At 42.6% G+C, this 142,941-nt stretch overlaps 3 protein-coding genes across 12 annotated transcripts; 2 read left to right on the top strand and 1 right to left on the bottom strand.

Annotated features, from left to right (window-relative positions):
• Positions 1-25,492: 25,492 nt before the first annotated feature.
• Positions 25,493-68,791, top strand: GPCPD1 (glycerophosphocholine phosphodiesterase 1). 9 transcript variants are annotated; one of them, XR_005256159.1, is made up of 22 exons: positions 25,932-26,342; positions 34,146-34,231; positions 37,651-37,735; positions 38,658-38,751; positions 45,111-45,186; positions 46,981-47,022; positions 48,191-48,314; positions 50,836-51,079; positions 52,117-52,279; positions 52,371-52,503; positions 52,718-52,772; positions 54,357-54,449; positions 55,538-55,615; positions 56,440-56,479; positions 57,255-57,316; positions 58,206-58,271; positions 59,121-59,257; positions 60,038-60,173; positions 60,493-60,653; positions 62,602-62,665; positions 63,412-63,511; positions 66,979-67,110. XR_005256159.1 is itself a non-coding variant. In XM_038130290.1 (22 exons), the coding sequence occupies exons 4-22, from the start codon at positions 34,183-34,185 to the stop codon at positions 67,181-67,183; spliced, it is 2,043 nt and encodes a 680-aa protein (XP_037986218.1). In that variant the 5' UTR covers positions 26,324-26,342; positions 27,827-27,913; positions 30,915-31,054; positions 34,146-34,182; the 3' UTR covers positions 67,184-68,791. The 9 variants fall into 9 exon arrangements, 8 of the variants coding, with proteins under 8 accessions (XP_037986215.1, XP_037986217.1, XP_037986214.1 ...); XM_038130290.1 differs by lacking the exons at positions 62,602-62,665; positions 63,412-63,511 and adding exons at positions 27,827-27,913; positions 30,915-31,054 and having other exon boundaries at positions 26,324-26,342; positions 66,979-68,791; XM_038130291.1 differs by lacking the exons at positions 25,932-26,342; positions 62,602-62,665; positions 63,412-63,511 and adding exons at positions 26,785-27,043; positions 27,697-27,774; positions 30,915-31,054 and having other exon boundaries at positions 66,979-68,791.
• Positions 68,792-70,616: 1,825 nt separating this feature from the next.
• MAL (mal, T cell differentiation protein) lies at positions 70,617-77,995 on the top strand. 2 transcript variants are annotated; one of them, XM_038130296.1, is made up of 5 exons: positions 70,617-72,118; positions 72,347-73,217; positions 76,489-76,659; positions 76,798-76,926; positions 77,155-77,995. In XM_038130296.1, exons 2-5 carry the CDS (start codon positions 73,131-73,133, stop codon positions 77,227-77,229), a joined length of 462 nt encoding a protein of 153 aa, XP_037986224.1. In that variant the 5' UTR covers positions 70,617-72,118; positions 72,347-73,130; the 3' UTR covers positions 77,230-77,995. The 2 variants fall into 2 exon arrangements, with proteins under 2 accessions (XP_037986224.1, XP_037986222.1); XM_038130294.1 differs by having other exon boundaries at positions 70,617-73,217.
• Positions 77,996-81,134: 3,139 nt separating this feature from the next.
• On the bottom strand, positions 81,135-108,415 carry MRPS5 (mitochondrial ribosomal protein S5). The gene is made up of 11 exons (XM_038130293.1): positions 108,339-108,415; positions 107,024-107,161; positions 96,969-97,094; positions 96,430-96,663; positions 93,977-94,011; positions 86,711-86,801; positions 85,967-86,013; positions 85,252-85,309; positions 84,373-84,435; positions 83,111-83,247; positions 81,135-81,701 (listed from the first exon to the last, which is right to left on the bottom strand). The coding sequence occupies exons 1-11, from the start codon at positions 108,403-108,405 to the stop codon at positions 81,477-81,479; spliced, it is 1,221 nt and encodes a 406-aa protein (XP_037986221.1). The 5' UTR covers positions 108,406-108,415; the 3' UTR covers positions 81,135-81,476.
• Positions 108,416-142,941: the final 34,526 nt, after the last annotated feature.

Consider the following 142,941-nt stretch of genomic DNA (forward strand, 5'->3'; position numbering starts at 1 on the left):
TGGGCTGCTAAGAGGGCTTTGTTTTTCTTGCAGGCTTGAGCTGGGAAAGGTCTCCACAGGGAGAGCCTTTGGATCTGTGTTTCAGGCACAGCAGTGACTCTGCCTTGCCCTTACAGTGCCTCTCGAGTCAGGCCTGGGCATTTGGGGTCACTGCCCAAGTGGAGATGCAAACCTAGCTACACCCTGAGCTGTAGCTAACTGTAGGCCCTGCTCTAGTGCTTGGCTACCTCTTGCCAGTCGTATGTGTCCTCTTGCCAGTCGTATGTGTCCCCAGGAACTACCTCTTCCTCTCTGGGGACGTTCTGTGACCTGGAAGGCAGCACCCCAGCCCTTCATTTCCTTGCAGGGATTAGAGCTGGAGCTGAGCTGAGCAATTCAAAACATCAGCAGATCTGCTTTATGTAGCTCTGGGAGCACATGCAATATTACAGCATCCAGAAAACAGCCATCTCTGTGATTTCACTCCACTGGATCGTGCCAGGTCTCTGCCACTAGAAAAGCTCTGGCAGTGGGAAGCACCACTGGCTCCTGGAAAAGCAAGGAGCTCCAGCAAACAGAACTGCCAAGGAAGCTGTAGTACTCATTAACAAACATACACAGCTTACCAGTTTCTATTTGTCATACTGGGTGGGCAGCCATATCTTTGAACATTTCCCTCCTCTCCCTCACCAGACTGAGGAGCTCCTGCAGTGCTGGCACCGCCACCATTGTAGTCTACACATTGTAATCTTAATTCCTTATGAACTGCGTTATCAGCAAAAAGATTAAGTTTGCCTGTAGTATTTAGGGCAAGCCTCTAAGTGTGTACTACGCTCCCCTTTATCAGTGTCTTGTTGTTAGCACACGATAAAACTCTACCAGCAGTCGTGTCTGAAGCTTGTTAAAATAGAAGGTACGTGAGAGCCAGGAAACTCAGAATTAAACCCCACACTTGACATTTACCAAGATCAGACTACTGAGAGTCAACTGGGAAAAAGGAAATGTGTTTTCTGACTATTGCAGCTCTGTCACGATCAGATTTTTCAGTGCTGACAGTCTCAGGGCCAGATGGTACAAGCTGTACAGTTCCATATCATTGAAGATAATGTGTACCTGCCAACTTACCATCTTAAATACTTAATACATAACATGAAGAAAAAGAGTCTGTCTTCACAAACAGTAGAACTTGCATGTTCATGTCTTTTCAGTTCTTTCCCACTGTCACACCACAGGGGAGCCTGCCTACTTCCTTCTTTCTTACACAAGAGCTCAAAGTTAATTTAAGACCTCAAAGCAGAGTAACAGCTGAATGAGTAGAAGCTAATCCAGGAAGTGGGCTGAAGGAATGCTAAGGAGACCTGAACAAGGTTGATCCTTACCCAGTTGAATTTTCAAAAATTGTTCTGTTGATTAAGATAAATGATTTAACCAAAGTTTGTAGTCTATACTTCAGTATTTTGGGTTCACTCCTCACCACAAACTAGTCCTTTGTTCTCAGAACTAAAAGCAAGGAAAAATGCCAGTATATTTAAATTCATTAATTGCATGCGTTTTCCTTCTCAGCTCAAGACACTGTTACTAAAACAGATGGAGTATCAGGCTCCATCCCAGTTTCTATTCTGAAGCTTTCTCCAAGCACTGCAGACAGTGTTTTAGTGGCCTTTGCTCTGGAAAATCCTGTTGTGGTTACCCCAGGAATGAGTGTTTGTAGGCTTCAGGCCAATGTCAGTGAGAAACAGCTCTTCAAACCCACAAGATGAGAAACAACAACTGGCAGCTCATCTCCTACCAAACCAGTGAGGCTTGCTGACAGCACTGCAAGCAGCAAAAAGCAGAGGAAGGCTGTAAAAAAAGCTCTTTTTCACCAGTCCACTATCCCATAAAATGTAAGACACTTGGCATTCTCAAGTCACTTTTTGCATGATCATCATTCCTTCACCTACAGCCGTGTCCTTTGTGTGCACGCCACAGTACAGCATTGAGAGTGCAGCTCAGCTGCACAGGCAAAACACATTAAAAGCTTTATTATCCATCCTGATTCCTACCAAGGCCAGACTAGGGTTAGCATACTTCTGCGAATATCCTTGCTTACCTCAGAAAAAGAAAATAGGTTGGTTATCCTAAAACTCATTGATTTCTCCATCTGTGTTAGTTGATCAAATGAAGAGTATTACAGTCCCTCCAAATTTGCCAAAGTTTTCAGGCCCACATAAAAAGATATTGTGAGTTTCGTGTTCTGCCACATCAAAGGCAATCACTCAAAGCAGCAGACCTCCATATGAAGAGTCAGTTCCACTTAAACTGAAATACCCTTCCTGGTCATTACTAACTCCAAGCAGTGGTAACTGCAGGGCTAATGCGTTTCAGAGTTTCCACTGAGCTATCACAGAGAACTGAGTGTTGACTCAGGCTCCTGGGTAACTCTAGGGTTAACATGTAAGCTATTTTACCTGTCTTTCTAATTTATAAGCTAATCTACCCAGTCTTTCTCACGAACAGTCAAGCAGGCATCTCCCAAGTTGCTCCAACCTAAACTCTATTCTGATAACTTCTCTTCAAGACAGGTGAAGTTTATGAGCAGCGAGCAGTCATCTGCATTACAAAAAGTGGGTCAGCCAGGCAATCAAAAACATTATTGGCCTTCTCTTCCCTGGCCATAGGACATATAATGGTTTTTTTTCCTCCTTCAGTAACAAGAGTTTTAAGCCTTGTGCATGCTTCAGTCAACACCCTGAGGTACAGGAAGTTTCAAAGACCAAATGTTATTTTCTGCAGTACAACATGCCACTAAATTGACTTCTATTTATTTTTCTTTTTTAATGAATCCCTTGTTGTAGCTGTGACCTGCTTTTTCTGGTATCTGACTTTTTAAGGTGTCACTTCTAAACTAAACATGAAATCATGGTAGCCAGTTTATGTATTAATACTATGTCTTAGAATTTTGTGATTCCTGGAGAAAACGGTTTTCTCTTCAAAAGTAGTTTACTGTGGCAAAGGTTTGACAATATGAATGTTGGGGATCTTTCAGTACAAGCAGGAGCAGGAATTTTTTTCCATACAGTTCTGTACCAAATTCCACCTCTCTCCTTTGAGATCCCCTGCTAGAATGGATGCAGAAGCATGCCTTCCAGTGCTCTGAGTGATAATACCTCCTCTCCTTTTTGGGCTACCTCCTTGGCATCTGCTGCTGCTTGAACCCACTTTGAATGACAGCTTTTTAGGACCTAACACTGTTGTTCTTGTTCTGTACAAGATTTTAGCACTGTGGATGCTGATGTAAGGCTCTTCGGGGCCTCGTTTCCTCTCTTCTGCATCACAACTGACTAAAATAAAACAAAAGCATTATGTGACTCAGGAGTAGGCGTGAAGCACGCTAACTTATCTCTCATGACGCTTAAGAGCACAACTTGGGTCTCCCTTAACTAGCATCCTTTTTTCCTTCTGCCAGACTTCTCCTCTTGGACTGCATTCCTGTTTAAATCCCCACACCCACACCCTTGCATTCCTGCTGCCCAGGAGTTTTGTTCATCCCAGTCGCTCTGCCTGGCTGTGACACTGCTGCCGCCCATGGCAATGCATGTAAAGCAGAGACTTTTGGAGTTCCTAAGCTCCTGTCTCAGTCTCCCTATGGGGCAGAATCAGATTTTAACCCTTGGGTTATCCTCTGCTGTTTATCCCCTTGCATTCTTGAAGCAAATTATCAACAGTCTCTTCAGGTTCTTAGTCACTGTACGCACCAGCCAGCAACAGGATTCCTTTATTTCTGGCAGGGTGCATGTGTCTGAGTTTCCAGTTCTTGTATTCCTGGGATCTGGATGGAAATTGTTACAGCTGGACCTTCATCCCTCTATACACACATAAATACCCACCAGGGATATGTCATGTTCTCGTGCTGTTGAGCCTTCAGGGAATTTCCAAAAGCTCCTTCCAGTTTCACTTGAAATAAACAGACACAGGAGACCTGTCACAGTCTGGCTTCTTGCCTGGATCTTCCAGCTCCTGATATAGCATGGAGGTACAACAAGAAGTGTCAATTGCAGTAATTATGCACTTCTCTCCACTGGAAAACCTCTTGTGTTTAGGAGCTGAGCTCCCTTCCTTGACTTTCTACACTGCTAGGGTGTCTCCCCTGTCCAGTAGCAGGTTTTTGTTACCAGCAGCACACCAGCTGGTGAGCTCTGACCTCATTACCTCACAATCTGTTAGATTGGATCCAAGAGTTCAAAAGTAACCTGAGATAAGAACGTCCACATTGACCCTGTTTTTCCTAGAAGCCGGATCAAAGTGAAGAGTCAGGTCTGTCATCTAAAGGGCTGATGTTCTGCAGATGGGTGATGATGAATAGTGAAACTGAAGGGCAGAGATTGTAGAGTGCCCAGGGAAATCACCCTCTGCTCTCACACAGTGTTATCTGCTCCCTCAGCAGTGTTGATTCAGGGAACTTCTGAGTAGTTTTTGCAGTTGTGAGCGCATAATTTTACTTTGAGTTTCCACTCACAGGACGTAGACTTGACAATGGCTTTGGTGTTAATTTCGCTCACCAGTTCTAGGAGAGCATCTTTATAACTTAAAAGGGAGGCTCCATTCTGATGCCATTCAGTATTTCTTGATTTCAGATGACAGTCTTATTACCTGCCCCATATATTGTGGTGGGGTACGTTGGGGCTTTCGGGTTTTTTTTGAAGTAATGACACATTTTCCTATAATTTCTGGATAAAGTCTGGCTCTCTATGAGGTTTCTTCAAGGTGTGTCTACCTCTAACCTCTGCCTTCTGTGTGAGTCGCAGCTAAAGGACTAAAGCCCACCAAAAGTCAGGCTTGTGTCAGTGCTCCTACATGGGAGGGACACTGCTGAGCTGTAGCTCTGCAGAGACACACTGCTCATGGAAAGTGGCAAGAATATGCTCAGAGAGATGTTGGCTTCCAGCTATTCTCCAGGAATCCACCGGGGCAGGGTAGGGCAGAGTACAGCTGAGCAGGGCAGGGCAGGGCAGGGCAGGGCAGGGCATGGCAAGACAGGGCTTTTTCCTGAGCTGTGAATTGCTCACAAAGTCCTGCTGGTTTCTCTGGAGGGCCTGGCAGTAACACCAGAACAAAAAGAAGTTTCTCTTTACTGCTTGGGGCTATCAGCAGTGAGAGAGTGGGTTTGGGTTTTCCTTTTCTGAGCTGTCAGCAGAGTAGAAGCACGATGGAAATTGTCTTCCAGGCTGGAGATCAAGAAGGGGGCAAAGCTAAACTTGGCAGAGTGAAGTTTCTAATGCATAAACTGATCTTCCCCTCAGTCTGGTCAGCCTTCAACTGGATTTTGAGTATCCACATGAGCTGCCCTGATCCAGTGTCACCAACACTGAGAACATGTTGTTATGCAATGAATCTATGTGAGCACCTCAGAAGGAACAGCAAAATTCTGGCCTCCCACTTCACTCTTCACAGCTCCAAAAGCTGCAACTCCTACTGGAAAGTTAAACCAACTATGGTTTTTGTTTAAAGAGATTGTAGCCTTGTTGCTGGCTTTAGGCTGTTGTCGCTGGTGTCCTTCTAGTTGAATTTGTCCATGATCTCCCACAAGTATGGAGAGTCCATCCTTTAGGAGCGGGAGGAGCCATGCAGCTTCCAGGGCTGGCACTGCTGCAGCTCAGACTGCTTCTCCATTCCCAGTGCTCACACAGCTCAGGAGAAGGAAAACAGAAGCCTTGGGCTTGCACTGAGGCAGGAGAACCCCAGGAGACCTCTGCCCTGCTGGAGCACCATTCCATACACTGTGTTCCTGAGTCAGCTGAAGCCAGCCTTGAATTCCTCGGATGAAAGCATCGGACTAAGATTGCCTTAAGCCCTGAAGTGAGCAGAAACAGAAGAGACCCTGCCTCTGGCCTAAGGCTTATTTACTGCCTAAAGGCAAAGGCACTTCACAGACAGAGAGCTGTTCTTAGTCTCCAATGTAAGCTCCTTAACTGCTCTTCTGGAGTGCACCCTCCCTAATCTTTTATTTTTAGATTAGCTATTTTTAAGAGATTGCTTACTGCCTACTTAGAGGTTTTTTGATGCTCACATTTCTCAGTACTGAATGCTGTTTTATTTGCAGTTGCATCACACCAATTATTTATCTACTGGCTGGATCACAGAATTTGACCTTGGCAGGCATGGGAACAGAGACCTCTAATTAAAAAAACTCAAGTTACTGAAAGAAAAACAAGAAGAATATAAAAATCAAAGCTGCAGTGACTCAGTCACTGGTTCACATTACACTGAGAATACAGCAGATTCTCAGGGTGGAGACCTCTTTTCCAAGGGTGATGCAATCTGCAAGTCCTGACCTCTCAGCACTTTTCTACCAGGGTGTAATACAAAGAATTTGGCAATGTATTTCAGGGCTGTCACACTGATGGATATTCCTCTTGTATTTTCAATTGTGACTTCAAACTTTCAATTTTCACCTTAAAAAGCAGGGGAGGGGGGAGCAGAGAGAACCCTGATTCCCTTAGAAAAAAAAAAATCTGAATTTGCTGATGGACTTCTACCAACTGCAGTGACCTACTGGACAAGCATCCTCAGCTCCCAGTGCCAACATCACACAAGCCACTTAAATGACTTTCCTTCCTGTCACCACTGTCATTCCCCTTGCTCCCAGCTCAGGTGGATGGCCCTACAAGATCTTGCAAGGAGCTCCCTGGCTCCACGCAGTCCTGCCTCTTGTGCAACCTTGTCAAGCTCATGCAGCAAAGACTTGGATGAAGCATAGTTAACTGTAGTGGGAGGCTCCTCAGCCAGGGGAATTTCTGTACCCCTTTATAAAAAAAAAAAAAAAAAAAAAAAGGAAATATCAGTGTTCCTAGGTATGGATACCATTATGGTTTTACTAAGGGGTCACTTGACTGGGAATGAAGAAGCTTGTCACCCTGTTTGCCCAAGAAGGGCATCCCAAGTACTCTGTAATGCAGGTTTCTGTTTTGCTGAAGGTTTCTATGAGCTGCCACCAAGTCCCCGATCCCAAGACAGGAACAGGCCCAATGTTTGTCAACCTGTTACTACTTTTTTTTTTTTTTTTTTTTTTAAAACCCCAATTATGGAGGAAAAAATATCAGTACACATTAACATAGTTTGAAATCTGAGGAGCCTGAGCTGCCTGTGTCTGATTTTGATCAGGTCTTCAAAATCAAGGGATGGCAGGTCCAAGACCTGTCAAACCACAACTCCTCTCCACCAACAAATAGAGGTTTGGGGGTATTTGTGTGTAGAGGCATCAGAAACAACTGAGAAGTAGCATACATCTGTCTGCTACTCAGCTACCTGAGCAAAAGAAATCCGTGTATCCATGTAATACTCTCTTGGCTTGTTAGAAGCCCACAAAACCCTTTCAGGCTGTTACTACCAATTTTTCCTCCTGATGGAGACAACTGTGCTTGGATCCCAAGTGGTCAGATTCACTCAAATCTGCTTTTGGGTAGAGAAAGCAGCAGTCTTCTGCCTATTCTGCACCACAGCCCTGTCTGGAAGTTACACAGAGACCAACCCACACTTTCAGTCACTGTGGCTTTGCACTGCAAGGCTTCAGATCCAAAGCCAGAAGATCGAAGTGAAATGTTTCCAAGTCACATGATGACTGAGCTGATAAGAAGTATTGAATTTCTGGAATGCAGGCATTTTGGAGGAAAATGTATCACTTTTCAGTGGCTATTAGAGTAGATGAAGTTCTCTATACAAGTCATACATATTCAACCTGACAAAGGTAAGCTTAGCAGCTTCTGGCTAATCATCTGTAGGAAAAACAGTACACAAGGAGGGCTTCTGATGCATCAATAATGAATCTCTGTAAAAATATCCCTTTTCCCCAGCTACACCGAGGAGAAAACCGAAAAGGTTTGATTATACCCCAGAAACTCCAGCTGATCCTATTCCTCTGACCGAGGTCACTCAGGGCCCAGCATCACAGAGCAGATGCTGCCCATAGCAATTTTTGCTGCAGCTCTCTAAAGCCAGGAGCACATTCCAAACAGCAGCATCAGTACAGACAAGTGTGACAAGACATTTGTAGTGTATTTTTGAACACCAATAAGGAGCTACCCAGTAACTGCACTTGGCCTCCAAATCATTGCCAAAGATTGTATGTAAACAGCATAGAGTTTTTTTTTTCTTTTTAATGCTAAAAGCAAGAACTGAAATGGTTTCTGTACAGTATCTATTTTTACTTTCATACCATTGTCTCCTCTTGCTAGAGGTCATGCTCCTTCCTTCCTTCCTTCCTTCCTTCCTTCCTTCCTTCCTTCCTTCCTTCCTTCCTTCCTTCCTTCCTTCCTTCCTTCCGCCACTTCCTTCCGCCACTTCCTTCCGCCACTTCCTTCCTTCCTTCCTTCCTTCCTTCCTTCCTTCCTTCCTTCCTTCCTTCCTTCCTTCCTTCCTTCCTTCCTTCCTTCCTTCCTTCCTTCCTTCCTTCCTTCCTTCCTTCCTTCCTTCCTTCCTTCCTTCCTTCCTTCCTTCCTTCCTTCCGCCACTTCCTTCCGCCACTTCCTTCCGCCACTTCCTTCCGCCACTTCCTTCCTTCCGCCACTTCCTTCCTTCCTTCCGCCACTTCCTTCCTTCCTTCCGCCACTTCCTTCCTTCCGCCACTTCCTTCCTTCCTTCCGCCACTTCCTTCCTTCCTTCCGCCACTTCCTTCCGCCACTTCCTTCCTTCCGCCACTTCCTTCCTTCCTTCCGCCACTTCCTTCCTTCCGCCACTTCCTTCCTTCCGCCACTTCCTTCCGCCACTTCCGCCATTTCCTTCCGCCACTTCCTTCCTCTTGTTGCCTCTCCAGCTGGAGGTTTGATACACACACAGCAGCTCAAGTCCCTTGAAGCTGGGAGAGGTTGATCAGTTCCTACTTTGGCCACATGGAAGTCTGTGACTTCCATTCCAGTGTCACAAGGTTGTCTGGAAAGCAAGTCAGCCCCTCACCCTGCTGCATCAAGTGGTTGTACCTGCTATGGCAAAACTATCAGACAAACTATAGCTTGGAAGTACTAAACAAATATTTTTACCTGCATTTGACCTTTTAAATCAGAAAATAAAGCAATGGTATATTTAATATTTAATATTTCAGTGGGATATATTACTGGAGCTAATCTGCTGCTCTCTAACCATTAGGGGAACATGGAGTTACTGAACAGCAAGTTCCCTAAGTAGATTGGAATGAAATCTTGTCTTTTTAAAGTACAGCATGTTCCATGTTACAGAAATTAAAACAGCTACGTGATCCTTGTGAGACCATTATTCTGGCAATAGATGCATCCTGCCTTCCTGCATTTTCTCCTCCTTTGGGTTTATATGAGAAGAATTCCACATTCCCTCATAAACATCATGTCTATTGATGCTTCCCTTGCCCTCATAAACTCTGCACTGGTATTTGCTTAGCAATTCCCTGGCACTACTACCAGTTTCCATAGCAAAGGATGTTAAATGAGACTGTAATCACAAACTCAAGGAACTGCTGAGGACTGAAAATCAACCAAACCACACATGAAGCAGCACAAAAATGCAAAATATCCTTGGAATACTGCTACTGGGAGCTCCCTGAGAGATAGTGGGAAAATATGCCCTTTAGAAATCCTGTCCTGAGTAGAGCATCCAGAGCCCATGACACACTGAGCTAAAAATGCCAAACTAGATCTGATGTCCAAAACTGAACTGTCACAGGTAGGACAGGGAACAGATCACAGACAAATCTGCCCCTTCTGCCCTAAAATGGCTCGGCATGAAACAGCACAGACAAGGCCAAAGAAGGGCAAGCTGCTCCTGCAGGCTGGCAGTGGTGTCTGCTCCAGTGGCCACTTAGGCAGCTGCCCTGTGCCAACAAGTGAGCAAAGGATGGACTTTCACAGCCCAAAAACTGCTGCCAGCAACCCCCTGGCACTGAAGACTGTCCATTGATACCCCTCACAGCCCAAATTTGCCCTTCTCACCTAGGGTACAATCAGAGGGACAGAAATTCACCCTGCAAAGATTGTTCCTTGTTCCTGTTGTCTGTCACTATCTCTGAGCAGAAAAGCATTACCTCATTCAGGATAAGCATGGATACTGATTCATTAATTTGACTCTTTTTAGTGCTAATGGTACATTTAGGTGCCCCTGAATCATGTCAAGAGCAGTGGATTTTTACATTAGCACTAATAACAATTACCCATCCAGTTGCCAAGGTGAAGGATTAATCTGAATTTTCCCCTTGAAAACACTTTTTTTTTGGTATTGTGTAAGCCTTTACAATTACAGATAAGGTTCAATCTGCCCAAACCAAGGACTAGAATACAGCTGCCATCTTGTAACACATGCAGCCTCTGTAGTGCTCCAATTTCCTCCTCAAAGGCCTAGCATGCTTTAAACTAAATTATTCCACTTCTCCTGCTCCTCACCACCCCACAACATAATTGAGATATTGTTTACACACTCTCTTGCTCATTTAGCTTTTAGGTTGTACGTGCTGTTTTCTTTCAGTATTTCTCAAGAGAGTAATTTTTACTTCCCTGCCAAGAAATAACTGATCACTGATTCATCACAATGAATGCCCGAGGCTAGCAATCTGACATATTCGATATTTTTAAAAACGTATTTAAATACCTTTTTTGAATAGTCCTTAAATACTGTGCTACATGGCTCTAGGGATGGCATTCCATTTCTGGAGGTAATACAGCTTCTCAGTTACTGCAGCCTTGAGCAGCTGTAGAACTTATTGTCACACCTCTGCACAAGCTCAAAGCAAGTACATCTGCTTATGTTCTGGGCAGAATTAGGTCAAGACAGAGAGCATATGGGTTTTAATCAACACTTGGGCTTTCACACTGATTTTTAACTAGCACAGAAAGTCAGGCTCACTAGCCACAAGGTTCTTCAGCTCTATCCTGCCCCCCATGACAGCATTAGAAGTGGGCAAATGTCTGTCTGCTTGTATCTTTAGTGGATCCCCTGCTGCAAGGAGTGTTTTCACACCACAGAACTGTTCTTGCAGCTGGCCTGTGTCTGGAGAAAGGCCGGAGGGGTCACTTGGTGGTGGAACAGTGTGAGAGCCAGCTGGTCACCTGCTACCATTTGAGGTTTCCTTCCTCCCACTGCATGGTCAGACCCACAGTTACAAATCCACAGGCTCTGCCCTAAATCTTCCCACAGCAAATGCCAACAGGGAGATTGTCATTCCATGAGTATTTGGCTGGAAGGGACCTTTGAAAGTCACTCTGGATCCCATCCTTCTGGATGATTGCCAATTGCCAATTGCCAAATCAGGTGTGCTGTGGCTTTGTCCACAGAAATTTGAACTCCCTTCAAAGATGGAGGTTCCCCAATCCCTTTGGTGATCTGCCCCAGGGATGCACATTTTCCCCATGATGAAGTTTTTCCCAACATCCCAAGCCACAATTTGTGATCTTTGCCTCTTGTTACACCATCTCCCACCACCAAGGAGAGTTTGGCTCTGCCATCTTTTCAGCTGCCCTTCAAGAGACTGGTAGCTACTGTCACATTTACCTCCTGGTCAAGCCAGTACTTTGTTGCTGGCACTGAAGATGTGACACTCTTCACAAAGGAGTCCCCAAGAGGATCCTGCTGGAGGGTGGTGAGCACTCTTGGCACCTCTCAGCCAAAGTTGCCAGTATTTGTAAACAAACCACGAAACATCCACGCCAGTGGGTGTGTTACACAATCATGTGCCTTGAGTCAGAGTGCCAAGGGCAAGATCTCTGCCAGGAATCTCTAAGCAGCTGCTCCTTCAGTCCCCCTCATCCTCTGTGGACGGGAGGGATAGGAGATCTTATTGCCTTGAGCTCAGAGGTTCATCAAGCACCACCATGTAAACAAAAAATACAAACGACGTAAAATACACAAGAAGAATCACTGAAAGATGTTTATTTCCAGGACAAGGCTCGGCCATATTCATAGAAATCTTATGCAAGGACATGCCAAAGGAGATTGCTGTGGAGCTAAGTCCAAACAAGCATCACAGTCTGGTGTTCAGGAAGTGCCCATGTGGACATAATCACCATCACTCAGTGCTGTCCAGTTTTAGTGACAGAGGTCAATTCCAGTACATTCTATATTCAGTAGAGAGGGGGAAGGGAACCTCAGCAATATTTAAAATAAGAACAAAATAGATCACTGAAGGTGGGCAGCCTAGCTTCCCTACAAGCCAGCACCTAAGTCCTTTAGGCTCTTGTTTGGAAGCCATTGGTCCCTTATTTAGGACAAAATTACAGCACCAAGAAGCTAAAGCTTCCCCCAGGCCAAAGCTACGCATGAACACTGATCAATTCCTAATGACAGCTGTACCTGGCTCTCCCTTCTCTTGTATGTACAAACTGCCTCCCCAACCCAAATCAGATGCTGGAGGCAGGGCCGCGGTTCATGAATCCTTTCCAGCCCTGATCTTCCTTGAATGCCTTATTTACCTGTTCCTGCAGAAAAAAGGGAAAACAGGTATTTGGTGTGTCCTTGACAAAAAGAGGTTTTAATAGGATTCAGAAAGGTTTAAACACATTCCCCACGCAGGATTGGGTTGCATTTTATGGAAAAGTCAGATCCCAAGGGTGTATAATTCCTGCCTCCCAGAAAGCATTTGTCTCAGGCTTCCAACAAAACATTACATTGTGATTTGCAGAGGGTGAACTTTATGGGGTTTTAGTGAAGTGACCTAGAAAAGGCTGTGAGGCTCCACTTATCTCTGGATACCTAAACAGGGATGTAGTGCTCAGCTGCCAGATAAGAGTTTGCTTCAGTGATTCATTGATTTGCAGTGACTTAAACAGAGCTGCTTGCTTTGTGAGTCAACATTTCACAATATTTGGGTGCAGGACCTGACTCCCAACCACCCTGATGTAGTCATTTATGGATAAGAAGAGATACTTACAAGACTGGAGTTCACTTGTTACACTAATTTTAAAACAGTATTTTTCTGTGGCTTTCTAACTGCAATAATACTAATTGCACTTTGCCAGCTGAGAGGATGATGTCACAATGCTGACAAATGGGCAAAGGATGGGATGGTTTGACTGCACTGTGGTCTTGGTCAATTAATTTCATGTCCTTGTGCCTTGTATTCCTGCTTGTGAAAGTGGAGGGAACTAAAATTTCCTCATTTCTTCCCCAAAGTGGTTATGCTGCCTCTTCAGATAATAACTTTTCAAGAGACGACCATGCAAAGCAAAGCACAACCCATGAAGAATATTAAGGCAATAATCAATGTCATACATTATTGGCATCAGTTTGCAAAAGTGATTTGGTGGTTATAAATTGCTGTGGGCACATGGCAAGAATTGTAGAGAACTCTGGTTTTCAGAAATGAGGCAAAATCTGCTTTTATAGGAAGAATTTACAGATGATCAGTAAGTGAAATCATCTTTTACTTACCAAAAAAACAGAAAGAATAAATAAAGTCCTGAAATGCCTTATTGTCAGTAATGGGAAAATAAATCAAAGTGAGACATGTAGGATTAAAACAAACTTGGGAAAACAAAAGGAAGAAACACAGAGATAGTTATAGTTTGGTTAGAACAGCAGAACTCGTGTTACCCATCACATGCCCTGAGCTGAGCTCAGTAATACCCAGGGGCTTGGTTTGAGAAAGAGGGACCTTTTCCTTTTCTAACTCAGGTGTGTTAATAAAGAAGAATATATGTTTGCCTTGGGAATTTCTTATTTCTGGCATGCTCACTAAATTCTTTTAGGTTGCCAGTTGAAGTGATGTGGATCACATGGGAGGACTCATTACTTGTCTGGTAAAAAGGATGGGAAAAGATCCATAACTGATTGATGTCAGCTTCCCCCCAATTTCCACTTCAGCCACACTTTAAACTAGGTCAGAGCATTAATTAATTTTTGAATAAAATCTCTCCTCAGCCCATCCAGCCTCCCATTGGCTAGTTAATTAAAATCAGCACCATTATTTGGCTGCTACTTTGCAGCAAGAAAAAGAAAAAGCTAGTAATTATCCACTGGGGGAATAAATTAATTAGGTTACTATGTGTTAATGCTCAGCAGCTCTCTTGCAGCTAGAAGCCAGAGTCCTTTCCGTCCTGCCTGGGTTTCTGGAAGGTAACTGGGTCACAGGAACATGTGCCTTAGCTTCAGCTTTTGCTGTATTTCCTCTTGACAAATCTTTGTTGAAGATAATCTCCTTAAAATAGAGGCTGTTTCTTCCTGCCTTCTTGCTGGAAACTGGCCCCCTGAGCACCTTACAAGGACCTTGGAAAAGTTTGACTTCATGCTGGCAATGAGCTGGGCTTTCTGTTCACAGAGCAGCCTCCAGAAAGCCAGGCAGGGTTTCTCACAAGGCTTTGCTGGCCACCCACTGCAGGTTCCTGCACATGTGTGCCCCAGATGCCGATGGATTGCTCAAGGGAATTATCACCTCGAGGTAACACCCATCAATCACACCTGGCCTGTGTGAGTGGGAAACTTCTGCGCAGCAATATTTGGGCAAGAATCTGATTCCTGTTTTGGGATAGGTCTGTGCTGCTCAACTGGCAAAAAAAGTGCTGATGCTCACTAAATCTTTAAAAGAGAATCTGACCCAAATAAAACATCACTTATATCCTGACTGGTGAATTTATACTATAAAAATGCCATTTCATGCTTTGGATGTATGAGGAAGAGATGAAGAGATCAAACAAAATAATTGCCAAGGTAGTAAAATCAGAGTGACCATGGCAAACAGGTAGGTTGAACTAGGGTTTAAAAGGACAGAGGTTCTCCCCTAACTGGCCACCAGAATAATTTCCCTGCAACAGAAGGAACTTGCCTGTGTTGCACCAGAAAACTCCTGGTGTTTGAAGCCATGCATTTTGTGCTGACAATACAGCTTCTAAAATGACAATACAGGTTTTTGTGCATACAGGTTTTAGTCCTACAGGCAAGCACAATTTTCTCAGTTATTCACGTTACACCAGCAGTATCCATAGGGATATGCCATTGTGCAGCACCTCTGAAACTGAGTGCCACAAACTTGCAAGCAAATCCCATATTTTTGTCTTTGCAAAACCTTTCCCACTGGTAACTGAATCCCTAATGCCAACATTGTTTCTTCCTTCTCTGTAGGGAAAATTGTTGGCAGCTTTTTTCAAGCCAGCCTTCATACCCCATGGCTCCTTTGCTATCTCTATCCAAGATACTGCTGTTGTTAGAAGTACAAGACATGGTGCAGTATTTGGTCTGGGAAAATAATAGAGTCATGCCTATTCTTTGCAATCTGAGTATGATAAAAGATAAATTAGGCTTCTTCCAAACCCTCAGCTATCGTGAGCTCTTCATCTGTCCTCCAATTTTGTCTTCCAGATTTTATCTCTATCTATCTAAAGTTTATCTGCAGTTTGTGCAAGATGCAATCACACCATGAGATAAAGAAGACAAAATGATTACATACTTCAGAAAGAAAAAACACAGTTGTAAAACACTGATTTATTCTAGAATTTGTTCTCTTAACACAACAGTTGAAAGGTAATGTCTGATGTAAACAATGACAATTACTTCCTCTTGATTTTTGAATTCTGGCAATTGCAGTAAAGAGGCTTTTTACTGCTCATAAAGTAATGTATAGTAGTTTACTGTTTATAAAGTAGCTGTGCACACTGAGATATAAAACAGCCAAACCTCAGAAAAGAGTTAAGATCTCACATCTTCTGAATTTGAAGGGCTACACACTTATCTTGGCCCCGTAGGCTTTGCTGACCCGCAATGAGCCAGTTCATCAATATTCCTAACCCTTGCCCTCCTTTAAAGAGCCATTCAGTGGAGAAGTCACCAAATCATTGATGGATACAGATGCTGGATCATGCCTTTAGCAAATGAAAAATCACTTCTTGGTTTGGGGACAGCTGAGTGGAGTGTAGGGGACTTATGGATATGCTTTCCAGCTAATAATTTATTGCCATGGATAATCTTCCATTGTGCAAACAGTTCCACTGAACACAGGGATTACAGTTAAGGCAGCAGGATGAAATGCTAAGATGAAGAGTAAACAAAGTGTGATATAAAAGCTATTAATGTGTACTAATAGGCAGCTAATGAAGTCAGGATGGCCATGAGTCACGAAGATTCACTGGTTCCTGAGTTTATCAGCAAAACTGTTCTCAGTGCAAAGCCAGAGTGCCATTTTTAAATATAGCTACTGTCCATAAGCTGAGGCTGTGACCTATCTGTGACTGGGCAACTAGAGGTGACAATGTCACCCTGGGCCTAAAGTTTCAACAGGAGCTCAGTGTTTTCTTTTCAAGTCACTCTCCCTGCTATCCTCTCAGCTAGAGACAATTTTGCTTTATGTTATTATCATGCTTAATTTCTTTTGCCCAGTACTCCAAAAAAAGTCAAGGTTTACTTATCTAGGAAGTGGGTTTATATTTTCCTATTTTCTAATACATTCTGAATCCATACACTGGTTTTGGACTATATTGACAAAGGGGCAAGGCCATGGGAAAATACATCATGAGGCCATCCCATGTCCTTTGCAAGGCAGATTCCCAGCACCTGAAGGGATGCAGGATCTGTTGTCTATCTTTATTCCTATTTCCATTCTACTGCATTACAATATCTGTTTTATTATGCCACTTGTTCTTGGGGTTTTCTTACTGAGATCTGGAAAAGCCATGCACCATCTTGCCCACTTACCCTCGCGGGGTGAAGAGCAGGATCTTGGTCACGTTGGACAGAGGGTGCACAGGCAGGACAGGAGAGGCTCATGTGCCACTTCTGGGGGAAAACCTACTGCACAAAATTAGTCTTTAAAACACACAAGTGGGAAAGAGATGCTGACAAAAGCTTTTCTACTCCGGAATCTGTAATATTTAATTTTAAAACATTTTGTGAAAGGTGCTGCAATTCAGTTGATAAATATAAAACCATCTTTGGGCAGTGGAGACATTTTGTGCAAGTGCATCAGTTGGAAAAACAAGATATCTTTGTTTTATTTCTACAGTAGTTTGAAAACTACTTTCCTTGTTGAAACAAAAAGGATTTTCTGAAAACTTATTTTTGTAGAAACATCTGCTGTGTGGGAAGTTATTTGAGCAAAAAACCATACCTCTTTATTTATATCAGAAAGTTCTAAAAGTCTGGAGCATGTTGCAAAACAAAGAGAAATAAACAGGAAATAAGTGACTGAGTAGTCACAACATTTTAAGGTCAGTTCCCATTGCTTTGGATTTATGTTGTACTCTTTCCCAATGTGTATTTTTTTCAAGGAATTTTCTCTCTCTCTTTCTGCCCCCCCCCCCCCCCCCTTTTTTTTTTTTTTGTGACTGCTTTTCCTTTCCTGCTGTAATTGAATTATTCCCTTTGGTCCTCTAGAGGGTTGGAAAACAAACAAACTTTATTTCTACTTCACACTGAGCATGACAATGCCTGTGCTTCAGAATATGTCAAGCCCTGGTTCATTTACTGTCTTTTCAATCACTTTGATTTGATTCAGCCTGATCTTTGGTGTGCTTCAGGATCCTTTGCAGAAGATCTATTGGATAAAGGAATTAGAAAGACCACCTAACAGTTTGTTGAGATGAGGCAGTCTCCTTCCTCAGGATCAGCCTGCTCCATTCAAAATCCTCCCAGTAATTCCATCCCTGGGATTTTGCAGGTACCTCATGCACCCATTCCCTAGAAGAGTCCTCATTTCAGGCGGCATCTAAGAATCTCCACAGATTTTGACTGCACGCACACAGTTATGAGATCTGCTGAAAAAGGTTTCTGCTCTTGGATTCTCAATATTCATTAGTCTGAAAGACCTTATTGTGGCCTTTCAATACTTGAAGAAGACTTGTAAGAAACATGGAGAGAGACCTTTTACCAGGGCCTGTAATAACAGGGCACAGGGCAATGGTTTTCAGCAAAGGAGGATAGGTTTAGATTGGGCATCAAGAGTTAGTGAGGCACTGGAGCAAGCTGCCCAGAGAAGTTGTAGATGCCCCATCCCTGGAAGGGTTCAAGGCCAAATTGGATGGAGCTCTGAGAACCCTGATCTAGTGCAAGGTGCCCCTGCCCATGGCAGGATGAGATGGGCTTCAAAGGCCCTTTCCAACACAAACCATGCTATAATTCTCTGTTCTTTAAAGCTTCCTTCCAACCCATACCATTCTGTGAGTCTAGTTCCAGTGAACAAGGGTGAATGTTTAGTCTCCAGAAAAAGTGCTTTGAGTTTCTTGTTATCCTTTTACACAACTTATATTCTTAACCCACAGGATACTGGAGCTCTGGTTTAATAATGTTAAAAACTGGCTCAGTTCTTGAGGGCTGTAACTATTTGTGGATCAATACTTTGAATGAAAACAGCAGAAATAATTACAGCTGCATCTTGTTCTCAAAGAGCAGGAAAACACCACAGGCATGCCATTAACACTGAGATAATTTCTGTGCTCATTTTACTCCTCAGTGCTACCCATTTATCTGTACTTTAGAAATGTGGAAGTTTTGTATAGTGCCTAACTGGCCGTAGTTCAATACTATCAGAATCTAAAGGCAAATACTATTTCACCTTGGGAGTAGGTGGGTGCTGTTTCTGGAGCAGCCTCTCTGTAACACAGTCTGAGCCCAAGGCAATTGCTAACAAAATTGGTGGGTACCTCAGATCACCTCCCTGCAAACCAGAGAAGTTTGTTTTTTGCAACCCAGTGAACTGCAAGGTGCAACAAAAAGATACTTTTTGCCACCTCAAAAGTGTGCCTCCTTTTGAGTCAGTAGCACCGCCAGGGAACTTGCTGCATTCTGTGCTGCTCTGGGCTCAGCATGACCCGTCAGCCTGGGACTGCAGCCCTGCTCCTCCTCACCAGGAGCCTTCCCCACAGACTCTTTTAGTCATTATTTCACCCCACTCCTCAGCAGGGTCAGGTCCCTGGAGGAAGAGCTGCAAAACAGCACGGAGGTTTTGCCCCTCTGCAGTTTTTCCAGCAAAAAGCAGTTTCCCTGGATTGTGAGCAGCAGCTGAGCTTTGCAGCTGCAATCTCACTGGCAGAGCTGCCAGCAGCACCAGGACAGAGGCTCACACACTTCAGTTAATCAGTCATTTATCTGTCTGGGGCCTGTCTGTGCTTTATCTGTGCTGCCCATGCACGCAGGCTTGGGACCAGGCCAGTACTCCACCACACTTGGATGTCTTTTGCTCCCATGGCTGAGAGCAGCTGGGCAGGATTTTCAGTGCTTTTCTGTGGGGCTTTTTTTTTTCACATAAAAGAGTGTTCACATCAAGCAACAGGCTGGCTCTGAGCTCTCACTACCTCACACCAGTTACAGCCTAGACTTTGCAGCTCTTATTTTGCTGCCTGTGGTCCTGGTAATATTTTTTTTTATTGTGTTAATACCCAATGAACACTCCAATAGATTTTGCAGTGTTTCAAGAGTTTATCTATACTTGTCTGCAGTGAACCTGATAAACCAGTTTTTGCTGTCACACAAATGCTATGCATTGTTCAGCTGTACAATGTGTCTTTTATCACTGATCTTGCATTTTCATGGGGGTTGCTCTTAACTTCTAAAGCTTTGACTAAAAGGTAAATGGCAAACTTGTGAACAGCTTCACATGGAGAACTGCCAGACTCGGCAAAGGATGTTGACATCTTTAAAGCTACATATACCTGTATCCATCTGCAGAAATTTGAAAATGAGAGTTCTTTCTTCTTCCCAGCAAGGAAAATAAGAGTCAGAATTACTTGAAAAGTTTTCTTGGCTTGCGTCTTATTAACCTTATTAAAAATTTAAAAAAAAAATAGGTTTTTTTTTATTTCCAAAGCTGTGGGCAGAATAGAAATGTTTTGTTTACAAGAGCTACTGGCTGAGCACAACAGAGAGAACTAAGAATACAGAGTAAGTGTAAAGTAAGTGACGTGTTCTCACATTTCCCCTCACAAGTCCACTTTGAGGTGGCTCACCCTCTGTTTTAAAAATAAATTGATAAATCTGCTTAAGCTGCTCTTTGTCACAACAAGCAGTTCCCTAAAAGCTAAGGACAACTCAGCTTCTGCCTGCTGATGTCCCCACTTCAACCAAGACAGCTCCAACATTCATCCAACCTGAATTTTAATTGTTTCAGCCCGCTGACTCAACACAGAACTAACCTCATTAAAAACCAACCAACCAACCAGCAACAAAACAAAACAGAACCCGAAGCAAAACCCCCCACTTTCTGACTGAGGACTGTCCTAGTTCAGTGAAAGGTTAGACAAGGGCCAGAGAGAGTACAAAGGGCAGGTAGGAGTGCAGGAAGAGGTGTAGCAGAGCCAAAATACTGCAGCCAAATGTTAGTCTGGCTTAAGGCAGGGACACCCTCAACTTCTCCTCAGTCTGACCTTTGCTCCCAAGAAAGAAACTCTGTCTGTGATATGGCTGCATTTCCAGGCACAACAGCACAGTAAACCTTGGGTGTTGCAGTAAACATGGAAATTGTTACTATTTAATAACCATAAAAAGGAATATGATAGTTCATTCTACTTTTAAGGACTTTCATGTCAATAACTGAAACTTAAACCACATTTCTGTGTCATTAGGAGTATGTGTGGCAGATGGAGGAGAAATGCAAGTGATGGAGGACAGGGAAAGCTACCATTTTCCTCCAGTTAGATTTGCCCCATTTACTTTCTCCATACTGGTATATTCAGTAGAGGCACACTTCAAGAAATGTTGAGTCAGGAAGTACAGAGACCCAATGGACAATAAGTAGCAAATTTCAGGCCCATTTGGGTCCTTTGGTGTTCAGGTAGGTCACTGATAATGTGATATTCCTTCTCCCCTGCAAAACACGGCACCACCACACCACAAACCCCACACTGCAGCTACTCCTTACCTGCAGAATTCAAAGGAAGCACTTACATCACTACTACTGTTATCTGGCAGAGCATAAAGGTCAGCCTCACATTTCATTTAAAACACAAACATGACCTTTGGAATGGGATTTTAAATGACAGAAGAGTCAAACTTTCCTGCTGTCATAGGAAGCTCTGTCTCTCCTTATCTTAAGGTGTTCCTCCCTGTTCTTGAAATAAAAAAAAAGGAATAAACAAAAGCATTATCTGTGTCGTATTCCATAACTCCTCTTCATTTTCTGACCACTTTCATTGTTTCTTACAGTAAAATGGGAACTGCTGGGAAAACTAGCATAGGAGCACAAATCCAGAGATAAGAAGATGGAGATAGTAACACAAGAAGATTTTATGCAAGAACACAAGAGAATGGCTTGTAATTGGCACATAAACAGAGCTAGGAGTTCACAGAAACCACACATACGTTCATATTTACAAATGAATGTAAATATTTGTATTATTATTAAGTTATGGATATAACATCAGGTTTATGTTTATATACAAACCCCTGAGTTTAGAACATATCCTAGTTATATTAAAACCTAAAAAGTTTCCCATTTGCAATTGACTTTGGCCAGTTTAAATGTGGTGCTGTGACTGTGTGGCACTTGAGTCTTTCAAGTGTTTCACAAACAAACAAACTCACCACCACCAAAACCAACCAACCAAAAAAAATCCAACATCAAACAAAAAAACTCACAAAACCAAAACCCCCCAAATTATATATGTTTCATTTCAGAAACTATAAACCAGCTCAGATAAAGAAGAAAATCATGCTGGAACCCTCAAAACTAAATCATAGCATGTCTCATTTCAAATAAAAATTTAATACCTGCAATATTCTATTGGCACTTGAGGTTTTGTGGTTTTTTTCTTTTTTTTTTGAAAACTTTTTGTTGTAACATCACCGATGTTAAATTATAACAACTTTTTGTTGTTATCACCGATGTGAAATTATACATAATAATTAACAGCGCTTGAAAGTGACTGAATTTTTGATAGAAGTGAAACTCTTCTTTTTCCTGTAATAAATTTGATTATTGTTAATAATAGCCATAAGAGGGTTTCATTTTATAATTATGATGCTTTATACTTGTTACTTCATTTATTTATATTTAGTGATTCTCTCAAAGCCCGCCTTGCAAAACTCTAGAGAATATGAAAAAGCATTAATTCTCACTGAATAATGTCTTAGCCTTCCTTTCCACATAAAAATTTGGTCCGGGAGGATGAGAGGGAGGGTAGAGAAGAAGAATCAAAACTGGGGAAAAGCACCTAAACAACCCATAAATTAATGTCCCAGTCATAGAATGGTTTTGGCCACGAGCCCTTCCAGGGACAGGGCAACTTGCCTCAGCATCCAGTGTCTTGCTAACCTGCAGGTAAAGAATTCCCTCCTAACATTTTGTCCTAATCTCCCCTCTTTCAGTTTCAAACCATTCCACCATCACAAAATGCCCTTTTAAAATCCCTCTCCAACTATCCTTGTAGCCTCTTGTGAGGCTCTGAAATCCCTTAAGGACTGAAAGGGACTCCAAAGTCTCCTAGGAACCATCTTTTCTCCAGGCTAATTAACTCCAGCTCCTTTTTCTGTCTCCATAGCAGAGGTGCTCCAGCTTTCTGAGCACCTTCATAGCCTTTTCTGGACTTGTTCCAGGGGACCCCAGAGCTGGCCACAGCACTGCAGGTGGGGTCTCACTAGAGCAGAGTCACCTCCCTCAGCCTGCTGGCCACCCTGCTTTTGATAACAAACTGCTGACTTGTCCACAGAGAAAAATACATTATTCTGTACTGCAGTAAACATTACAGAAAAAATGCCATTGTGCAATGGCCAATTTTTGCTAATAATCCTTTCTCATCATTCTCCATGAGAGTGAGAGGCTTTTGCCACGCTGACAGCATGGTTCTTTCTTGCTATTTTTTCATACCCCTTAGCATCACTTTTCTTTAGTGCCCGTAAGCTGTCCAGATTTCCCATTAGGTAGTGATACAGCAATATTCTCAGTGCCAGAGAAAAGGTCAGAAGTGTATTTTCAACTCTAAGTGACTCTACAAAAGATCAAAGAACATTAATTTGACACTGCACGCCTAATGCTGTGCCTTCATTTGCACAGCTTTACCAGCTATTTTTATTCACAATTACCCACCAGACCCAGAACAAGTGCAGAAAGATCAAGTGCAATAAAATGAGGAGTGAAATTCAGCTGTATATGCAGCTTTCATCAGCTGTGAGCACTGGTGGCAGTAAAACCAGAGCAGCGGAACTCAATGCAGGCTGTGAGAGAGGAAGCACACCTGTAATTTGATGTTCACAATCTTTATAGCCATTTGTAGTATCAATGAAGCTTGATTACAGGTTGAAGCTATAATTCTGGCAGCTGAAGAAAATATTCCATTGGCTACAGAAACAGACAAACCCTTGAAGGCCTTTCCTAGTGCCTTTTTAGTATAGGTTTGCCACTGTATTGTAAACTTATTTCCTGCACTTGGGCAAATATTTGTCTCATTATTTATAAAAACCATTGCAGTCCCACTGGGCTCCACATCCCAGCCAGTGCAGCCTCAAGGCTGCTTTGACATTCCACCTACAGCACACAACACCTCCAAGCAACTTCATTCCACATTGTCATAGCAGGGAACGAGATACAGTGAGAAGGCAGATTCCCCATGAACCTTCAGCATCTTCCTTTGGCTCTTTCCCTCCTGCTCAGAGACTTCACCACTACAGTGTCACTGCCAGGACAAAGACAGAACATTTACCCTCTGGTTAAGTATTAGCAATTCTCATTCACCTTGTTAAATTTTTATTCAGTAAGAAAACATGTTTTCCAACAGGTGCACACATAGTTTAAATAAAGTTTGTGCTTGCCCATTGGAAACACATCTCATAACCTTGTCTTTCTGGATCTCTTTGGGACTTTTGCAAACAGCACCTCAATTCAATGAAGGTTTTAGAACATAAAACCCCATTTCTCTTGTTTCTTCTTTTTTTTTTCTGTATAAAAAAAGGAAAGCAGATCACCAACCTTAAGTTTTTAACAGACACTTAAGGAGTGTTCTATAAACTGATCCACGTGCTCTAATTACTGCACAGTTTTATATTCTCTTAAAGACCAGCTGAGACTTGTCTGCTGCATCATGGCAAAGTATGAGTTTATCTGACCCAACCATATGGAAGCAACTCCGTAGGGTGGAAAAAAGAAAGTGTGCTGGCAAGTTGAATTAAATGTAGACTTTTCTTAAGTCTACATAAAACAGTATTTTCCATCCCACCCTTTTCCTACTTGCTCCACACTGGTGCACATCTTTAATAAAATGAACACATGAGTATTTCTTGAATCCATTTAGGGCCTAAATTTTTAGCTACAGTGAATTATGGAATGAAATGCAATATTAGTTTGACAAAATAAAGTCCTTTTTTTTTTTTGAAATTAACACTAGGGCTGAATGAAAACAAGTGTTAAATTTCTAGTTTTTAACAAAAAAAAAGGTAGAATTTTATAATATTTCTGGCCTGACATCAAATTTTGGAAAAGTTTAACACACTAAACCATGCTTGAAAATGTTCAATTCTGCCCCTGCTTTACAACAAATTCCTTGAACTAATAAATCTTAGTAACAGGGAAGAGAAAACAAGTAGACAATTGCTTTTCTAAATACTGTTTTCTCTAAAGTCTCTTTAGCCTCTTTCTTCCCTCAGTAGTGAATACACCTGGAGAAATGATGTCTCCTAATGTTTTCCTAAATACCGAGGGTTTGTAGTTAGAGTAGTTCCCATCTGTGTTTAACAAGGAAATCACTTTCCACCAACCCTCCCTCCTTCTTACCCAGAGGAATTCCTCTTATCTATTTCACTTAAAAATGAGCTGCTTTCAGCTATAATTTCCTTTTACTGCATGCTTCCCCCTACCTTGAAGCTTGAAAACTGACATAGAGACCCCAGCAGTTTAGATGCATCACACTTTTCTGATATACAGCATCTGATATTCACATTAATTTTGCCTACAACATCCAGTGGAACATCACAAATTACTTATAAACACAGCTCGATGGGCAGGAACAAATGGAAAATAGTCCTCTATTTAAATAGCAAATTAAAGGACAGCGTTGAGTAGCATTCCTGTAACAGCACTAACTCCCAACACAGGATAAATGGTTTCTCTGCACACAAAAGCGCGCAGGGACAGATGGCCACCATCAAAACAAGTGAGACCAAAGCCCTTGAAGAAAGCCATAGGGCCTGCCCCTTTATACCACAAAAAACCCAAACCAAAAACCCATCGTGTCCTTGGTGCCATAGGCTAACAAGCTATAGTAAACCTTTAGGAAGCAGAACTCCTTATCCTTAGGGCAACCCTTACACCGGCAGGCTGGGTACGGAGGACACGGACTAAGGAAGGGGTGACCTCAAGAGAGCGTGTGGATGGAAGCAGAAACCTAACTCGCCTCAGCAAAGCCCCTCTCCCGCGCTCACCATGCCCTTCCCAGCAAAGCCACTCTCCCGCGCTCACCATGCCCAGCAAAGCCACTCTCCCGCGCTCACCATGCCCAGCAAAGCCACTCTCCCGCGCTCACCATGCCCAGCAAAGCCACTCTCCCGCGCTCACCATGCCCTTCCCAGCAAAGCCACTCTCCCGCACTCCCTCAGTGCCGAGGCTTTCAAGGGAACGGCGCGCGCCCTTCCCGCCCCGCCCGCCCGGCTCTGATTGGCTGCGGCGGGAGGGGCGGGGCCGGGCCGCAGAGTGACGCGTCACCCGGGCGGGTCACGTGGCCGCGCCCTTCCCGGTGCGCTCGGGGGCAGCTGGATGCGGCTGCCGGCCCCGCCGCCCTCTGCCCTGTCCTGCCTCGCCTCCCCCGCGCTGTCAGCGGCCCCGCCAGCGCCAGCAGGAGCCCGGCCAGCGCCGCTCGCAGCCCCGCGCCAAGTGGTGGGCAGCCAGCTGCAGCTCTCGGCCAGGTCAGTGCACGCCGCCGGCGGCGGGGGCGCGGGGCCAGCGGGAGTGCTGTAGGGGCGTGTATCGGCGACGGCGGCAAGGGGCGGTCGGTGCGCGCTCCTGAGGAGGTCTTGGAGGCTGGAGGAGGTGGGGTCGCGCTGCGGTGTCGGGGGAGCGCTGGGGGAACGGCGTCGCGCTTTCTTGAAGAAGGTACCGGGGCGATGGCGCGGGGAAGCGGTGGCGCTTGGCCCTCGGGAGAGGTGGGTAGGGCAGAGCTCCCCCGGCGTGCGCAGGCGGCCGCAAGCCGCCCCCGAACCCCGCGGTGCCTCTCCGAGCCCCCCTGCGCCTGCCCTCGCTCCGCGCACTCCCCACGCCTCCCGCGGCTCCGCCCCCCGGGCCCGCGGCTGTCGAGGAACGGGCCCGGCCCCCCGCGCTTCCCGCGCTCCCATTGGCGGCGGCGGGACGGGCGGGGCCGTGGCCGCGGTCACGTGGTCGGCGGGGGGCAGCTGGAACCGGTTGGGGCCGCGCCGCCCCCTCCCCACCCCCGTCAGGCGGCCCCGGCAGGAGGGGCGGGGAGCCCGGGCTTCGCTGTCCGCAGCCCCGCACAAAGCGAGCGGGGGCCGGGAGCGCCGCTCCGCTCCGACAGGTTAGTCCGCGCCGCCGGCCGCGTGTGGCGGGGGCACCGCGCGGTGGCAGAGGGGGCGGCCGGCGCGGCTGAGCAGCGTCTGTTCGAGCCTGTGCGGGGAGGGCGCTGAGGGAGCGGTGCCGCGCTCCCCGCAGGACCCGTGTGTTATCTGAGAGGACGTGGAGGAGGAGCGCGTCGTCCGGGCACCGGGACGTCACCTCAGGTTCTCTGAGAGGCGGGAAGAGCGCGGCTCCGTGCGCCCGGGGGCGGCCGCGGTGCTGCCCGGCCCGGGCGCGGGTGGCGTACCGGGAGGGCTGCGGGCGCATCGCGCCGCCGCGCTGTCCTGCCCGGCTCTGGCCGGCACCCGGTGGGTGGCTTGGCGGGCGGCGGGCCGGGGAACGCGGGGCCTACGGCTCTGTTTGTTTACGTCGCCGCCTAAAGCCCTGGCCCCGGGCGGTCCCGCGGCTGCCGCATTATGCAAGCGGCCGGGCCGGGGCGGGCCCGCGGACGTGGCGCGCCGCCTCCCGGCCGGGCTCCCGCTGCGGGCGGTGCCGTGCGGGGCGCCGGGAGCCCTCGCTCCGTGTCCGACCGGGCAGCGAGGGGCGGCGGGCCGGGCACACTGCAGCGCCGCTGGGCTCTGCCGGGGCGTGGGGTGTGCGCTGTGCTGTTCTTTGTCTCGGCTCTGCGCTAAAGGAACGCAGCGATGGTGCTGCCGGCTCGAGGTTTGATGTTATTGATCGCATAGGAGCTAGTGAGGCAGCTCTAGATTAAGCTGAATTTTAAAAATTAATCTGTTGCCTGCACCCTAACCAGGCACAGATTCGTTCTTCCGTTTTTTTCTATTTCTTTTTTCCTTTAAGTTAATAGCTTGTCTTGTTAGTATTAGTGTTTTAATTTGTCAGAGCACGCAGTGTTAGATGGAGGTTAACCTTCAACGTATTTTAAATGTTAATAGTAGGGTGAAATAGTTGATAAGTGGAATTATTTTTATCGTATGTATTTCCATTCTAGCACTGTTTCCTGTGCAATAACTATACAAGGTGTTAGAAAAATAGGAGATTGCCATTGATTTTCAATAGACACTGGGAGCCTAAGCTGCCATGTAATTAGTCTTTCAGTAAAGCACATAGCCCCGTCAACAGAATGGATCCAGGCTTTGGAAAGCTGTTTAAAAAGTGGTTTGTTGAGAGCTGTGGGGAGCATTATACATGTTATTTGTCCAAGTCATTCCTAAGTGAGGAATGTTAGTGTGATCACAGAAAGGTAAATTACTCCCTGCCTAAGATCTTGTCAGCTGGATATTAAAAATAAGCAAAGCTTCACAAAAGAGGAATCAGACTGATGCTGCTCTGTCTCACTTACAAATGTGCCCCAGCTGTTTCCTGTCTGCTTCAAGAACTTTGCAAAACTGTTGTGGCGTAGCTGAGGCGGAAGAGTCTTGTCACATGGACAGGTATTCGCCAAATGCTGAAACAATTAACTTATTGTTCCTTAAAACAAAGTAGATACCTTGTGGGTGAACAGAGAGAACCACAGCTGATGTGGCCCCGCACACAGGAAGCTAAATTGATACTGAAAATACAATCCTCAAGGTATTTTTCTCACTTGCTGTGTATTAGTGTGATGCAATTTCAGAGGTGTCACTTGGGCTTTGCTGTTTTCTAAATGCCAGCATAAGGCTGTTGGTAAAATTTCAGCCTTTGAATCAGAACAGCATGTCCAGATCTTCTGTGCAAGTTTGTTTGCTGTCCAGTGTTAGCACTGCAATGCAGGAGGAGAGACCTGCTGACTTCGTCCTTGCTCCTGCAGTCAAGGTGCAGTGGGGGGAAAGGAGGGGGCAGGAAGAACCCTTTTTGTTGTTTGGTTGAACATGAAGGAGTTGATGCTGTAATGCTGTTTCTAAAAATTCTCTCCCAGTTGTTAAAGGGAATGCCCTGACAAATATATCCTCTGACGCTGTGCTAAAATCCAGGTGTCGTCAGCTACTGTTACATAATTTTCTTGCATGTCTAATTTGTTGCTTTAGATGTATTCTGTAACATCTGATACCTCATTAGGACCAACCACGAGCAACAAAATCTGTTCATCATACTACAACATTAACCAGATACCACTTGGTATCTTTGGAATATCACAGTTTGTGTCTCAGGCTCATGTCCCTTTGTTCAGCACAGCAGTAGATCTGATGCATGGTGGATTTTCTATTGCTGTGTGTAGCACATCTTTTAAGAAGGTAAAATCTGAGCACAGTACCTTCTCCAGCAGTGCTGGGCTGTGTTCAAATTCATGGTTCATGAGGGAGGCTGTAACGGGAGCTCTGTGTCAGCCCCAGTGCTGCCAGTGTGTCCTCCCAGCTGTCAGATGACTTGGCTGGGACTGTGGCACCTTTCCCCCGCTTTAGCGTGGAGCTGGACTCTCCTGGGTGTTGATAGAGCTCATGAGTCTCTTCTCTTAAGGTGGAAAGTGTCAGCTCAAAATAACAAAAATAAAACCAAAAATACTCTAGCCTCCTAGTCCTTGCTGATTTTATCTTCATATGCAATAATCGGAGAGATATTTTGAAATAATTGAGCATGATTACTTTTAGGATTGTGCACCACAATCTGTGATGAAATGTGTGCTAGCATTATGAAAGAGCCTGTTTGTGCACAGGAGGTGCTGGTGGGTTGATCTTGGCTGCGTGCCAGTCGCCCACCAAGCAGCTCTGTCACTCCTCTCCTCAGGGGGAGAAAGGTGGAAAAAGGCTCAGGGGTCAAGGTAGAGGCAGTTAATAGAGCAAAAATAATTTCTGTAGAAGCAAGGGGAAACAGAAGATTTTATCCTCTGCTTCCCCATTAGGGAAGCAGGGCTTCCATATGGATGGGAGTTGCTCTGGAAAACAAAGGTCTTAAATGACAAGCTCCCTCCTTCCTTTTAGCTTTTTTATTTCCTTCCTTTTTTTTTTTTTTTTTTTTTTTTTTTTTTTTTTTTTTTTTTAATTTCTCAATCTCTGGGCTGATGTCATATGATAAGGAATGTCCCTTTGGTCAGTTTGGGTCACCTGTCCTGGCTGTGTCTCCTCCCGGGATGTGTCCCACCCGAAGCCTCCTGGTGATGGTGAGGAATGTTGGAGAGACAGCGCTGATGCTGTGTGAGCACAGCTGAAACTCTGGGTGCTATCCACACCTTTCTAGCTGCCAGAACAAAGCACAGCTCTGTGAGGGCTGTTGTAGGGAAAATTAACTCTCTCTCAGCCGGACCCAGTACAATGGGCTTCGTTTTTCTGCAGCTGACTAAGCAAATTTGGTAGTAGAGCAGGCAGAAGTAATCTGACACTAAATATCAGATGTTTCAAAGTACTAAAATGCATTCCAGGAGTTTCGTGGCACCTGTGTACTTAGTTGTCTAATTACCTTTGAAAAATCCCATTAAGTACCTATAAAATGTATTAGTTTAAAAAAACCCCTACCCATTAAAATGATACTTTGTGAGCTGTATTTTTTCAGCTCGTCTGAAAAATTTTTGCTGCGTATTAGCCTGTCATTTTAAAATATAATGTTACCCAAGAGAGTTTTGGGTTGATAGCTTTCCATCAGAATTTTTTGCTTTTAGTTTATTAGATAGAGATTGGTGGCTTTTTGTGGGGAGAGAAGGGGAGAAATGTGACACTTTGGTGTGAGTGATACTTTTTTGCTTTCTTACCAGTGTGTTGCCAAAGTTTGATTACCCATAATGGATATGCTAAGTGTAACCTGCCATTCTGCAGCCCTTACCGTCAACTTAAGTTGATAAAATCAGCTTTTCATTCAGATCTGTCAAGGTGCTTGAAGTGTTCCCTGCTTAATTTTGAAAGCCCTCTGTCCATGCAGCAAAGTTCAAGGCCTTCAGGCTTGTAAGTCTCCCCAGTTAAAAAAAAAAAATCCCATTTTACTTCAAGCCTGCCCTTGGACCACTAGAATCAAAGCCTCAAAACCTGTTCAAGTTGCTATTAAAAATATTGGTTGTAATGAGTAGAGAGCAGGTAACCTGGCTGCGTGGCTGCTGTGAATTTTTATGACTCTGGAATTTGTTCAGTGTTTGACAGATAGGCTGTTATATTCCATGATTGCCCCAGATTACCTGGTGTGTATTTAGCTAATCCTGAAAAAACATATAAGATATGGTACAGCAAGCAGCCAGCACCTCTTAAATCATATTGGAAAGGTTAGGGAAGTTTAGGATGGGGCAGAATAATCCACTAAAGCTGAAGGCTTGTGAAAGGTTTTGATATATCACCAGACCTGTAAGCCAGAAGGTTCAAATGAACTTCAAGATTTGAATTAATAAATCAAGTCCCTGTCCTGGTATATTTCTAACTACAACCAAAAAATATTTTGGTCTTCCCCATCCAATGTGGGATGACATTTATTACCTCATTTTAGAGGAAATCTATGATATTTTGTGACACTTTAATAGTTGATTGTATCGTGTAATTTTTTTTTTTCTTACCTGCATTTTCTAGAAGTTCTCTTTTAGAATCAGGGAGAGGAGAGTTTGAGTTTGGATTTCCTATTCTTTTCTTCCTATTAATGTTTCATGTTTTTGTTTTTGTTTTTGTTTGTTTGTTTGTTTTAGTGAAGTGCTGATAAGTCTCTACGTGTGTGATACGTCTTTCCCATGAGGAGAACTGAGATTCAAGTGTTCACTGCTTTCTTGCATGTGGTTGTAGTCTGTAAAAGCTGACCAAAGGAAGAGGAGCAATTGTTTGTACCCAGGTTAGCATCTGAATGTTTGTTTCTGCAGCAGATGTGAATTCAGCTTTATTACTTTTGGACTCGGAGGTTGTTTAAAAAGGGTTGTTGCACAAGGATTTCTGGTTTGTAAATCAGCTTAATCGATTTTATTAATATTTGCTGATTAGGATATGTTTATAATTTTTAATGTAGCTCTTCTAATTTGCTTCAGTTCCCCTAAGCAGTTATCACATGATCCCTCTGAGCTGAAATTTCTTTGCATTCACCTAAAAGTCCATCATTACAGGAGTGGGGAGCAAAAGAGGATTTTATTAATTCTTTGCCAGCTTCTTTGGTTAAGCAGTGCTGAAAATCTGAAGGAAGGAACATCCTGTTTCAAAGATGCCTGACACTTAGAGGTCAGAGGATTTGATTGTTAAAGCTTGTCATTCCCCTTTGAGAATTAAATTATCTCTTTTCAGGAACCATCAGTAACTAAGCAGCTAAACTTACGTTGTTTGTTTTTTTCCCTCCCCCCTGCAGTAAAATGTTTTTGTGTCATGTCTTGAAAACACAGACAGCTCTTTTAAGTGCATTATAATATACCACATTGGTTTGATTCCTTAACAAAAAGCAGGCCTGTTTTTTCCTTCCTGTGTGTTTGCATTCAGTGCTCTGCTAGAAAAGATGTTTTTTCAAAATGAGGGATGGTACTTTGACCCTAAATATAAGAGCTGTATACTTGTACCTGCAGTTCTGCTAGAAAAAAACATGCTCTTGCTTGGTGAAGTGGAATTTTTCTTTTCTTCATATTCATCCCTTGGGTAGGCTGAGTAGGTTTTTGAGATAAAATGCATTTTGGGTAGAATTTTGGCAATTTTACAAAGTCACTTTATCAAAACCTCCTTACAACTGGCTACTCCTATATAGGCAAGTAAAATTATTTTACTGGGCAGTTTAGAAAAGCCCACACCTGTCTGGAAAGTAGGTACATATAATTTTTACAAGATTGGCTAAATGTTTATAGACTTAGGAGGATTTTGGATGATTCTCTAGGAACAGTTGGGTAGTTAGTTAATTTGCAGTAAGACACATGCTGTTTTTTGTGAAGTTTAAATTTGAGTCGTTGCATTGTCTCTGGAAACAGCTTTCTTTTTCTTTTTCTTTTTTTTTTTTTTTTTTTTTTCCTTTTTGCAAGCTAAAAGCATATTCTTGCTTTGGGGAACTGGGTGCACATATCAGCTTCCACTTTCCTGCTTGACTTTTGCAAGGCATTTTTGCCTACTTCATTTCCCCTTTGGCTCCTCTGCCCTTTCAGTTAAAGGCTGTCCAGACAGACATTTGGTGAGCACAGCCAAGCCCTGACTACTTGGTGTCATCATAAATGCACACTAGTAATTTATATTCTCTGCATTACACTGAGATTTTTTTTGTCACATCAGACCAGTTTCGTGAGTCCTGTCTTAGTTTCAGCACTGAAACGTGCTGTGCTTCTCTGTCTCTAAATAACTGCTAAAAACAAGTGCTGGAATGTGTCACTTCACATACACAGAGACTAATGGCACACAGGTGAGAAAGTTCCGAAAGGGCATGCCCTTCATGGAATTCCTGTTTATCAGCTGTGCTTATTTCTAGCTTCAGAAGTCTGGGATTTTATCATTTGCAGAGTGATAAAATTTGTGAAAGACAAATGCAGAATTGGAATATGTGGCCAGAAACCTTTATATGTCTACTGGTTTTTTGCTCTCATTTTCCTCCTGAAAAGTCATCTTCCTTGACATGGAGAAGGAAAATATGGGAGGAGAAAAAGGAATGTAAAGTAAAGGCAGCTGTAGTTACAGTAGGAATAGAGGAGCAAAGTTAGAATTGAGAGGAGGAGGAGGAGAAAATCCAGAAGAAACAGTTCTGTAGGTTCAATACCTGCAATAACATTCTAAATGCCCACAAAGAATGAGGTTTGATGATGAGCTTTTTCCCCTCCTATTTGGAATCTATCTTTTGCTTTCAAAGCATATTTAACTGTCCTGTGCCCTTTGAAGGCAAGGGCTTCCCCTTGTAGTAGTAGAGCTAGTGAAAGGCAAATTTTTCTTCAGTGTTGTTAGTTCTCTCTGATATTGTTATTAAAAGATTGCTGACCAAGATTGTACTGAAATAAAGTGCTATTTGTCCTGTTCAAAATTAGCAATAGTAACATTCTACTTCCTTGGTTAGAAAAATAACCAACCAAACAAAACACACACAGAACAAAAAGCCCCCCACAGTGATGTAAAGAACTGGATTAATTGAGACCATTGCAAAATTTCTTCTGCACATAATTAGTACAATTATTCTGTAGCCCATGTTCAGATGGATGTACTTCGGTGATGACAGTCCAGCAACATCCATATGTGGACTTTACTATGACTGCTGCTTTTGTAAATAATATAGAAGGATGTGATATATCAATAGTGTTTCTGCTGTAGTGGTGAAAATGGGCTTCTGCCAGTTTTTTTTCAGTCAAGGTGTTGTGCATTGGAGGAGAAAATTGAGGCAGAGTCAGTCTTCCAGCTGCTGTCCTGGCTAAAGGCAGTCTCTTCCTGCTGTGCTGCTTTGAAGACTGCTTGGTGCTTCCTGTGAAAGCCTGGAAGTAGGAGAGCAGAGTCTACAGGGATGGACGAGTGACAGCAGAGAGCTGTCATCTCTTATGGGTTGTTCCCCTTCTCCTCCAAGATGGTTGTGCTTCTCTCTGGAAACTCCTTGTGCTTTGTAGAGGATGCTGAAGAATAGCACTGATGAGGCAGAAGTTACTGTTTGCCAAGGGTCCTAATCTTAAAACCTTCCAGTGGCCTCCTTGGAAGCAAAATCAGTCAGAAAGAGAGTTTTGAAAAATCTCTGCTGAAGACTGATAAATGCTGCAGGATACTGATACTTGCATATGTTATTTGATTTAATAGTCTTTTTCTTATGCCAGTGTTGCAGCTGGATGCTGTTTTCTGGGTCTGCAACTGCTTTTAAAGAGCTTTCTACTTCTACTGCTCACTCAAATAAGTGGCTTGCTTCCCTGTAAGTGGTGGGATTTCTGTTTCCTCTTACTTAGAGCAGCAACAAATGTAGTGATTGTTCCTCAAATTAGTTCTCTTTCTTCCCACTGTAGGAGATTTCAACGATCCCAAGACAAAAGTTCTGCAGAAATGACCTCTTCTGAAGTCACTTTTGAAATAAGAGGATCATCAGCACCAGGTACTCAAATCATAATTTCTCCTTTTTGTATGGTTGGTGTAGTAGAAAACTTAATAGAGTAGTGTTCCAAGGAGTGTTCTGTCTGTTTTCCTCGGATATAAAAGAATGTATTAGATCAAATATCAAGATGATAAATCATTGTAAAATATATTAAGACATTTCACCTCTAAATAAATTTTACCTCTTTCCCTAAACAAAAATTTCATAATGTGCTAGGGAATTTGATGCTAACTGAAATGGTTTTGGTTGGTTTAAAATCTTCTCTCTTTAGTACCTTTTTATTCCTTAGAAACAAGCATTTGTATTCTGACTCACGATTCTTAGGCACACATTGCTGTGTTTGTTCTGTTTTTTATTTTCTCTGCATACCTGTTGAAAGTTCCCATGAGATGTGACCTCTGTCAGAAGTTACAGACAAAAAGAATATGCAGCTTAATACAGTATTCTGTCTATGCAAAAAAAAAAAAAGTAAAAAAAGTGTAAAATATCTTCTTTTACCCAAATAAGGAACACAAGGTATCACATCAAGTAGAACATGAAAATCTGGTATTGATAAATTGTGCATATTACATTGACTTTCATCTTCAGGAACCTGGAAGGAAGGAGTTGTGTTTAACCACAGCTGGTAACTGAGGTCCACAAAACTCTTCCCAGCCATGTTCCTTCCCAGCCCCCTCTCTGGTGGGGAGAGAACAGAAAAGGCCTTGATGCTGTGAGCACAGCCCAGAAGTAACTGAAATATCCCTCTGTTATCAGCACTGCTTCCAGGACAAATTCAAAACACAGCCCCTACTAGCTGTTGTGAAGAAAATTAACTCTGCCCCAGCCAAAACCAGCACAGAAGTTACATCAAAAAATTAATTGCTTGTAGCGTAACAGAAGCAGATGAATGTGGGAGCAGATTGGCAAAATTCCTGTGCCTGGCCAATACCAGATGGCAGAAGTGTCTCCTGTAGTTGGCGGGGAAGAAAATGATAAAAACGTGGTAGAGGTTTTGACATCTGCCCTGTGTTAGACCTCTCCAGTGTTTCTCCCTCATGATTTGGCATTTGAGAACTGAAAACTGGTACTCGGTGTCAACATAAAGCTGTTAATAAGGAGTAGAGTTTTCTATAGCATTCTGGAGAAAATTTTAGAATTTTAGAGTAAAATGACCTTAGCTCAAGACCTGTGTAGCTGTACCATGGAGTGTTGCAAGCTGTGCTCTCTTTGTCCTGCTTACGCTGTTGCTTCCACAGCTGTGGTGGCACTGTCACTAGCAAAGCTGACTTTGGATGTATAACTTCTTCCTGTGCTAATAATATCTGCAATGAAAAGTAGGATTAGTGAGAACCAGATCCTTCCTCAATGGCTGTTCACAAAGAATTATCTGGAAATAGAGCATAAAGAGATGACACAAAAGGGTGCTTGTGCTTATGACAACATTGATACTGTTGGGGTTTTTGTTGTTATTGTTGGATCAGTGAGGCTGTTGCAAGCTTTGAGTTGGGACAGAAGGCTTAGATTAACCTTCTTTGCAGTAGCTGAAGGAACTCTGCCAGGAGCAGCCTTGAATTCCATGACGAGGAGAGGGCAGAAGCTGAGGACCCCTGAGCTTGAAATGCAAACCCAACCCAAACCCCACTGTGTTCAGAGTTGCCTATGGGGAGGCAGTTTGCCATGCGTTTCACTTTGGCTTTACTGGGATAATTAGGGCAGTGTTTTACAAATCCTAATTTGGCCCCAGTGCAGTTGTTGAAGGGAGTTCAGAGTCGCTGCACATCCCATTGAGCATTGCCTTTTGTGTGTGGTGCCTTACTGAGTGAGAGGTGGTCACTGGATGTTCACGTGTCTGTTTAAAATAGAAGCTCAGAGAACAATTCCAGCTGGCACCTGTTAAGAGGAATATAATTAGATGGCACTTCAAAGGTGGGCTGTGTGTACACGAAGATGTATTAAGTACTGCTGTTTTAAAGGGATGTTAAAAGAATTTTAGCTTCTTTTTAATATCTCTACTCGGAAACTCTGCCTGTGTGGTGTTCAGGTGGTCTTCCCTGCCCACTTTATCTCCTCCCTGCAAAAACAAATCATCACGTGCCTCTGGACAGTCTAGAAAAGGGAAAGCTAACACAGGCAATTGCATACGAAATATAATGTAGATTTTTGTCTGCATTTGTATGCTTACAATGAGCATCCAGAAAGCTCAGGCTATTTTTTTTTTAATGAATTGCAGCAAAAGATTAAAAAAACCCAAACTGCTGAAGTTCAAGGTGTTATGTAAAATTATTTCATTAAACTGCTTTCAGAGAAATGTTGCCTTACTTTCTGTCTTCTGTAGATTTTTTCCAACGCCTGGGTCTGCAGAGGTTTCTTTCATAAGCAGGCCTGTAGTATCCCTTATTAGGTTAACTGGAGAAAAGGGACATAATTTTAGAGACAAAAGGGCATCCTCAAAACTGTAACTGTGTACTTTGAAGTGTCAGCTGTGATTTGTGGAAAAGGTAGTGTACACTTGCTGCATACAGCTGGTCTACTTTGTATCTTGGGGTTATTGTATCCCCCACACTACTTATTTTGAGAACAGGAAATAAGTCAGAGATGCTTGTATCATTCTTTCATGGTGCCTAACTGTACCTTAAAACTCTATATTTTCTCATGCTGCAACAGCTTTTTATTATGTCTAAAAATCTTGTTGAAACCCTGTGAGAGCAAAATACTAATTTGTTCTTTCCATTAGTATTTATCATTGTTGTTCTTACAGTCAGATACATACAGGTTTTATATTAAAAACAAGGGTAAGTTGCAATAGTCACTTGGGATATCCCAAAATTAAGTGTACTGTTGTGACCTTTTGGGTTCTGTATGTATGTATGCATTAAGATAAGTGTGACAGTTTTTTGTGCAACAATGTTACATTTTGATACACAGTAAAAACTGAAAGCAGAGCAGCAAAATTAACTTTATTTCTTTGGGGAATCAAATTAATTTGGTATGTTGCCCTGGGAATAATGCTAGCAACCTCCTGTTTGTGCTTTCTAAATTGTTGGTATGAATTTGAGGGAATATGGACATACATTAAAAAATACGGAGTATCTAGGGAAATAACCTTGCTATCTTGAGATTAAATATTTTACTGTGAAAATTTGCCTGCTACATTCCCAGAGATGTTTTGAACACTATTCCTTGAGAATGGTTTGGAAGCCAACCCTTTTAAGGACTGGGGTTGTCGTTAGTCCCTCTCAGGTCCTTGGGATGGTGAAGAAAATGCTGTTGTAGTTTTGGGTGGGGTAAGATTCCTTTCTGGGCAGGAAGGATCTTAGATGAGTGATTCTGGTGTATGTATTTAAAATACTTGAAAGTTTAACTGTGGCTGTTCTTTCTAATGCCATCTGGCCTGAAGTAATGATGATTGTGGGGTTTTTTCTGTTTGGATTTTTTAGGAGAGGTTTTTGCAATATGTGGGAACTGCAGTGCTTTGGGAAATTGGAAACCCCAGCTTGCGTTGGTCCTCCAGACTTCGGATGAGTAAGTTGGTTTTGGTTTTTGGTTTTTTGATTTTTTTCTTCTGTTTTGAATTTTTTTTTACTTGTTCCATTTGAAGTAGCTGGAGTTCTGGAGCAACAAATTTATCCTGTCTTTGAGTTTGTAAGCTCTTGGGCTGCATGTACTGTTAGTAGAACTCCAGAATTTCTTGTGTTGCTCTTGAGCACTTTGAACACTTAGGAATATGTTTAAGAAAATATGGAACTTGGGTGTGCTCTTCTAGTTACAGATGATGCTTCTGCTGTTGTGGCTGGCATTTCAGTAGTTTAGCTTTAGGTACTTAGAGTAAGAAACTGCTCTGGGGCAATTCTCAGTCCCATGGCTGTGCAGCAAGTTACAGGAGATGTATAGGATAAAAAGAAAGTAAAGACTATAAACGAGTTATTATTGTGCTAGAAAGTGATAGGGAGGAGATTATTTAAACTGAGAGTTGCATTGAAGTTCTTAAGGGGGAGGGGATGTGTGTATAAGCACAAGTGTACATAAAGAAAGCTTAAATGCAGTGGAAGAATTCATTATTTTCTTAAAGTGGTGCCAGCTTATGGCAGCTCTGTGGTGAAGGAAAATAAGGTTTGCAAGCTGTGTCTGTAATTCTGTCAGTGACTGGCTGTGTGATCTTGGGTGAGTCTCTGAATCACTTCACCATGTTTTCCCCATCTGTTCAACGGGGATGAGAATTCTTGCTCTCTTAGAGCACTTCAGATCTGTTGATCAAAAAGTTCACTTTAAATTCTAATCTTGTGTTCTGTGCATGTTTGGCTAAGGTACTTTGTAATAACTTTCCTTGCAACAATACTCTAGACTTTATTTTGGAATATTACTTAGATATGTGTTTGAAGTGGCTGTTAAACTGTATTTTGAAACTTATTTTTTTTGGTTGGCTGTTTTCTTTTTTTCTCCACAGTGTGTTTGAGAAAGTATGGAAAGCTACTGTAGAGCTTCCTAGAGGCATTCCTGTTCAGTATCGGTATTTTAAAGGATACTTTCTAGAACCTAAGGTATGTACAACCTTGTCTACTTTAAGTTGGCTCATCCCTAGTAAAAATTCCCATACTTGAAATAAAAAAAGGATTTCCTGGGTTAAACGTGAGATTTTTTTAGAAATAAGTCTTGAATTGCTACATGTGAAACACTAAAACATTTGTGGAAATACTCACAGTTCGCTTCTGGAAATACAGGACCATATGCTGTTAACTGTAATTATATTCTCTTCCTCCTTTACCAGTGTTAGTGTTCTGAAAATTTCAGTGATAAAGAAATCCCTGACATTATTGTTGAGTTTCAACAATATGGTGAAGTTCTCATAGTTAGAATATAGTTACGTATGGACTTCAGCAGGGCATGGATCTCAAGTGATCCATGGGAAGGAATGTGATAGTATGTGATATCTATCCTATATGATAGGATGGAAGCAAGTGACAGTAGGACAAAAATGGTCAGTGTAGGAGGTGCATTACAATTTTAGAAGTTTTTAAAATCACTGCAGGTTTGTTTTTTTGAAGCATGAGAAATATTAACCAGATTTTGTGCTGCATAATTAACATAAGTTAATCTCTTGAAGTGAAAAGGTGAAACAAGGGATGAGGCATCCCATTGCTTTCTGTATGTTTGTATGTAGGTATTTGCATGACTTGGAGGGAAAAAACAGAGCCAAGAGACAGAGACAGATGTGTTTTTACAGTTATTGCTGTCAAAGTTGCATATGACTTAAAGTTACATAAATTAGAGTTTAATGTATGTGGCAGTGTACTGGTTTGTAAACATTGCACCGGGGCAGGAGGAAGTTCTTCGGATGGGATGAGGCTGCGTCCAGGAAAAAGCTGGGCTAAGCTGGGAAGATAAGCAGCTACTCTTGAACTGTTTTTCACGATAACAAGTAATAACCTTAAGAAATTTAATGCAGCCTTTGCTGTCTTTCTTATTCTGTTAATATCCTGTAGTTATTCACCCTGGGCTTTAGTTCCTCGTTGAAACTGGTTTTATGAAGGCTGTAGCTAAATGTGCCAAGGAGTTACAGAACCATCTCATCAATATCTTTTAAAAATTTCAAATTACTGTAAAGAGCATGTAAGTTTTTGTCAGCCTTTTTAAACGAAAAAAATCAGATTTCATGGAGGTATCATTTCAGTGAAGGATACTAATTTCAAATAAAACACAGTTCTGGTTTTTTTCATTAGAGCATGTGAAATAGTCTTGTCAGAAGCTAGTATTTGAATTGGTACTTTGAGGCAAAAGAAAGGAAGGCCAGTAATAGATTTCTTTTGCTGAGGTCAAACTGAGGCCAAAAGTAGATTAATTCTTACAGCTCAGCAGCTCTGATGGGGCTCTTACTTTTTTTTATTTTTGCAAATGCCCAGAAGTTAAAATGTAAGCAAATGTAGCACACTCAAAAAACAGAGTTAGTGAGCAGAGGCTGAGCCACAGTTGATAGACAATACAATTTCTGTTTTACCATTTGCAAAAGTTTACCCTCTGTATTGGTGAGTGTGTTTCTTTGAGTAGGTGCTCTGTATCGTGCACACTTATGCACCGTGTGATGCAGAGTCTGCCAAGGTAAGTATGAATTTTATGCAATACCAGCATAAAGGGCTTCTAAGTGTAAAGAGCAGGAAAAAAGGAAACCACCCTACAAAACAAAGTATGTGAATTCCTGGGGTACAGAGTTGTCAGTTTAGTGGTGTCTGGCTTGTACCTGTTAAATACACAAGACTTCATTTCTTATAAAATAAAGTCTTTTGAAGGAAAGAAATCCAGGTACAATGTAGTTTTCTTCCTCTTTTTGTACACCTCTTGCAGAACAATGAAAAAGTAACAGGAATATCATGTACAGTATAGTGCAAGGGAGACAGTACATGGAGAACTTTAGCATTAAGAAATGCTGATAAGGAAAATATGCTTTTAAGTTAAATTATTATGCATATTTTTATTTCAGAATTTTTTTCATTAGGCATTGCATGTGATTAATCTCCTAAATTTGACAAGCTGGCAATATATGATCTTTGACACTTAATTTTTTTGTATCAATTTTATGTGTAGTAAGACAATAGTGTAATCTTAACTATATGTTCAAGTCTGAGTATATGAATTTGACATCACGTAATTAGTAAATCATGCTGAGGACAGATCCACCTGAAGTTAGCAACCTTTACAGCAACTGCATCTGTGAAGATGCTTGAGTTGGACATGGTGGCAAAGATGGGGATGATACATGTTTACACAGAGAAATGGTAGTTTCTAGATTACCCACAGTAGTGCTACAGGCTGGATGTGAAAACAGATAGAATAATTGACATTTTATTAAAAAGTGATGTCTTTTTCTCACCTCCCTTTAAGAAGATCATAATTTGATCTTTAATTTATTTTACTTGAAGGAAAGTATGATGTAATGAAAAGTCTTGTTTGTAGTGAAGCATATTGGTGTTAACATAACTGTGGTTATGTAAATACAGCAGTGGTTTTTTTTTTAAATACTCAATATATGGAAATTTGTAGAATTTTTGCATGAATACAAATATACATACAAAGAACATTTTCCTATAAAATTGGTGTCAGGTCTTGGCTCCTGCATATCAAGAGATTTTACTGTGTTGCAAACATTTTGATCTTAAGCATTTAGAAATAAAAGTAAATATGCACACTTGGATGAAATGAGACAGTAACTTAAACTATTTTGGTCAAGGTTGTTCTTTCGTTGAGCATAGTCTGGAACCAGTGAGCTCCCTGTGAGGATCGTCCTGGGTTTTGTTCTACACTCACTTTGTTAGTGGCAGTGGGTTGTGAGGGGGTTTGTGTGAGGCACACCAAAACTCCCTTGGCTGGAATTGGTCTCCTGTGTATCTTACACTTTAGAAGAATAATTTTACATGCATTGTTTGCATGATGCATAATCGAAAACCTTAGTAAGGAACACACCTTAATCTGTTCAGCTGTGTTCTGTATTTGCTTTTAAAACTGTAAATAAGCATGCAAGTTCAGGGTTACTTCTTTCAAGGCAAGTGTGAAATAGCTACGCTGTCTGATCATATAGCAGGGCTTTAAAAACTGGATTGGAGGACATTTTTCACACTTTCTGCTTAATTACAGAGGTTTCAAATGAGAGTTAGATTTACTTTTTTAATGTGCAATTAAACAAATCCATTCAGTGCCTGGACTGTAGTAATAAAGGTGAAACTTAGACCTAGACTCAGTAATTAATGCCTTAGAAAAGCTTTTTGTAGATTAAGAACCCTTGGTTGTCATGATAGTAACAAAGGCATTATTACTGCTGAGATGTCAGATTGTGTGTGAAACTGTTATTGGAAATACTGGAGCTATAAAATCTCTACTGAGCTCAGCATTTCCTGCCAGGTGACTTTTATGTGCTGGTGCCTTGCAAGTTGGATGCAATGGCTGAATGGCTTTAATTATTCAGTTTAGTGCTTAATTGTTGTCTTCTACATGGTACAGAAATCCAGAGAGATTTTTGTCAGGAATGCAGCTTTAGCAATTAAGTCTAATTTAGCTGTTTCATATTATTGAAGTAGATTATTATTCTTGAAACATAGTTTTAATTAGTGAAGTGCACTTGGATAAATGTGTTTGTGTGGCGTTTTTAAGATTTGGTTTGGGTTCCCCCCCACCCCATGCCTACTCTATTGTGTTACTTCAAAGCAGGAACCTTGGAACTGATCTCCTAAATTACCATTTAAACATCCACGGAAGTGTTTTCATTATTTCACTGTACTGAGAACCCAGGCACTTCATGCAGATGGTGCATCTGCTTTGAACCTCAGAACCATTATGCTAGATAGGCATTTTCCCCTTCATTTCAAAAGTGTCTAATGGCTGCTGGGAAGGGAGGCCCCAGCTTCTCGTAATGGAAGGAGACTTGATTTTTAGAGAAAGTTCTCGAATGTCCTTTAAAAACTTGAAAATTGAATCAGATGTTCAGCTAATCAAGATCAAGCAACATAATATTTGTGTTGGCTTTTAAAAAAATAAAAATGTCTGTATTAGCAGAGAAAGATCCACAGTGCCACGTATCTTAGTGTACTGCCCATGAGATGCTTGATGTGACATTTGTATGGATTCCCTTTTAAGACTGTCCTGTAGAAACTCTCCTTTTAGGCAACGTTACCATACTGTTAATGTTGATGACACATCATTACTTCTGCTGCTCAGCTGGCTGCTTTTCAGATGTGGTCAGTATATGCCACGGAAATGACATTACTGTTTTGACTTCACTGTAACAGTGGCTTCTGTTACATGTAATTAAAACAGTTTTTAAATGCCTGTAAACTCAGAGAGGTTCTTAGCAGGGATCGAGAGGATTCGTAGTGATGTCTGTGCCTGTTCTCTAATCAATTGCCCTTTTTTCCAGGTAGCTTTGCTTGGCTCTTCTTAGTGTGGAAAGTGTTGAGGGTTCCTAGGATTAAATGCACAATCAATCCATTGTATTCCTTTGAGGAGAGGAAATTGTGCTGAATGTATCTGGCATGGTGTCCTTATTGTTGGGATAATGTTATTGAAATTCATTCATCATTTTAGAACCTAACTTTAGAATGGACAGTTACAGTAGTGTAAGAAATAAATTGGTATTTTCATACAATACATTGGGGGTTTTACGAAGAAAAACCTTTGCTTATCTTCTGAAGGAAACAGCTTAGTCCGTGTTAGGAAGATTTGCATTGCCCAGGTTCACACACTAAAGATGTACACGTGTTCATGGGAGCTGCTGTTGGAGATCTTGCATGCCTGCATGGTGGGAGTAAATGGCAGCCTCCCTGCTGACAAACATGGTTTGCAGCTTTAGAAACTGTCATTGTGACAGGCAGATGTCACTGTGCTGTGAAAGAAGGGGAGAGAAACTTCTCATTATTTACTTTTCTAGAAATCCTAAGTGTGGTCACTGTGGCAGCAGTGAGAAGTTGGGAACTAAAACTGTGCCATAACAGGAATAAACTGGAAGCAGTAATATAATTTTATTTATATTTTACATGCATTCTGTCTTTAAAACATAAGTAAGCATATGTGTTTTATTCTGACATGACATTTAAGTGTGGATGCCTCTGAACTCATTAGGAACATTGCTTTAGCTGAGACTCACAGAGCAAAGCCATCCTACTGAGCTCTTGTTAAATGTTTGGTGTTTGCTTGCTGTTAACTCACCCAAAGGCTTGGGAGACTAAATGTGCTCAGTGTATGTCAAGAAATCCCATCTGCATGTAAAGAATTTATTGGGTGAGCTGCAATGGAACAAAGCATTATGGTCCTGTGTAATTATACTGCTGAGTTTGAAGCTTGTCTGGATGTCCCTGTGGGTCTGAAATCTGTTTAAACAAGAACCTGAACTACTGGGACGAGCCGGCGTTGAGGTTTCCATATCTTCGGCAATAGTAGCAAATTTTTTTTGAAATAAGAGTTACTTCGGCTCCAAAACATCAAAATGACAAATTGCAGCTGTTTGACAGTGGTTTTTACATCTGATAGTAACAACTGTGCCATGCTAGGGAAAACTTCTCAGGGTGACTGAACTGGTCATCAGGCATGTTCTCTCTGTTGTTGTGGTTACCTAAAAGCTTTTACCTAGACAGCTATTTCAAAGTTAAATTGTCCTGAAAGGAGAGTTTGTGTTACTTTTCTGGTTATCTGAGTCTTGGCTATGTTTGTCAACAAATGTATTCTTTGGTGGACAATATTTCTTTTTAATGAAATGTATCTAATTTATCCTGCTCCAGCTGGAATAGACTGCAGGATCTTCATTGCTGGCTGGTTGGGTCAATTATTTATGTTTTAATTAGATGACAAATAACTTGCTTTCCAGTACCACAACTAAAATAACTGTGTTTTGTAGTCTTTGTAAGGCAAATTTTGAAGGAGAACTCACCCCTGCAACTGCTATGTGCATGAGTAGGTGCTGGGTGCTGTTTGGAATTAGAGATGTGGGGTATGTTTTTTCATAAACTGCTGCTGTAGCTTGAGAACAAAGTGAGCACTCTCAATGAATCCAGAGATTTTTTTTTTTTGGTGTCAGAAGGAAACTAAAGTAGCCAGCAGAGCATCTATTAGCAGTAAAGGTTTAATGATTCCATGTAACTTCTCTGCCATGTCAGACTGTCAAAAGTTTTGTCATATGTATTCACAACACATCAAGCAGAGTCATCAGCAGTTGCAGGGGTAAGAAGCCTCATCTGTTTTCTTTCTTTCTTTCTTTCTTCTTCAGTCTTTTTCTCTCTCTGTTCCTCTCCCTTTCTTCTTCTTCTTCTTTTGCTTCCTTAAATCTCTAAGTTTAGTTCACAACCATCCCAAACAGCTTCATGGGTACAAAGTCAGATCTAACAAAAGAAATTATTGCAGACATTTAACTTTTAAATTACAGACTATCGATGGTCCCTGCGAAGTCATAGTTCACACGTGGGAGACTCATCTACAACCACGATCAATTACCCCTTTAGGTATGGGCATCAACTGCATCTGTTTGAGGCATATGCATAAGATTGCTGATATGCTGCACACTGGTTTAGAGGGATTGATAGCTATAGTTTTAAAATACTTAAATTTATAATTGTGTGGGAGGTATGGACTTTTTCTTTGCACAACATGGGCCTTACTCTCAAAATATATATGTATATATACATATGTGGCTTCAAAATGGAAGTGGATGTGAAATTCTTTGCTGTCATCTTAAGATTATGTGGGTTGGTTTTTTATTAATTTGAAATTTCAATAATTTTCTGTAAGCTTAATTCTTTGAGACTAAGGATCCATATGATCTTTTTTAAAGAAAATGGGGGGAGGGTGTGAAGTCACTGCTGTTTTTTATTTATGTACATTTAATTAGTAAAGTTTTAAACAAAAAATGTTTTATTAGGCTTCTATAAGTAAATGGATTAATGAAAATAGAAACATGAATGTACTTATTTACCCGTCAATTTAGCAGAAATGTATTTTGCTGAAAGAAAGGGTGGCATGCAGACTTGCATATGAGTTACTAATGCTTTTCTGAACAGGGAAGAACTTGTGTTTTAAGAATGACTGAAATAACCTTTGAATGTAGCTAGTAGTTTAGATCTCTTATGCTGCTATGGCATGTTTTATGCACTGTCTTTTCTAGCACATTAAAAATACTGTTTTCTCCGCATTTAGAAGTTCACATTTGTTAAGAAACTTTTTCTAATTATTTGAAAAAAATGTCTTTTAGAAAGAAGGTGGTATCAAAGAATCTGTTAGTCATTAATAGTACCATGATCATGTTCCGTTCTCCCTTTGCCTTTTTTTTTAAATTTCAGTTGAATTAGTAGTGTTTCTATTCCTGTGAGGAGGTTATTTCTGTATTTGTCAGTAACTGATAAGAGAAGCAGCCTGTCCTCTGCTAGGGCCTAGACTTTATCTCTAAATTTAGATTACCTCATTCCAAGTTGAGATTTTTTTTTTTTTACCCCAGGTAATACTCAATTCTTCATCAGCAGTTTTTAAGAAAATGCAGCAATGCACAGTATGTTAGCACTGGGTCATTTTGATCCTAAATTGTTGCCTGTGGTTATTAAGAAATTAGGTTAGGAGCTAAATGATTCTTAGGGAAAAAAAAAAAGGGATTAACCACTGTAGAGGCAAAATTATGTGAAGTTTTATGTTTTGAGAAATGGATGGTTTGTTTAGACTATCTCAGTTTGTTCTGTTAATGCTGATGAATTTACTTAGTACCTTAGGATTTCAGTTCTTAAAGCTTTGGAAGGAGTAAGGATAAAAGTAAGTGTATTGAGTATTTCATGCTAGGTTGGTTTCTGTCTTGTGGGCAGAATAAGCATTTTAATTGTGACTGACTCGATTTAAAAGCTTTAAATGTGGAGCAAGACCACTTTCTTGTATGTTTGCAAGAAAATTTAATGTCTTTGACACTACTTTGACAAGTAAAGCTTCTTAGATACTAGTGGGATGTAGTTTAGCAGCAAAATACCAGAATATAGTGCAACCTTTTTACTCTCAGTTCAGATTACTTGAAGTGAAATGTGGTATTTTGTGTGTTGGTTGTTTTTTTTGTGCAGAAACTGAGAAAAAAACATAAATTGATATTAATCTTTATAGAAGGTTGCAAAAAACCTGCTTTGTCTGTTTCAGTTTTCCTGCTTTTTTTAGATATACTTTTTAGAAGTGAAGTGGAGAAGTAGAATTAATTTAACTTGGCAATGATTTTTAAATATGAATACTAATTACTTTTTTCTATTCTTTTCCGTTCCTTTTAATTCTAGAAAATAAAATTACTGTCTATGATGGAGACTTTGGAATCTGTAGTAAGTGATATTAACCTTTATTCTTTACCATGAATTTAATTTAAACAAGGTTAAGTCTTGTAATTGAAAAAGGTTTGAGATTATAGGTTTTGAGAAGAATTGCCTATGATTGTTTTCTCTGCTTTTACAGTTATTTTTGTATCCAGCATTTGTGAAATCACACTCAGGCTGTTATCCCTTCTAATGTTAATAAAAGAGTGCTAGGAAGAGTTGAAGTCTCGGCACTCTGATGGTGTTAAAGGTTGAAATTTAGGAACTATAAATCATGAGCAAGCATTTTTGAAAGTACAGAATAGGCTTAGCTTTCTCTTAATACCTAGCCTTAGAAAAACTCCTCATGCCTAGAAAAACATAATCACACGCTCAATGTACCCACTCTGCCTCTTCAGTCAGAGATGCAGCTGCCAAAGGGTTTTTGTAAGCCCACACCTCATGTTCTTGTGTGCGCACAAATGTCTCACTTCTGACAGTTCTGACCCACCTCTCACTTAATGTTCAATCCTCTGACACTGAAAGTAACTCCTTATCATACCTCATAAATCTTGTTTTCATGCTTTTCCATTCCCCGTATTATCCTCATCAAATGATGGGTTTGGCCCTTTAGGAACTCTTCAAAACTGCGGGGTTTGCTTCAGCACCTGGTTTCCAGCTTGTCTTTCTGGTCCTCCTGCTTGCAGGCTTTCCTTGTTTTGGTGTTTAGGGTGAGGATTCTCCATGCTTTTCATCAGAACGGTTGCTGTACCCTGTCCTGCAGACTTGCACTGCTTTACTGGCACTGATTATGATGGGCTGATGGACACACCTCTATCTCATCAGAAACAGGGAGCCTCTGACTGCTTATGAGCCTTCAGAGTTCCTGTCAGTATTATTGCATGTGTGGAGAGTTGCCAGGGCAAGGGAATGTTACTCAGTGCTGTCCTGCAGATAGTTTCCACAGGATCATTGTTCCTGTTTAATTCCACTAAAATCCAGTGGACAACTGCAGTTCCTGTTGGCTGTTCTGGATAGTTCAGGAAGACTGGGCAAAGGCTGCACGCAACTTCTTGCATTACTGTAGATCAAGGCTGGTGATGAGGAGGATTATCTGGAAGGTGATGGCAAGAGGAACTGCCTAGATGTCCCTAAAATAAGTTACTAAAAGGTCTTCTTTCTGTTTGGCTTTTGATAGATGGTATTGAAACTGTGGATGCTGGGTGGCTGACATGTCAGACAGAAATAAGGCTACGTCTGCATTATTCTGAGAAACCCCCTGTACTGATATCTAAGAAGAAATTTAAAACATCAAGGTTTAGGTAAGAGTCTGCTCATCTCAGTATGCAATTTACCTCATGTTAATTGTCAATACTAGGGATATTTTTTTTTTTTTTACTTAATTGATGTAGCCTTTGAATTCATAGCCCAATTTCCAAGTGTTAAAGCACAAATATTTACTCTGTAATTGTCTTGGTGTTTCTTGCTTTTTGGCTGGAACTGTAATGTTCTTAGGTTCTTACCTAAATCAGTTTGGTGCTTTTCTCTGCAGAGGTGCCTCAAAAAGCAGACATTTTTATAACTCCACAGTTAATTGTCAGAAATGGGTATCTTAGCCCTGGTGTTTAGAGGACTGCACTGTTACATACAGTGGATAAGGATTTGGCTGGGTGGTTGCCCTGGGTGTTGTGGTCAGCATCTTGATGTCCCAAGTGAAAACCAGGGATGAGGGGTGTCACTCAGGGGCTGGTGGTGTTGGTGACATGGAAAATAGGGTTGAATGTCCCTTCAGTAGTTTGCTGATGACAGCAGCCTGAGGGAGGCAGTCACACTGGAGGGAAGGGGTGCCATCCAGAGGGAGCTTCACAGGCTTAGGAGTTCAGATCTCACCAAGGCCGAGTGCAAGGTCCTCTACTTAAATTGGAGCAGTCCCAAGTGCAGGCTGGGTGGAGAGTGGATTGAGAGCACCCTGAGGAGAAGGACTTGGGAGTGTTGGTGATGAGAAGCTCAACGTGACCCAGCACTGCACAGTTGCAGCCCAGAAGGCCAACTGCATTGTGAGCTGCAGCAGCAGCAGTGTGGCCAGCAGGGTGAGGGAGGGGATTCTGGCCCCCTGCTCTGCACTGGTGAGACCCCACCCAGAGAACTGCATCCAGCTCTGGGACCCCCAGGATAAGAAGTACATGGAGCTGTTAAAGCGAGTCCAGAGAAGACCATGGAGGTGCTCAGAGGGCTGGAACACTTCTGCTGTGGACTCAGGATTAGAAATTCTGTTGTCTTCAGCCTAGAGAAGAGAAGACTCTGGGGAGACCTTTGCAGCAGTCCCTAAAGAGAGCTGAAGAGGGGCTTAAGACAAGGGCCTGGACTGATAGGACAAGGGAGAACTGCTTTAAAGTGAAAGAGGACAGGGTTAGATGAGATATGAGGAAGACATTCTTTAGAGTGTGGGTGGTGAGGCACTGGCACAAGTTGTCCAGAATTGTAGGTGCTGAAACCCAAGAGGTGTTCAAGGCAAAGTTGAATGGAGCTTGGAGGAACCTGGTCGAGTGGGTGTCCCTGCCTGTGGTAGGGGGGTTAGAACTATATGATTTTTAAGATCCCTTCCAAACCAAACCATTCCATGGATCTGTTACACTTGATTCATTTTTTTTTCCAGTTTTGATTTGATTTCCACTCCCACCAATTCCAGATTTACTGATGAGGGGAAGATTTATTTAATATGATGCTCTTCAGTGAGATTTAATACTTCCATTGTGTTCTGTACAGCTTTGCCTTTTTTCCTTGCAAGTTATAGCAGGTAGAGAGACCAATTTCTGAAGCCACCTTCTTGTCTAAGTTAAATGGTTAAAATAAAACTTGGTGAGCTAGATGCATTCACTAAATACTCTGTCCTAAAATGTGGGATCTGTCCAGTAGTTTCTGTGACTGTCACTCGCTATGGCAGTGTCATTCTTCAAGTTTCTGGAGTACCTGTGTTGTAACTTCTTTTCTTTTTCTTTTTTTTTTTTTTATGAGGATATATTTCAATGTGGACTTGGTGTAATAGATTTCCATGATTGTAATTATTTCTTTGAGATATGACATCAGTTTTACTGGCATCTATAAATGATAATCCTGTGTCTCATCTGCTGTGTCTGTGATGCAGGAAGGGATTTGGTTTACTCATGTATGCTTACTTCACTGACATAACTAATTTTGTCTGGAAGGTTTGCTCTGTATGATAAAGGACTTTGAGTCTTATAGAGAGGCTTATGCTTCTCAGTCCAGGATTTTGCAGAAATCCATTCAGTTGAAATGCTCATTCAGGATTTTTTCAGAAATCCATTCAGTTTAAACGCTCATTTAGGATTTTTCAAGGGATTTAATTACTTCAGCCTATATTATTTATGTCTGTTAGAGTATACTTATCTGCCTTATCAGAGAGACATAGCAGCAGCCACCAATGTTCAAGTCTTGATCTTGATGATGACTGCTGTTTTCAGTGCTTTTCATTAGCCTGTTGGCATTATGGGTGTCAGCCTGTACAGGAAGGCTGTCTGTTTGGCAGCCCAAATAGTCTGGTGGAGTGTTACTTCTCAGACCACTAGTAGAGTTTCTATATTTACTCAGGTTCAACTTCTAGCAGTGACTTGAGCGCTGAAATCTGACTAAAATAGGATTTAGACAATGGCTGCAAACTTTTGCTCATTTGAGGAGCCACTGCATACAGTCCTGTTCTGTGGGTGGTGGAGTTGAGAATTCTTGTGTTGTATGAGCTTCTGCTCAAGCTTCTTCCTCAGTCTTTATCATTTGTAAAGGCACTGCAGTGACTTAACCGTTTGTTTTGTGTTTCTGTTTGAGTAGAGTAAAATTGACCCTAGAAGGGCTAGAGAAGGACGATGATGAAGAGGGCCAAGAGAAGACGTCCCCTACTGTCCCTCAGAAAATGGCAAACACGGTGGAGTTCTCCTTGATCAGTGACGACGACTACAAATGTCGGCACTCTCAGCCAGACTGTGGCTATGCTTTGCAGCCAGACCGATGGCTAGAATACACAATACAAACCATGGAGCCTGATAACTTGGAATTAATATTTGATTTTTTTGAGGTATGTCTCTTTACCCCTAAGAAGCAACTCCAGTCTGCCTTTTGGAGCTGGAGTCAGTTGTTGTGGAGTTTTCGCTGTTGAAACAGAGCTACTGCCTGATGTTCTTCATCTTTTGGATTTATTGACACAAGTGTGAGACTTGACTCCCAACCCATTTGTAGAAAGGTTTTTGTGAGCCTTCTTGATGTGGCACAGGAAGTTTTTCAGTTCTGCTTATTTAGAAGTCAGTACAAATTAGACTTGAATCTGTGTGTGTACAGTATTGCATGCTGCTAGATTGGCTTGATATTAATCCTTTATCAGAGCTAAGTTATGCTTCTCCTGCTTCATCCTGTACAATGGGTATATGAAGTGATTATATCACAACTATTGAATCTAAATTTTTAAATTCTAAGCAAAAGACATTTCTCTGAAGTAACTCATACAGATTAAAACTGAATTCTCACTATTGTGCTTGTTATTGTGCACTGTTTTTTCCCCTGAAAGGTCTTAGTATTTAAAGTTCTTTTTAAAAGAAAGCAACTTACACTTTATCAGAATAAAGTTTTTTAAGCATTCTCTTTTGGGTCTGAAAATGCCTTTAAGATCACTTACAGTCATAATTGTAAAGTGTCTACATAGTTCCCGAACTTGTCTGTGGTCAAGTGCACATTCTATATATTAGTTCTTCCCTGCAAATGCATACCAAGATTTTTAGCATTTTAAGCATAAATATTATTCCAGTTAATTTTTGTTCTAAATAGGACATGGGCATTTTAGAAGACAGACTTCCATGCATGCTATTTTGATGTGAAAAGCTTATGAGATGTCAGGGGTGTCAAAGAAAAATGTGAATTTTGTAGATTTCTGGTAAAGTTTTCATTTTCCTGATAGTAATTCATAACTCACTGTTATATTAAACAATTTTAGCTGAAATTAGTGTTTTGTGTAACACACAAGAAACTTGTGTCCTGAGGAGCAAGCCAGAAGAGTTTGTTTAGAATTCCCACTCACATCTAACAGTAGGGGTTTCGGGTTTTTGTTTGTTTTGTTTTCAGGAAGATTTAGGTGAGAAGGTAGTACAAGATGATGTGCTCCCAGGTCACGTGGGCTCTGCCTGCCTCCTGTCATCCACAATTGCAGAACTCGGAAAGAGTGCTGGAGTTCTCACACTTGCTATTATGAGCAGAAATCCGAGGAAGACAATTGGAAAAGTTAGAGGTACAGTTGATGCCAACAACAGATGCAGATAGCTTTCCTCAAAGCCATCTGTTGTTTACTGACACGTGAAGCATTGCTGTTTTTCTTGCAGTGGACTACATAATTATCAAACCGATCCAGGGATACGCTTGTGATATGCAGGCTTCATATGCAAAGTACTGGAAACCAAGAACAACTCTGGATGTTGGACACAGGGGAGCAGGGAATTCTACAACAACAGCTAAGTAAGCTTGTTTGCACTTTAAACGGGAAATGGTTTTGTGTCACTGACATCAGTTAAGGAAGTGGACAGTTTACAAAGCTGCAACCCATAGTCATTTACTTCAGTATCAAGTTGTGGGTATTCTCTAAAACAAAAACTTCTGATTTGTGTTCCTGTTGGTTCAATTCTGTGCTATACTGCATCTAACAAACCCTTTTTCTTGGCTGTTGTTTCAGGCTTGCTAAAGTTCAAGAGAACACCATTGCATCCCTGAGGAGCGCTGCTAGTCATGTATGTACACCCGTTTTCATACACACAGCACCTGTCTAGTGCAAACTAGGTTGGCTTGTACACCAAATTTCCATGATTCAATACAGTGAATGGTAATTGAACTGATGTAAATTAGATAAAATCACTGTGGAAATTGCCTGAGTTGTGGGAAGTTAATAGCAGGTTAGACTCTCGTTCTCAAGTCCCTTAAAAAAAATCAAAACTTCCATTTAGTATATTCTGCTGTTATTCTAATACCGAGAGAATTTTAATCTCAACCCTGTACAGACAGTTTGAACAAGTGAATCAAATTTTGGCACTGCTAGAGTCTGTCAGCATCCTGTCACATGGAAAGGTCTTGCTTGCTCAGGGACTGCTGTGTACTGAAACTTGCTGTCTGAAAATGTGACTTGGGAGCTGAGCTGGTAGAATAAACCAGTCCTTGTTTTGGTGCTTGCTGCAGTGAAGACTTGAAATCCTAAGACAGAACTTCCAATTTGGGAGATAATAGAATAGCTCCGTGTGCCTAAATTCTGTGATAGAGGTGTCAGTTTTATTCCTTCCAATAATCTTGATCACTGAATAAAACCGTAGCTGCTAAATGACTGTTTTAAACAGTAGTTCTTAATCCCTGAGTGGACACTACAGGTTTATAGACAGGCTTTTAAATTGCTCACAAGAAATATGCATTGAGGCAGAAATTTACTGTTAAGCCATCAGCAGCATCACCAGAGAATTGCTTTCATCTATTTGCTGATTGAAAAGGCTGAAAGCCACCACTTTGAAAATATTTCTGCTGAGAAAAGGGCTGAAAAAAACCCCTGTGTCCTATTTTCTCTCTGTGCTAATTGAAAAAGTGGGTGTCAGGGTGATAATTTGGTGAATGGTATTCTTGGAGGCCTTCAAAGGAATGACTTGCAGACAGTCAATATAAGTAAAAAATTCCAAACCTGTTACTGTCTTTCTCTTTCTTTCTGGGCCTCCTTCTCCAGAAGACTGTACATCAAGCTTTTGGATCTTTTTTCCTTTTTTAAAGCCTAACAGAAAATCATTTACAGCTGAAAAGGGCAGGAGAATGCTGGATGCAACTATTTCTGCTCTTGCACCGATTATAACACAGTGCTGCTGTGTTACTCACTAGTGACTCCAGAAGTTTGCTCCTATATGGAATATCTCCCTAAAGCCTTGGCAATATGGAGCCATCACTTGTCTCTTGATGTGGTGGTGGAGAGGAGGGAGGAAGATTCCTCCAAGTTATCTGTGTTTAAAACATTTGTGTCTAAAAATATTGTCTTGGTCTTTCTCTGTAATCAGGTTCACAAGACTTGAATCTTATTAGAGGGTTTTACAAGATAAGGCAAGACATATATATATGTGTGTGTGTCTGTATTATGGTAATTAGGATAATTTGCCATATATTTTTTTCATCTTTAATAATCCATTGCTGAGCATGATTTAACTGGTAACAGCCAGGTGTATTCAACTTCTCCTTCATGTCCAGGACCTGTGAATACTTGACAATACTTGCATGCAGTTCTGTAGTCCTTGTGCATAAGTAGTTAATGGGCTTTTGTTTTGTTCTGTGTGATTCTCAATTTTCTGTAGGGAGCAGCATTTGTGGAATTTGATGTACATCTTTCTAAAGATCATGTGCCTATAGTATACCACGATCTCACATGTTGCATGGCTATGAAAAAGGTAAAGAAGATAATAACTGTATTTTATGTATAGATACGCTCATTCTAGAAATGTAAAATGTTAAGCTCTCATAGAAATAATTCTGGACTCTCAAGGGATAGAATGGCAATAGATATGCAGCATTACTTAGTGCATAGCACAGGGAAGTTGAGTTTTTTCCTTTTGATGTTGTAGCAATAGCATTTCAGATGCATGGTTTGGCACTCTTCAAGTTCACATTGTAGTTACTATTTAGCTTTTTTTCTGACTTCAGATTTGGAACAAAAAACCAGACAATTCTGCTATATTCTGTGGTGCCTATGGTGCTCTCTTATACTGAGGCCTGAATGTTTGCATTCTGTCCTGTTCTGCTTATCTTCCCTCCTAGTTCTGGCAGTGAATCCAGAGAGAGATTGCAGAGCACACTGCTCTGTCTTCTTGGCACTGGGTCTTGTGTTTTCGAACTCCCACACTCATTGCAGTATTGCACTTTATAAGAAGTTCGGTTTAGAACAGCTGTGGAAATGGAACTTTGACTGAGGGGAATGAATATTCAGTGTATCTTCACTCAGTATTGTCTTGCTCAGTAAAAATTTCTTAGTGAAGAGGGGAAGTGAGACATGGATAGATTTTTTTTTTTTTGACACCAGATCATTATTTTGGGAGCGGTCTGTGTGTGTGAATTTTACCCAAGGACATTTATATTTTTTTATTAGTTTCTGAGACATTGGATAGACAGCAGTAAAGTGAACTGCCTCGGAATATTTTTTACTGCATTTCTTTACTTGTAAACATTTTTCCTGAATACATTAACCAGTCAAGTTTTTACAGAATAATTATGCTACCATTTTGGGAGGAAGGAACTTTAAAGCCTCAGACTTGCATGAAAGACAAGACACTGGGTTCACTGGGTTCCTTTCAAATTGTTTTATGGTTTTAAGTGCCTGTGTTGTCTTGTGAAAAGGGATCATTTTATTTGTAAGATATCACTTGTATCTTTATCAATAAAATAGGAAACATTAATTGCCTTTATGGCTACTATATGAAGGGTGTGTAGGCTTTTTTGTTGTTTTCAGTGATGCTTACTTATCTGTTGGTTCTCTTCAAAGAAACTGGATACAGAGCCTTTGGAACTGTTTGAGATTGCAGTCAAAGAACTCACATTTGATCAGCTGCAGTTATTAAAGGTATTGTTTCCTTGGCTAGTACAATATGCTGTGTGTAGAATTTTATGAAGCTTGGAGGTTTTGGGAGTTAACTACAGATAGTTTGGGGAGTACAGTTTTAAAAATTATACAAACAGAACAATTAGGTAATTCCAAGAAAAATGCATTTGCACAGTTTTTAAAACTTGGATAAATGTCATTACTTTTATCCTCTAGAAATATGGTATCTAATTTTCAAATGATAAAGGGACTGTTGAACTGCTCTACCTTCCAAACAGAAGTGCCCTGTCTAGATAAAAAAGGGATGAGTGGGCTACTGAAGACCCTGCTGAGATACCTGCCCTCAGTCAAGGAAACCATCTGGCTGGTCCAAGAACCATATGATTCTTTTTACTTAAAATTACTTGGTTTGCTCCTTTTTGTGAAGAGAAGATTTGAATGGAGCAAGAGAGTTAGCTGTGTCTGGCCTGATTCTAGCTCAGTATGTGTGACTGTAATATAAAACAGGTCAGCTGGTTTGAAACACAGAGGAAAGATTAATGTTCAGACTTCTTCACATCTTGATGTTGAATTATAGTTTATATGGGTTTACCCTTAACACGATTCCTGAATTTTCAGTGAGCATGTTTTCAGTTTGGTTTTGAGCTTTTCTTGAAATCGTTAAAGTCTGAAAGAAAATAGTGATGTGTACAATATGCCTTTTATTCCTTTACAAATTACTGTAGCTATGTCTATAATAGACTTTAAATTGTGAAAACTGTAAAATTATTTACAAGCAAAATTAGTTACGTTTTACATGTAGGAAGATGTGGGTAGAGTGTTAATGTTGCTCTTATGCTCTTCAGCTGGCTCACGTGACGGCCCTGAAAGTAAAAGATCACAATGGTATGTACTAGTTTGGAAGAGTGTTGGGATTGATTTCTTTCCATGTAATTATATAAATGCTGTGGTTGCAGCTGCTTGTTGTAGTCACATTTGCCCTGAACATTTCTAAATGCTTATGTAGTTAATTTTGTGCATGCTGTAGAGTTCTTTACTGGGAAGGAAATATCTGAACAGAAGTTACTTCCTTAGGAAGCAGGGACAGAAGGGTAGAAGGCAAATCTATAGATCAGTATATATTTCTGAATAATCATAACAAAATTGCCACTGATGGTTCTGTCTTATGCTTCTCCAACTGTACCTTCAGCTCTTCAGACTTGCTGACAAGAACTTTGCTAACTGCTGTAGGATGTCTCATCAGTGCTCTAAATTTTTTGCCTTAATTATCCCCTTTGTAGGGACAGCAAATTATCTCACACATCCTACCTGTATGAGAAAAGATAAAATTTAAAAAAATTAAACAAATAAGCCTTGATAGCCAAGGCTTATTGTGGATATAATTCACTGAGTGAAGTGGTGAGGGATGAGAGAAGCCATTCTGATTGATATATGTATATATATTATATTCTGGCAAGGTTTTAAATTACAAACCAGGAGTTGCCAACACCATCAAGGGAGTATGTCAGTGTTAGAGGAAAAGGTGTAGGTAATCAAAAGGGAGACCTGATTTCATTGTTCACTCCTAAAGGCTTACGATTTTAAGCCAGTCTTTTCTTGCTGGCATTACTGGGATTATGCTTCTGTTTGTTTTAATTCAGTATTTTATCTTTCTTTACAGCATCTTTTAAAGAGGAAGAGAACTCTGCTTTTGAGATGCAGCCATTTCCTTCTCTGCAAAGAGTAAGTAGTGAATATGGAGCAAGATGATTGGGGAACATGAAAACCTGTGTTTTACTTTCAGCTTTGCACACATAGCAGGGGGGATACTGATTTTTGGGTTTGGGCCTCTGGTATCAACACTGAAACTGAGAACAGGAGTTTTATTGTTGGACACTGAAGGGTTTTCAGTGCTTACAAGTAACAGTCTCTGTGTATTTCAAGCTTCTGAATTCATGAGCCCAAGCTGTGTAGCTCAGGGTGCACTCAGTTTTACAGCTGGTTAACATGTGGGCATTGCCTGTTAATGCATTGACAGTTGTTTCTAATTTTGAAAGAAACCACACCTGGCCTTTAGCAGTTCCTCACAGTGTCTTGGCCGTCTCTCAGAGCCAGACACTGAGAAATGTTGAGTGAATTTCCAGTGTGTTTCCATTTAGGACTGGTTTGTGTTAGCTCCAGCTTTTGAAATCACAGTGCAAATAATTCTTTACAGGAATTTCACATGAAAGAACTTTTGTTATCATGGTAATGGCAAGCTCCTGGATTTCAAACTTAAGAGGCATTTTGCACTCTAAATAACTTTCTGGAGAAAGAAAAAATATTTTTTTTTTCTTTAGGAGTACAAATGGGGCATTTCTTAAATGTGTTAAGGCAAATTGGCTCACATTTGTACCTTGTCAAAATCTTGTCCTTAAGATTGTATCCACTTTTATGTATTCATTAAGTTTAAACTGGAGTAGAAAAGGGTGTATATATGTGTTGTATAAAATGTTAAAAAACCTAGGGTTTTGAATTCTACTGCTAGACACCATTAGCATTAAACTCCAATGTATTCTCTCAACAATTATCTTCAAAGTGCTTTGTTGTCCTCCTTTGCTGTGGGGTCTCTTCATAGTAAAATTTTTTTCAGGTCCTGGAGTCTGTTCCTAAAGATGTTGGGTTCAACATAGAAATAAAATGGATCTCCCAACAAAGGGTAAGTAAACATACATGTGATTTACTTTGAGTGTTTGACATTCTTACGGCTAAAGCTTGTACTTTGATGTGACAATCTATGAGCTGCAAAGGCATAATTTTTGTGAGGGTTTGGGCCTTTTTTAAAAAAATACTGCATTATTTTTAAACTGGGAGTATAGTAGCACCACTCCAACAAATGAACAGTCTTATTCTTAAAAGGACAAAATTTATAGGATTGACTTCAGACTGCTTTTGGTAGAAGATTCTTTTTAAAGTCAACAGATCACAACAGGGCAGACAGGAAAGTGCCAAGAAATTCAACCTCTCCTGGCCCTGTGCAGGAGCAGCTACAACATGGTGCAGTAATGCAAGCAGCTGCTTCCTTCTGGTCAGCAGGGTTGCAGACTCAGGTGGCTTGTGCAGCACTCAGTCCAGAGGGAAATGGTTGTAAAGAATGCTTGTTGGATTTGGAAGCCTGGAGTGGGGGAAGGAAGCTAAGGAGAATGGTAGGTGGAAGTCAGTATGCTAGAAATAACAACAGAGAGTAGCTGCTGTAATTACTGGTCTTCAGGGAATTTCTTTGTGTTTTTGTAGCTGTAATAGGCTTCCTAGGAATGCATTCCTTGGACGGGGAGACAGGGAATTTTTCAGTGAATTTTATTGCTGTGAGAATTCAGCTGCACCTGTCAGGCTGTCAGTCCTGGAGAGCTGGAACCAGTACTGAACAGACTGAAAAATTGATTCTGCATTCAGACTGGCCAGCTGAGTTCTCACTTTGCTCAGGTTGACTGAGAGAGACCATTGCTGGCTAAAGTAATTTTAGTAAGCATTGATTTAAGTGACTCAAACTTGTGCTTTCTTTTTCCAGGATGGACAATGGGATGGCAACTTGTCAACTTACTTTGATATGAACCTTTTTCTAGATATTATTCTGAAAACTGTTTTGATGAATGCTGGACAAAGAAGAATTGTATTTTCTTCTTTTCATGCTGATATTTGTACAATGTAAGTTAAGAAGAGAGAAATAATGTACTTTGTTTTTGAAATTTATTTTTATTTGGTAAAATTTACTTTGTATTTAAAAATACACACCAGAAAATAAATAACAGGTGTTTTCCTTAGACATAAAATTTGGGTGCCAAAATAGTTGGGAAGTGAAATGAGACCACTTTGCTACCTGGAATGAGCCTGAAAAATAAAAATAGGTGAACAAAGTCATACTGGATATTTTTGTTAAGTGTCTTTCTGGATGCTTCACTCTTTCTTAGCACAACAAAAAAGGTCAGGGTTTCTTCTGGAATCCCAGAGTCTTTTCCAGTCATACTTGAGTGGTGTGCAAGCCTAACTTAGGAACAAATAATCTTGTTACAGTATTCAGCTTGCAAAATGCATTAGTGAGGTTAGGGGCTGTGTATTAACCATGTTTAGAAATTCCTGTCATGGATCTTCATGATCATCATGAATCTGTGCATTTCAGAAAAAATTACAGAATTAAATGGCCTTTGCGGATTATATGTAAACATATTGAGGATGCAAGGCTGAGTTCAACATCAAGTCTAGCTTCCCTTAACATGTGTGTTAATCTCCAGTCGTGGCAAAAGGACTCATTTGAGCAGTTTGTCAGCACAGTTTGATGCGAAACTGTGGGACCATCTCCTTCACCAGCTAGGAACTAGAAGAAGGTGCAGGAAAGAGAGGAATTCCCCTTGAAACAGTGAGATCAAATCTTTATTTTTTAACTTTTTTTATTTTTCATTTGCTACTTGTGGACTTTTTTCCTGCCAGGATCCGGCATAAGCAAAACAAGTATCCTGTGTTATTTCTCACCCAAGGGGAATCTAAACTCTATCCAGAGCTCATGGATCTCAGATCTCGCACAACTCCAATTGCCATTAACTTTGCACAGTTTGAAAACTTGCTGGTAAGCTGACAATTTAAAGTCAAACTGAATTATTACTGCTTGTTTTAAATCTACCTTTTTTGGCACTAATGCTTTAAATTATGTCTAACCTCACAAAAGAAATACACTAATATTGGGTAACTGCCAAAAAAAAAGTCCATAGTTTGAAATGTTTTTAAATACAGTGTTTTAAAAATAGCACTGTAAATAAACACTCTAATTGTATTAAATACTTTTTATTATTATGGATGAAACAGTAAGGAGCTGCCAGTGTTAAAAGATTAAAAAAGCTGATATGTTTCAGAAACGTGGATTTTAATTGAAGTCTTTTGTATTTCAGGGAATTAATGTGCATTCTGAAGACCTGCTGAGGAATCCAGCATTTGTTACTCGGGCCATATCCAAAGGCCTGGTTATTTTTTCATGGGGTGATGATGCAAATGACCCGGATAACAGGAAGAAGTTGAGAGAATATGGTGTTCATGGGTTAATATATGACAGGTACTTAGCTGTGGCTTTTTAAAAGAATAATCATAATCACCACCATCACCAAGCTTAGAAACTATTGTAAATTGATTCTGGCAAAATTTCATGTTGCTTCCTGGTTGACTGGGTGCAGAAAGTACAAGGACCCCATAAACTTGGATCAAGAATTAAGTCTAACACCAGCTCCCACTCTTTCAGCTGTATCTCTGAAGCAAAATAACTTCTGTTTTTTCTGAGATCAACATAAATGTAATTTGATCCTTTAAAGAACAAGTGTATGGCATACACATTGAAGGTGCTACTAATATTCATGATAGTAATTTTTATATTATGTACATGATACAGCAAGGAAAATGCTATTTAATTGTTTGACTGGAAGTTTCAGTATTCTACACTGAGCTGTGGAAATAGTTAACACAACATTCTCTTGTGTTTCAAAGCTGTGAATTCACATTTTTTCTATTAAAATTAGCTTGGAGTGACTCCAGGGCAAACTGCCAAATTAGTAATTTCAGAAAGTAGCTGTTACGTCCAAAAATTCAGGTAGAAACATCAGAATACTGTGTTAAATATTTTAACAAAAGTGTTGTTGTGTTATTTGGTTGCTTACAGCAACCCAAAGTTTTAGGTCTTTTGTCTTTGAAGATCAGAAATTCATCATTATAAGGTGCAGTTTAATTTGAAAAGCTGTATTAAACTAGGATTTCTGATAGATAAGAAAGTAATTGGGAAAGCATTAAGTGTAACTGAAGTTTCAAATTACAGAAGGCTTTCAAACCTTCTGCTTTAGCAGGAGTATTGCTTTGTATATTGTTTTACAAACAAAAAAACAAACCAAAAAAATCAAAGGCAGGGGGATCAATAATTGTCAAAGGCTCTGTTTTATAAAGCGAAAACTGAGAGTCAATTTAATCATCTCTAGGGGCAAGAAATCAAATACGTTTTCTCCTAGGGTTCCAGGCTCTCAGTGTAAAAAAAATAGCTAACTCATTTCCATCTGATATTGACTGCTGAGAGTCATTTCAAGGTGGTGGGTCCATTGCTTCTCAAATTTGCCAGAGGTGCCCTTTCTTGTGCTGTACAGAATGTCTCCCATTCATTGGCAGTAAAAAAAGGAATAACTAGGTTTTTACACTGGGGATGAGCTTCAGACTGAAGACATGGACATGTAAGTCCTCTTTCTTCTACAGCGGTGCTGCGTGTTGCACCTCTGCTACAGCTCAGATTGGGGCCCCCTTTAGTCGATGAAAAATACCTCTGGACTAGAGTGCAGGTGAAAGAATCCTCTAACTACATCATGTGCAATCGTAGGGTAATGAAATTTCCTTCTATGGTATGCATAAGTTAAAGTGATATATTACTGGTGGGGTGTTTTGATCAAACACCACTGCATAAAGTGTTTGTGAAATGTCTCTTCATCTCAATGTGAAATGTCTATTAATCCAGTCTTCCAGAGTTGTTAATTACTCCTTGTGCAATAGATACTCACTTTACTGTGGTCAAACAGTAAAGCAGGGGACAGCCTAATTTCTGACTTCATGTTGCTTTTATTGCTTTAGATAGTCCATGCTGCTTACACGTTGTGGCATTTATCTTGAGGCTGCGAGTCAGCTACTTGTCACCTTATGTGTCCTATTGTACTATTTGGTGTGTTTTAAGTTGTACTAGGACAGTAGAACACCTTTTATCTCACTTTCTGATAACCAGCCAATTAATTGGAAGGCTGAATTTGCTTGTGGATTTAACTGAACAAAAATTTCTTAACCTTCCTTCACTGTTAAGATGATCTGGATTCTGAATAGTGTTCACCTCTCCTCTCGCTGCCTGCCTCCTCTATCACTTCCACTTCAGCATCTTCCCATTTTTTGGAGAGGAATCCCAAAATTAGTATTAACTCCAAAGCTGTTTTTGCAGGCTTGTTAAGTGTAATTTCTAAATGTAATTTCCCTTTTTTTTCCTGTAGGCCAAAACAAACAATGGGATGTCCCTTTGCAATTCTTAATTACTTTTCAAGTTTTACTAATTGTGTGAGTAAAATTAAATTCACTCTTAATGCAGGTGAGGGATATGACAATTTCTGAAAGTTGCATCAGATGTCTCAAGGTGGACATTTTGAAATGCAGGTGGTACCTGCAAGTCCTGGAATGTAGGGATGTAAAACCTGGCAGCAAACGTTTCCGCTCACAGCTGGAGCTGCTGGGTAAAGAGCCAGTCTTTCGGATCACTTGAGACTTGAAGGTGATATTTAGAGTTTAAATAGGTATGGTGTCAGCATCCATATCCTGTGCTGTTTGGAGTTTAGAAAGAAATAAATTTAAAACTAAATTTAAAAAGCAGAACTCTAAAGAGAGAGAGGTGTACATGACTGTTGCAAGGCCTAAGTAATAAGTAGGGACTGCAGTAATCTGTTTTTGTGTAAAGCCAGTTCATGCTGTTGTTGTGTCTTCAAATTCCAGAATATTTCCAGGGCTGAATTAATATGGTGCTTCTTCCATGGTTTCTGTATTTTTGTTCTCTGGATTTATGGCCAAATCCAGGTATCTGTGAAATATGGTATTTTGTGTTGCTGTTTACTAGGCCTTTACTTACACCATGTTAAGTGCTAATTATCTGAATAATCTAGGAAGTGAGTAGAGGAATTTTAGTGAATTTTAGGTTGCTTGTATGTGGGCCTGAGTGACTGTGTGCAGTAGTTATTTCTGAGATTGTGAACTGTGTGCATAGAGATTATTTCTATAAGCTATTTTTTTCCAAACTTTAATCATCCATGTAGAATTGGCCAAAACACTGTAGCCAGTTGTGAAGATGGCAGAAAAACTGTGCCCTGAATACCAAAAGTTGGTGATAACAAGCTCTGGGGAAAAAAAATGCAGGTAGGGGGTCTGGCTTTGCTTTGCATGGAGAAAAACTGCAAAACTGAATCTGGGAAGCTTACAAATGCCAAAAATATTAAAAGGCTGATCTCACTGGGGCAGAGGAAAGAACACAAATGCAATCTCACCCCCCATCCAGGCCTTTCTCCACTTGGGCTGCATATTATTACATACACCCAAAGTCATGAATCCAAACAGATGTTCTGGGATGCTGGGATGATATTCTCCTATTTTCCTTCCTTCAACTACTATTCATCTCAGTGTTTAACCAAATTATTCGAATTAAAAGGGCAGCCTCTACAGAAAGGTGCCATGTCTGCCTTCAGGCTTTTATTTGGGCTCTTAAACAAGAAAGTACTTTATGTGCGTGACTGGGTATCTTCTGTCTGCACAGAAATCACATCCTTAAAATGCTCTATCAGTCTGATGTTTCAGTTTTAATCAAATAAGACATTTCAACCTATTGTGAAATTCTCTGGCTTGGTTAAAACGCTGATTTTTAAAGCTGGATTTCTGAGGTGATTGATCTGGTGTTTTTCTCCTGGAAAGGCTTTGGAAACAGTCCAGAAAATATTTCTGTATTTGAAGATACTTAATTCAGTAAGAACAATGCAGCCTTATGTTTTTACACCTGCTGGCTCTGTATTGAATACCAATGTGGAGAGGGGGTGGGTGCTAGCTCACACTTGCATCATCTTTTCTCATTCACTTTACATAATCTGAATTTGTTTGTTGAATAATACACAGAACTGCATAAAAACACTAAATCACTATTTCCCAAACATGGATGCCGAGAGCTTTTCCATGAGAGCTTTGTCCAAACGCTACAGTTCCTTAGGCTGCATGTTGCATTTGCAGGCAAAAGCTGTGCTTGACTGGTATTAGTAACTTCCCAACATATACACAAATATAGCTGGCAATCAAAGCAGAAGCATTTTAAACACCTCTCAAAAGCACAAGACTGCTGAAATCTGGGCTGCCCTGTTTGCCTGAAACTGCATGTTACTGAAATAACAGCATGGATATGTGGAGGAAGTGTAGTATGAGTTGATTTATAATCTACTCGGTGATTGAATTAAGGTGTTATGCAATGACAGTTTAAGTCTTCCCTGTTTTGTGAATTGCAGAGTAAACTCGAAGTTTTCCTCAAGCTCTAAAGAAAAGTGAAAAGCTTTAATCAAAAGCTTCAGAAAATCTTTTGAGTGTGAAAACAGTGTTTCAGTGCTGCTGCCTCTTGTCTTGTATGTGTTTCCAGAGGTTGCAGAACACCTTTCGGGAGCCAAACACATCAGTGTTACACCCGCTGCAGAGTCCTGCAACGTCCTGCAATTCTTTTGTAGAAGGTGCTTACTTTAAAAAGTGATGTTTAAAGGACTTCTCAGTCTTCTGCAGGGCTTGCTTATTAACAGGAGGTTGGATGGAGAAACTTTGGTGCATAGTTGCTTACAAATTATTGTCCTGTTGAAGAAAGGAGGATGGGGAGATGAGAGTTTATTCCTTATCTTTACAGTGATGTTGGAAATAATTAGAGAAGTACTGGAGGTACTGGAGCTCTGTTGCTACAAACTGGTGGTGTACTTTTGTGGATCCAAACAAAAAGTAGAGTCAAGAAATTCTGAAGTTTTGCTTTGAGTTGTCTTCTCTACCTTTGGTTTAAAAGAAGCCAGATACCCACATTGGAGTGGACTGGCTCTAGTGGACAACTTGAAAGGAGCTTGGAGGCTTGAATTCATCCAGAATCTCAATTTAGAAGAATTTAGAATGGAACAGGAATTAAAGAGTTTATACTTTTTGTAGTAAAGAACTAGTAATAAAATACTTGCCAGAATACTTGCTTGGAAACATAGTTAGCCATGTTCTTGGAACAAGGGGGCTTAGAAGAGCCATTATTTTGCTGTTCTAGTGTCTTAACTGATGGGAAAGACTTCAGATTCTTAGTTCCTAACATGTGTTTTATATAGAATACTATCCTCAATTTTCAGTGTTTTGTGTGGAATTCGCAGGGAAATTCTTAAGGTGTCAGCTGACTCAGCTGAAGAAAGCACAGGAAGGAAGGAAGGTAGAGTTGTTATTTTGCAGAAAGCTTCCATTGGGCAAATTTGGGTCATATCTTAGGCCTGTATTGGATTACAAGTGGTGTGCAAGTAATTCAAATGCTATGCCTTCTGTTTGAATTTCATCAAACTGGACAGCATCTACCCTCACTTCTAGGAGTTTCTTCACAGAAATTGTCCTTGACCTTACTGTCATCCATATCAATATTTCCTGTGGAAGTGTTTCCTCACTTGAGTCCCATTATTGTACCCATCTTTGAGCTGCATGTTGGTTTTGGTGTCTTGGAGTTGCCAGCAGTTCACAAGTTGTCTTGTCAGGGTAAAAGGGCACTTTGCACTTTCACTTGAGCACTACATTGTTAGTGGCATTGGTTCCTTTTGGGCATACCTTGAAAATGTGTGAGAGACAAAGGATGGTGAAATAAAAACAAACTACTTTCTTGAAGGAATCATAGTGAAGTATGCTCATTCATAAAGACTAAGGCAGAAGCCTTGCTGGTTTCTTGCAGAAGTTTTCATTTGAAGGAGAAAAACCTGAAGACCTGCAATACCTGGAACTGTGTATGTGCAACCACTAAAAATGAGAGCAGCTGGGTGCCAGGATTAAAATTTTGAATATAAACATGCTGATATTAAAAATGAATGTTGGGAAATCAAGGTATATCCTTGTTACAATAGGTGTTGTACCAGTGTTAGGTTACAGGAGCACCAATGCTTTTTCTTTGTAATGAATTACACAGAATAGTGTTTGAGTTGTGCTCACTGTCACTCAAAGTGTGGTTCGGATTTGGACAATCTGGTATGATGCTGACGTTTCAAATCTGCAGCTTTGTTTATGTGTGTGAAAAGAAGATAGACTGTTTAAAGTAGTGTGGATGGATGATCTGCATTAGGTGTGCAGAGAGGTCAGATTTTCTATTTTTCACTCTTCACTTAATATTGTGGTAATGATGGTAATTTAAAAAAGAAAAAATTCTGCACTGAGGGAGGTGAAATACTTCTTGAAATAGTAAGTATACACTCAATGCAGTATTATGTGTAAGCAGTATATTACAGTCTGTTCAAATAATCTCAGGGCTCTGAAATTTCTTATGCTTTGAACTTTGAGGCCTGGAACACTGCTCTTGTTTCACTGCTTTGTGCCACCTGTAAAATGCCATTTGTCAGGAGATTGAGTATGTGCCAGTAGGTTTTTAGTATATCCAATGAGACACTAACCAGTCTGTGTAAAGGGAATACCATTTTATATTGTGAGATAAGCAGCAAAACTTAGGGTACTAACCCGAAACAAACTGACTTTGGCATCTAATTTTGCTCTGTTAAGGAAAAAAACCCAGGTGTTTTATCTGGTGTACATTTCTGTGGACTGCTAGTTTATACTGATCAGTGTTTTTTCTTTTCTCATTTATTCAGGATCTACGACTCAAATCCTGAACAACCGAATATATTCCAGGTGGAACAGCTGGAACGTCTCAAGAAAGAGCTGCCAGAGTTGAAAAGCTGTGTGTCCCCCCCAGTTAGCCACTTCAAATCCATAAATCCATGTAAATGCCATCATTGTTACCTGGAGGAGAAAGCTGTAGATAACTTGAAGAGTGTTCAGATGCAGAAGGACTAATTTTAGGCAGAATGCTGTTTTGTATCTATAGAATTTTCACCATTGGAATAGTTCTGTCTATGCTTTCAGGTTGGTTTGGTTTAATTTCAAGTCTTCAAATAGCAATAACTGTGTTCCTCCTTCCTAACAGTACTTAGTAGAATTTCAAACAATGTTAAGATATTCAGCCAGTTACAGTTATTGTTCCAAATTACATATACAGTTTTAACTTTTTTCTCACATCATATCAAGTCTTGAAAAAGAAAATTATTATTGTATTATTTTGCTTTTAAAAAAACCAAAAATTAAGTAGTCTCAGTAGTGAAAGCTCAGAAGCGAAATGGTAGAGAAATTACAATAATCTGATACTGAATATGCTGAAAATTTGTTTTGATTTTGATTTTACTTACAGGCTGACAAGCTGTAGCATTTATCTGACAGCAGAAAATTGAGTGATTTTAATATACATATAAATAGATCTGGCCTATAAAAAGATCTGAACAAATTGGTACCTCATGTATATGTATTTGCACTGGTAGATCCACCTGTACACAGCTTCGTGCCATTTTAAAATATTTTATTTTTTAGCAAACTGCAGCTCATTTCCCCCCACTTCATTGGGCATTGAGGCTGCTGCCTTTGTTTCCTCAGCCCCCAGCTGAGTGGTACAGCAGTCAGGGGGGAACCACGAGTACAGGTTTTTCATTAATCGCACACAGGCCTGCTAGACTTTAAAAATGTTGCTAATAATCATTACAGAATTACAGAAACATCTTCAGTGGTAGAGAATCTTTTTTGCACAGTAACCTTAATGAACAGAGTATGTACCCTGCACAAACTCTACAAAATGCATGCTTTATCTATTAAGCATGAATTTTAGGTGTTTGCTGAGGTCCTTGCATCTTTATGGTGCTAGTTATGTGTGAAGGGTGCAAGGACCAACTCAACAACTTAATCTCCTTTGCCTGAGAAACCACAAGCCTGTTATTCAGAAACATTTGGAGAAGAGGCTATACCATACATGGTATGTATGTATACCATATGTGGTTTGCCTTACTTATAATGCAAGCTACTGGCTTTTGTATTTTGCAAGATTTTTGGCTTTTACCATGGAGCAAGAATCACAAATGTACTGGATTCAGATAATCAGTATTCTGTTGGCTGGTATCTATCCTCTGTAATTTATTACAAAGTCATAGTTTAGAGTTCTTAATAGATAAGTATGCATGTCCCTTCTCCTCCTGATGTTGCAGGTCATGCCAACACAACAGCTGTAACTTTCTACTGAAATGTTAATGTATAATAAGAATGGAAAATATTTATTTTTTTTCTCTTGTAAATTGACAATGAAAACAATAGTATGTACTATATTCTTTATATACAGTCATTGCTACATATAGAACTGATTGTACAAAGAGTAAAGCCATTGCAAATAAGTGCTTGAGCCTGCACTGCTGAGCAGTTCAAAACAGCTCGTTTTGACTTGTGCATTTTAGTATTTAAAGTTTGTTTGTCCTGCACAAACAGCACAATAGTATTAGGTATCTGGAAGCCTTCTTTTATTAAAAAAAAAAAAAAACCAACAAAAAAAAAACCCAAACGAAAATGCAAAACAACCCTAAACCAAAACTGGAAGTGTGTGAGCTGTTTTTGAGAAGGGGAGGGGGCACTGAACCAGCATCTTGGCATCAGGAACTCGTGGCTGTTACTTCATAGATTCCTCATTATATTTAATTCTTAAATTTCTTTTCTTAAATTTTTTTCCTTCATTTGTGTGCCCTGTGGGATGCTCTTGACAGGTCTTGAGGGCTTTGCCAACTGTTACTCAGCTCCTAGCAGAGTTTGTGTCACTGCTTGTTAAAGCTGGGCAGCACATCCTCAGAGATGCTGAGACACCTGTTCTGTGCCAAGGGGGTTTAAATCTGTGCTGTGTGAAGCACCTCTCAGACTAATCCCAGTGAGATGCTGAGGCACCCTTAAAATCTTGTTTCCCAGCCTTCAGTGCTCAGGGGATAGCACTTGCCAGTTCTGTTTGAGGGCAGTGGGGTTGGAAATAAATCCACCCACTGTGATGATTTTACAGGACAGTTTTGAGCAGTGTTAGTATTGGTGTTTTCTTGCTGACTTCTTTTTTTCTGAGTAAGTTGTGTCAGCAACTTCTTCCAAACCTGAGGAGCTTCAACAGGTCTCCTGCTGTGCCAGGTCTTGGAGCTGAGCTCACAGCTTGGGCACGCTGAGCAGCTGTCAGTCAGCCACTGGCATTGCAGAGGGCATAGAAGGAACCAAAGAACAGGAATTTGGGATTTGGCAGGGGAAAGTGCCCCCTCCTGCTCTGGAGTGCTTGCTGGAAACCAGCATGGTCTAGGGCAGAGATGGCTTTGCTCCAGCCAAGAGACTGCTACAGAATTTTAATCCAGAGATGTGGGAGCTGTAGTAGGGGAGACAGAATTTCTCTCTTGATTTTGGAACATTTCCTTCTGGCCCACCCAGAGACTGGCCTCTGCATCTCTAGTATTGGTTGCTGAATGACACTCCCACATGATGCCTGCACTTGTGTGTGTGGATATATATGTTTATATATGTATGTGTGTATGTAGCTGGATGGTGTGGGAGCTGGTCATGACAGAGCTGGTGTGTTATGATAGCATTTGGATGCTACCTCCAAAATTTCTCCAAATAACTGGGCCTTTGTGTATTTTCAGTCACATAGATCTTGTACCTTAACTGTAAATGTGCAGCAAAAGTCTTGGTCACAACAGCTGCCAGCTGAGGAAACGCTTGATGACTCTACGTTTGTCTCACACTTCTGAAATTACACCCCACATCCTGGAGTTTTGCACTTTTCTTCTCAGCTGCATCCATCATATCAATCTCCCAGAGCCCAGCTCTGACACTTTAAACAGCCAGCAACTGCTTCCATACAGTTCTTGGGGAAAAAAAGCCAGCCCTGGCCTTCCCCTTCCTCTTGCAGCCTGTAAACTGCACCGCATGCAGGTCTTTTTCTTTTCACTGTGTGCGCCCTCAGATTCTCTCACAGAATCTGTGTCCAAAATTGAAAAAACTCCAGCAACTGCTCCCTCAGAGAAGGTCCTGGAAGAAAGAGCCAGGGCTGGACTATACCTTTCTTTTGTAACTATAAACTGCACTGAGGTGATTCGCTTTCCCTTCTTCAGCATCCAAACCTGAAGCCCTCCCCTACTTGCTCCCACTAAAGGTGCCAGGACAAAAAAGATGTTGGCTTTTACCTTCCCACTGTCACCATTCAGAACTCTACCCTGTATCTCTGTGTACTTCCTAGACAATGAACTGGACTGTGGTACTGCCTCAGAAACCCAAAGGGCAGCTCTGAAGCCTTAAGTGCCCGGACAAAAAGAAATACATTTACTTTGGAAGGCAAGCAGCTCTCCCTGGTGTTCCTGGGGCAGATAAGAGGCTCCCCAGGGGCGGTAAAGGCCAGCACCTGCTTTCTTTCATGGCACTTCCTCTGCGGGCACAATCCCCTCCCAGGAGCCCTGAACCAAAATTCGAGTACTGCCTCCAGTGTCGAGTACATCCACCAGGGACTGCTCTAACACAGAAGTTCTCTCCAAGGAGCTGCTGCTGGTTTGTACCTCCCCGGGGCAGCATCTCCGGCACCACCAACGATGGGTGAGGTGCTTTCCTTAGCAAATAAAGGCATCCTCATCCTCTTTCTGGAGCTCACCTCCAGTATTTGGATACCAGCTCCAAAACTGTGTGTGTCCAGGGATCTCTTTCAGAGAAACCTTTCCAGAAGAGAAAACTCAGTGGTTTGTACCTGCCTAGGGAACCCTGTAATGTCATCCTTTTCTTTCAGGTGGCCAGCAGCTGACAAGGACAAGGATGAATACTGCTTTATTTAAATTGACAATGATTAGATGAAAATGTAGAAAGAGAAAAATGCAAAATGGCAAAACAACAATCTGATCAGAGTTATTTACTATCCAATTAAGCTGCTAATACAGTGCTCTATTGCACCAATAACATAGCCAGTTTAATAACTATCAAATAGAGGCTGATGTTGTTACTGACCACGGGCAAGTCTGTCACTCATCCTCCAGAGCTGTCCCTGAGGGGTGTTTCCACCCAAGGGAAGGATCTTCATGCAAATCAAGGAGATATGCTGGGAAAACTGGGACTGATCTTTTTTAGTATGACGAGGTTGATTGTCCTGCAACTTTTACATTTTGTGTTGTCCTCAGCAGAACATCTTTGAGTCAGATATTGCCAGCTCTTTGGTTTCTCCTCAAAACTTCCATCTCTCACTTCCCTAGCAGGCTCTTCCACATTCCTGTCCTCCTGACAATCCTCAGTCAGGAGGAGCACCCTTATGAGGGGCGTAGTTTGAGAGTTTGGTCAAGCTGGTCTCAGCATTCTTCACCACTGATCCCAGTGTTCTACTAAACCCTGTTTTTTTTTAATACATCACCAGAAATTTGTAAATAAGACAAAGAAGGGGTTCTTTAAAGCTGTCCCAGCCCTTCCAAATGGAACAGCTCCAGTGCCCCTGCCCCTCATAATGCAGTTGCTTGTTCCTCACACCAGTCCCCTGGTCCCAGGAACAGGAGAGCTTCATCTCCATCCCTTACAGAGACAGTGAGACCCCTCTGGAGCTATGTCTGTGTCTCCAGCTCCCAATGCCTACGTTCCCACTGCTTCCAGCTCTCCCTCTTTGCCGACTGGTTTCTAGGTCTGCCTCATATCCAAGTTTTCATCCATTACATGTAACTCTGTCGCCTTAGGGCAAATGGAATCTCACTGGACAAGTGGGAAATCAGGTGGATGCAGCAAAAACACTCTCCTACCTTTGAAGAAGTCATGAAGGTCAGCATGGACTCTGCATTTAAGTGAGAGAAGGCCTCCAGAAGAAAAAGATGGCATTATCTACTTGAATGTTTTTGCTTCAATAGACTGGAAATAATAGAGCTCAAGGTCTGGGTAAGAGGCATCCATCCCACCCCTTCACTGCCCCACCAGCTCTGTGGTTCTGTGCTTCTCTGCCATGTAACCCTGGCCCTCACTTAATCTGCTTATTGAAAGCATTTCCCCAGTTTTTCTGATGTTGCAGCCTCCTCCACCCATCTGCCTCACTGCTTTCTCCAAGGGACAGGTTTTACCATATTCCTTTCTTAAAGAAAGTCTTTTCTTTGCACTTTTTGGCCTCAGCTTCCGGAGTTCTGTGGTTTTTGCTGTGTGCCCAAGTGTGTTTAAAAGGAGTAAGTATTCCATATGAAGAAGAAGGGGAATGACTTGCTCCCATGGACTACAGACATAAAGGTAAAATTTTAAAAGTGGAACTGCCTGGGAAGTCTCATCATTTTAGGTCATTTTTGTTACCTTGGCATTTCCAATCTCCTTCAGAGATGATGGAGGTGGTTTGCCCTGCAGTTTGATTGCCCTCATCCCTGGATGTCTGTGGGACATTTCTAGGTCCCACTGTTTGCCCCGTGTCACATCCTGGCCTGCTTTGGCCACCAGCCCCCTCGTGTCCTCTGCTGTGATCACCTCAGGTGTGCAGGGACCACGCTTGGCTCACTGTGCAAATCAAAGGGGGCTCGAGGCTGTCCAGATGGGTGGGCACAGGTGTCCCCTGCTGCCCTCAGCTGTCACCCCAGTGCCACTCAGCCCTGCCCAGGGACCTGTCTGGCACGCTCAGTCCGTGCGGGGACAGCCGAACTCTGCTGCCAGCGCCCCGGGGCTGCCCCTGCATCTCCCAAACACCTCCCATGTGACTCCAGGTCACAGGGTTTGGCCACACCTGTGCCACTCACAGCTGTCTTCATCTGTCAGCAGGAAGCAGGAAGGAAAGGAACCAGGGCAGGAAGGGGAGAAAAGAGGAAGAAACGAGGGCAGGAAAGGAGGGAGAGAGAGAGAGGAGAGAGGGAGAGGTAAGGAGGCTGCATTCAGCAGTGAGAAGAGTGGCTGAGAAGCACCGTGCCAGAGGCTTCCAATGTCCTCCTCAACTTCCACCAGCACTTTGCCCAGCGGCCTGGCCGTCCTGACGACCTTCCCAGATGTGCTCTTCATCCCAGAAATCGTGAGTGCTGGCTTGTCCCTGGGGGAGGGCTGTGGCTGCTGGTTGGGCACTCAGCACAGGTTATGCTGCAGGTGTCCGAGGGGTGACACTTGTCCCCAAACACGTGGCTCAGGACCCACACCAGGTCCCTGAGCCACAAGGGGCTGGAGGGCCTCTCATCCTCAGAGAAAACCACAGGCTCTGAAGCTCTCCTTTAGTCTGCAGTGGGATTTTTCTGGAGCCTTTGAAAAACGTTTTAATTTCCTGCCTGAAAAAACAGCAGGGGCTGCTGGTGGGTTTAAGTAGGTTGCCAAATGAAGCTGGTTAATTACCCGCCGGTGATTTTAGCGGCTAGCACAGGCGGAGGGTGAGCTGCTCGCTTGGAGCAGGGGATTAGGGCGAGCTGAGGGAATTGTTTGCAGCAGCCGAGGCTGCGCTGCTCCATCGCGGCATTCCTGAGCCGCAGGTGCGGAGTTGCAGGATCCTGGGCGTGTGGGAGAGCCAAAGGTGAGCAAAAGGTGAGCAAACACCTTGTAACCTCTTTCCACATTGTAACTTCATTGAGCAGAAGGAGATCATAATCTTAATGGATTTGGCGCACGCGGGTAAAAGCATTTGCTCTGAGCATAGGTTATGAGATGCAAAGTCTCAGCTTGAACTTTTTCCCCTTGTCCTCTGCCCCACTCATGAAACGTGTTCTTCTCACAAGAGCTTGGAGGCTTTTTTCCAAATTCCGAGCACTTTGGTCCAGCATTGAAAGCTCTGGTTGAGTATTGTAGGATGGCATTCAGATTATTTCATGCTAAAAATGTCAGTTTTGCCATCTGGCACCAAATCCTTTCCTGTCACCCAGCTTGCTCCCCACTCCTGGGATTTACAGTGTTTCCTTTGTTCTCCTGGTGATAACAAAGTAGCAAAAAGGAAGCAGGGAAAGGCTTTCCTTCAGCCGCTCCTCTGGTGCTCTGCAGCCCTGGTCTCTGCCCAAGAGCAATGCCCAGGTTTCCTGCAGCTACAGGAAGGAGGATGCTAAGTGCCTGTGGAAGTCTTGGCTGGGCTGACACTTGCCAGCCACCCCTGCCACTGACTTATGTTGGTCCTGTTGGCCTCAGAGAGCTCATTCCCCTTGAACTGTTTGTTTGTAATCCCTGTCTCCAGGGGATTTGGCAGGGCAGCTTGATGAAGTGAGCGCACTATCCTTTGGTTTGGGCAAGATCTGGAAATGTGCATCCTGAAGGCCCAGGAACCGCCCAGGAAGGAGGAATGCTGCATGACTGGATTTCTCCATCTCCAGGCAGATTCTGGGCTGTGCAGTTGTGACCTCTGCTGTGTACAAAGGAGGTGGCTGCCTTGAATCAGAAGGATAAAGAGTTTCTCATTCCTTAGTGGAATCTCAGGTTGCCTACCATGGGCCAAGATGGTAACATAACAAAACAAAACAAAACTGGCATTTTAAATGGTTGTGAAATTTTCAGAAGATCCTACCTGCTGCTCAGATGATTGCCACATTTGCATGGGCTGATCAAAAGCTACCATTTTTACTCTGTGAGGCTCAGTTTAATTCTTGCAATCTATTTAATTTGAAGAACTTTCTGCACATATGGATACCCAGATCTATGTTGAAAACCTGAAACAAGCTGAAAGCAGATACCTTTGCTTTGTAAAAGGTATTTAAAGGATGATTTTTTTTCTTAGACTGCTGTCTACATCCTTCTGTGAATTTCTGAAAGCCTCTCAATCCTTCCTTCCTTTTTATTAACCTTCACCATAAAACCAAAGTCAATAATCAAACCACATCAAACAGACTTTTCTGAGTGGGTAAGCACAGCCTGCAGGAAGAGGGATGGTGAGCGGTAGGAAGTGAGCTGTGCTGCTCCTTTCCCCAACCTCGTATCTCACCATATTTTGTGCTTGATTTTAATGGAGCAGCCATAATGCTTTTCCCCAGGATTTTTAGCTGTAACACACTTACTGTGTCAGCACATGCGTGAGTAAAAGGATTGGATTAGTGTTCAAGGCTCAGCCTTTGCTTGTTACAAGAGGGACCAGAAGAGCAGCACTTTGGAAGACCCATTTTCACTCAGATCTTTGCCACATCTCAACCACATAATTGATGTGTTAATTTGCATAATGGCATCAACAAACTTTCCTACAACTGTGGGGTGACAAAAATGATGTAACATTTTATGAGTTATCATAAATCAGAGACTTCCTTTCCAGTTGCAAAATGATTGGAAGGAAATGAAAATGGAAATGGAAATGAGTATGAGCTGGCACTTGGTTGCTGACTCGGATACACTGGCCATACAAGGATCAGAATGACCTGAGTCAGCAAGGCTCTCCTACCTCTGGACATGTGCCTGAATCCCAGACTGGCTGGTGGTGAGGGATAGGTCCCCAAAACAGCACAGGTCCACAGAGTGTGGGCTCAGCTGTGGAGCTCCTTATCACAGGATGCTGCACGGGCAGCTGAACTTTGCACAGGTCCAAGGAACAACTGGGCTGATTTGTGGTACAGAAAAGCTACTGAGGGCATTTCAGTGCAAAGGCACCACTTGCACTCCAGACATTCCACAACACTGAACATAATGCTCCCATCGTCTTGTGCAGAAGTCTGCTGGTGAAAGGATGGAGCCTACACATAGCTGTACCTGTGTGCCACCAGGAAACCCATGGCAAACTCCCAAGGCTGGCTGAGAAGGTCCCACCTGCTCCCACACCACCACCCAGGACCAGGCACAGCTCTGGTGTAGCCAATGAAGGATGACCCAAAGAGCTGGAGCAGGGATACAAGCTTCCTTTCCCAAGCAGGAGCTGGGAGCCTCAGGCTCATTTCCCCTACCCAGGGAGTCAAACCTCTCCTGAGCCTGTTCCCTCCTTTCAGAGTGATATTTGCATGTACCCTTTGTGAGGGCAGGTGTCTGTGCTGCTTGTGCAGGTGAGCTGGGTTTGACACTGCTCCTGGCAGGGATCTGACACACTGGGTGTGAAGCAAACTCACCTCTCCTAAATCAGCCTCCCTGTTCATTAAAGCCAGCCCTCAGAAGGGTCTGAGCCAGCCTCCTAAGCACACTGGTGTAGGGAGGGTGCGAGTGGCAGTGGCACCAGTGAGGAATTTTTTTGGGTCAGGATCCGTGGCAGATACTCCCAGCTAAATGGCCATTTTTGAGTGGAGGCTGGGAAGAACTCATGGGCTGCTGCCATGTGCAGTGCCAGAGGTGTGAGTGGCTTTTGGCTCTGCTCTGGACAAGTCACTTTATCCCACAGTCACCCTCTCCCCGACTTTGACTTGCAGATCTTTGGGGGCCTTGTGTGGATCCTGGTGGCATCCTCGAAGGTCCCAGAACCCATGCTGCAGGGCTGGGTGATGTTTGTCTCCGTGTTCTGCTTCGTCATGTCCATCTCCCTCCTGTGCCTCTACCTCTGCGGGGCTCACGGCGGCGGTGGCAGCTGCTGGGTCACCTTGGTACGTGGCTGTGACAAACCCTAGGGGTGGGTTTGTCACCAGCAGGGTGCTGCTGCTGCTCTCCAGTCTGCAGCCTGGGGACGGTTGTAGGGGCAGTGCGACTCCCTCGGAGGTGACTGTGCGATCCTTGTTCCTCAGGATGTCATCTGCCACAGCACGGCAGCGCTGTTCTACCTCAGCGCCGCGGTGCTGGAAGCCTACGTGACCTATGTGCTTGGCCTCTTCCTGCCCCTGGTACAGGAGTACAGGGAGAACATTGCTGCTGTGGTGAGTGCCTGGCAGGAGGGCAAGGAATGGCAGCAGGTGGCTCTGGAGTGGCCTCAAGTGCAAATCTGTATTTGCACCAGCAGTCTGGGGAGGGGGGAGAGAAACCAGTCGCTGTCTCAGCATGCACGGGCGTCCCCAGACATGTGGCACGTCACGAGGCGTGGGCTCAGTGCTGGAGTGGCACCGTGCCACAGAACATTTACGGGCTGGTGTGTTTTTCCATCCCAGGTATTTGCATTCGTGGCCACCCTGCTTTACGTGATCCACAAGGTGTTCTCGCTCCTGCGGTGGAAATCGTCCTGAGAGCCTGAACAACCCCAGGAACAACGGCTGCTGTCTCCAGGCTGGGTTTGGGTTTTGTTTTGTAATGTATAGCTTAGAAACATGCAGCTTTTTATGTGGGATCTTGGCGATGAAGACAAGGAACCTGCCAGAGAACCTGCCAAACATCTTGGCACAATCTGTTTCCCTTCAATATCTTACAGGCTGGGTACAGTTTGATGCTGGGGCTAAAATAAAAAAATAAGCCATCCAGCTTTAGAAAAACATAGTATAGTTGGGTTCAAAGGGCTAAAATGTGCCTGGACTTCGCCTTTACGTGTCCAGGGTTGTTACTGGTATCAGGTGAAAAGTGAACAACAAACACCAAGGAGCACAAGTGCGAAACTGTGTCATTTTAATTGCTGTGTGCCCATTTAAGTGTGTTTCCCCCACTAAAACCGCTGTACAAATCAATATTTTCATGCAGCTTCTGAAAACGCCTTCTCTGACTTGCAATGAGCAATGGGAACAATATTTATCTCAGCTCAGGAGCAATGCGGATCACTGCAGCTCCTGAAGGGTGCTGCTGAATTCTGAGGTACGACCGTAAGGCCCAGGAATTACCACTGCCCTTGATACCACCCCTACAAAGCACAGCCTGGAAGGGGTGCAGTGGGCTGTAGGAGAATTCTCTGGGTGATCAGAATCAAATCCTCAGTAAGCAGAGGCAATCGGCTCCTGCATTTGGTGAATGGCTACTCTCTCACACATTGCCATGGTGTCACTAATAAAGATGGGTTTGCTGTGATTTTGAGAACGGGTGAGTCCTTGCTGCTCTTCTTCCCTTTGCTGCGCCCAGGCACAGCCCCAGGAGCTCTGCACCCTGACTGGGCAGTGCCACCACTGAGTGAGTGGCTGTGTGGAGCTTAATTGCCAGCTGGGGTTAAACCTTGACAATGAATTACCTGAAATGGGGTTTAGACCCAGGAAGGGATGTTTTCAATGTGTTAGACCTAAAAACAGTGGTGCTAAATTATCTCTTCCAGCTTGTGGGGCAAAGAATGCTTCCATTTTAAGTCTGAAGTTCCTGGATAACAATGAGGACTAGAGGACAAGAGGGGAATAAAAGTTGACTTGGAGGCTCCTCTGTTGCTTTCTATCTGGGGAAACTTTTGACCTGTGACCATGGGTTTGGTTTGAAGCTTTTTAATTGCAAACTAAGGAAAACATTTGTGGAGATTTTTTTCTTCGCTGAAAACCAGCCTGACTTGTTTTGCTTGTGTTACTGTGACAACAGGGAACTGCTTGCAACAGAGGTGGAAAGAGAAATCCCTTTTCAGAGCAGGGAGGGAACTCAAAGCCACTTTGGACAATGGGACACTGCTCTGAAGTTCAACATCCCCCTGTTGAAACTGGTTTCATCATTCCATCATCACGGGGTGTGTGTGGGGGTGTTGGTACCCAGGTTCTATTAACGCCCCTGAATGTGACAAGGGAACACAAAGATGCCTTTCTGCTTGGATGTGTTTACAAAGGCAGGGATCTGCAGCCCTACCCTGGGCCTTGGGATGAGCTGTCTCTGTTCCACCTGTGCCCAGCACCCGTGCACCCAGCAGTGCTGCCTGTCCCCTCACATCCCTGTCCCTGTGCCTTGTGGCCATCCCATTTACAGCCCACGGCTTGGCACGGCCCCAGTCTCCTTCCTTCTGCTTTGCTTTGCCCTTTGGTTCCCCTTGCCCAGCACACACCAGTTCACTCCAGTCTGCACCAGTCCCCCTCCGTGCGTGTCCTTCTGTCCCAACCCTGTTTGCTGAGTGCTTTCCCCACAGCATCAGCCCAGCCTTGCTGGAAGCCAGCACTGGGGGAAAGCAGCCAGGTGCTGCTGGCATGGGAGCGTCCGTCAGCTGGAGGGACATTGAGGGATGCTCTGTGGCCCCAGTGCCACCTGGGCCCAGCTTTTGCCTGGGGAGGGCTGGGCATATGGAAGAGACCCCCCCTCCCCCCCTCCACCACTCAGAGAAAATGGAGCTGGAACTTTGATACCCTCCTGATCATTCCCATTCTTGGCGTGAACCCCGAGTTCAATCCCGGGCAGCTGGGCAGGGGGAAGGGGGGGTCCCTGCTTGGCACAAGGCTGCAGAACCCTGGCACAGGACTGTGACACTGGGAGGGGTGGCTGCTGAATTGCAGCAACAGGCACCTTCCCTACACAGTGGAAAGAAGAGAAAATGACACGAAAGAGGTTCATCATGCCCAGCTTTCCTTTTTCAACACAGCCCCAAAGACTGCCATTCATGTCCTGGAAACTGGGCAGCCCAAGGCAGCTGTCTGGAAAATGGCACACCCCTTTTCTTGAAGGGAAAGATGCTGCCCAGAGCTCAGAGAATCTCCCAAGACCTCCAGACCACATCTGCAGCACATCTCTTCCCCACAGAGAGCCCTGAGGACAGCATTGACCCCAGAATTTGCTGGCACTCCACTGGAAACATGGGGTATGATGGAGACTGCAGGATAGCAAGCCTTCTCCTTTGGGGACACTTCCATGGGGCCAATGGCATTCTGGGAGGGCTCCCCAGGATGTGGGAAGGCTGGCCCTGCAGTTTGTTCAACACAGACACTGCAGTCCCTGCTTGCAGAGCTAGCCTGGTCCAAAATCCCATGCCCTGCATTTGCTCAGGAACTCCCAGAGCCCCCCAGACTGGTATCCCTCCATTGCTGGGATTCCCTTGCAGATGTAACTGGATGGAGCAGCCCATTTAAAAAGCCATATATCACAGACTTTTTTCAGAGTGTTTACAAGTCCCATTCACACTGTTGAAACACTGAGCCTATTGTGTCCCTGAAGACACCACCTGGTTTCATCTGGTTGTGTAAGTAGAATCCTCATCTCTGCTCTTCTCCAGTTTCCTCAGCAGGACAAGGAGGTCTGCAGGCATCTGCTCTGGAGAGCAGGCAATTACATGCTAGTTAAACCAATCTATGCACCTGAAGGCAGGCAAAGCCTCAGTTCCTATTAAAAACAAGATTGCAGACATATTCATTAACTATGCCCAGATTGTAATCTTGGTTGCTCTTGCTTAACTAAGCGGTTTAACCACCCTGTTAACTATTCTCCAAATATTTGCATACTGGATACCTTGCCTCCAGCAATGCAATGAGTTAGGAGAACCTCCATCTTCTCCTGAACTGCAGGAGAAGAATTTGATTTTTAATAGAAAATTATGACCAGCTCCATGGAAAATGCAGGAGTTTCTCATTTTACAGCCAGCTTTGTCTGTGAGCAATGAGCAATCCGTCTGCTGGGTAAAACATCTCCACAAGCCCCTGTGTTAATATGAACAAACCTGTGGGAACAGTAAAGCCACAAAAGATTAATTTTATGTAGGGACCTAAGCTCAACAGCAGAGATGCCAGCTGAAAGCAAGCACACATTCCCCAACAGCAGCTTGATGTGCTGGGACAAGAAACTTTGCAACCTGAACACCTGGAAATCCCTATTAAAGGAAAAACCTTCATCCCACTGCTCAGCAGGCATGGCCTTGGAAATAGAATTTTCATTGCAAGAGTGAGCTAAAACTCAACTAAATTCACCTTGCCTGTCTCTATACACACAACTGCTGTCTTTAGAAACCTGCATTGAAATCAGTGTAAAACATTGCTCCTAAATGTCTTTAACATCAGAACTCCAAATGTAAATTCCCAGGCTGGTCTTGAAGGATTTCTAAGGTATTTTCTCCCATACTAACAAAAGAAGTGGCCCAAATATATATTGGGATTTGAGGAAATGCCATGACAGGCACTCCCAGACTGGGAAGTACGGAATTGAACTGCTGAGCCTCGGCAGTGAGACACAGGGTGCACACATGAGCCCCCACTACTGCTGCTTGCTTCAGCATCTCCCAGCATGTAGCAACAACAACAACAAAAAGACCTAAAGAAACCCAAACTAAACCCACTCTGATGATTCTTTATTGCTTTCACAATCTTGTATTTTCAACAGTTTCCCAAGAACTTGTGAAAGAAACATGGACAAACCAGCCTCTGGAATGGAGTAAATGCATGCTTGAAGCCAAAGACTCGTTCTCTGACTGCTTCCATCTGAACATTCCCACTCGGACAGGCTCAGGGGAATTGTGGGAAAGCAAACTGTGCTCCTGGATGGCAGCAGTGACACGGATGGCACGAGAGAGCTCCTGCTGCCCTCCCCTGAAATGCAAGCCCAGACACCCTTGTCTTGAGCCAGGCTTTCCCAGCTGCACTGAGCTGGAGACACGGAGGGACCGAAGCTGTCAGCACGCCGCCCGCCTGACACTGGCCCAGGGGGATTTCAGCATTCCCTGGGCTTCCTTCACCTCCCTCCACTCCAGCTTTGTGTTTGGAACCTCATCCTCAGGCTCAGGCTCCTCACGGACAGGCCCCTCGGGCAGGGCCACCACGATGGGCAGAGGGCCCTGCTCCTCCCGGAACTCCACCACGTAGAGGCTCTTCTGGTTTGCCAGCTGCTGGTGAGTCTCCTGGGAGCAGGACAGGGAAAGGACAACCAAAACTATGATGGCTTTACTTCAGGCCAAAACCTGCACAGGATGTGGGGCAGGGGAAAAAGGCCCCAAAAAGTAATTTCCTAATAAACAGTTTAAGCACGGTGTAAATGAAATGACTTGTCAGGCTTATCTTACTGGGCAAAAATTCAGATAGCCAGACCTCAGATACACTAATCAGCCCTACAGTGTCATCCCAGAGGAACTTGCTTCTGGAAAGACGTACCCTGCTCATAAACATGCCTGTTGGCCAGAATATTCTTCTGTCTTTATGTGGATATAAATTTTGCTTTGATAACAGAAAAGTGCCTGTTACTGCTGAGACAGGTGGCATTAACTAACATAAAGGTACATTCTTAAAGATATGAATGTAACATTATTTTCAATTACACCTGTCCCTTGCCTACAAGCTGTTTTGATCACACTCAGATTTTACAGAGTAAACGTTTACAGGTGACAGGGAAGTTTTCCTTCTCAGGGCAGCGAAGAAAACATATCAAGTGCATAACTCCAAAAGCAGTAATTTATACAGCAGGCCTTTCTTCTGTTTGTTCTGTGGAAGATTCTCAGGGACAATGATTGAAAATACAATGCCAGACTTCCCCAAGTGTGACTGCCCTGAGGTATTGCTAAGCTGGGAGATCTGTGACTCCCATCAGGCAAAGAGGATCACAACCCCCTCACCTCCTGAGGCTGAACTGATGACATTGGCCAGGACAGGGTGACAGATTTGACAGCTACAGCTCTGCAGGGTTGTATTGGAAATGGAAGCAGCTAAACCTTGGCAGCCACCAAAACTGCAAACAGAGGAGACAACCAGGAATTTCCAGAGGGCTGACTCATCCTGAGGCTGCTGTTCAAAGGAAGTAGGATGAAATGCTGCATGTTGGAGCTTTTCCACCAATTCCAGGCAGCTGGCTCAGACAGAGACATCTCCACTGTGAGCACTTAGAGGTGGAGTGAACACCACCACCTCCCTGACTGAATTCAGAGATCTCAATTACAGCAGCAATAGAAGCAGCTGGGGCTTCAGTCACTGCTCAATGAGAACTTGGAGCACAAACAAGCAGCAACAACCAAACCTGGCCCACAATTCTCTCTGCCCAGGATTCTTCAGTAGTCACCAAAAACCCCGCCAAATAAAGCCCAGGAATTCAGATGTCCCCTGCAGACACTTGGATGTGGAACAGGCAGAGTTACACACAGCTCTTCCTGACTGGACAACTCCACAAAACTACTGAGGAATGACTCCTTTTGCTGAATTTGTTTGCTCTTTGTAAAATTACTTCATTTTAAGCCCGGAATATAAACTGTTTGCCCACAAACTATTACAACATCCATCCCCTCCTGTCCCCATACCTAATGGGCACTGGGAGTGCACCCACCTGTAGGGTCAAGCCCCTGAAGAGAGCTCTGGTGATGTTAATCAAGTTTTTGGATCCAGTGACCTTGGCATACATGTCCTTAATGCCAATTAGCCTGCAGATGGTGATAATGGCTCGGTGGCAGTGCAGACCATACCCTGGGGGAAAAACATAAATGAGCATTGTGTGGTTATTTATAAGCACACAATTTACTCAGAAGAGAGCACTGAGATCTCTTCTTTGTTGTTTTTGTTACCCAGCATGGTAGAACACATTAGATGTTGAAAATGGCTCCAGGGGCTGTGCAGAGGCATCACTTCCCTTTTCCTGGCCCAGCAATTGGAATGAGTTAGACTTTGTCATAAATTTAGTGGCACAGAGTGAAGGAGAGACAAACATATTTCAAAATCCACAAACACAACAGAGGTTTGTGTGTCACCTGCATCCCTCTCCATCACAGAGATGGAGATTTTATCAGCTCCAATGCATAACTGCACTACACTGGCATTAACTGCAAATGGTTTCTGACACTTGCCAGCTTTAATGGAGGAGATTTTTTTTAAGAGTCTACTTTTGTTCCAGAGAGGTTTGTTTCACATGGCTTAGCTCTAGTGATCTTTAAAAACTGCAGGAGAGTCTTGCTGCTGCTGCTGCTGAGTAAAAGGCACAAAAAATAAATACATCCTGGGTACCAAATGGCTGGAAAGCTACAGAAAAGGGCTAGAATGGTTATTCTAGGGAGATTATCTGATTGGAGACCTTGCCAGTTAGGAAATTGAGGGAGAGAGGGGAAACCAGAAACAAAATATACAGAGACACAGATCTGAAAGAAACCCAAAGAGACAAGAAAAAGAAAAAAAACACCCCCCTAACTGATGAGCTCTCATGAAACTTCAGGTGCCACTTCCAGGAAGATCAAACTAACTTTACAACCACCAAGGCTGTAAAGAAAGGGAGACCTGGAGTGGGAGGGGTGTGAGAACTGACAGCTCTATACAAAACCACCAGTGGCTGGAGCAGGACCAGACTACACACCAAGGTAATTTAGGACTGAAGGAATTACACTTAGGAAGAGTGAGAGAGCTCCCACCAGTGTAAAAGGGACAAATCCCAATTTGCAAGAGCAAAGCCATGTCAGCAACAGTAGGTATTTCTAAAGAAAAATGACTGATGATTTTCAACATTTAAAACATGGTAGACTAGACACTACATAAGTTTAAGTTCATCAAATAAATACCAGTCAGTAATTAGGAAAAATTCAAAATTTAGATTTCTTTAATTACCTTTGTTTTGTTTCTTCATGCGGATTTTTGTCCTTTTAAATTTCACAGAAATGTCGTGGTAAACTGGAGGGGGAAAAAAGGCATTACAGATAAATTCTTCCTTCTGGAAAAACTTTAGTCAGAGCCTTTCTTTTTCTGAACTGTGAATTTGGTTTTATTCTCCCCCGACTTTTTTAAAGAGGATGATTAGTCTAGGTAAATTTCTGGAATGGATTATGAATGCTGAGATATTTGTGAATACTATGTTACTATTGAAAAATAGGTGTGCCTCCAGTGACCCTCATTTAGTTTTGAACTGAGCTCACATGACACAATTTGACTCATATTTTTTAATAATCTAGTTTTTAACCTAAGATTTCCCAACAGGCATCATCATTCTTGGATTTTCCATACAGAATACTAACAAAAAACTACCAGGAAACATCAGGCTGACCCTCCCATCCAGGTTCTCCCTGGCTGCTGGGTCAGCACACATGGATTGAGTCACAGGGAATCATCTCCTCTGACACAGTAAAGGGAAAAGCACAGGAGCTCACTGTAAAGAAAAATGCCCTGACAGTATCTGACTCCCTTAACTCAAACTGTGCCAAAAAATATCTAATCTTGCTATTAAGAGCCAGAAATACTATGCATTAGGTATCCAAATTCTAAGCACAGAACCATGGAATTGTTTGGGTTGGAAGGAACCTTTTAAAGGTCAGCTGGTCCAACCCCTCCACAATGAGCAGGGAAACCCTCAACTAGACCAGGTTGTCAAGAATTATAATACAATGCATCAGAGCAGAAAAACTTGATTTAACATTTTTTAATGCTTTGCAAGTAGTTGTAACCAGTTCTTGCTGGCATTTTCAGTGCTTACATTGAAAGAATAATACTTACTTGTGTGGTTCTGATACAACTCTATAAAGTGTAAGGAGCTTATTGCTTTATTCTTTGCCTAGGGAATAAAAGCAGAAAACATTTTTCTTCTTAAATTGTTCTGCTAAGTATTTGCAATTTACCATTATTCAGCTAATTAGATATAAAAAAAAAAGAAAGTGAAAAACAACTTAGGAAAACAGATTTGCCACATCTAAACTGTGGAAATGAAGATGTTTGGTCTGGAGAAGAGGAGGCTCAGGAGAGACCTTACTGCTCCCTACAGACACCTGAAAGGAGACCCAAGTGAGGTGGGGGTCGGTCTCTTTTCCCAAGTAGCAAGGGATAGGATGAGAGGAAATTGCCTCAAGCTGTGCCAGTGGAGGTTTAGATGGGAAAAATTTCTCCCCTGCAAGGGTTACCAAGCACTGGACCAGGCTGCCAGTGAAGTGGCTCAGTCACCATCCCTGGAGGTGTTTGACAGATGTGCAGACAGGGCACCGAGGCTGGTGGTGGACTTGGCAGTGTTAGATCAACAGCTGGACTGGATGATCTTAAAGGGCTTTTCTAATCTAAATCATTCTATGATTATCTATATCAAGACAGACAAAGCAAACACATGGACTTACTTCTTTGCAAAGACTACAAATTACACTGATTATTAGGGGAAAACCCATAAGTGTAGGTATGAATTATCTGTAATTGTCATCAAGCAAAAAAAATTCAATCAACATACTTTCCTTAAAGCATTTGTCCTGTCACCTGCCTTCCCTATGGCAAAACCTGCAAGACAGAAAGAGGCATTTTATTGCTGAGAAACAGATGCTGCAGAGGATCTTCAGAAAGAAAAGTGGAAAAAACCAAAGAACTTCACAACCACATTTTGCATTTAAATTTCCACTCCACTGCACAGACCATACTCAAAAAGTGGTTCAGAGAAAATCAGAGACATACAGTTTAGGAGTTATGAACACCTAACATCTGGATGCCAACTGCTTGCTGTCAAAGGGAAAAAAATAAGGTTTATACTGTTTTTGTGTGTTTGACCAAACTTTGTTTCAAACAATTGAGTAGTGGTGGCTGCTTCAGACAAAAGAAATAGTCCTCTCTTTAAAAATAAAGAAGGAAATAAAGAAAAAAAGCCTGGGACAACTTCAGTTCCATCATTTAGGACATCTGGATTACAGTGATAACACATTCTATGAAGAAGCTTTCCGAAGAAGAGGCAGGAAGAGTTTTTCCAAAGTAACACATCTTTCTGCAAGAGAACCACACCTTCCTCTCTTTACAAATTTTCCTCCACTCCCAAGTGCAAGCAAAATTCAGCTGGAGGAACACACGAGGCCTTGAATCTTTCACATAAGCAAAGCTCAGCAAAACTCTGACTGACCATGAATACAGCTGTCTTATTAAAGCACAAAATATGCCATCATCAGATGTTACCTTGTACATACAATAAATACATACATACAATACATACCTGCAGCCCCTTTACCATTCCCAACAGCCACTAAGGCACGTACTGATTTTTTTCTGCCTTCCTTCGCCTTCATACAAAACACATTTCTCACCTGAAGGAAAAAACAACACAAAGCTTCCTGTTATTGCACATAGTCCAAATGGGTTGGGTTTTGTTATTTTTTTCTCTTTTTTTTTTAAAGAGAGTCAAGTTTGCCAAAAAAGTTATTAGAGGTCTGTAGTATACACTTAAAATATCTATACTGTCTTTTTAACGGGTAGAATCTGCAGTGGGACACTGGCTTCAAGGCATTAAATACATAAAGGTTGTTAAAAATGCACACTCAGAGAAAAAGTTACCTCATGAAAGTTACCTTTCATGAAAGTAACTCCTCTGTTGTGTTCAGCTGCACAACAGATAATGCTCTAATGCTGCCAGCTTTATGTGTGATTTCAAGCATGATGAAAAAACATGGGAAAGAAATGGAAAGTAATGCTAATATTGAAAAAGTGACACCAATATTGAAGTGGCCCTCTCATATTTTAATCTAATTTAGAAGCACTCTCAGGAATTGCTCAAGGTCTGTTGTTGCTCTACATGAATTAAAATTTAGGATTGAAATCTTGCATGCTGCAGAAGGCAGTCTCATTACAGAGATGACAGCTGCTGAAAAGGAGATTCCATTTAAGAGAGGGGAAGAAGAGGAAATAGTCTGAAGCTGGGTCAGGGGAGGTTTAAGTTGGGTATCAGGAAAATGCTTTTCACCCCAGAGGGTACTTGGGCACTGGAACAGGGTTCCCAGGGCAGTGGTCACAGCACCAAGCCTGACAGAGCTCAAGCAGTGTTTGGACAACAATCTGGGGCACTTGGTGTGATCCTTGGGCTGTTCTGTGCAGGGCCAGGAACTGGACTCAGTGATCCTGACGGGTCCCTTCCAATTCAGAATATTCCATGATTCTATCAGCAAGTCACTGCTTTACAGCCCCCCACCTTTTATGGTCTAACACAGCCCAAAGTGGACGAGAGACACATGTACAATTGGGAGGGAGAGCATGTTCTGGGAAAAGGGAGCACAAACTGACCTAGAGAATGCAGAATGTGGCAAAAGGTCACTAAAATGATGAGATAAGAGGAAGAGACTGGTTATATGTCAGCCCAAACCAGCTTTGGTCTGCTGGGGTTTAGAAATACTTCAGAGCTTGTCCTTTGGTGAACCTGGCTCATTTTGATGTGCAAACCACAGCTCTGAAGCTGAGGCTACCTGCTGTGAGTGGGGACCCCTAACACCAAACAGGAATTCAAATGTGCTGTACCCTTAAATCCAGGTGAGAGACAGCTAAGCAATGATGTAGATTCATGATGCAGAACTGTAAATAATCGAACTGTATAAATATGTTTGTATTTTTAGCTTTCAGTGTGCTAGCTCTACCCACAGCGCCCCTGTTGGAGCAGAATTATAAATAAATCAAATAGCTCCACTGTGTGTGCATTGACTTCTTGCACATTGGGTGAGAGAACCCAATTTTGGGACACTAATCTGAGATCCTTTGTCCATCTGTTCTAGTTCCCTTGGTTTTGTTTATATATTGAACTAAATGTTTATTTAAATACAGACATACAATTTATATACTGTATGTAACACATGAATTATAGATGAAGCATCAAAAGATAATACATAGCATATACAAAAATCCTTTTCCCTATATGAATTCTTCAGTAAGCTACTCTGCTTGTAGTGTTATGCATCTGAAAGTAGATTATTAGAAAATACTTGGTCATGGTTTAAACATTCTTACTAAAATTCACCGTAAGAAATCCAAACAAAAAACCAAAAAAACCCAACAACCCCAAACCAACAAACCCCCAAAATTTCAGTGTCTTCACTAGGTACAGATTATGGTTAGGGTTTCAAAAATTTCATTAAAATTTCACCTTGCTTTCATTAAAATAAAGATGCTGTTTAATTCAAGGTGCTCACACATTCTAGAGGGCACTTTGAAGAAGTATCAGCCTTGCCAATTGCTTATTCTGAGCTATTTTTCCTTCAAAATCATTGCTGACAAGAACAAGTTAAAAAACCACACCCCATGAGATGAAAGCCTGTGTAAATGGGATATTTAGAGAAAATGCAAAATAATAATGGAATAAAAGAGAGTGAAGGAGAATCATCTCCCCAGGAGCATCAAAAGAATACTATTTTTGCTTTGCACACACTTTTATCTTCTGCTGCCAATCTCAGTAGGTATCTGTACAAAAATAGAGTCAGCACGTCAAAAATAAAGGAAGTGATGTTTGTAGAAATCTCCTCAAGGATTATTCCTCTCCCTTTCCAGAATGTGGCAATAAAGACACATGCAAGGAGCTTCTGTGCCACTCTTCAAACAGCACAGCCTCTGAAAAGTGACTGAAACCAGGGCACAACCACCCCTATGATGAGACTGCCACTCAAGTTAGACTGAAAGCCAATTTTTAAACTTTGAAAGCAGATGCAGCACAGGCTCAACCTAAATCACAGTGTACCTCAAACTAACTGTCTCCTTGTATCCAGCAGCCAGTGGTGAAATGCTGCAAACTCAGCTTTCTTTCTAGAACTGAGGGAAGAGCAGCACCTCAAAACCAAAATGAAACCATCTCAAACATCTATTAAGAGGACAAATGACAATGTGGAAGCAAGTTACACTCAAAGAAAGGCTGCTAAACATTATTATGCTTTCAGCTGTTTCACTTGGTTACAAAAAGGGTCAAAATCCAACACTTCCTGTGGGGTTTTGTTTCTGTAAAAGCCAAATGAATGACTGGCCAACTTGATTGCCCTTGGGAATCCCCCCTTTCTAGAAATCATATTCTAGTCATGATTTCTAGGAACCTTCCACCTCTAAGCCACACTCCTGACACTGCCACTCTTTTGCTGCTGCTATGCAGAGAAATATCAGCACAGGCTGATCCCCTCATGGGATAAGAGCCTCTGGTTCCAGCAGTTCTCTAAGGTACAATGGGAAATGAGATAAAATGAGAACAGGGTGCAGTGCTGAAAGAAAAGCACTTCCATGCCAATGAGCCTAGACAGGGTCAGGAGCACAGCTAGAAGGTTTGGGAATCCAGTTACCTAAAAGAATTGAGTAATCAACTTGTTAACAAAACCCCAAACCCATGGTAGCTACATCATGTGCCCATCAGCATTCTGTGCACCAAGGGCAGAGCAGATTGGAATCACAATGGCAGAACACCTCCCAGCTGCAATGTTTACACTGAAATGGTTCTTAACCTTGCACCCTCTGAGGAGGAGATGCTCTCCCCATCCAAGTACCCTTACAGAAAGATGGGGATGCAATCCCACACGGAGCCCTGCAAGCCAGCACAAAGAGAAACAGCAACACTCACACAAACACAAGCAGCACTAATAACCTTGTCCTGTTCCTCTCTCTCTCCTCTCTCAGTGTGGCCTCGTATTACAGCTCCCACCTGAGTACACATCCTTTGGATTGAGCTCCCAGTAATGCATCCTCAAAGTCACTCTGCATCTGAAATGGCTTTATTTCCTTTTCCAAGGATGAGCCATAATTATGCCCAATTAAAAGTCACTCAAAAGCTTCTGGGTGTTCCAAATGTCAGTTATTTCTTCCATACAGCCTGACAGGTAAGAGATAAAAATCATCAAGTATTTATTAAACAGAACCAGTTGAGGGTAGCATTCCTAAACTCTACCTTTAGGGCAGGCCAAAATCTTTTGAGTACTCCAAGAGTATCAGAAATAGTGCACAGCTCTGACCTCTCATGTTTTCCTGTGACAGGTAGCTTCAGGTGCTGTGTTAAAAACTGTCTGAAATTTTCATTGCCAGTCTAAAGACACTGTCAGCATCATCTAAGGAACAGAAGACTTCCTTGTATTCTAAAAGCAAAATGTAGAGCCTACAAATACCCCAAAAGCACTTCTGAGGCAACATCTCATTAGAAGTAAATTATTACTCAAAGAGTATCCTTTATACCATATAATTTCTTAGTCAAGGCTGTCAAACAATAGATCTCAGACACTGTAATTCATGCAGCATTTCTTTTTCACAAGCCTTTTTTTTTGCACTCTTTTCAAAAACAACTTCCAATGACTTATAAAAAGAAACAAAGGGGTTTAACCTGTGCATTAAAGAATATTCTCTTTGTCAAAAGCAGCAAGTCTAACAAGTTGAGTCAAGAAGAGGCCTGATGTAGGCAGGAAAGCAGCTTCCTCATGTCAAAGTGACAGCAGCAAGGCCAACAAGATGTCCAGGAAGGAAGAGAAGCCATTATGCAGCTACTGCCACCCAGAGCTTTCTGTCCCCTGCAGCCACCATCCTTTCATGCTGTGTTTCTGGCAGTTCCTCAGAGTCCCCTAACTGATGGCAATGGCACAGATCACATTTCCAAGCTGGATTAAATCAATGACAGAGGTGCCTCCCAGTGCCACACCTGCACTGCAACAGAGGAGGAAGGAGGAACACTCTGACTGTTGGTTTGGCAACTGTTTTCCTCACAGTCATCAGTTATGAACTAGGAACTTCTCAGTTAGAAACCTCATTAATTACGTGAAGAATTAGTGAATTCCTGTGCTAGATGAGTCAGTACAAAGGGGATTGAGTGGCTGGTTGTTTTCCTGCCTAGCAAGCTCATGAAATGAACTTTAATTTACAGGTTATATTGCTCTGCAAATCTGAGTGATCCAAATGGACTGAGACAAGAACATCTATTGCTACTTTGCATTCTGTAGTTCAACACTCAAACACAAATCTCTGAGTGTTCTTGTTGGTTTATTGAAAAATGATAGTACCATACCTGAACCATCTGGCTCAAAACCAGATCTATTCTGACACTGGAAAGGTTGCACTGACCCTGCTAAAATGGAGCTGTGCTTGCACAAAATTCTTCAAGTTGCCTTCACCAGAAACAGGCAATGGAAACAAAAAAAACATGAACAAACCAGCAAGTGATCACCAAGTACAGTTTTCACAACTGGTAGGAGGCAATTTCAGTGTTGGACAAAACCCCTTTGAGATCTGTCTTTTGCAAAGGGCTTTATTCATAACTTTATCTTCCCCTTTAGAAAGCTCCCCTTAATGAGATACTCAAAGGGCCACTAACCTCATACTCTGTGCCTTCAGGCCCTACTGAGCACAAGGTCTCACTTTCTAATTTTAACTGCACTACAAGGCAATTACTATTACAGCACACGATGTCATGTAGGCTACTTTTTTTTCCCTATGTTACCATGTTCATTTTGGAGAAAAATAAAAGAAAAATTCATCTGAGAGTTGATGACACATGAAATGAAGCCTTCCAGTGAAAATAATAATGGCACATGTCAGCTGCACCTGTAGATTTTAATTACCACTGTGATTATATTATGTTAGAACACCAGTTAAGCATTACCACCAGTTCTATTTAAAGAGATTGTTCTTATCTCTAATATATGAGCAGAACAGGAAATGTTGCCTTAGGCTGGCAGGGAAAGTAAGGTACAATTAACCCAAGTTTTCTATGATAACTTTAGTTCTAGTTGACATGAAAATCTGAGCTTGTCTATATTCTACTTTTCAGTCAGGAGAAATCAAATTACAGCTTTTCTGTTTCTACATTATAAGAAAACACTTTAATAAGCAATTTCTCTCTTTGTATAGCAAAACAACACAGCTTTTTCAGTAGCATAATCACAACAGAAAGGGCCTATTATATCTTTATTCATAAGGCAATCCTTTAAAAATGGCTCCGAGTTTCTTGCTGTGAAGCACAACTTCCCAGCAAACATTATTTTAATCTCCTGTACTGTTGTGAAGGCAAATATAATGGACAACACATCCAGAAATAGCAGCATGTCTCTCACTTATTTAAGCCAAGAATGCTAAAATGATCTATTTATTTCAAAACTCGTAGTTGTTATCAGAAAATTTTAAGACTCAATTATCTTGAGCTCACTGCTGATTCTGAACAGAGAATTTTTGCTGCTGCTATTTTGCTGCAAAAGCATTCCACTTTCTCAGTTCACATCTGTGGCAATCTCATGTAACAGCAGAGCCCCAGCCTGCTTCTAAAAGCTTTTTTATTACTCAAATATAATAAAGCATTGAGACAGATTTCTACAGCACACGGAACCACTGCAGAGCAACTCAGCTATGCTGTTTGTAAATAATTCTGCCAGTACAGAAGGGCAAACTCCCCTGCTCTGGCACCCAAAGTGAGAGCCAGCTGTGACATGGCACAACAGCAGAACAACACTCTCTGCTCTGCAATGTGCCCCTTCAGGCAGCAGAAGGCACTGCCAGCTGCAGGGCTTGGGAACAAAAATCACTTCTTTTAGAAACAGTTCCTGTGCAATTCAATTTTTACAAATGGCCTGGCCTTCAAACACAGACTCAGCTAAAGGCCAAGTGCTCCAAATGGTCTTTGCTGTATCAGTCAAAGCCCATAGTGTGGTATAGTCCACTCCAAAAACCCACTGAGATATGAAAATGGGTTAACAGGTCACAGATTTTGTCTCCCCATCCCTTCTGACAGATTATCTAACTTGTTTTTAAAAAGCTCCAACGACAGACATTCCATATACTCCCAGTCTATTCCAGTATTCAAATTCCCATTTGCAAGTCATTCTTTATGTCTAGATTTACCTTGCTTTTTATTTATATCCATTGCTTTTTATCCTTTGCTTTTTATCCTTACAGCAGACATCTAAAACAGTTTACATCTTTCCCCTCTGCAGGATTAAAAAAAAAAAAGAATAAACCAACTCATGATTTTTAATTACCCAGGCTGAGATTGCAATACAGCATCACTGTTTTCCACATCTCAGGAGGTACCAAAACCCACTGCCACAAGCAAAGATTAGGATTTATCCAGAAAACACTCAAGCCACTGGACGGAATTCCAACTGATGGTCATCTCAACAAAATGCAGAAAGATAATCAAGGACAAGGAAACCCATTTGCACATTTACCAGAACAGGAGAGAAGCCTCAGATGCTTTTCTAGAGTACAGCTGTCAGGTAGCTCAGCTTCTGACTTGCGTGATTATTCTTTTAACTTTCAGAGAAGGAGCTGTTGTGAATCAGGTTATTTTGTTAAGAAAATGTTTCTCTTAGCCCTTCTCTCTCAAATGAAGAGGTAAAGTAACTCACTTTCTCATAGGTTGGGCAGCTGAAACAGAAAACCAGACTAATTCCTACTGCTATAATACAGACTTAGCAAAGACTTGTTAAATAATTCCAAGGTCAGTACAAAGTAGTGATAATTCTTCAAAGTCCATGGAAAGATTGACAATGCTTACCTCAATGACTCTTGTTTCAAAATCTTCATAAGTTTCTGTAGGGAGAAAAACAGGGTGTTACATTTCGTTGCCTTACTTGTCTATCAGCACACCCTCCTGTAGGTGTTACAAATTAAGAAGGACACAACTTCTATGGAGCTGTAATTTATAAAGCAGTCTCAGCAAGAAGTAGAAAAGGTAAGACAAGAGTAATTTGAACCAGCAGTGTAAACTGCCTTCTTCCCTAAATACTGCTCTAAAACTGCAAATAAACATCAAATTTCATATATACAGAGCAAAAGCTGTAAATCATTAAAACCACCAGATGGGCCACTTCCATTATAACTAAAGTATTTTCCAATATTTTTCAAAATATTCTGAAGCTTTTATCATACAATTAACAGGGATTCAAAGAGATTTGGGGTTTGGGCTAGATGACCTGTAAAAAGCCTCTTCCAACTCAACCTATTCTTTGATTCTATGATTCTATGGAAATGCAAGTACTTCTGTATCCACACTTTTGTGAAATTCCAGAAAGGGGGTGGGGGGCGTGGAGCATGAAACAAAACAATATATGACCACTTCAAATAACCACAGTCCTTACAAACTCTTGCTTTTACAACTAACCCCATGAACAAGAGCGTTTCAGTATAACACAGAAAACCTTTACTCGGTGTTCTTACAGTGCTTAAAAGCCTGTAATGGTGTAGAACTGGGGCCTCAGTCCTTGACCAAACATTGGTTTATTATTTACACAAAACCTCCAAGATGTTTATAAACATGATCATCTTGGCACAGTTTAGAGATCTGTCAGGCTGCACAAAAGCAGATTTCTAGCTCACAGTAAGGATATGAATCCCAGCAGCACTCTGATCCCTCTGAAGCTCTTCAGCTGCTAAAGAAACACTGCAAACTTGGGAGAAAAGTAATTTGATTTCTAAGTGGAAAATACTGCTCCTTCTCCACTTCTAGCTAGCACAGTAAGTGACACCAGGGCATCCAGTCATGCCACAGTCTCAGGCCAAAAGGATTCATTTGGTTTGGCAGTTTCAGGTCTGTTCTTCCTATCACCTTGGCATTGCTTTGCACACAGGGAATGTCCCAATTCCCCTGCAAAATCATTAATCCTCTGAATAAAAAGAAAGAAACTGAAAGAACTGTGGGGGCCTGAAGATCCCCAACATTTTTAGCAGATTAAAAGGAAATCAGTGCATGCTAATCAGAAACTGCTTTTTCTCAAAATCACTTATAATACAGGTTGACAGCTTCATTCTCCTATTTTGATTGCAGTGCCCTTTCCTCTTTTTGGCAGAACTTGATCTGACTAGAACAGGCTCCACTCTGCCAACTTTAATGCATGTAATCCATATCAGTAGTACCAGCCAAAAGCAAAATCAAGGAAAACACCAGAAGGTAAAGTTCACAAATGCATAAACACTGTTTACAACAGCTGTCACTTCTTTTAGTGGGATAAACTCAACACAGTCTTGTGTTCAGAGTATGGAACTAGAACCATGGCTCTTCTTTGATTGCTCCATGCTCCATCACTGACTTATGAGGAATTTGGAGCAATTAATCTCCCAGATCTCCTATTTTTACATTGACAGATTCAGTGACAGTCAGCCAAGTGCATTGTCCCATCACTGCCTTCCACAGAGTATTTGCTTTAAGGGTAACAAAATGAAATGCAACAGTGCTAGAAAATACCACCTGTCTTTCTTAGCTCCTCTTACTATAAAAGTGTACAGAAAGATGTCAATAAGCAGAGTTTCACAATAAAAACTCAGCCCAATAGGAGTTGACAAGTCTTTTTCATGTTTAATTAGTTGAAAAAGATTAGGCTTCTAAATGTTAAAGCTACTATAGAATCTCTAGTAGTCTGCATAACAGCACTGTAAAAAAGTCACCTCTCTGTTGTACATGTAACAGCTCTAGCTTCACTATATTGAACTACTTAGGAATTAAAAAAATAACTTTTATAGTTATTATGGTAGTTATTTATTGCAGCTTCTTTTAAAAGCTACATTCAAACTACATAATCTTTAACCCCATTTCATTATTTGAACTAGAATTTCAACAAGACTGATTTATCCCACAGGATCCTTCAAGAAACTATAAAAACCCCATGACTATACTTCATACTCGAGACAATTGATGTTGGACACAGAAGAACATTTCTATCCTTCAAGACTCCTGCAGCAGTCTGTGACAGAACAGAGTACTCTGTAATACCACATAAAATCATTCAGTCTATACTGTAACAGAACAGTCTAACAGCTGCAGGAAATAAAGCAGTGTTTTAACAGATTTCACTAGTGTGAGCAGTACCTGCTCTTTGATTTAGCTCGCTTGTTGTGGGTCTGGAACAAAGTACAAAACCAATTTTCAATCACAGAAAAAGTCTGGATCTCACTTTCTCCAAGTCTCCCCTCAGAAAGGCAAAGGGAGAGGAAGAAGATAATTTGTTTTCTTACCTCCATTAGGACCAGGGTCAGGAGGATCCAGAATGACACCTCCCCAGCACTTTCCACTCCATCCTCCCTCTCTCTTAATTTTTATTTTCTTTTTCTTCTCAAATGTATCTCTCTGCTGAATGATTTCAGAATGAATTCTCTCTCGTTCTTCTTTTTTTCGTTGGGCAACTTCCTGCACTTTCCCAGTTTGCAACACAGGAGCATTAAGACCAGGCCAGAGGAAACCAGAACGTCCTTAGAAATAACAGAGAAAAATTATGCTTTGCTCCAAATGAGAATTGCAACTCTGCACTCAGGAAAAATGCAACGAAATGGAAAATTCTCACGTATTTCAAATGCATTCTATGATGCAGAATTTATAACTGGAAAAGCAAAACCAACATTAAATAATCATATAAAGATTTTTTTGTTTAAAGACAAAAAAAATCTCAAGCAGTTCTGGCATCACAGAAAGGAAAAGAAATTTGTCCACTTATGAAATCAGGAAACACTATAGACAAAACCATCGAGATGTCTTCAGCTTTGTATTTGTGATCTACCTTCACCAATCTCCTGGCCTCTATTGAGATTCTTCCTTAGCTTTTTCTTCTTTTTCTTTCCTCTTCCTTTCTTTACTCCCACTCCAGTCTCTGCCAAAGCTCCTTTCCATAGCTGATCAGCTGTCACTGAAATAAAAAAAACCCAAAACTTCCTTAAGTTATATTCAAGTACAGCTGACACTGGAAACTGAAGCTGAACAAAAAATAACTCCAAACTTGAAACCTGCTTGATCTTTGCTTTGCTGGAACTTAAACCGTAGCATCACTGCCTTGCCAAGAAAGTAATTTCCTACTCTGTGCTTAAGTATTTGGTGCAAAGATGTGTCTATTCCTGATTACTGCATTGAGAAAGGCACTTCCAGGTCATGAAAAGAAAATCATTCATTAGTAACTCACAGCAGCAATGCCTTGCAGTACTTATCCAAGGACATTGATCAGTGACAGTCAACTTGAATTACCTCTAAAAATATCCGAGGGCTACCCTGCTTTAAAATGCACAAAACACAAAAAATTAGGCAAAACATAAACCTACTGCTTTTTCTCAAGTTCTCCAGTTCAATATAATATCCCACTTATTGCCTGTGTAAGTGGAAAGGAATGTAAGGAGAAAGGAATACAAAACACTTTAACAGCATCATCCCAGAGCTCTGGCTCTGCCAGGCCTCCTCAGCCAGTGGCTGTGGCCAGGACCATGCACTGCCTTGGTGCTTCACCCAGCACAGGAGAGCAAGACTGAGGAAACATATTCAGTAGTTAACTGTAAAGTCCTAGTCACCCAGCTGATGGCAACATAGGGAACTACAGCAGCTTAGACAAAAAAATAACCCCCCCTTGCAAAAAGAAAAAACACCAAAAACCCAAACCAACCAAACCCTCCCCCCCACAAAACCACTACCACAACAACAACAATAAACAAACAAAACCACCAACAACAAAAAACCCTAAAAGAAAAAACTATACCAAAACCAAACTGATTATGTGAAAAGACACTATAGATGATATTTCACAGAATCACAGAGGATGGGTCAGGCTGGAAGGGACCACCGTGGGTCATCTGCTCCAACCTCCCTGCTCAAGCAGGGCCATCCCAGAGCACACGGCACAGGATGGCGTCCAGATGGCTCTTGCCTATCCCCTGGGAGGGAGACTCCACAGCCTCTCTGGGCAATCTGTCCCAGTGCTTGGGCACTGCACAGGGAAGTTCTTCCTCATGTTCAGGTGGAACTTCCTGAGCCTCAGTTCCTGCCCCATTGTTCCATTGCCTCTGGACAGAGCCTCCCCAGGCTGAGCAGAGGGGCAGGATCAGCTCCCTGACCCGCTGGCAATGCAGTTCCTAATGCAGCCCAGGGTCCCCTTGGCCTTCTTGTCCCCCAGGGCACGGCTGGCCCATGGGCAGCAGCCCCAGGTCCTTCTGTGCAGAGCTGCTGCCCAGCAGGCCACCCCAGCCTGTGCTGGTGCCTGGGGTTGTTCCTCCCCGGGTGCAGGACCCTGCACTTGCCCCTGTTGAATTCCAGGAGGTTCTTTCCTGCCCATCTCTCCAGCCAGAATGCAGCAGCATCACCAAGGCTCTGTTTGCAGAGCAATGCTATTATGTGCTTGACCCAGGGGCAGAGTGACTATGGCAGTGTAAATCTTGTCTTCTTTGATTACAAACTGATTTTGTTTATTTAAAGTAGACAAAAAAAAAAAAAAAAGTCAGTAAAAACTTTTAACCAGGGGAATTAAAATAACTATAAAATCACTATCACTTTCTACCAGCAATTAATTATTTTCAGAATACTGTGCTTGAGAGATCCTGCCCCACAGACTGGAAAATGCTTTGGAACTGGGCAAGTTCTGCCATGCTGACAACACAGTGAGGGACAGAAACAATCCAGGATGCCCAGAGATGCCACTAAGCACTCAGGTTTATTTTTGCACTAAGTTTGTTTAAGGTGTCATGGTGGTTCTTCCAAGAATTTGACACACACCTATTGACTCAAGTATCTTTTTCCAAGTAGGAAGCATAAATGATTCTTTTTTGAGAATCCTGAATCCAGCAATCAAAGCAAGTACACAAGGAAGGACACACAACTCTGCAAGTCCAGGAAGCCACAAAATAATATTACCTCAAGACAGCCAAGAGCAGAGTGGCCTTTAAAGTCACCACATACCCAAAAACCATGGTGTATGAACAGCTCAACAAGGCAAAACACGTAACAGGGATTTTGGCTCTACTGCAGACAAATGGAAATCTGTGTATTACAGACCAGCACAAATGCACATGGATAACAGTAAAGGTTATCCCACTTCTTATAGGCTGTGAGGCAAGAATTGAAAAGCCTCCTGGGTAGGCTTTAGTCCCTGTAAAAGAGAAGTTTTTGTCTGAAATTACATGCTCTTTTCTAGACATTCAAGTGAACCCCAATGTCCAGAGGTTGGAAGTTAAAAAAAAATCCCACAAGCAGCAGCTGAATCAAATGCCTTAAAACCAGTGTCTGAACTATCAGCCACTAAAAACCTTCCAGCTGATTACAACACACCAATGCCCACAGCTGTGAGCTAAATGTGTGGGGGAAACAAAACCAACAAAAAACCCCACCAAAACCAACAAAAACTTATATAAAAATGCATTACTTCCTTACTGCAAAGTTTTTTAGGAAAAAAAAAGCAAAGTAAGTAAGTAATGTGTTTTTCATTATCAAATCATGCTAGGTTAACTAACTATGGGGCCGTTCCATTAGGTAGAAGGCTGATCATCAATCCTGTTAAGCTTCTTAGCTGATTCAGAAAACACTGTGTAACTAGCAATTCTTTTTTAAAAATGATAATTCTGCTAGCCTGGAAGCATGGAATCACAATGAAGGTACTTACATTTTTCTTTGCAAGGCTATTTTCAAGCTGGAACAGTCCCTCAATCTGCAGTTTGGGTGACCTTACAAAGGGTCAAACAGCTACAAAGGAGGCTGCAGAGGGGCAGCAACAAGTAGCTAAGAGAAAAGAGCAGCTCTGGAGCTGGGAATATATGCCAAAAAAAAAATCCTGCACTTTGAGCTGCACTCCAAATATACATACAATCAGATCACTTTAATTCCAATAGAGGAAAGGTCACAGAGTAAGGACATTGTCTTGCACCAGAGGAGAACATTCAATGCCAACACATCCATGAAGAACAGGTCAGGCCGACTCAAGCTTTGGCCTCAAGCACTGCACAAATTCTGACAAAATTAGAAGCAGATGAAAACATCACATTTGTTCCCAAAGTGCAGTTCATCTCATCAGTCTATAATAATACCATCATGTGTTTGGAAAGCAGCTGCATTTAATGAAACACATCAGAAGCCTGCAGGCTGCAGAGCTGAGTTCTTTATAGGATAGAGGTATCACACTGATTTTAAGATGAAGTGACAAGAATAGGATGTGAAAGGGATAGGCTGTCATCAGGAAGATTACAGTGGTGGGGACATTGCTTATGACAGACAGACAACACAACACTGGAGGAAATAAAACTCTGTGTGTAAGAAAGGTCAATCTGACTTGGCAGCAAAGCACCAAGGTGATTAGTGAGCACACACACAGGCAGGAGGAATGTCTTGATTTGGAGGAAGTAAGTGCAGAAGAAAGGAGGACCAGTGCACTGCTTTCACACTTGTGGAGATGCTCTGAAGTGAAGACACTACAGCAGATATGCACTGTCTTTGAAATTTATGGGCTTATTTTATTCTGCCTTTGTAAATAGGATATTGCATGCACTCCTCAAGAGCTAAAATAAAACCAGTCATAAAACCAGTCATTTTTAGTCAGTTGCCCAAAAGCACAGAGCTACTGAGTGGGGGGAAAAGCTGTCATCTATAAGATTTTATTTTATAGACTAGAAAAAGATCCACTACTGAACTGAGCTGAAAGCATGCTTTATGCAAGCTGATACTAACAACAGTAAGTCTTTGTGACATCACTCCATTTTGCTTAATCTACACAAAAGGTATTTGTAATACTCTGGAAAAGATTTGGGTTTTGTCTTTTTATATTATCCCTGAATATCAGGAACGAGACAGGTAATTATCAGATTAATATTTGGCCACACCTCAGTAAACCAAGAGTATTAAAAGACTTGCTGTAAGCCCCATCAGAAACCAGTACCCTAGCTACTCATTAACTGAGATTAAAATCAGATTTCTTTGTCTCCTGCAAGATGAGTTCACAGCTTGCTGAGCATACAAAGAAAGACAAAGAGCAGTAAGCTGGAAAACTGAAGGGAGTAAAAGGAGAAGAAAAAATCAATTTTGTAAAACAGCTAAGCAGGCTCACTTCTTTCCAATAGAAGTAATCTTTCCCTAAGGTTTTTGGTGACAAATAGCTTGTGGCAGCACAGCAGCAGAGATACAGAGACATTAATATTGACATAATAAAAAGAGTAAAGAACTTGTTGTAATAATCATACTTCTACATAATAAACAGTGCCTCAGTGCACTGCTGTCCACTAACACCATTATGTTTGTGCATTACCTAAGGAACTCAGTAAGGTCTGTTCAATCACTTACATTCTCTTCCAAGTTTCAGCCTGGAATACACACTTTTATTAACAGATGAAATCTTAGAAAATACCAATTGCCACCATCTTCAAACAAAAACAGGATTTAGGAAAAATGCTTCATGCATATGAAATATGAATGAGCAGAGAATGTGCTGCTACATATTCTACTACAAATTTAACGATAAATTACAGTCTATACACAGCTGCTTAATGACCACAATGAGACATTTCTTCTTGGATGCAGGCCTTTAACCTCATTAACTTACCCCTTCCACTTAATCCAGAAGTTTAACACACTTATCTGGAAGCTGGAGACCCACACTCTTCCTGATTTGAAGCACTTCAACCTCTGTCTCCCTTTTTCTGCAGGAATATACACCTCTGTTGTTTCACGAACACCATTCCAAAAAAATAACTTTCTGCTTTCAGCTCCCTTTCCACCTGTACTTCAAAGATTCCTAGGACACAGGCTGGCACAGAGCAGGCTACATCAACCACTCTAACCAGGATTTGGCAAAGAACTGCAATTTAAGTAGCTTAGGTTAGGAAAAGGAGTGATCCAAAAATCTATGCTTATGATGTCATATTCTCTCTCCACCATCTTACAAAATGTGCCTGACAACAATATCCTTAACTACAAAGCATTTAGGGTAAAGGTGCTAGGGAAAAACATACACAGAGCAGCTGTCTTAAGAGCAAAACCTACAACTCATTGCAGTGGCTGAACATGACTCACATAATTTAGATGTCATTTCCAATTGCACGCATTAACATTCAACTTCAAGCTCAATTCTTATGAGTGGCTGCAGTCATTCTCACAATTACATTAAAACCTACTTCCAAAACAACAGCAGTGAAGCATCCAAAACAAAGATGGAGTTTGACTTTATACACCTTAATCATCTTCAGCTGAACTCATACACTGTTCAAAACCTGTCAACTCAGTTCCTACCATCTGTTGTTCCTGAGGAGTTATGTTTCTAATATTTTTTCCTCTTAGCTTTAAACATGGAAGTCTTTCATTCCAAGACCTACTCAGGCTTTGTAAAGTTACTTATGAAAAATGTTTAACTCCTCTAGGTTGAATCCTCTCCTCCAAGATTCAAAAGGGAATATTCTGCAGACGAAAATACAAAGAGATTTATTAATGAGAGAAAAATGGAACAATGGCATACTAATACCAGAGGGATCCCTTTTAACATGTGAGATTCTACAGCAGACTCATCAACATCAGTGTGTTCATCCCAAATGAGAACTGCTCTAGCCACTTGACCTCTGCAATGCAACTGTCTGCCATCATAGGACATCAGTTTCTTGATTTCCTGTCTAACCCTGGCCCATGGGTAGAAAAGCATGGATCTATAAGATCAATAAAAAATGAGATATAGAGTCAGATAATACTCAAGTGTATTAAGTCACCACACCCAAAACATTGTTTTCTTCAAAGAAAGAGACCCTTTCTCAAAAGAGACCTCTCAGCCTTGTTAAATGGCAGCATGTGATGCATATCTGATACTGAGGGCTGCTGCAAGATAATGAGAAGACAAAAATCTCCCCCTTCCTGGTGAGGCCATTAAAAACCAGGGCTGCTTAAGCAAAATACATGTTCCTCTTTGCAATTATGCCTCCACCCCCTGCAGATCTCATCTATGTCATCTTCTGAGGATATCTTCTGTGAGCTCTCCAGGGCCTTCACACAAACCTGGGAAGCCCTGAAGACTGTAAAGCGTTCAGTCTAGACAGCCACTGCTGAGTCCCACAGCATGAACTGGTGGCACCCAGCTGCACACTGTCAGAATCTGGGCACTGCAAATGTCTCACCAGGACAAGGGCTACAGCAACACCACAAAAATCAACATGAGGCCATCCAAGAGATCACTGCCACAGGACAGATATAAAATTGGTTTTAGATAAAAGTTAACAGATTGAAAATAGGAACTGTACATATCTGCTATGTTTCCACTGAAAACTTAAGCTCAGTTCTACTTCTCACTGCTAGAGGGATTTCCACAAGAGTGAAACAGGAAAAAAAACCCTCATCTGCTACCAAACTTTCTCTGATTTGATTTTGTTAATACAAGTCTGAAGTTCTTGGGGCTACCTATTTATTCATAGTAATTTAATAACATTGTTAAAAAATGCAAAAGCTCCAATTATGTGGATTGCATGAAAATTTTGTTTAGGTGGATCTGCACATTTGTTAGCAGAAAAAGACATCTATAGTCTAATTATTTTCCCCCCAGGATTTAATGGGAAAGTTTTGGGCATTTTCCCCAAAATCCAGAAACAAAACTTGCATCCTGATAGTACAACAAAACCTGGAAAATATTCCAAAAGATGCATTCCCACTGCTACACTGACACAGGGAATAACTCCACTTAACTGCAAACCCTGAGCACACTTCCACAGTGCACTCGGATTAGAATTTCACATTTTCTAAAACTGGCAATTTGTCACAATGTCAGCAGAAGCTGTAGACGTGGGATTGTCAGGTTGATTGTCAGTCTCAAGTCAAACCCTGAATAAATCCAGCTACAATTCCAGCATCTGAAAAATTGTATATTTTTTCTTTATAACATTTTATGAAAAACCAAGGACCTTAAATGTGGCTAGTATATGTTGTTGTAAATGCTACTATCTTTGGAAGGTTGCTTTGATTATTAAAGCTTTTATTTTTTATTTTTAGTAACTGTCATGTCTCAATATCACCAGATGGATATGGAGAAGAGAAATTTCAGTGAGGTTTCTGCAAACTAAACACCTTTGGCTTGGTTCAGTTCCTCAAAACAAAATGAGAATCAGAGGCTAAATGCCTTTCAAAAGTGATATCATAAAACTATCAAAATAAATATTGTAAAAAAACCCAATCAAATCAAAACCCAATAGAATTGTACCTCTCCAGGTACAATTAACTATAAGGCATTCAGTCCCCTTTCTTTTGACTAAAAGCAATTAATTAACTATTTTTCAATGTACAGACAACTTTCTTGTAAAAGAAAAAAAAATTTAAAAAGCAGTGGTAGAGATGTAACTCTTTACATCCTTAATGCTGAAACATCAAAACTCTTCTTATGGTACCACTGATAATGACAAGAGGCAGCTCTGTAATTATTTATCTGGAATGATCACACTTCAAGAAGAATTCTTTGTAAATTGAAAAAGTAAGTATTTTTAAATTTTGATCATGGAGTTAGACATGGCTGTCAATATGAACAATTTATGCCAAAGAAAACTCACATAAGACTACGAAAACATGGTACAAAATGTAATTAAGGAGCAGCCTCAAGGAGCAGTGGAAGGTGTAAGAAAGGTCACAGAAGTGCCTTTGGGATAAGATGCTCTTTAAGGTCCTTCCTACCCAAACCATTCCATGATACCATGACTAGCTCCCAAGAGTAGCTAATGGAATCACCTGTGAGTAGGACAGTCTAATTTTTATATAGTCCCAGTATCAAATAAAAGCTCTTTATCTCACAGGCATTTGGATACATAATAGATGTTGAGAAAATCAGGCTAGTTTGGATGCCTGAGGTCAAAGATAATTCCTAAGGCTGGGAGACAGCCAAACCAGTAAATGAAAACTGAACTGCTTCCCATGGTCAGGAGGGTGGAAAGGGGAAAGAATAAGCCTGGAATAAGAAGATAATTTTACATTATTTCATTAAAAACTCACTGAAATATGTCCTAGGACAGAAATAAATCCCTGTGTATATTTTTGTGTCAGTTGCAGGAGTGAACTACCTGGGTAAGGATCAGAGACAAATGCCTAGGGTAACTGCTGTTCCTCCTATTTAAATGAATTCCTTCTATTTAAACCAGTGAAACAATTAAAAATAATAGTTATGTTGAAGGTATAGATGACCTTACCAACAAGAGCACAGTGATATTGCCCAAGGAATGATGGAAGATTATTAAGCATTCACTAAGGAGAGAGAAAAATCCAGTCACCCTTCTCAGGCACAAAGCTCTGTCATTTGGCTGACATTTCACTTGACAGCTACTTCACATAAAATGGTCATATCTGCATTTTAAATGTTGCCACTTCTGAAGCAACTGCACTGCTAATGATTTGAGTGATTTACACTGTTTGTATCCACTTCATTAGAATTGTGAAGATTTTGCTTTTTACTTCCGTAAGAGAAAGTGTTCTTAGAATAATTGTACTTTGAAATACAAAACCCTCAGTCTTCTGAATCTCGTGGCTACTGTCTCTGCTTCATACAAAAAGAAGGTACACTTTCATTGTTCCAGGTTGTTACATCTCATTAAATAAGCCAATAGTTTTAGGTAGTTTGCCTAAATATATCAAATTTTACTAAACAACACGGATGCCATCACGGCAAATATTTCTAATGCAGTCATTTAACCAGACATCTGGAAAAGCTCCTGGTAAAACAGAGCTCATCCAGAGCTTGTGAATATGAATACAAGGCTAATTAAGGAAATAATCTAACCTACAAATCCTAATCACACTGCAATCACTTGTGGTGCCACACGTTTAATTTAAGATAAACAAAATAACAACAGAGGGTGGCTTCTTACATATTCTCGTCTTGTTGCTGCTTGTCTAAACGAGTTCTCCCTGCAGGTGGCATCCTTAGAAAACCTTTTTCATGCAGAGCCTGCAGCTCACACTGCAGCCTTTCCCAAGCCTTTGGAGACCTCTCCACCCTCAATTACTTGGAATCAGTCAATGGTCAAAATTTACTGGATAAGATGAGCAGCAAGCCCAGCCTGACTGGTTAAGCCCTTTTCTTGAGCAGATGTAAAGAGAGCAAATGCAGTATTCTGCACCCAGATGTTGAGAATGGGAAGAGACCACCAGTTCTGAGAGCCTGATTCTGCAGAGCTCTTAAATTCTATGGATTAGAAACATTCAAATTATACTCTCTACTTGCTGCAGTTATCTCTGCCAGGGATTGTGTCCTTACCATTTCTTCTCTTCCCCTATGAGACAGGATAAGGGAGCACAAAGCAGGTGAAAAAGCCCCCCCGCTACCTCAGTTCACAGTCCTGAGTGTGGATTTAAAACAGCCATCATTCCTCAGCTATGGTAAGCATGGGTGAAATTCCTTTCAGGGCTGGAGGAAAACACTGCACCAGAGCAGACAATCTGCAGGGTTGTTATCAACAGTTTTTGTGTAACTCCTTCTTGCATTGCAGCAATTTCACTTTTGAGGAAGCACAGTTTGATCAGCAGGCCTTGCCTGTGGCTCAAAAATAATTTAGGAGATAAACACACAATTTATACTCTGAATAAAGGCCTAGGAAATGGAGGGGAAGCTGCTTCCTCCTCCCATCCCATGACATACATTAGATGGATTCACTGTGACACAAAGCAAAATCCTTGTTTGCTGTTAAAAGATGATAAATTCATTTTGTGCACACACTTCTGCCAACACCAGCAGCTGCCACTGTCATCTCAGGAGACACAAAAAACTCAGAATACAAAGATTTTCAGGACCGTGTCTCTCCAAAGCAATGTTTTCTTTCCCTCTCCTGATTGTTACATTTAATAATTTTAATCTAACTCAGGACTTACAGGTATTGAAGAAACTGCTTTTCCTGCACTGCTCCACTGTCCCAGTCCAGGGGGCAGAGAGGGAGCAGCGTGTCTGGAAAGCCCATGCCAGGCTGGAGTAGGAACTGCAACTCCCTTTCACTGGCACAGGAGCAAAACCTGGGAACAAAGACAGACAGGTGTTTATAGATAGCACATTTCCTTCCTTAAAACTGTATTTTCTGCAAATATAGGCATGGGAAGAGAAGCCAGTGATTTTCAAAGGGAATCAGACCCGAACCTTTTGTCTTGAAGTGCAAAGCAGAATGTGGGAGGGAAAACATTGCAACAAAAAATGTCAAAAGAGAAGAAGGCACTCCATCTTGCTGATAGAGTAATTTTAATAAATTATTAAGTAGTTGCAGCCTTTTATTTTTCCTGGTTTACCTGCAAGAAATGGTTGGGGTTTTTTAAGGATATTCTTGTCACTAGAGTGTGGAAATGTTTCCCTCCACTAAGGAAAAACCACCAGCCTGTTTTCAAGCCCTTCTTAATGTTCAGGCTCTAATTACAGTTTGGCACCACTTCATTACAGATTGCCCTGAGGATGAAAAGAGACCTGAAATTCATTAACTGCTTAGATTTTGCTGAAGAGAAGAAAGGCAAGAAAGTTTTCGGAGGACTGTGGAAAATAAAGACGTTTTCCTTTCCTTCTAAGGATACTTTAAAAAATAATACATTTGAGTTTCGAAAAGTGACTGAAGAGGATCCATGTCCCCATGGATGAATGCGTGTGCCCAGGATGCCTGGGTGTGCCCACAGATGTCTGTGTGTGCCCATGGATGCCTGCATGTCTGGATGTGCTCATGGATGCCTGCCTGTGCCCGTGGATGTCTGTGTGTGCCCATGGATGTCTGCATGTCTGTGTGTGCTCATGGATGCCTGCGTGTGCCCATGGATGTCTGCGTGTGCCCGTGGATGTCTGGACGTGCGCATGGATGCCTGGGTGTGCCCACGGATGTCTGCGTGTGCCCTTGGATGTCTGCGTGTGCCCTTGGATGTCTGCGTGTGCCCATGGATGTCTGGGTGTGCCCAGGATGGCCGTGTGTGCCCATGGGCAGATGTCCGGGTGTGCCCATACATGTCCGTGTGTGCCCATGGATGCCTGCATTGCCCATACATGTCTGTGTGTGCCCATACATGTCCGTGTGTGCCCCTGGGCAGATATCCGGCTGCCCATCCAGAGCGCGCTCCCCTCGCCCTGCGGGGCACCCCCCCGCCTCCCGCGGCCTGCCCGGGCCGGTGGCCGCTGCCCTCCCCGCGGAGGCTCGCCCGGCTCCCCTGGCCGCCCCATCACCTCGCCAGGCCGCTCGGAGCGCGCCGCGCGCACACGCCCGCCCGGCCGCCACCACCGCCGCCGCCATGACGGGCCCGCGCCCCCTCCCGGCCGCCGTAGTGAGGTGCCCCGCGCACTGCCTGACCAAAAGCGCAGGGAGCGAGAGCGCGGCCGGGGATAAAGCGGGGCGGAGAGGCGAAAGACAGCGGCTGCCGCTCGGCTGGAGCCTTTGCTGCCGCTGTAGTGACGCCTCTGCTGACACTCTCCCCCGCACCGTTAACAATCCCACAGGCAGGCAGGCGGTGAACAGCCGCAGAGGGAAAGCCCCGGGCAGGTCCCCAGTGCCGCCATGGCGGGGCCCGGCCGTGTGTGCGGAGCCCGCTCCGCCTTTGTGTTCTGTGGGCACTGAAGCCTCTTTGGGAAGCGGTTCTTTTTAGGTACTTCTGTCTTTAGGTACTTCAGCTCCACTGGTGTGTCATAGTTCGAACTACACCTTTAAAGTTGTTAATGCTTCGTTTCCCGATACTTGGAGTGAATTACTGGCGTTAGGGAGGCGTTCAGGGTTTTGCTCTCCTTGCAGTTCTGCTGTTGGCCACCAACATCGATGGGTAACCCAATAACTACACACTCGAGAGAGACATCCATTATTTATTTCGGAGTTTCACAAACCTGGGTGCTCGGTAATATTCCAAAAATCAAGGAATGATTTCACTGGCTACAATTTACACAGTTCTCTTGTAAATTCGTATTCTCTATTGTTTAATGACTCTCTTGCTTCTCGTGCTGATTAGTCCGCATGCTCAGGCTTTCTCTTGCTCTGAGGTGGCTCTCAGCTGGTGGTTGTGATCTGTCCCTGCTGGAATTACCTTTTACCCGGGCAGAGCTGATTCAGCGCAGTCACTGAGTTGTCTTTATTGGTTTCTTCCTTATCTTGGGAGTTCTGCTAAATGTCCTTGGGACCCATAAATTCTGCATTCTTTGTGTCCACTATCAATGGTACATCCTTCTTCCCAAGCCTAGTTAGCACAAATATATATACAAATATATACACAAATATATATACAAATATATATAATGTATATATATATACAAATATATATACAAACTATATAACAAAGTGTTATAAATAAGAAGCTTGACTGGGCCAATATTCAAGCAGCAATCAATTTATTAATTAATGTGGTAAAGTATGAGCAAAACAGTGCTCATACTGGGTAAAGTGGGGGAAGTTTTCCCTCCAGCTGCACACCGATGGTTGAGGCTCACAGGTATTTATAGGGGTGCACATAAGCTTTCTCAGCAGTTTCTATTCCAAATTTTTACGTCACAATTCTGTACACTATTGTGAATTAGTTTTCTCAGGATGTACCCCAGAAAGGAGCATCCCCAGATGGTGGGGTCTGACTTCTGAAAGAAGAAAGAGGTCTCCCAGCTGGTGCGGTCCAGACTCCAGATGTGTGCCCACCTTTTAATTGCACAGACTATAAATCTCAAAACAGTGATGTCCAGCTTCCCTTGGTCGAAGCCATCAATCCTTGGGTTGATGTTCATCTTCCTTTCTCAAGCTGCTTTTTACTGTTTTGCTAAGGTGTCGAGATAAGCATGTTTCCTTTACATATATTCTAAACTTATATTTTCAAAGCTCCTTACTACAAGCAATATTCTAAAATTATACTTCAAAAGGTTATTATTGCAAAGCTGTTAAATGCTTAGCTACGTGCAGAAAGTTCCTGTCCAGCAGCAACATCCTTAAAGCTTTAATTCAGATGCTATAAAGGTTAACTGCAAACAAAAGATAGGTTCAAAGGCCTTCTTCCATGCTTTACTGCCTCGGTTATTTATTAGAATTTGTCTTTTAACTGTCCCATGATCAGTTTCCACACATATCACAATCACAAGTACACACATTGCCTGCATGTACGTGACACGAAACACAACTTTGTATTTCACAAAATTTACTTTAACTCTACACATATAAAATCCATTTCAATATTTGCAAAAAAAGCCAATATTATTATATGTATCTATAACAAGCTGTGAAGAGTGCTGAGGTCACCTCTGAGCCTCCTTTTGTCCAGGTTAAACCTCCCCAGCTCCCTCAGCTGCTCCTCACAGGACTTGTGCTCCAGGCCCTTCAGCAGCTCCACTGTCCTCCTCTGGAGCCTTTCCAGCCCCTCCGTGTCCTTCCTGAATTGAGGGCCCAGAACTGGACACAGCACTGGAGGTGTGACCTCAGTGCCCAGTACAGGGGACAATCCCTGCCCTGCTCCTGCTGGCCACACTATTCCCGGCCAGGTGCCATCGGCCCTCCTGGCCCCCTGGCTCATGTTCAGTCTGCTGTCACCTGTTGGAAATTAATTTGTAGAGAATTTTTCAAGTCTGATAGAAGGTTTATATGGTATGTATTTGTATGGAAATTCTGAGATCAGAAATATTGATTTAGAAATGTTATGGAATAGGGTAGATATGGTTAAGAGAGAAATAGAAATAAGTTTTAAAGGATGGTTTTATAAATAAGATGAGTAATTTTATGAAGAGTAATTTTAGGTGATTAGCTTTAAAGTATTTATAGTATAGTGCAGTAAAAGCTGATAAGCTAAGAAATGTTTATAATGTATTGTAATTAGGAAACAGTTGGGGTTTGATTGTAATGGTGTGAATTATAATATTTGTATTGTTTTATTTATTATATGAGATTGAAAATGGAATAAAAGTTTTTAAAATGTTTTTTAGCTTAGATGCTGTCTTCAGTTACCTATGTAGTGTAAAACTTTTGATTGTGGGTGTTTTTGTTGGGTTGGAGATAAAGTCTTTGTCATGATAAAGAGTAGGTGAGGTCTCTGTCCTGAATTGAGGGCCCAGAACTGGACACAGCACTGAAGGTGGGACCTCAGTGCCCAGTACAGGGGACAATCCCTACCCTGCTCCTGCTGGCCACATTATTCCAGATCCAGGCCAGGTGCCATTGGCCTTCCTGGTCCCCTGGGCACACCTGGCTCATGTTCAGTGCTGCCATCCAACACCCCCAGCTCCTCTTTCCCGGGCCCCTTCCCACCCACTCTGCCCCAGCCTGTGCTGCTGCAGGGGGCTGTTGAGGCCACAGTGCAGGACCTGGCACTTGGCCATGTTGAACCTCATCAGTTGGCCTCAGCCCATGGATCCAGCCTGCCCAGGTCCCTCTGAAGAGCCTTCCTGCCCTGCAGCAATCAACACTCCCACCAAACTGGGTGTCATCTACACATTTACTGAGGCTGCTCTCAATCCCCTCATCCAGATCGTTGATAAAAGATATTGAACAGGACTGGGCCCAGCATGGAGCCCTGGGGACACCTCTGGTGGCCAGACGCATTCTGGGGACAGAATTCCCCATTCCACACCCTGGGCCTGGCCATGCAGGCAGTTCTTACCCCAGCAAAGAGCCCCTGCCCAAGCTGTGGGCTGCCAGCTTTTCCCAGAGAACACTGTGGGAGGTGGTGTCAAAGGCTTTGCTGAAGTCCAAGTGGACACATCCACAGCTTTTCCCTTTTTCCCACCCACCAGTTAGGTAATTTGGTCATGAAAGGAAATCAGGTTGGTCAGGCAGGACCTGTCTTTCCTAAAACCCACCCTGGCTGTCCTTCATCCCCTGGCTGTGCTGTGTGTGCCCTGTGATCACACTGAAGATCTGCTCCGTTACCTTCCCAGGCACTGAGGTCAGGCTGACATGCCTGGAGTTCCCCAGATCCTCCTTCCAACCCTTCCTGTGGATGGGTGTCACACTGACCAACCTCCAGTCACCCGGGACCTCCGTGGTCAGCCAGGGCTGATGGTGAATGATTGGGAATGCCTTGGTGAGCCCTTCCAGCAGCCCCCTCAGTGCCCTGGGATGGATCTCACCCAGTCCATAGACTTGTGAGAGTCCAAACGTGCTTTGGGAGCTGCTCAGGACCCTAAAGTCCCTGACAGCAAGGGTGAGAAGGTGGCCTGGCAGTTCAGCTGCACACACCTTGTCCCCTTGGGTGCAGTCCCCTTGGAATGGGATCTGTCTCTGCACAGTGCCTGCCACTGTGGCTGTGGGCCACTGCCCTGCCAAGGATGAGAAGGCAGAATGCTGCGGAATGAATTCTTGCTCCTTCAGAACATTTTTCTGAAGGGAAAATGTTTCTGGAGAGGCTTCACAGCAGCTTTTTTTTTTCCTTCTTATTTTCTCCTTTCTGTGCAGCAAAGGCAGTGTAGTTGTTGGTCTGAACAGCATCTTCTACAATACAGGCATGTCTGTATACTGCATTACCAATGTGCTTCCTGATGCACTGGTTTCAGAATTAAAGACTACAGGAATAACAAATTGCTTCATTGGCATCAGTGAGCAGAAGCACACAGCCTACAGTGTCCTCAGTATTTGTCATACATTCAACATACAACACAATGATTGCTTTGTACCTTATGGGACAAAAATACACCCAGAAGCTGTAAAGAAGAATTTCCTGTAGTGTTCTGGCAGATTAGCTGCTGGCAGAAAATTGATGCAAGACATAATCTTTTAAACAGGATTTTTATCTTACCTTCTGGCACTTTAAATATGCCCATTCTCACAGTGTTAAGATATCACACGTGCCAGGACGTGACCCTGCAGTGTCACCCTGGATAAAACCAATTAGTCCCTCATAAATTCCTGCAGATATGTTCACTGAGGTCTTTATTTCCAGTTCTTCCTTTTGGAAGTAATTGTGTCATGTAGAGAATCTTTTATATTTATGCACTGGGTGATGTAATGGAAATGCCACTTTCTGCGCATCATTTACCAAAGAGAAGGAATTTGTCTTGTTCAAATTTGTTACCCAGGCAGTGAAATGGCTGTTTAGTCACTGTACCTTGTTACACTGGGACAGCTGCTCAGTGCCAGCAGTGTGAGCAGGGCTGAGTTTTCTTGTCTTGTGCCAGTGGGAATTGCTTTATGCACTAACCAGCCTCTCAGAATGCTGCATAGAATAAAAAAGATGGAGAAAAAGTAATATACAGTCCTGAAAGCCAGTTCCTGAAGTTCAGCTTAAAGATTAAACTCAAAGAGGATGAATTTCCTCCTTCTTGAGAGTTACTGCACTTATTTTCTTCCCACTCCCTCCAAAAAATGGAGCTACATTTTAAGGAAAGAATTTCTAAAAGGCTCTAAACCATCTTGGAGCAAAAGCTGCATTTAGTATCCCACTGTGCTCCTGTGAGACACATATCAGGTCTGTCCTGCACTGGAATACTTTCAGCAAAGTGATGTTAACAGCTATTTCTTTGCTGTCTCAGGGCACAGAAAACAATTCCATCACATCTGATAACTGATTTGGATCAGGATTAGTTATTGATTTGTGAACGGTGCTGCTGCCACTGGGAGGGGCACAATGCAGGCTGATAATGGACCATACAAGGGCAGGTTCCTGCTCCAGTAAAGGAGGAATTGTGCACTCTAATGCCAGCAGACAAAAATTCCAGAGGAGATGTGATTTTGATAAGGGTTTTCCCCATCTTTGAATAATAGTCAAGTCTCAGTCTGCAAGACTGATAGTTTCAAACAACTGATAACATAAAGCCCTGGTTTTTGTTTTTTAGTTTTGTTTGGTTTTTTGTTTTTGGTGGTTTTTTTTTTTTGTTTTTTTTTTTTTTTTTTTGCCTGGCTCATTGTTTGTAAGTCTCTAATGTTTTAAGTCACTCCCCAGTGCACATTTTCCCATTGTAAAAGCAGTATCAAACAAATGCCTCACACTGCTTTGGCTCCTCTTTGGTAGGAACTTCAGATATGCAGGGAGAAAGCAGAATAGATTCTCCATGGAAACCTGGAGTTTGCTTTTGTACATCTTGGGGGCTGATGACTGAATCCTGTTTCAACAAGGTGTCATGAAAGATGCCAGACCAAGACCATCAACAGCATCCATGAGGCCATGAGGGTGCACCTTGCCAGAGTGCAGTTGCCTTTAGTACCAAAGTGGTTTTAGGGTTTCTGCCAAAACCCCGTTTCTCCTCAGCCAGGCAGCAGTGACTGACACACCATCTCCTAGATGGTCATTCCTTTGTTTTGTGGCAGCAAAATCAAAATTCCTTTTGCAAATGTTACCCCTACAGTTCCTGCCTGTGTCATGGTTTAACCCCAGCTAGCAAGAGCTGCTACAAGATCTTTGGGACCAAAGATCAGATGCCAAGGAGAGTGGCAAATCCAATACAAATCTCTGCTAATCTAGAGGTGTTGTACAACTGCTGAAAGCAGGCAGCTTTCAGTAATTTGAAATCTTCAGGGGGTGTTTAATAATACACCTGCTCATTGATTTGGGGTCAGAAACATTCCTGACCTGGTCACTATGCTTTCTCCTCCTCTCTGTCTCTCCTCCTCTTTTTTCAGTCCATTTGTCTCACATTTGTCTGATCACTTATTTTCTTCAGGAGTTCCAGGTACTTGACTTTTCTTATTATTTGGGCATGAGCATCAGTTTTATGGAGGTGTTGGTGACATGTGAATCCCAGGTGTTTTCATTATCAGGGATATCCACAACAGAGTTGCAGCAGCTGTAGTGATGCTGCACCCAACAGCACTGTGTGATGTGGCATCAGGTGAAGCCCTTGCTGCCTCTTCCCAATAAAAAATGATACCAAAAATGATACCAACATTCATATCTAAAGCACTTGCTGGTTGCTCTGCCTGGCTACTCCTTCACTTTTGATACACAGCTGGTCAGCTTGGGCCTTGCAACTGCTGCTTGTGCTGGGAGTCACACAGGAAAATCAGTCACTCATAACAGTTAACCTGTTTTGAAGGCTGTGCAGTCAGAAAAATAGTCTATCAGTTATACAGACCAATAAACAAAGCAGGATCTGGCAGGCCCAGAGGCTGCTCAAAGATACCTTCCATCCAGGATAACATTCATCTCAGCCTTGCTTGGTCACACATTTCCTCTGAGATCTAAATAGGATTGTTACCTGGCACCAAATGCATTGTAGTTGGATTCTGTATGGCAGCAGCCAGACACACAGGAGTAGTTAAAAAAGCAACTGATCTGCTCTTCACATTATTTGTGTGCTCTCCATCCCATTGCTGGAAGGAAAAATCCACACTCCACCTGTCTCACACACATTATTTGCTAAGCGGAAGGCTGCTGTCCCCAAAAAGCAGCAGCTGGCACTCAGGGGTACAGTGGGCACATCTAAAAGCTCTGGCTGAGCTCTGCATTGGCAGCAGAGCTGGGACACACAGACACTTGCTGTGGCGGTGACAGCACACCTTACCAATCCAGGGTCTCTGTACAAGTCCTCTTGTCACGATTGTGCTGGCATGAGCAGATCCCAAGAACAAGAAATCAGAGGGGTCTGTCACACCAGGCTTCAGGTATTCTACACTTGACTTCCCCAGAACCTGATGTGAAATAGAGGGTGCAGGAATCCGACAGAATAGTGAGGAATCCTACAGGAGCAGCTGCTGCAGTTAAGCTGGACACTCCTGTCTGCAAATCTCCTCTTCCAAAGGCTCCTTGCCAGGACCACTGTCACATGGCAGCAGCAAATACAGCTGCAAGCTGTTGCTGGCGGGCTCAGATCCCTGCCTCTGGCTGAAGCATGAGTGTAGACAACAAAAAACAGAAGAGGAAACTTTGTTACCACAAAGGAAGGCAGAAACTCTGTACAAGACCAAGGCATTCACTACCAGCACTAAACCGACAAGTTGGAACCTCTAAGTTGGAACCTCTAAACCTCTAAGTTGGAATTTTTCCTTTGACTATGTGGGGTCTTTGTTTTCCTTCTCTAAAAACATTGTACTGAGAGAAGTAAGAGCAGTGTTTGTCATGGAGTCACTCCATGAGGAATTTTTACCTATGGGGCATCTGCCAGGATAACAGGTTATTTATTGACCTGCAGTATCTCAATTTTTGCAATGACTAGAGGACCCTCAGGAAAACATTCTCTTGCATAATCTTGGGCTGTTAAATAAGCTCTAGCAGTCAGAGCTGGCAGGAGAAGATAGCTGAAAGAGTTCTGCACTTAATTGGGTATGCCTCTTTCCTGTGCTGGTGGCAAGGATGGTCCTGCCACAAAGTTCACCATCTTTTGGACTGTACTCCTGGACTGTCCTGCTCCCTGGCAGCCCAGCACCTCACGTTCACTTGCCTCCCATCTGCATGACTTGTCTGAGCCACACCCAGCTCAATTTATGGATCAAAGCCTTATTCATGAGATAGCAAATATAGTGAAGCACCAAGCAAAAAGTCAAATCTCATGTTGGTTGCCTGCAGTAGTAGGCAAAATTAGGAGGCTGGAGTGCTCAGAGCTGGTACTGGGGGACTGCTTCTCTCCCAGCAAAAATGAACCAGCTGAGGTTCCTCCCAGAACCAGCCTGCCTTGTCTTCCTGAGGAGGAACCCAGTATTTTCCCAGAAGTCACTCAAGGTCCATAGAAATCAGTCCTAATGAGAGTGACATGTTGCCAGGGTCTGGGACATCTCTAGAGAATGTCAAGAAGCCAAAGGGTACATTGTGAATAACAGAGATGAGAAGTTATGGCTCAGAAAACAGATGCTTTCAGGCACAAAATGAATGTTCATTTTGCTTGAGAGGACTTTAAAAAAATTAAAGCATACTGTCATCTCCTCTTTAAACTACATCTCTAGAACAGAGGTGATGAGATTTTCTTTTTTGCCTCCCTGACAAGTCAGAGATTAAAGAAATTTAAAATTAATGCGATCTTAAAAAAAAAAAAAAAAAAGGAAAAAAGAAAAAAAGTAACTCCCTGTCTGCCAATCCTGTGGGGCTGGTGGAGGTGACCTGGGCCAGGGCAGCTGGGTTGGTTTGTGTCAGGGTCTGAAATACAGAACAAACAAAGGCAGAATAGCTGTCAGACAGGTCTGAACTCAGGCATCCCAGCATACTGAGGGGGAATCTCAGCCCCTTCTCTCTTGGGTGTGGTAGGTAAGCATGAGCACACTGTCAAAGAGGATGTGAAAAGCTACTCTGCCTATGAGGAAAGGCTGAGAGAGCTGAAGCTGTGAAGGGGCTCCAGGGAGACTTTATTGTGGCCTTTCAATACTTAAAGGAGCCTTAGAAGAAAGACAGAGGCAATTTTTTAGTAGAGCTTTTTTTTTTTTTTTTTGCAATAGAATGGGGGATAATGGTTTAAAACAAAAAGAGGGTAGATTTAGGCCAAGTATAAGATATAGTTTTTTATAATAAGAATTATAAAATGCTGGAAGAGGTTGCCCAGGGAGGTGCCCCATCCCTGAAAACTTTCAAGGTCAGGTTGGATGGGGCTCTCAGCAAACTGGTCTAGTTGAAGATGCCCCTGTAAACTGCAGGGGAATTGGATTAGATGACCTTTAAAAGGTGCTTATCAACTCAAATGATTCTATGAGGGCAGTCAGAAAGCCTGGCAGGTGGCTCTGGGAGGGGAGGCTGGTGAGAACAGGCTTCCGTGAGGCACCTGAAATGGGCTGGGGAAGATTCACAGCAGGGACAGACAGCTGCATCATTTCTAACACAGTCCTTTGAGAAGTTCCTCCTTCTTTTTATTGCTCCCTACTAATCTGTGTTTTCCTCTTTTCCTCTCCAATACTGGTTTACCCACAGCATGGGGCTACCCCTGGAGGGGCCCTGGCTGATGCTGTGATGTGTTTTCACAGGCTGAGATCTCCAGGCAATTACAGACTGACTGGAAATCAGTGGAACAACTTCACAGCCACATCCTGTCAAGATTTGATCTAAGCAATTGTACAAAAATTGAGAACTAGTATCTTCACATGCATAATGCATGCTTTGATTTTCTGCTTGCTTGGCATCCTTCTAAAGAAGCTGTTGAAATATTTCATCAACAAATGAAGATCTCAGCAGAAGCCTGGGATAACATGCTGAAGGAAAGGAAACCAAAGCAATGTGAGACGCTAGATTTTCCTGAAGTCAAGTCCTGTCCTGCTCCTCAGCATTCCTGTGGCAGATCCTGACCTATGAACAGTCCAGCCCACTGCTGAGGGCCCAAAGGTCAGGCTGATGTTTGGCCCTGTAGTGGACAATGATGTCCAGCAGCGGCACAAACAGCAGTAGCAACTCCCAAGAGCACACCTGGAAGGATGCTCACAGAGCACATCATTGCTGAGGCCAATGCTCTCTTGCCCATTAAAGAGGCAAAGAACAAGGCAGAAACCTTTTATTTGTACTGGGCTTTGGGAAAAAATTAAAGCAAGAATGTTTGGAAGCCCAAAGAAGAATGGTCTCCTAAGAAAGAGGTTTAATTTCCATGCTGAGAAATTTCACTGGAACTCCAACTTCAGTTACTGGGTTTTGCCAGTGTTTATAGCCAGAAATAAAATAACTCACAGTAGCTTCTCCCTGCCCCCCCCAAGTAAAGCAATGAAATTTAAATTACGTGTAGTGAATAATTTTTAAAATACTGCATAGAAAGTTGCTTGAGCACTTGTAAGCAATTGAAAGGGATTATTTTTAGCAGTGTGTTTGGGGTGCTCTGCTCCAGAACACACCCTGTGGAATGCTATTAGCACAGTGGGCCAAATCTTTCACAGGTGGGAAATGGCATAGCCCCACTAATCCCACTGACCCCACTGCTTCTTCTTCCTCCTCCTGCCTAGGGAAAAACCTGTCTGGTTTGCCAACAAAGGATACTTCAGCCTCAGAGAGAAGAGCTCAGTTACTAATAACTGAATCAAATGCAATATATCCAGTCCATGGTCTGCAGTCTGTGCAGGCCTTTGAAACCACTCAGGGTGTGCAAACTCCTCCATTTTATGAGGAAAAAATCCCGTAAGTGCTATGGAGTAGTTCAAGACCATGGACTGAGGCTAAAATTTTGGGAGCTTCAGGGCCTGAAGTGCAGAATAAACTCTAGTAAGAAAATTTGGTCTTTAGACCAGATGACCCATGGTGGGACAAAGTCATTTAGCAAAGGACAGAGGTCTTTCTTGGTGAAGGCACATTGTGTCCCCAAAGATCCTTTTTCCAAGCAATAGCAAATTCATGCAGAGAAATCTGTTCAGTCTATGTCTTCAGGCCATCTTTAAAGATACCCAGAAGAAACCACCACCATGGATAAAAGGTTCTTGTCATTGCATGGTCATGCTACAGAAACAAACTGGGAGCTTTATTCTCTCTTTTTGGATGGCCATTGAGAAAATGTTTTTAGATATATCCTTACAAGAGTGTGAAGCTGAACTCCTGGCTTCAGATAATAGCAATTCTCTGTCAAGGGAAACAAACTGAGGGTCTTTTGCTTTTGGAAAACTAAGAGCAATGGCCTGGCCTAGCCTGGCCTTGCCTTGCCTTGCCTTGCCTTCCCTTCCCTTCCTTTTTTTTCATGTTGTCTTCAGCACGTGAATGAAAGGCTCATGGAGAAACAGCTGTTCCCTCTCAGGGAGGGAGAGGATAAGCCCTTAGACTGAGCTTTTCCCCTGGCAAATATTACCAGGAGATGAAGGTCAGGATTGATTATGAAGGTTTCAAAGGTCTTAGAAGGAACCAAGTGTCCCAACCCTATTGGCCATCAAAAAAAATATATCTTGGAAATTGTTTCAAGAATTTTCTCTTTATTCCTCTGAATGAGGCAGTCACAGACATTCATTGCTTCACCCACAGAAAATAACACACAAAAATATGTTAATACTGGAGACATAAAACCTTGAAGACTCCAAGGGTTGCTTAGATTTATTGCTGGCTTCAAACCAGTGCACCTTCTGCTGAATCACCAGAGTGAAATACTACTAAAAAACAAAAGAACAATGCTGAGAAGGTAAACCATTGCTGTGTTTAAATCCCGAAAATAATGCATTTTAAAGACTGGTTTGGTCATCAGACCAGCTAGAACAATGAGGAGTAGAAAAGTGAGTTATCCAAGCTGCTAGCAAAAACCTGCTCCAGGCATTGTGAGAAAGGCACGTGTTGACCTGTAGCAGGTTCACAAGAAGCTCCTGAACTAAAGGGCTCTCATGCAGAACTGCTGAGCATTTGCAAAGCTGATGAAAGCCCAGAACAACATGAGGAAAGGCATGAACTGGCAGGGATGGGCAGTGCAAGCATTGTAAGAAAAACAGACCATCCTGTTCCACTCCTAAAATCCTTTGAACTAGCTGGTGAAACTATTGCCATAGGAAGAAATGGAGACTATTGCCACTGCAGCCAAAAGCCAGCAAAAGGTAAGGGCATGTCTGTGATTTTGTGAAGGTTTCAGATATTGCATCTCATTGTCATGTTTTGAAACCAACACAGAATCACAGAATTATAAACAAGTCCAATCGTTACATCAATTTGCTTGAGTTTGAGCACTCCTTCCTAGAGGATCTCCAAGACAGAGACGGGGCATACATCTGCCTAGACCTGTGCTCGTGTAGCTTGGGAAGCTCTTGGATTGATCCCTGCCTTATCAAAGGGGAACAGGTTCCTGCCCTAAACCAGAAAATACTCAGTGTAAGATCCCTGTCAGCCTCCAGAGGTTCCCCATTTTGCTTCAGTGGTGTTTTTCAAGCTGTGGCTGTCTCAGCAGCTACATGAGACTGGCTTGGATCAGCTGCTGAGGGATGTAAATGCTTCAGGGTGAGCAGGAAGTGACACCCTCACTGAGCTGCCTTGGGGTTTTTTTGTGTCACTTCACCCACTCAGGGTGTGCAGCCGAGCTGACTCATGTCTGGCACTGGAGCTGCACAGGCCTTCCCTGTGTTCCCAGTGGGCTGCACCTGCCATGCAAGCCTCTCAGCCCTCAGCAAAAGAAAATCTCAATTATTAGTGTCATCCCCATCTCCTCTTGGTGTCTCCGTGGTTTTTGCTGTATCTGCTGACACTCACCAGGGTGCACAGTGTTAGCATGTCCCAGACCCTGGGGTATTCTCAGGATATTTTACTGCTGGTCTCACCAACACCTGCAGTACTTGACTCCTGAACCAAGGGAGGCTTTTCTCCATGCACTGCTGATCAGTCCTTCAGGGGCAATTCCCCCTGCCATGGGACAGAAGTTCTGCCCATCCTGTCATCCTCACCTTCTCCCAGCTTCCCCTTTGTCCCAGGAGCAGGCAGGCACTGTCCCCACTTCTGTCCTTCTCCCAGGGCAAGGCAAGACCAAAAGTTCCATGAAAACAAGAATGCACAAAGGGATGTATTGGCTAAGAAGATGAGCAGGAGACTGATTCCTGTTTCTCTGCTTTGAGTCCACCAGGAAGGCTGGAGGAGCCTCTAGAACTCTCCATGGCTTTCCTGATTCTCTTCCCTCTGTTTCCTTCCTGCACGGATGATGAGTTGGACAGCATCCAGGGAATTGAACCCTGAGCTCAGCCCGATGAGCGGAAAAATCCAGGACATAAAGACCAAGATGGAAAATTTGTCTGTGTTCAAATTATCATTAGATTTCACAGAACAAGAGAAATACTTTCCCCTAAGAGAATAAATGTCTTGGTTTTGTGGGATCTAGGAGTTGTAGGAAATCTGCCAAAGGAATAATATCTCTTCTCCATTTTCTCTGCCCCTGCTTCCCCCTGCCCCCTGCAAACTTGAGTCAAGAGAGTTTGGAGGTTTCCATAGTTACACAGCACCATTAAGAAAGAGGGAAAAATAATACCTTGGGGACGGTGCAAGAAAAAGAAAAAATATGTTTATTAATACATCCAGTTTAACTGCTCCCTGTTGACTACATCACAATTAAATTAGCTGTGTAGCAGAAGGAGGCTGCTAGTGAAAATCCTGTGAATGCCCCGTTCGTTTGTGGGTGTCAGACTTTGGCTCAGAGTGTGATGTCTCTGGTGCTTCGATGGCAGCCTGGTGCTGCAAGTGCCTGAACAGATAATGACCAGCATTCTCCCAGATTCCTGCTCAGCAGCACATTAAGTAGTGACAATGGGGACCTCTTGTGGGATCCCATTACAGCTCATCACCAACACGACAAACACCATTCCCCAACCCAGGGAGGGAAGCCTGGCAGCAAATTTACAGCAAATGCTCAGAAGATGAGGCAAGTTTCTCATTCTGCTCTGTTTTCTGTCTAACACTGAGCTTTGCAGGCTGCATTGTACTAACAAGGCAAAGAGGTTCCAGTCTAAGTCAAACTATTTGTTAGGAAAAGTGGATTGATTCAGGAGTTTTCCATCTCCCTTACAAACATCATGCACTGGTGGAAATGAACAAAACAAAACAAAACAAAACTTTTTGAATGACTCTAAGACAAGGCCTAACATTCCAAAATAAGATTTATGCCAATTAACTTCTCTGGTTACAAAGCAACATATAGGAAAGCTGCTAAAAACAATATTCATATTATTATACTCAGTTCTGTCCTGAGGTTGGGGTGTGTGTCCCTTTTAAATTTAGGGAGTGTCCCATATATCTTTAGGAACATTGGACATTATGGTGTAAAAAGTACTTAATTTTTTCAGTGGATGCCATATGTTATAGTAATTGCTAGGAAAAACAAAATCATACCACTATTTAGGAACAACAGAAGTGAAATTATGGCTTTGATGCTCTGCAGATAAGGTACCTGGAAGAGGCACTGTGGAACAAGGGTCAACCCACATGGCTGCAAACAGCCCTTGATGAAGAGAGAAGCAGCAGCAGCACAAAGAGAAAAATACTTGGTAACTATGGACACAGGAGGAGAAACATAGAAGTCCAAAAGGGGAGACCAAAATGTGGAGAAATCCCAAGATTTTCGTTTGGGAGGAGTAGGGTGGAGACAGGAGAGAGAAGGGTGGCAAGTCCAGAGCAGATGCTTGATTTGCAGGAGGACCTGAGATGCTCAGATGGAAAAGTCTGCCAGGGCCATGCAGTGGCTTCACAGGCAACATGCCCCCATCCTGTCTGGAAGTTGATCTCCCCCTGCCATGCTATCAGCTGGGAGGGCACTGGATTGAGATGAATGAAAACCACTCTCATGAGGAAAGCGATATTAGTTAAAATGTCTTCTCATACATTTAGTTAATTACTAAGTGAATTGCTTTAATGCTACACAGAATACACAGCTGTGTTTAATGAGCTGCTGAAAGGCTTTCTGGGCAAACTTTAATAATATCAGTATTCTCACTGAAGAAAATTGCTGCAGGGGAAAATGCAGCTGTTGGCACCTCAAATGTTCCAAGTGACAGCTCGCCAGCTATTATCTTTAGGGCACACGGGAGTCTGTTTCATTAATATGAAATGTTAAATATTTATGCTTATCATCAGTGTGCAGCCGCCTGGGCAGGCTGCAAGCCCAGTCCCTCTGGTGACAATTTCCAGGATAGGTTAAATAAAGCAAACCCCTCCTTTTCACTTCCTGTCACAGCTCACCCTTTCCAGGTCTCAGACCTGGAACCACCTCACACTTTCCCTGGGACTCTCTCCAGCAGGCCTACATCCCCTCCATGAGGAATGGACACAGCTCCCCAGCCCACAGCTGACCCGCTACAATTAGCAAAGAACCAGCTGATTGATTACTCAGGTGCAAGGAAGGCTGTGGTACATCCCAGTGTGAGGCACGCCTTCCCTGGGACAGCACAGTTGTCCCCTGTCTGTGCCTCGGGTCACTTCAGCAGCTCTCCAAGCCAAGCTCCTCCCCAGGTACAAGCTGCAGTGAGCTGCACCTCGTTCATGGCTCCGGCTGTCGGTGGGGAAGGGCAGCATGCTGACAGTTTTCTTCTGAGAACTTGCCCCAGGAGTCTTCTGCTGCCTCAAAGTGACTTTGGGTATTGTGATGAGTTGAGACAACCTGAAGCACTCGGAGATCTGAGAACACTGTGAGAAGCATTTGTTTATCTTTACTTGGAAGAAGCACAGTCACTTGGGAAAGATAAATTTCAGCGATGTTTTTGACATCTATAAACAAAGTCAAATATTTTGACTGTAGTGATGTAGTGACTGCCATGCATTACAAATACAGTCAGAAGCACTTTCTGCTGAGTGCTTGATCAGGCTGGTGGGTACTTGGTCTGCCCTCTATTTGTTGCCTCATTCAGAATAAAGTACCAATGTTCTGAATATAATTTGTGAATACATTACTCTATTTTGAGCTCAAGAAATGCTTCAGTCTTTTCCGATTTTCAGAGTGCTTGAAGGACCAAGTGCAAACATTCTTGCCTGTATCATTTATTGAGGAAAGAAACCATTAGCTGCAACAAGAGCAATATCTTAGCTGTGCAATTATGCTTATGGCTTGTCATCTGCCACTAATGCCTAGGGGAAAGAGAGCTTTTATTGCAGAATTATGCTGAAAAAGAAATAAGCACCTGTGTGCTGGGGAAATCTCACCTTAACTCCCTCAGCAATAGTGGCCAGGTCTGTTTGCTCCTTCTCTTGATGAGCATTCTTGCTATGGGGTCGTTCTGCTTGATGACTCTTTGCTCAGGTTGCTATAGCTCACGTGAGGAGATGCTGTGGATGCTCCCAGCCCGCTGTGTTGTTCCCCTGGATGCCTCTGTCCCTGCCTTGCAAGAGCCCTCAGAATTACAGCTTGCTCAGGGCATGAACTTATTTGGGAATATACATGGGGCCACAAAATCCCACTTTACACTCTGCAGTTTTTAGATCAGTGCTTTGAAGGAGGCTCACAAGATATTTAACTGGCTGAGTTGCTGAATGGGAAGTGGCTTGTGGATGGAGCTAAGAGCTTTCTGGAGATTTTTTCCAAACCAGGCAATTCTTCTCTGAGCCTCTTTGATCTTCAGTAACAAGACCTCCCAGGAGACTTGCAGCTCTTCCTGGCTTCTGCCAGGCTAAGGAGAACAGTATTTTTCTCTCCCTTTTTTCTCTTATTGAAGCATTTTGCCTTCTGGGCACGGTTTTCCTCCATGATAACCTGATTTTGCTTGTCTTTTTTTTTTTTTAAAAAAAAAAAAAGGAGAGATCAATTGGAGAAAAAACCAAACCAGTGAAAAACTGAGGCCAGCCAAATCTTTGTCAGGGCAGATCTAATGTTGTGACCTGAAAGGAGATTAAGAATGAGAATGTGTCCCTAATCAGTCCTATGGAAAGAAGAGCCAAGGACAGGCAGAGGGGCTGTGCACCCCCTAGTGCAGTGTGAGCCAGCAGCACAGTGCAGGGTTCCAAAGTTCACAACAGACACCTTGGAAGTGATGCTGGGACTTCTTCATCTCATCTGGGAGTTCTTCATCTTCTGCTTTCTCCAAGCACTGTTCCTGCAGCAGGTGACAACACAGAGTAAAACCAGGAGAAGCCTGGATTGTCCCCTGAGCCACCAACCTGTACAAGCCCAGGACCTGGATTTCCATGGCATTCCTGAGGTGACAAGAGCACATCAGCTCCATGAAGGAACAACAAATTGTTCTCATCCCTCATGCCCAGTGCAGAAGTCTTGTTTTCTTTGCTCTGCCTATGACTCATAGAAATTTTCCTCCAGATGTGCAATAGACACCAACAAGGAGAGGAGCTGGCTAGTGACAGTCTGTAGGATCACCATTCATACAAATTCCTGCAGGTCAGTAGGATTCACGCACTAATTTAACTGTCTCTGACTCTCTTGTTTTTTAGTCTTGTTTTTTTTTTTATTTTATTTTTTATTTTATTGTTTTTAAATTTTTTAATAAGAGAAGAGCTGTCTTGTCCAAGTAAGTAAAACATTCCAGGCCTGAAGGGGTTTGCCAAGGGAATTGAGAGTTTCCTGTAAGAGAGCACATATGTGGAAGTGCCAGAAGAAGCAGCAGGGCACAAGTCAAGGAATGGCAGATATGCAGCAAGTCAAGAGAGCAGCTGTGCCATCCAGAATGGAGCGCAGATCGTTCTTGGGAGCTGGCAGCAGGTGGAACTGTGAGCACTGCTGGGTGCAGGTTGGTGCTGGAACACCAGTGGTGTGACTTCTTCCTCGGTTGCTGAAGCCAACTGAGGTCTGGGTTGGCTTGTAGAGTAACAGTCACACAGTGTCATGGGTGCTATCAGGAGACTTGGAATCTGTTGTTTCTAATCTTCTGTGTCCCTACAAGGAACCCTGCACAGCCATGTCTAGATGCTTGCGAGTGCTGAAGAACAGGAGAGCAACAGAAATGTGTATTTCCAGAAATTATTTAAAATCAGCTTTGTCCTCCCCTTTTATAGTGCCTCACCATGAGTTTTGCCACAGTCCTGTGTGCTCTCCACTGTCTCTGCCCATTTAGCCTCCAGGCAGAAATGCCTCTTTTGACAACAGGAGCTGACCAAGGTGCCAGCTCTTGTGTTTGGGATGATCAGTATGGCATCTTCCTGGGAGGGTGGCTTAGCCAAGGCTCAGATCTCCACAGAGATGGGGACTGCCTGCCAGGGAGGCTGCCAGGACACAGGCAAAAGCATGATCTAGTGTTTGCACCAGCCCAGCTGTGCACCAGGGCCATTCTCATGTTAATGAAACTTCCCTATCAGACCATCCAGGAGCCACTCTGGAGTCTCTCTGGCACCACCTGAGCTGGGACTGAAGGCCCTTCTCAGCTACACCCCCCACACTCAGAGTCAGACCAGGTTTCCTTACCTGAGCTCGACCTCAAGTGTAAATTATGCTAATTATATAGGATGGCTACTGCATGACCTTTATTCCTAAAGATACTCTGGACCTCTGCTATTTTGTGCTCTTCTCATTTGTGTAGCCCCATAAATGTTGAATAGGAGATGACCTGCAGCTACCTTGGTTACCAATGGCATGAACAGCTGAATCTGGCAGCTGTGAGCTCTTTTTCTCCAGGGACTTGTACCTAACAAATGTGAAAGCCATTAAGGACCAACTCACCTGAACAGATCACTTATTATTCATACATTAGAAAAAAAAAATTAATGACTGCCTAATAAATAAAAGGTAAAGCCATTAATTGATGCATTCTTTTTGTTGTTGGTAGAAAAGTCCATATGGATAAAAGATGTGCACAGGAATGGTCTAGGATGCTGTGTCCTGACCAAATGCCAATGCCATGGAGGAGAAAAGATGGGAAAACGATCTGTTTGCTCTTGTGTCTCTATCTAAACAAGAGCCCTGGGGCTGATAGCCCTCAGCAAGGCTATTTCCCACCTAGAGGAATGCTGGTGTCATTGTGTTCATTCAAGTCAGAGCAAGAGCACACCAGGAGGCAGAGCTGAGTAGCAGAAAAATGCCCTGGGAGACAACTTGGAAAAAGTAGGCTTATTCTCAGCTGCAGGACAAAACTTGTGGTCGAGCCAGCTCCTTCATCTATAAAGCAGACATCTGTGCTTAGAAAGTCAGGTGCTGGAATTGTACAGGAGCTGCTCTGTGGAAACAGACCAGCTTTAAAAAGGGACAGTTGTTCTTGGAAATAATATATATAAAAATAAACATATATATATAATATATAAATATATATATATATGTATGTATTTTTACTTATACCTACCTATATTTCTTTGTCTACATAAATATGCATTTGTGTACCTATATTTATGTGCAAATATGTATATTTGTTTATATATGTGGATGTTTACACACATACTCATGTGCAGTAATAAACTGATTCTGTGCAGGACCAGAATCTCAGCTTGTGCCATTCTCCTTCTCATTTTTCCTTCTCCTTTACTTTCTCCTTCTCCTCCTTTTCCTTCTTCTTTAATGAAATGGAGTGAAAAGGCTTGAAACTGTGAAATGAGTGCCAGGAGGCAGAACAGAAGGCCTCTCTATCTGTGTAAGGATTTAAATAACCCAGCTTTCAGGGGCAAGGCTCAGAAGTTTGGAATGCAGAGGGCTGGTAGATTGCCCTGCCTCTAAAAGCAGTTCTCAGGCTGCCCTTCCTGTGGGTTCCTCCAGCTGACATCTTGCTGCATTAAATCTTGCCAAATTAGGGGCAGATGAATGGTGAGGTATACAATTTATATGGTGGTGCTTTTATGGTGGTATTTATATGGTATTTATCCTTCTGCCCTGCATAAGAGAACTTTTGGGCAGGCTTACATCAGTGACCGAAGGAAGGTCAGGTTCCTTGACATCGTGATTTGCTCTTCCTGTGATCAAAAAAAACATTTCCACACAGGGACAACCTGCAAAACGCCCAGGTGAGGCATCTTCCTTCCCCTAATCCTCTGAGGAGTTCTCTGCACAGCTGGGCTCAGATGTGCCACAGTGGTTTCACCACAGAACTCCACCAGTGCTGATGTGAGATGAGCGCTTAAAACCTGTGCTTAGATCTTTAAGAAGCCTTTGAAGTAGTTTACCCATCTTTTAATCAATACCAAGACCCTTTGAAAGACCTGGAAACAATGAAAACAAACCAGAAAATTCATCCAGTCACTAAAATCAAGCTGTGTAACAGTGGAAGAAGAGAGCAATGCCGCATATCGAGCTGTAAACAGCAGCATTGCACATCCAAGTGTGCCTGCCAAAACAAAGAAAACCACAGTGCATGGAGCAAACTCCCAGTTCTGGGATTCCCAGAGCAGTGTGTTTGGCTTAGAGACTTTCCAATGGCAGAGGAGGCAGTCAGGGGTTAAAGAATCAAACATGTCATCACCAGCTCTTATTCCAGAGCCCCAGCGAGGAGGAGGAGGGCTCTGGGCTCTATGCCAGGAGCCCATCACACAGTAACATTATCCAAAGTTCTAGTTAGAGCTGACTGGGACGATTTAGACCAGGCAACAAGCCCTAAGAACATGGCAGCCTTTCTGTCAAAGCTGGAAAAAAACTTGTGAGAACTGTGTGATTCTGACAAAAAACACACAGTGAAAATGTTTTGCACTTCATTTTGGAATATTTTATTACATCTGCTGTTATTTCTTGAATTTGTTTTTAATATTCTGACATCATGGGAGAAAACATGGATTCAGTATTTTTATGGGAAAATGCCATGGTCAAAAATATTTTTTTCTATGACTCTCCATTTAACAGGGCAATGGATTTTTCACAAAATGTGCTGGAACAGGGACCAGAGTGACTGTGGGATTGCCATCCCTGCAGATACTCAAACTTCAGCTGAACATGGCCCTGAGCAAACCCATGTAATTGGACCTGCTCAGAGCAGGGAGTCAGACTTCAACTCCTTCCAGCCAACTACATTATTCTGTGATGCAAAGGATGGGAAGAGGCTTGCTATGACACAGGAGAATGAAAGCCTAAGGAAGATTTTTCCCCCCCATTTCACTCTTTTCTCCACAGAAAATCATGAAGTGCTAACCATTAAATTTCAAAAACCTAAAAATATTCCATAGCGCTGCCTCCTCTGGCAGAAGGGTGGTGGGGTCATTTGATTTTCCTTTTAACACAGATTTTTTTTTCTTTTCAGTTTAACATCAAACAGCTCCAGTTAGAAGTGGGACCTGAAGGATTTGCCCTCCTTGGACCTTGCCTACTCCTGCAGTGCTGTGACGAGGCAATCCAGCCTGGAAGTTCACAGTGCTGGGTGGAAGGCTCACAGCAGGGACTGATGGCAGCACCAGCTCTCCTTCTTCTGCATTTCCCAGCTGCTTTTTCCACAGAGCCAAACAGGATTCTTTGCTTTTGGAGATGGATCACCACAAGTCCCTGTTCTTTCATGTTAAAGGCAATTAGTGGATATTTATAGTGCACCCCACGTGAAGGGACTACTTTGGATTTAAGTGCTTTGGCCCGGCCCAAAGAGAGATTCGTGACTGTGGCTGCCTCTGCTGCCATTCTTTAGCTTCAGATTCAATAACCCTCAAACAGTTTCTATTTCCTCTTTCCTCAGTGCTTCAATACATCCACCTTGACATCCCCACCTCTCCAAAGCCCCAGTGCTGGTGGTTTGGGAGCACAGGAGCTCTCAGGGTTTGGAGCAGGAGATGGAAGCAGCTGCCTGTGCTGTCACTTCCCTTCTGGCAGCTGCCAGACCCATCTTGTGGTGGGCTCTGGATGAAATGTGCATGGAATATCCTGATGCAGTGCCATGTTCTACCCCTTGCAGATTCCCTTGCTGAAGGCACTGATTTAAACAGACCCCAGTCTAGAATTAGTTCTCTCTCTCTCTCTTAATAACACTCTGTACTCCATACTGCAAATACTTCTTCCTGTGCTCTGCTACATGCAGAGAAAATTAAGCAGCACACAAACCATTGCAGTTCAAGCGTCCCAAATACCATTACACAGCCACTTTCAAACCCTCAGCATTTGCCATCCAGGCTGCTTAGAAGGAATTCACATTAACAATATATTATAGTTAAATATTATGCAGTTAGAAAATCAAATTTCCTCCATAAGAGAGACATAAGCACTGTAGAAAAAAAGCAGTTGACGACATTGCAATCAAGCAATGTGGGGTGGGGGAGAGTACAATAAAGTTCACATAGGCAGCATTAAATCTGTTACCTGCTAAGTTATGGGTACTTGATTTTTACAGTGGCAAACATCTTCCTTTAATGCTTTTTTCTGTTATGCATTCTCTTGAGCCACAATTTATCCTGGTAAAAAAAAATCTCTACAGGTCCCATCTCCTGTGGTTATTTCCCCTAGGAGAGGTTGGGAATGGCTGGAAAGCCTGTTTGAACTATGGTTTAAAACTTCCACTTTCATTGTAGCAGGGCACAAGCCTGATGGGCAGGTGGAAGCAAATGTGGATAGAGACTCCACACAGTGAATTACAGACAATGAGGAGCCAAATTCTGGACCTCAAATCCTGCAAGGGAACCTATGAGGTCCCTGGGACACCCACGAACTCGCCAGCCACAGTCTCATCTGCACTCCAGTTCTTACAGCACCTCTCACTTGTTAAGGCCAAGCAACAGCTTTCTCCTGCAAATATCTGTGCTAATCTTAGTTGAATTAAAAAAAAACCCTTCAGATTCCATTAGCAGTACCAGTTAAGGCCTCTACAGATGTTAAAGCAAACATCCTCCTGATTTTAACGTGTGCCTGACGTCCGGTGCCTCTGAGAGGATGGTGGGATCTGTTCCCTTGCTCATTTGCCTGACCATGGCACAGGGTACTCAATTTAAATTTAGCTGAGCCATCATGAGAGGGGGAGGCCCAGGAAAAGCTTCCACCACCAGGCACCTCCTTGCAAGTCACCAAGCTTCCATGGCCCTGCCCTCTTATCTCTGTTTAAAAGTATCACAGTGACTTCCCACGGGGAAAAGGGTACCTCAGTGAGGTTTAGGAGGAAAGCTTAATTTTTATCATTTTCTACTCTCAACTTCTACAGTATTCACAGAGCCTTTCTCTTTCTCTTTTTTGTTCACTTTGACCCTGCTCCAAAACTACTCCCGCCTCTTGATGTGGATTTCAGCGCTTCCACTTCTGCCTTCTTTTTAGTATCTGCCCAAACATGCACCAGCCCTCATGCACAGCCACAGGAGCTCCTTTGCAAGAGAGCTTTGGTCCCTGAGAGAAATGAAAACCCCAGTTCCTTATTCAGCCTGCCCAATCCAGGCAGACTCTTCCCTGCCTTGATTTACTTGGTGTGAGTAATTCAGGTTTGACAATTGTGTGGTCTTTTTGCTTCTGTGATTACAAGTTTGCATTTGTAAAAGCTGTATGAACTGGATGCTTCTTAATGACTGATAATATTTCTAAATCCATTAGAGCTTGGGGATGCACCCTGACCTCCTCCTTCCTTTAACTTGGCCCTCCACTTCTTATTTCAATGAGTTGCTTACGTTGGGCACTTCTGACATTTGAGAGAGCACAGTGATACCTTTTGGAACCTTCCTTTTCCTAAGCAGGCACATCACAGCCAAAATCTCATCTATTTTTTTGAACCAGCCCTGCACTGGCAGCACAAAATGATGGCTGTGTATTACTAGTAGTTATAAGTAGTGTTTTACAGAACATTTGCCCCTCTTTGCAATGTGTGTAGATGTGAAGCAAATCTGATCCCTGCTGTTAACAGGCTGGGCAACTAAACCACCTCTGTGGTTATTCTAATGGTCACCATCAGAGCTGCTGTTCTAGAAGGAAGAAAGCAAGTCTGAGAGGAATGATGCTTGTCTCAGCAGGATGCCTCTTGGTTTTTTTTTTCCTTTAATGCTCTTTTCTTTCTCAGGAAGTAATATGTTATTAAGTGTCCTTTATGTGAGAGTTCAGGGAATGATGGCAGTGATCTGAGTCTCTCTTTTGCTAGTTGCTAATGCAAACAGCATTTCGGGTTCAGTTATTTAGGTGGAATTACTCTAAAATCAGCATTTACCTTAAAAGCACAAAACACTTCCTTCTGAATAAATGATATCAATAGATACTGAAAAAGCCCAACATATATTTTTGTTAGGAACACAGAGTGTTGGCCTCTGAGCACTTATGATGAACTTCACCTTCCAAATTACTTCAAGGAATGCTTTCCACTCAGCTGCAGGATTCATCTCTCTTTATTCTCCCATTGCTTCTGTGCAGAGCAGTGCAACTAATTGATGTTTATTTCTCTGGCTGTTAAGAAAATGAAACAATTTCCATTGCTATTTTTGTTTTTAACTGAGGTCCCTACGAGCTAAAAATGCATTTCACATTGGCCAATGAAGTTTAGCTGGAAAATGACTAAAAAATAGAAGTTGACAAGAATATAAATTTGCATTAGAAGTCCAACATGGTGCATTAAAAAAGGCAAGAGTAAGGTTTTCTGAGCTGCTGTGAGCAATCTGGTGAAACAGCATAGACTCTGTAGGACATTTTGGTGTCATGTGAATCTGCTTTGCTGCTTTCCCACTTTTGGGAGCCAATTGCACTTTCTTCACCCCACAGATTGTGGACTGCTGCTCTGGCCACAGACCCCGTGTAGTGGTGAGCAGAATGCAAATGTCTTGTCCTGAAGAGCTTTATTAACTGCACTGAGCAAAGACCTTGTAACTGGGGATCTGATTCAGAAAGCAGACAGGTGTTGGTCGAGCTTTGCCTTCAGCAAAATCCTGCTGGATGCAACACACACAATTGAAAATCCTCTTCAGTGTTAATGCTTGGGAGCTTGATATCTGACTGCTTTGAGGAATGCTTAGTCATACTCAAATGTCACATTTGGATTCTGCTTGCCTTGGTCTGGGGTGTTGCTCTGATCCTCAGACAAAGAGTGGACAGTATCTCCCAGGTTTTAAAGGGTTTTGCTCCCTGCAGACACACACAGGAGGAATAGATATAGGTTCCTGTAAAAATCATGAGCAACCAGGCCCTTACAATACAGTAGGGTCTAGTGTTTACATCCCAAAAGGGTTTTATAACATGAAGTTAATTGTATCTGATGTATCAGCTCCTCTGTTCTGTAGAGCTCGTAATGAGAGTCTGGCAAACAATTTCTTCTGAAAAATTTGCTGCATGAATCCAACCCCTTTCCCAGCTGACAGAAGCCATGAATACTGTGAAATTCCCTCAATATATTCAGTGCTGCCCGAATTAATGGAAATATGTTGTTCCCAACTTGCCCTTCTTGGTTGGGAGGTCAGGTATAAAACCAGCACTGCCAGTTCCTGGCTACCTCACCAAACTTTCCCTTCCTTTGGTGGGGAAGAGCAGCCTGTCTGCTCCCCAGGTGACAGGGACCAGGATTTCTGTGGGAGCTGCTCTCTGCTGCCTGCCTTTGGGGCTATATGAAGCACCAGCAAGGAGCAGGGTCAGTATCTAGGCAGGAATGATCCTGACAGAGCAGGCCAGTTCCAGCTGCACTGCCCCAAGTCCAGCTGCATCCACACTCTCTTAAAATCAGCCTAATGTCACACCCTCAAAGGTTGTGTCATCCTGTGGAATGTGTTTGGAGATTGTTTACCAACAGGTGATTGTTGTATTGGTTTCTGGTGTGAATTATTTCGACTCATTGGCCAATCAGGGTCAAGCTGTGTCGGGACTCTGGCGAGGGTCACGAGTTTTCATTGTTATCTTTTTAGCCTTCTGTAAGTGTCCTTTCTGTATTCTTTAGTATAGTTCAGTATAGTATTCTTTAATATAATATAGTCTCTTAAAATAATAAATTAGCCTTCTGAGAACATGGAGTCAGATTCATCATTCCTTCCTCCAGCATGGGGTACCCCACAAATACAATATCATCCAATCCAGCATCTGAGTTTTACTTCCCTCTTAAGGTAGAAAGAGACCTGGGAATTTGTCTGAAGTTGGCTGCAAATAAAACTTGCCAGGACTGCAAAGTCAGCCTCAGAAGAGTGTTGTGGGTTTTTTTTTTTTGAGACTGTGAAAGCTGATATCCAAAATATCTTAATAGCAAGCCCCGCTGGAACAGAACAGGTGGGTATTTTTTCTTCTCTCAGTCCACTTACCTAAGGTCAGTCTTGGAACATAGTTAAGAATTGAATAGTCCTTTGCCCTGATTTTTCTTTTTCTTTTTTTTTTTTTTTTGGGGGGGGGGGTGCAGTGGGGTGGGTGGTGTATGGAGTGGGGTTGTGGTTGGTTTTTATTTTTTTTTTTTTTTTTAATGATCCCCCTCCAAATAAAACACTACGGGAGAAGACATGTGACTTTGTGAAACAGTTGGTGAGAGAAGACTGACAGAAATATTTCCTGACCCCATCAATCCTGGCTAAGAGGACCAGGAGAAATTAGCTGTTGATTTTAGTAGTAGATAAAATACTGCTGTTGAAAGCAATTGCTAAACAAAGGGGCAGCTTCTTGTGGAACTCTGGCACTATGTCTTTTTGGAACAATTATGTGGTGTTGCTGTGTAAACAGCTCATTGCCACAGCTTGTCGTGTTCTGGTACCTTCCAAAGCACTGCAAAAAGGCATTAGTGATCCACCAGTATTCAAACAGCAATGGTTTGGGTTTTTTTTCCCTAGAGATTTCCTAGTTCTGTTTTACTCCATGGCAGTGTGGTTAAGGGCTGCGTTTAGGAAGATGCAGTCAGCTCCTTTCAACAGGAAGAGAAGCCACATTCTTTCAGGACAAATGGAGCATTAAAGCTCCTCACAGGCCAGTGGAAACAGAATTTCAATTGTTTTGAAACAGGTGGTTTCAAAAGCGAAGACAGAAAAAGAATCAAGATGATTTTTCACCTGCTGCCCCCAGGACTGATAATTCAGTTTGTCACTGTGACTTTGGGTGGAGAACAAAAAAATATTAATTTTTTCCACCTGAGTGAGCTTAACAAAATGTGCCCCTTGAAGGTGTGAGAATGCCTGAAGGGATGTGATGCTGTTTGCTGTGCAGTATTCATGACTGGTGATTTTATTTCCTCTTTCTGCACCAAGTTCATTCCAGCTGGTGCGTGAATCTCTCAGCACCGTTCATCTTCCAGCTCACCCAGCTCCCTGGGATGCACAGCTGGTAATCTGGTTTCTAAAAATACTTCAAAGTCCCCAGTGATACTTTAAAACAACTAAGAGGGGTGAATAATCTCTTTAATTTAGGCCATCATACTACCTGAACGAATAACTCCTTTAGCTCAGAGAGAATCCAGGGCTGCCTATTCCCTCTTCCTTCTCTTCTCTGTTTCAAACTGATGGAAGAGACTCACTTGCCACGACTCCCACACTGCTCTGCTCATTTCAGACCTGACCACGCTGCAAACATTTCTCATTACAATTATTTAACGCTTACTTTTTCCTCATAAAAGGTCATATTAACCCAATTTCTTCCCAAAAGAAAAATTACCATTCTTGCAGATGCCTATGAGGTGCTAGCTAGGAGCCATGGCAGGGTGTTTGCAGCATATTTCTCCTGTCTGAAAAATCTTATCATGAGAAGAGAAGAGGAGAGAAGAGGATTTCAGTTGGAAGGGACCTACAATGATCATTTAGTCCAGCTGCCTCAGTACTTCAGGGCTGATAAAAAGAGAAGTTACAATTGAAAATGAGAAAAAAATGATCCCCATAAAAGCCATTCTGAGATACCCTTTCAAAAAAAAAAAAAATGTCTATAGAGAAGTCTTTGTTTTTGTCTGCCATTTCCAAGAAGTTTAGCTGGCTGATCAAAAGAGGTTCTTTCCTGTCACAGGACTTTCCTGTGCAATCACTATCCGTGATAAAGAAGGCTGAAAACACCATTTCATTGTGATAAAGACCCATCAGCCTCTTTCCTCTCAGTGGAAAAGAGCTTCCCACTTGTCCCACTGCACTAATTCCAGGGCCCCTCCCCAGCACTGCTCCTGGAAGATCCCTGACATGAGGATGGAGATGCAGCAGTTGGCATAAGCAAGAGCAGTGGAGAAGTAGGAAAACATTGGCTTCCTCTTTATGGATTCCGTGCCTGAGTCCTTCAGCCCCCAGAATATGAGTGCCCTCTAGAGAACCTTGAATGCTTTGTTTTAACATTAATTACAGCCCTTCTGCACTTGCTCTTCTTGGGCAGCATCCTGCTACAAAAGTATCTAAAATGACCCAGTCTCCTTGAGACAAGGTTCATCTGTGCTATATCTGGATAGCACCAAGCACAAAGTGGATTTTAGCCCCCAACTATGCATCTTTGGCAAAACTGTAATAATATCCAAGAAAGAATATTTTTCAGGGATATATTTGGGGGTAAAAGTAATATCTGTGTTGGGATACATTGATTTTTCTCCAGGCTTTCTAAATGTGCAGGGATTGCTGAAAGCCTCTTAGCTACAGCCACGTACCTGCCTGATGCAGGATGACTTTACAAAAAGTCCAATTTATTGGGGCTTGCCATCTAAAGTTCATCTCCACCTCCCTGCTCTTGGCTGGGCAGAAGGGGAGCAGCTTTCCTGTGCAAGACTTCATTAAGACTGAAGAATTGTTGCTGCATGCAGAGATATTTTATGTAGCAGGGCTTGGCTATGACTGGTGCTTTATATTAAAACTGATTAGTGTTCACAGCAGAACAGATGTGGAACTCTGATTCCTTCCTCTGTGTTAGTTTTGATTGTGATCCTAAACAACTTTTTCCTTCTCTAGAGAGAAGATCCATGGAACTATCCCAGCAGCAGAAAGCTCCTGGGGCGCCACACTGTGGGCAGTGGGAGACGGGTGGCAAGAACAGGGCAAACTCTGTCCTCAGGGTGCCTTGGGCTGGCCCAGGTCACACACACATGCCAGGACAGGACACTGTGCCATCAGGAGGGCTGCACTGCAGGGTAGGAAGCAGAAGAGGAGAACAGGGCTTGTTGGAATCCAGGACATCTCTCTGATGTTCCTGGATGATCTGAGGCCTGGCCAGGGTGGGGTCAGAGCCCCTGGCCTGCAGCCAAAGACCCCTGTGGCTTTGAGTTTGACCCATGGAACCAGTTACCAACTTTATATGAAGAATTAAATGTCACAGAGGTTTAGATAACACAGTAGTAGTGATCACAGGGTGAAGGGAAAAATTTTAAGATTTTGTACATGGGGGTTTGGGACTTTGTACATGGGGGTCTGAGGCTCCAAGATGGAGGAATCAGGGCGTGCCCTGTCCTTTTTCCTTCTTCTTCCTAGCCTCCATGATTTGGATGATGTTGGCACTTTCAGATTGGTCTAGAGTAGAAAGTCACTGTCTAACATAGGTGATAGGTATTGGAACATAATAGTAAATATCAAATACGCAGCTTATCGTATAAAAGACAACACCGGCCTCATGGGCGGGCAGTGTGCCTTTGGCTGACCTGCTGAACAGATTGCGGCAGGCCAGAGAGAAAATGTTCTAGATAACAATTAATAAACAACCTTGAGAACAACAGCTGAAAACCACTGACTCCTTCTTGGATAGCCGGGTTGGAAAAAGGACTTTCTAACACAACCTCGGGATCACCCTGATAGCGGCGACTCGCACAAGGGCTGAAATGCAGTGCTGACTTTAAAAGAGGATGGCAAGGAAGAGCTGAAATTAAAGACCAGTATGAGCCCATTTCCCAAGGCCCCTCCACTTCCTGGGGGCTCATATTAGATGTAATTATTTCCCTTTGTTCTTGGCAAATTAATTTCTGAAAAAAACGGAGTGAAAGAAAAACACTTCTCCATGTGACTTCAAGCATGGTGGCATTGCAGGACAAAGCTGGAGCCTTTTCTGCAGCAAGCTCCTGGGGACACTCCTGCTAGAACACTCACTGCAACATCCAGTTGAAGACATTCCTGCTTCTTGCAGGGCTTGGACTGAATGGCATTTAAAAGTTCCCTACAAACTCAAACCCTTCTGTGATTCTATGATCCCAAGGGTCACAAGCCCCATTCTGCTAGGAAAGCCAAGGAGGAAGGAAGCAAAGCGAGTTCCATCTCCGCCTGTGAACAGAGAGATTCCTCCAGGGCAGTTCATTAACACCTGAAAAAACTCTACTCTCATAAAAAGTTTTTATTAATGCTACAAAATTATTTTATTACTGTGGCAAAAGCCACAGCGAGAACTCAGAGCCTTTGCACTCAGCTGTGGCAGCTTGGAGAGGCACCTACACCTGGCAAAAAAAGCTCATGACTTTTTTTTAAATTATTATTCAGGCAGGTTTTTCAACTCTGTAATGTTTCTCTGCATAAGCTTCTGGAAGGCATTTGGCCCCTGAACCCCAAAATTCAAATGGCCTGGGTGTCTGCTGGCTGAGCTGGGGGTGATGAGGCTTTGGTGTGAGAGTGGGTTTAGGACAGAGCACAAAGACCATGTGCTAAAATAATTACAACCTGGCTAATGTGATAAGTATCAGTGGTGTTACCAATGGTGATAACAACTTCAGATGGACAGGAACTTACCAGGAGCTGCATTTAATTAGGTACACCTATGTATAATAAATGTCTAATCGAGTACATAATGAAAATGATGGGCCACTTAGTTAACTTACACAGTAAGTACATACCATTTAAGGAAGTGCATTTTAATTAGGGATGGACAGACAATATCCACCATGCAGGAAATGCTAATGCTGCAATGCTTAATTTAATTATGAAGCGGAAAGAAAAAACAATATTTCAGCATCGTTTCTGGAGGATCAATTCCACCTCCTGCAAAAATTCTTTTAACTGCCTTGAAGGCATGGATGGGCTAAAGTCATGCTGTGGTTTTACCAACTCAATAATGCAAAGGGGTGTGGATTATGGAATACATTACTCTTTGTAAATAATATAATTTCTTGCTGTAGTTATATTAAACTCAGATTAATCAAAGGACCGCATACAACTTCATTTACATGAAAGGAGAAAGGTGGAGGAATTGGGGTGAGGGGCAGCTGCTTCTTGCGTGAATTCTCAGTTGCACAGGAATGTTCTGTTTTCTCTGGTTCCAGTCTTAGTCTCTGTGGTTTTCATCAGCAAGCATTTTCAGAAGAGGAAAAAAAAAAGCCTTTTTTCCAGGTCCCTGTGTTAGTGAGGGACACAGGACCAGGAAGAGTAAAGGGGGATTGATGGGATGCAGTGGTGAAGAGGGACATTGCCACCCAGCTGTGCCAAGGAGCCTGGCCCTGAGAAGTTTGTGTACCAGGCCCAAACCTGTGTTTCTTTAAAGGCTGCTAAAAAGCTGGATAAAATCCAGAGGAGAACAATAAAACTTGGCCAGCAGCTGGAGATGATACTTTGTGAGGAAAGAGAGCTGCTTCTGCTCCAGTTATTGAGAGAGAGAGAGTGGTGCATGAACCTTCAGGAGACACAAATGTTGAAAGGATTTTTCACTGAATGGGGAAAGAAAAGCCTAATGTTTCTGTTTGGGATTGGACTTGGGTCTTGCTTTACCAGACAGCAGATTCCTGAGACCAGTGCAAGGGAAATGTGTGATGCAGATAGTTTTGGCTGGCTTGAGGGGTGACCGCTTGGTGCTGCATGCACCAAGCCAACCTGGCTTTGGCAAACAGGGGCAGTATCTGGCTGCAGGTGACTCAAAAGTGGCTCCTTGATTTTTTTAATGCCACTTCTACTTCCCTGTGCACTGCACTGCTTTGTTTCTCCCAAAGTGGGACGGAGTAAGGTTGAGCTTTCAAAACCTAAGTAGCTTTAAATGACAGTCCCACTGCTCTTGTTTTAAACCCATTATGTAATGCTTAGATACCTTGACAGAAAGCACATTACAAATTTGGATAAATACACCAACACCAAGTTCCTCTGCCATGCAAGTTATCCTTGAAAATCTTGTGTTCTTTAGCCTTTCTCTCTGAAGACTGCCACTTTTCCTTTTTTTTGCACCACAACAATGTTTTGCTGCCTGTAAACGCCAGGCAGCTCTGAAGGATCTGCTAAAAAGAGCAAGTCCATTCCCAGGAAGCTTAAATGTACCTGCATAGAAAAATATCTAAGGGCCCAGAAAATAAGAAAACTAGATGTCAGCTTAGTTGGCAGCTATGAATATACAAAGAAGGAAGATCTATTGTAGTCTTTGCAATGGTGTTCAATATTTAAATGCCCATCAATTAACTGGAGAAGAGAGGTCTAAGAACATTTCCCTGAAGTGACTATAAATATAATTTGCTGTAATTATGAAACCCTTTCTGTTGCCATAGTGACTTAAAATGGCTTTAGTCTACCTGAGAATTTGGTTAATAGATTTTGACTTTAGCTCACTGTCGTCATTTAAGCCCAGCCAGCAGCCAAGCCTCACGCAGCCGCTCATTCACTCCCCCACCAGCAGGGCTGGGAGAGAATCAGAAGAGTAAAAGCTGGAAAGCTCATGGCTTGAGATCAAAACAGTTTAATAGGGAAAGCTGTGCACACAAGGAAAGCAGAACAAGGAATGGGCAGGCAGAAGTTCAGCCATCTCCAGGAGAGCAGGGCCCCATCACACATAATGGTGACTTAGGAAGACAAACACCATCACTCCAAATGTGCTCCCCTTCCTCCTTCTTCTCCCCACTTTATACACTGAGCAGGATGTCACATGGTCTGGAATATCCCTTTGGTCAGTTGGGGTCACCTGTCCTGGCTGTGTCTCCTCTCAACCTGCCCTGCACCTCCAGCCCCCCATACCAGCAACTCCAGTGTGAGAAGCAGAAAAGGCCTTGGCTCTGTGCAAGCTCTGCTCAGCTATAACAAAACATCTCTGTATTATCAGCCCTGTGTTCAGCACAAATCCAAAATACAGCCCCACACCAGCCGCTGAGGAGAGGGTTAACCCCACCCCAGCCAAAACCAGCACATTCACCTATCCTTTTTCAAGGATTATCATAGGGTTTTTTTGGTTATTCAAAGGTAGATAAGGACACTGATGCCTTGTGAAAGCTGACCTAGAACAGAGACCAGACAGAGCTAAAGAATAAAGTAAGGATTTATTAAGAGGCCTCAAATAGATCCACCTTGGGCAACACAACCCAAAATGGCAACAAAATGCCCGACCGGTCACGGGGTCTCACATTTTTATAAGTTCTGGTTCATTAGCATATTGGAGTTAATTGTACAATTACAGCTTTAGCCCATGAAGTCCCATCCTTCTTGTTTTCTCTCTTCATTCCACCATTGTTTATGTTTTTGGGCCTGAGATCTGGATTGGCTGTCCTTGGGTACCCAGCTAGAGAAGGACTGGTTTTGTCTCCCTGCTCTGTGAAGAAAGCTCACCATCCCCTAATATGAAGCTCAGACCCACACACTAAAACAGCACAGAATCTGAAAAATATAAAAGCTAAAACCTGAGGCATCAACCCCATCTGCATTTGGTGCCCTGTGTGTTCTCAGAGCACCCCAGGGCAAAAGACCACTCCAGACAGAGAGCTGGCACCTTGTTGGACTGATTGTCCTCCTATGAAATGAATCCCTCTTTGCTTGGAATGCAGCTGGGGTTAGGCAAGAAAGGTAGGAAGGCATTCATGTTTTTATTGAGAATGCAGGGAGAATTTCCATAGCCCCTGTACACTCTGTTGTGTAACCATGACCTAGATGACAACTTGTGGGCTAAGCTTTTGTCAATGCACTGTTTGATTTAATAGGGCACAATCTGTTTAGCTGGAGCATTTGGCTCCTAGGTATATGAGCTTGGGAAATATCTGAATGTTAACTTCCATGCTCCTGTCTGCTTTCGAAAAGTGTCTGAATGCTCAAATACATGCTTGAAGTTGCCTTTATTCCAGATGGCATCTCATTGGAAACAGTCATGCCCAATGTGTGCAAATAGGCTATGATGTGCAGGAATGTTTACGAGGCAGCCATAGGTCATTCGGCTCCTCCGGCTGCTGCCCAGGGCCCAGCACTTTCTCCCAACCAAAGGGTGAAGCTCAGTTTCTCCCTCCTCAGCTCCAGCAAGGCTCTGGACACCACAGCCACCATCATTGGTGCACGTGGCTGGGGGTGGCCTGATGCAGTCACCTCCAGGTCACCGTGTGTCGCGGGGCACCGCGCGTCACGGTGAGGGGCAGGGAGCTGCCTCCCGGGCAAGGCACCTGAAACCTGTCTCAGCAGATTTCCACTGCCAGCCTGCATTTCATCCAGGAGAGGAGCATATGGAGGCAGGTGAGCACAAAAAAGCCCACCTCATGCTGGAGGCACCCGAGCTGTGCCTCGTGCTTGTGACCGTGAGGCTGACACACTGCAGCTACCTTGCTTGGAGGATGTGACAAAGCCAATAAAGTTCCACACTGCTGAAGTTTAGGGCAGCTCCTGGGGGACCAAAAGATGTGGGAAGCAAATGTAATTGACTTTCCATAGAATATACATTCCCACGGAATATGCATTCCCAGTTGCTCCAGGAGCATTTGAAAAATATCTGCTCTGAAAGCCCCTGAGCTCTGAGCATAGCCTTCCCTATGCATGGATGCCCCCCGTGCATTGTAATTTTTCCTTTGACAGGAGTAACATATCAGGCCATTTAAGAAGGCTGCTATAGATTCCCCTGCATGCTTTGAAATTAAGTCTCAGGTAACCTAGGTTCACACATTTTTTCCATTCTTAGGAAGAGCTACAGCAAAGGTATAATAAGAGTGATTAGCCCCAGGTATAATACCTGATATTTCCATGTCTTATCCAGGGTCAGATTTCATCAG

This window comes from Motacilla alba, chromosome 3 (assembly GCF_015832195.1).
Source record: "Motacilla alba alba isolate MOTALB_02 chromosome 3, Motacilla_alba_V1.0_pri, whole genome shotgun sequence".
Classification (NCBI taxonomy): Eukaryota; Metazoa; Chordata; class Aves; order Passeriformes; family Motacillidae; genus Motacilla; species Motacilla alba.

What these genes read in the sequence shown, in the direction of transcription:
- GPCPD1 (XM_038130287.1), top strand. Translation starts at nt 25,571, where the DNA reads ATGCGGCTGCCGGCCCCGCCGCCCTCTGCCCTGTCCTGCCTCGCCTCC. An exon ending in TGGAGACTTTGGAATCTGTA is followed by an intron (nt 47,023 to 48,190) that starts GTAAGTGATATT and finishes GGCTTTTGATAG; the next exon opens with ATGGTATTGAAACTGTGGAT. An exon ending in CACAGTTTGAAAACTTGCTG is followed by an intron (nt 60,174 to 60,492) that starts GTAAGCTGACAA and finishes TTTGTATTTCAG; the next exon opens with GGAATTAATGTGCATTCTGA.
- MAL (XM_038130294.1), top strand. Translation starts at nt 73,131, where the DNA reads ATGTCCTCCTCAACTTCCACCAGCACTTTGCCCAGCGGCCTGGCCGTC. An exon ending in GCAGCTGCTGGGTCACCTTG is followed by an intron (nt 76,660 to 76,797) that starts GTACGTGGCTGT and finishes CTTGTTCCTCAG; the next exon opens with GATGTCATCTGCCACAGCAC. An exon ending in GGGAGAACATTGCTGCTGTG is followed by an intron (nt 76,927 to 77,154) that starts GTGAGTGCCTGG and finishes TTTCCATCCCAG; the next exon opens with GTATTTGCATTCGTGGCCAC.
- MRPS5 (XM_038130293.1), bottom strand. Translation starts at nt 108,405, where the DNA reads ATGGCGGCGGCGGTGGTGGCGGCCGGGCGGGCGTGTGCGCGCGGCGCG. An exon ending in TGACCCTGGTCCTAATGGAG is followed by an intron (nt 94,012 to 96,429) that starts GTAAGAAAACAA and finishes TTCTCCCTACAG; the next exon opens with AAACTTATGAAGATTTTGAA. An exon ending in GTTGTATCAGAACCACACAA is followed by an intron (nt 84,436 to 85,251) that starts GTAAGTATTATT and finishes TTCCCCCTCCAG; the next exon opens with TTTACCACGACATTTCTGTG.